This window comes from Pimephales promelas, chromosome 15, assembly GCF_988280905.1.
Source record: "Pimephales promelas chromosome 15, fPimPro1.hap1.1, whole genome shotgun sequence".
NCBI lineage: Eukaryota > Metazoa > Chordata > Actinopteri > Cypriniformes > Leuciscidae > Pimephales > Pimephales promelas.
The window spans coordinates 20497678-20605782 of record NC_142783.1 but is presented as its reverse complement, the minus strand read 5'-3'; the positions used below and the strand labels follow the sequence as shown (position 1 = coordinate 20605782).

At 39.7% G+C, this 108105-nt stretch overlaps 3 protein-coding genes and 1 long non-coding RNA gene across 14 annotated transcripts; 2 read left to right on the top strand and 2 right to left on the bottom strand.

Moving 5' to 3' along the window:
- Positions 1-702: 702 nt before the first annotated feature.
- On the bottom strand, positions 703-93292 carry birc6 (baculoviral IAP repeat containing 6). 11 transcript variants are annotated; one of them, XM_039669528.2, is made up of 74 exons: positions 92875-93292; positions 90112-90293; positions 82820-82957; positions 80398-80591; positions 79845-79956; positions 78665-78747; positions 78273-78495; positions 78018-78187; positions 77862-77920; positions 76252-77745; positions 74021-74170; positions 73502-73727; positions 73098-73258; positions 72839-72970; positions 72611-72742; positions 72178-72344; positions 71716-71849; positions 71207-71368; positions 70994-71125; positions 70746-70843; positions 70030-70177; positions 69755-69888; positions 69512-69658; positions 68765-68952; positions 68366-68668; positions 67838-67937; positions 66799-67013; positions 66469-66677; positions 65486-65832; positions 65148-65367; positions 63998-64134; positions 63779-63916; positions 63062-63192; positions 62786-62917; positions 62419-62634; positions 61917-62100; positions 61605-61805; positions 61041-61174; positions 60360-60519; positions 60162-60278; positions 59602-59759; positions 59355-59481; positions 58542-58652; positions 58184-58314; positions 57964-58115; positions 57287-57852; positions 56993-57168; positions 55913-56009; positions 55638-55832; positions 55326-55526; positions 54871-55150; positions 54502-54758; positions 54200-54308; positions 51882-52106; positions 50662-51550; positions 50130-50273; positions 48485-48614; positions 47160-47291; positions 46625-46786; positions 46008-46181; positions 42034-42230; positions 41579-41879; positions 39587-39804; positions 36764-36928; positions 36517-36682; positions 14613-14829; positions 13404-13549; positions 10213-10323; positions 7742-7959; positions 6581-6742; positions 6117-6194; positions 5339-5527; positions 1735-1869; positions 703-1651 (listed from the first exon to the last, which is right to left on the bottom strand). In XM_039669528.2, exons 1-74 carry the CDS (start codon positions 93074-93076, stop codon positions 1472-1474), a joined length of 14811 nt encoding a protein of 4936 aa, XP_039525462.2. In that variant the 5' UTR covers positions 93077-93292; the 3' UTR covers positions 703-1471. The 11 variants fall into 11 exon arrangements, with proteins under 11 accessions (XP_039525462.2, XP_039525495.2, XP_039525504.2 ...); XM_039669561.2 differs by having other exon boundaries at positions 57964-58091; XM_039669570.2 differs by having other exon boundaries at positions 61041-61084.
- On the top strand, positions 26242-28726 carry LOC120477773 (uncharacterized). The gene is made up of 3 exons (XR_005622464.2): positions 26242-26518; positions 27110-27201; positions 27804-28726. It is a non-coding gene; the product is annotated as an uncharacterized LOC120477773 (long non-coding RNA).
- Positions 93293-93752: 460 nt separating the features above from the next.
- Positions 93753-97961, bottom strand: yipf4 (Yip1 domain family, member 4). Its single transcript, XM_039669597.2, has 6 exons — positions 97700-97961; positions 97298-97451; positions 97031-97202; positions 94955-95032; positions 94756-94869; positions 93753-94660 (listed from the first exon to the last, which is right to left on the bottom strand). Exons 1-6 carry the CDS (start codon positions 97755-97757, stop codon positions 94523-94525), a joined length of 714 nt encoding a protein of 237 aa, XP_039525531.1. The 5' UTR covers positions 97758-97961; the 3' UTR covers positions 93753-94522.
- Positions 97962-98548: 587 nt separating this feature from the next.
- exo1 (exonuclease 1) lies at positions 98549-107511 on the top strand. The gene is made up of 14 exons (XM_039669614.2): positions 98549-98679; positions 99075-99299; positions 99423-99542; positions 99628-99751; positions 99949-100086; positions 100707-100919; positions 101645-101832; positions 102013-102115; positions 102626-102848; positions 102966-103197; positions 103437-103980; positions 105347-105430; positions 105582-105769; positions 107272-107511. The coding sequence occupies exons 2-14, from the start codon at positions 99139-99141 to the stop codon at positions 107348-107350; spliced, it is 2397 nt and encodes a 798-aa protein (XP_039525548.2). The 5' UTR covers positions 98549-98679; positions 99075-99138; the 3' UTR covers positions 107351-107511.
- The last annotated feature ends 594 nt before the right edge of the window (positions 107512-108105 follow it).

Here is a 108105-nt window from a genome sequence, read left to right as displayed (position 1 = left end):
AGAAGCCATGCCCGGAGATTCAAGTTGGGTGTTGAAAACAGTAAACAAGGTAAACGCTCGCAGGCTTCCCTAATTCAAGGGTGTGGTCACCATGGGACTCAGGATCAATACAGCTAAGAGCTCACTGTTTTCCAGCCAGGGAATCTCGTTTCTGGGAGCAGTTCTCGATTCAGCCCAAATGGGGCCCAACCCCTTTGGTTTGGAAATTGGTCCAATGCTGGCCCATCAGATTTAAAGCACACTCCACCAGAGGCTTGGCCTCATCCTGGGGATGGTCCAGCGGAGTGTCCATTGGTCACATTTGTGAGGCGACCGGCTGGTCCTCGACGTCCACATTCATTTATTAGGAACACCTGTTCATTTCTGATATTAAGAAGAATATCAGTAACCAGACAGTTTCTGGTCTCATTGACAAGTCAATGAGACCAGGTTACTGATATTCTTCTAAATATCAGAAAATCGGCTGAATGGACGGTAAAACGGTAAAAATCAACTGTTTAACTCTGGGGGAGTATCCCTTTAAAAAAAAGTGGAGTATCCCTTTAAAAAAAACTACTCTTGTAAGCTATAGTGATTTTAAAAGTGATCATCGCTCAGCCTCCATTATAACTAAGAGAAAGTGAGAAATAAAAGTGAATTCTGCTTACACAAGGAAAAACACTCACCACAATCTACAGAACCACATTAATTAGTATATCCAAGCAAAGTAAAACAGGTTGCATTTATTAAACTTGCACTTAAAAGCAGAGAGAGGGCAAAAATAAAACGTGCTATTGATCAGCCTGAACGAGCATCCAGGAACGTCGGATTCAGGCTTTATTATTGAAGTGTACACAAGTCTGTAGAAACCAAAAGCACTGTCAGAGGGTCACCAGAGGATTGTGGGAACTCAAGAGTGGGTATGGGAGCGTGTTACATTTTTCTTTTAAATAGTTTGCTTAAAGAATGACCAGTATATTCTCACGTACAAACTGTCCTTGCACTAACAGTCCAAAATAAAATAAAATAAAAAAAAAAATTAACAAAACATTTGGTAAACATTCTCCACTAAAGGCAGTTCCCTTATATATACTGTGATTTCATCTTTCATTTTGTTTACATAAACAAGTTTAATAACATATCAATCAGTGGTTATTTAACAATTTGGGAAAATAAAGAAAGAAAAAAAAAAGCACAAAAAAAAATGTATACTCTTTTACAAGTAAATAAAAAGATTTTTCTCATCTCTCATTTTCTCCAGGGCGCAGCATAGATTTCAGCGGTTCGTCTTGTGTCGGTGGGTTTTAGCGGATTCATTTCCTTGTATTTTCTTGGTTTTGTCTGTCCTCTCTTTTTATGCTATAACATAATTAGATTTCTTACATACAAATATTGACAAAAAGATGGCTTAAATCACCAAAGCCATCCAGTCTTTTCTCAATATCAATGGATAGTCAAAGGCGGTGGGCGGGGCTTCAGGGGGAGAGGGGGATCATAGCTGTCCGTCGCTACAGTGGGCGTCTGGGCTGTCCGTCTGCTTGTCTGCATCCTGAACGGGCAGCTCTTTCACCATGAGCGAGGCGCTTTTCTCGGAAAACTCCTCCCCATCCGGCTCCAGGCCTTCAGGACAGGGAAGTTTCAACAACTCCTCTCTGAGCTGAGCTGTGTGCCTCTGCAAAATTAAAAAAACACATTCAGTTTTCCAAAAGACAACAAATGACCCAATTTTCATTGGTATATACGACAGTGTCGTACCTTTAGCGCAGCTGCGTGATGAGACATGGTTCGGCCGACTCTCTTATCGCTGCTGTACTGCTGGATATCACAGATCCAGCCCTCGCACTGCGCCATGATCTCCGCTCGCTTCATATAGAAGTGCCGATGGATCACCTGCACGCATACACACACACGCACGGTTAGTGTTAAAAATTGTTCTTGAAGAAGGGAATTGTGCATCAGTTCCCATAGAGCCCATAAATCAAACGCAAACCTCATATTCATTTTTAGTCGCACTAGAAAACAATCTGCTGATCTTCAGATTGAGACTCCAGTGACCTATAGGATTCATAAAGACCAGATGACCGATCGCACCACACAGATATCCAGCAGTCACTGCCTTTCCGCGCATGTTAATAAAAACAAACCAAGTGACCTTTTCGGTAACAAAGATCATAGGCAGGAAAGAGAGGAACTCCGCGCTCACGCGGACACACACTTCCTCGTAGTACTCCGAATCTGTCTGAAGGCGAGAGCTGACTCACTCGCTCATTCTGCGTCTCCTAGATATTCCTCCTCCCCATCTCACTTTGTTTTCTAAACATGTCATACATAGTGAAGGTGTATTAAACTGCAGACGTGAGGACTTGTTAATATCAGTCACAACACGCTGATTTAACACAATCAGTATCGTTTCCCCAGACATCGGGAGTGGCTCTTGGGTTGATCAAACGGGATGGTTCACTTTGAAAGATGTAGATGTAGGTGTCTTTGTTTCCACAGTATTTTCAATTTTGATATTTTAAGGTCAAACCGTTCTTGTCTTTTGTATACAAAAATGTATGTTTTGCGTGATCCAAAATGTAATATACATCTTCATATTAGTAATCATTCGTTACTAACAACTATACAATAGGCAAAATAACATAAACCAGGTCTGAAAAACATAAAATTCTGTAAACCTTAGATGCCATTTGGTTTTTAACTGTAAATAACAAGAAAAAATGTTGCAAATCCACCTGTTATGTCTTTACTAACACACACAGTCTCTCCCAGGATTGAGACGTGCACTTTAACCTGCTTGTAAAAGCGACACGCTGTTCGGATCAAACTTCTTGGGGGAAAAAAGACCGAGAGCAGGCGAGAGGGATTCAGGAATGAGTGCATGTGATCGATGGTCTTGCCAGTGTTGCCATGGAAACCCCGGCTGCCACTGCACATTACTCGCTGGCTCTGAGCTCAACCTCACCGGCCTTATATCTCTCTCTTTCGCTGTCTCGCTTCATCCATCCATCCTTCATAAATCTATCTTTCTCCCAAACATGGAAAGGTCAACCACCCAGACATGTGACTGTTACAGCCTCTCCCATAATACAGCGTTTTTTTCATATTCATTCAGTTCCTAGGACATGTGTAACGATATTGGAGAGAGAGAGAGAGAGAGAGAGAGAGAGAGAGAGAGAGAGAGAGAGAGAGAGAGAGAGGGTTAGAAAAAGGGTTAGAAGCAGAAATGCCATATAAAAGAAAATGAACTTGAGCATAGTTACGGTGTAAGGTTGTTGTGCAGGAGCGAGTGTGTGTTTCCTCTCCCTCTTCTGACATCAGCAGCCCACTATTTATTACCGTGCGTGACTGGCTCTTGGTGTGTGTGTGTGTGTGTGTCGGTGTGTGTGAGAGAGATATAGCTACTGTACGTGTCCTGCTTTTTTAAAAATTGCATGTGTGTGAATGTACTACACTCCAAAACACTGCTTCATATAGTCCAATGGCAGAAGCAGCAATAGAAATGTTCATTTTAAACACTTCAAATTCATTTAACACAAGAAATTAGCATTTTAGTATAATTGGCATTAATAAACGAAAAAGAACTTCGGCATGAGTATATCGAGGCCTTAAATGTCCATGTGCTCCATGTAGATAATGTCACCGGTCTCTCTTAAAAGTGCTAAAAGCAAATGTCTGAGGGGATGAGAGAGATCCTTTCTCAACAAAATGATTGTACCATGATTACATTCAGGCCCACATGGAGTCAACAAACAGTCTATACATTTTTTATATCCTCACCTCTATGCATGTTTGTTTATTAAACATTTTGCCTAGTTTCTTTATATATTCAGTAACTAATATGAGATTTAAACCCTTTCCACATAATTATGCATATTCTGTCTGGGCCAATACATCACCAGTAAGTACGAGTGCCATACGAGCTTCTGTGTTATAGCAGTCGATGTCCAGCCTGGCTCGGTTCTGCCCAAACGACAGCCTTTATCCCTCTCAACAATGCTCTGGTTGCCATGGCAACAGCCTGTTTAGTGTCCACTGTGGGATACAGAGGTAATGTACCAGCCACATAACTGCCTGAGGTGGCGAGGCAGCCGTTAGGCATGACATCAAATATCAGCTGAAGTGCCCATACTAGACCCAAGATGACATGGACGGATAATGCCAATGTGATGTGTGATGCCACATAGTCTGATCTGGCTACTGATTTTTCAACTATATGACAGTCTGGGGGAGTAAACACTCACAAAATACACACTCATGGCCCATATTTCTAGAGTTCAATGCACGTTGCGAGTTTATGTTTGGTAAATTAGATGAGTGCACACTTTTGAGTTAGCGGATTCATGATTCATATCCCTCTTTCAAAAATTTTTATTCTGATTCAGGCAGCTCCTCCTCTCTCTCTTTTCACTGAGCATATGGATGATTGCTATCTGGTGGTGGGGTGTCCATATCAAGGACAAAAGGAAATCAAAAACAAAGAGGGGAGAAGAACATCATCTATTTAAAATGACAAAAAGATAGGACAACTCAAAATGTGCTGCTGACACCGGACAAAAATCACCTCATGCATATATATATATATGTGTGTGTGTGTGTGTGTGTGAAGTAAAATAGACATTGTAAAATATTATTACAATTTAAAAATAACAGTTTTATATTTAAATATATTTAACAATGTTATTTATTCATGTAGCAAAGAATAGCATTTATTTGAAACAGAATTACTTTTTTACTAACAGACCGTAAACTTTTTAACAGTACTGTAACGTATACATGTTAAATATACATGTAACGTATGTATGTTAGTGCGCGTGTATATATATATATATACACACACACATACACAAATTATTCATATGTACATAATAAATATTGTATGTGTATATTGAATAGGGGATTATCACGCTTCCGGGATTTGTCAACTTTGTGCATGTCCACTTCCGACGCAGTTCAACAATGGCTGAGACGAAGGCTATATATGTCACTGCTCTGTTCCAATTTGTAAATCTAACCAACAACGCCAACCCTACTTAAGTTTTCATGGAATCCTGACTGAATTGAGTATAGGAAGAACTGGATTAAAACTTTAAAATAAAACAAGGTATAGCACGTTTATTTGCAGCCGGCACTTTAGTGAATCAGACTAATTTACCAGGGATGCCGTATAAATAAACTTAGTGTAGTCTGTCATCAGTTCGCCAGTGAGATCGGTAATTCAACGGAAGTGGCAGTGCACAAAGATCACTGAATCCGGAAGTACTACGTATCAGCGTGATAATCCCCTATTATATGTGCATGCATGAACCTCGGCACCCTTTCATGAGCCGATAAGTGTTTGTGATGAATGATATCTAACCTCTTTAAAGCAGGGTGAAGGGTTGCGGATCTGTTCTAGCATGGCCCACTTGACAGTGGCCTGCCGGATGTTTCCGTCGTACTCTCTGGAGCTCTGTGTTCCACTCGGCGTGCCCCGGGAACGCTCGTAACCTGGTTCGTTGAAGTATGGCTCAGCCACCAGGATGAGAGACTGGATTGATACCAGTACCTAAAATAGACAGACACACGTGTTATAAATCCAAGGTGAAAACACACACAGATCAGGTGAAAAGGTGAAGAACACACAGATCTCTGTGTCCAAAGCACTATTGTCCCAGTGCCCGATTTCCATTTATTGATCGGCTGGACACTAACTGTAGCACTAATCAATGGAGACATTTCTATGAACTGCTGGCAGCACTACATGAGCACAAGCGGGAGAGAGAGGAGAAGAGCCTGATCAGATCAATATTACAGGGCGAAACAGCTCCCCTGCCTATTATTTTGAGAGGTATGATGAAGGGAGGGAGGAAGGGTTGAGATGAGGGCAGATAATTACTGTAGGGAACCCAGGATGGGAATGTTGTAAATGCTTAATGGTCGATGTGTATGTGATATGACTAAATGGTCTCAGAAAGTGATGAAATGAGGGGTGTTTTCTCCAACATTCCACTGCTTTAGAACCGGTAGCATCGGTTTCAGTATTGAAAGTGAAATTCTTCCATACAAATGAGCATGAACAGGAGAGAGCAGGACAGCTTAAAAAAAAACTGATTATTTAAGAAAGAAAAACTACAAACGAACGGGATTTGGCTCACCTGTAGAAAGCTAGAGGTCTGAGGGTTCCATTTCTCTTCGGGACGCCCGTGCCAAGTGTTCAGGATACTTAAACACACCTGGTGGTTACCGAAGGGATGACAGCAGGTGGAGATGAAGAGAAGAAAAAAAACATAATGGTTAAACTAAACAATGATTACAAGCTTAGAGATTGACCATTATAAAATAAACAGGCAAATAAAACGTTTTTTTGTTGTTGTTGTTTGTTGTAAAATATATATATTTTTTGTAAAAAAATATAGCAATAAAAAAGAATAAAAAAATAAAATAATATTATTTTTGTATTTCCATTCAGTCAATATTCAGACATTTTTGAGCTGTAAAACAAACACAAAAAGTGTTTACACGTAAAATAAACATTTTTATATTTACTACCTACAGTCTATTTATCGGTATCGGTAATTGGGCACTGAAAAATCGGAGAAAACAGGAAGAAAACACTAACCTTTCCATCGTTGTAGAGATTTGGATTGAAGCGGACGCTGTGGCCACCAGTGGTCTCCAGATTAACAAGAGGAGGGGAGTTTGGGTAATCTTGAGGAAAGTAGACATCAAATTCAAAACAGCCGTTGGCATATGGTGTGTCTGCGGGCCCTGTTATCAACACCTGAAAGAAAAAGCAGGAAAAAAAGCCATTAAAACAGCAAGCCTCCAATCCTTCAAAGGTGACAAACGTTAACATGAAAGGATGGTGTTGAACAGCACAGGAATGATTGTGCATGTATAAACCATGTTTATAGAGAGAGAGAGAGAGCTAGGGAGTATGAACAGATACAGGCAGACATGTGAGTGAGAGAGAGGCAGATCGGAGGACTGTAATGCCATCCAGTAAATCTCTCTCCACTGCAGGCGGTGGAGCTGCACTCAAGCGTAAAGACTGTTTTGACATGACCATTCAAACGCAACACTAAACACACACAAAGCTGTGGCTCACACAGCTCACAAAGCTCAGTTTACTATTAATGTCCATTAAGATTATATGAAGTGTGGAGGAGACCTGGCCCGCTGTTAGGGGTCAGTGTAAACAGATGGAGCAGTGAGTGACCAGTCTGACTGGGGCTCCGCTTGTGGTCTGGCCTACCCGAGCTCAAGCCAGACACATTGACATTTACACACTTAGAGAGCAGCCAGGGTCAAAAACACATCTCAAATGTCATTAGGAAGAGTATGTGCACACAGCAAGTCTGTGTGTGTTAGAGACCAGAGGACAGCGAGACAAGCAAGTGACTGCAGGGATTCATTACGGCTGTTTTGTCATGCAGGAGAGATCGAAAGGTTCATGTTGACCCACAGTAAACAGCAGTGCTCGAGTCTGTCCGGGTTTGCTCTCATAAAACGGTTATACATATATACATACACACAAATAAATATAGTGTGATCAAAAAGATATGTAAAAAAAAATATATATAAAAAAGATAAAAATAGTATTTTTTTTTTTAATTGGTGCAATAATCACTCAATCACTGATGCCATTAATCATGCTCATCCATCTGCATTTTGCACATTGAGTACAATTTGTTATAATTAGTCAGAGTTTTAGTGATCAACAAATGCTCTGTGAATCAGTTTGACCGTCGGTGGATGGGACGAGGGTGTCTATTCATACCTTCATGATGTCGAGGCGTTCTTCATCGCAGCGGACAAACACACTGGAGGAGGAGGAGAGAGGGAGGGAGGTGGAGAGCGTGACCGCCTCCTGTGCTAATCGTCGAGCACGGGCGGCACTGTTGGCATCACTGGCGTTCTTCACCTGAGACAGGTAATGGTAGTTCACCTTAAACACCAGCTTAGAGTCCTCGTCCTCACACACCATTTCAAATGTGTCTGTGGAAGAGACCACACACGGACAGTTAGTTATCAGCAGTCACAATGACAATGCAATACGCCTGAAAGATATGATCAGATTCACGTTTCATCACATTTCCTCCAGAAACAGCCGTACTGTGTGTTCTGAAGGGTCTGTTCTGTGTGAGCCAGTGCAGACCTGTTAACAGTCACATCAGTTGAGATTACCTCATTCGTCTGAGGTGGGGCTGAATCATTTTTGGCAGAACAAAACTCTTGTCATCAATCAGAGCAAAGACAGATGTGAAATGACAACAAGAAAAGCCATTCTACTAGCAAGATAGATTTCAATTCAGATGCACTGTGCCCCTTCAAATATTTGATGCACTTAAAGGCGAAAAAGCAGCTGAAGGGGAAACAGCAATTTCCATCCATCTATTAACTATTTATTTGGTACAAATGTAACTTTCAAATGTAAATTTCAAATTGTAAATTGTTTGTGCTCGGGTAAAATGTAAATAATGATGTAATACTGCCGTATCAGTTTGAGCCAGAATCAGACCCAGAAAGCAGCGATGAAGAGTCAAGCAGAACCTCCTCAAACACGGTTTCTACAAAACGTTTCTGAATGGCACACTACATTTTTTAAAATTATTATTATTCTATTCTATTCTACTATTATTATAGAAGAATTTCAATGCGCTGTTACTTGAAAATGCTAGTGCCGATTGTTAGCTTTTGAGATACGTTTTTTTTCAATGACTGAGTAATACCGTTTTTTTTAAGTAATTATTTTATCAATATAGTGAACAACCGTTTATCTACTCCCAAAACTTAGTTTACTCAGTGTATCGTTTTCTTTTGGTGTACATGTGGCAACTATGTTAAAACCATACTGAGCGCTGATAACGGCAGCAGAAATTTTTTTGAGTTTTATACACATGTCTAATAAACACAAAATGGCATCGAACTAATTGGCTACTATAAACAGCATTGGAATTGGTTAACATTCTTGATCAAATCCAAAAAGTATGTCTAAAATTACATGAAAATAGATTAAAAAAATTAGTACACAATTACAAATTCAGGTCCAAAATGTTTGTACACGTTTGTCAGACATGAAATAGCATAACTAAGTGGCTACTAAAGCAAGCACTGGTATTTGTTTACGTCCTTGATAAAACTAAAACATTACGTCTGAAAATATACCTGCAAGTACATTTAAAATGATTAAGTCTTACTTACAGGTTGTGGCCCAACAACTACTTCCTCTGGTTTTAAAGTTGGAACTGCTTCATGTTTTAGTAACAGTTTCTTGCTGAATCCGACATTTAATTTGTGGAGATTCTGGATGCTGTCTTCCGTAAAATGCGCAGCACAATTGTAATTTTAAGGAACATAATCAACCATAAATTTTAGCCATTGTTGACGAACTACAGCATCCGTGGGAAGCCCAAACACCAAAGACCTGACAGCTAGGTGAAAATAACACTTTCGACGGCATGGCTACAGCTCTCCACTATTACTCTTCTTCTTCAACAGAGCAGCAGAAATATAGCCATGTCCCCTTTTTTGCATATTCCAGAGGGAGAGTTGATGTAAATGTATGGGTTTGTTACGTATAAAACTTGGGAAGTATCTCGTTGTAGTCCCATTCGAGTCGTTTTTGTAGGCATTAAACTTCCTGATTTTTAAAAGAGGATATCTCTGCTTACGTCAAACTTTCAGCGCAGCAACTTTGCAGATACTGTTCATGCACCAACAGCAAGATTAAACACTATTTAAAATGAAAACCCCTTTAACAAATGCATCAATAGTAAAATTTTGGCTGTTAACACTAAATTGATAATTCCATTTTAATGTTATGACCAAATAACAAATAAATAGCTAATACAAAATTTCTAAATGTTACAAGTGAATTTAAGCATTAAAACATTATCACGTATAATACAGATAGTGTAATAGATTCATAAATAATGTAAAATATTCATTTTGACAATTGCTATTAACAGTGTAACTACATGATTAGTGTTTTAAAGAATAATTTAAGTAAATAATAGATGATGGCAAGTATAATCTAAATTCAAAAATAGAGGAAACTGGAAACTGTTAACCAATATGGTATCAATTTCCTTGCATCCCTAAAATATTCGAAATTATTTGAAAAATATTGTGTAAAATGTTTAATAAAATGGTTGTTCAAAGTGTCAATTCTATTATAGATGCTCTATAGCTGTCTAATCAGCCAGTAAAAACTTGTGTCAATCACTAGAAGAGTGTAGTTCAACTCACCAAATTGTAACTTCTTCATTGCTGCTGTATATTTCTCCTCCATTGAACGCAAGATGGACAGCGGTTTGGGCCTTGTTGCTGCCTTCTTAGAGCTCTCTGCCATCTTCCTCTCTGAAAAACAAAAGACAGACACATCAACAACAAAAAAAGTGTGTGCATGTGTGTGTTTCAGAGTGGCCTGAGGGAGTGTTCGAGTGGATCACATGTTCCATCCTCTCATCTCTAAACAACCAACACATCCCTACGAGAGGCAAAAGTAACCTGAATGAGTGTATGGAGCTCTGCTATCAGTAAACAAAATATACTGCCAAGAAAAAAGGCCCACTTTGATCATTTTTTTTTTACTTAATTAAAAGACTCCCAATGGGACATGACTGACTGCAAATTTATTATCTTGATAAATAGCAATAAGCACTAAATGTCATGTTGTTACACAAATGAGTCGCAGCATTTCTGTTCCCCCAATTCAGATTGTTATCGAGAGGATGCCAGACTAATGACAACACCACCAGCAGACCATCACCACTCCAGTGAGACATATAAGACCTGCGGATAGAGGCCGTTAGAGTAACAACACAATTAAACCCCATACATTTATGGGGCTTTATGGCATTTCTGCAGTGGGTGTGTCCTTCCTCACATGCACATGCACTGTGACAGCCAATCAAATTATCATAGTGTTTAACATGTGCTTTGGACACGAGCCACATACAATTCAACCAATATCGATAGCTCCACTTACATCAGTGCACAATACTGATGGCGATGTCGATACCGAACTATGAGAAACCACTCACGACCAATCAGACACCCTGACTGCGCAGTCTTTGGGCACTTTAAAAAAAAAGATGGAGCACTAATTAAACAGTAAAATGGGGTGGTAAGTAATGTCTCACTTCTATTATCATATAGATTTTCCTTATGGATGGTGACAGCAGCATTGATCCACCTCACCACGTTTAACGCCCCTTTCATTCTCTCATCACAGAGAGAATGAGAGCATGAGATACCCAAGAGAGGGTGATAGATAAATGTGGAGATTAGGGCTGGGGAAAAAATTGATTTTTCGATTAATAGTTTTTTAAAATGTGGTCGATTCAAAATCGATTCTCAACGGCCATGAACTGATTTATTCCATATTCAAGGCTCGCAGTGCTACGTCTTCTCTCAAGGCGAGCGTCAAGCACTGCAGGCGTCGATACACACGTGTTTTGGAGTCGGGACATGACGGAATAAAAAGGTTTAAATATTCATGCAATTTTAAACTATCCAAAGCTCACGCACTCTCAGAGTGCACATACTGTAAAGCCTAAATCCGTAATCACAAACAGATCGCCAGTAACAAAAGTTCTGTTTTATGGATTATATCACTTTAAAAGTTAAAAACGTGCAAAATTATGTCAAAACTCTGGTCTTGGTGAGTCACCTCATAAAGACAGTCGGTTATGTCTTAAGTAAGCATGAAACGTGTGTGACAGAGAGGAATGTTATTGGTCAATTTTGCATCTTGCATCAAAATCCTGTCTATTCATTGTATGCATTTAGTGTATAGTGTACCTAAAATAAAAATAGTTTTATATACAGGTTTGTGGCACTTGATTTCTTTGTATTAATTAACCACTTGTAAACTTATATACACTGTTCTTTTTTTTTTATTTATAAATATAGGATTTGCATTACATCCATATTCATGATAGTCGAATCGAATCGAGAGCTTGTGAATCGAAATCGAATAGATTTGAATAGATACCCAGCCCTAGTGGAGATAGTACCTGATGACAAGGGTTTCTGTCAAGGAACAAATGCTCAAAGAGGTCTAAATTTCCCTTAGCTATGACCTGGAGGACCCGAGAAAGACAGTTTGCAAATGTTAATAAACAGATGTGACTTCAAGAGCTTTAAACCCCAGGATTAGAAATTGTCATGGTCACATCCATTTTTATGAGGTCAGTGTAAAGGGACTAAACTTCATTATACAACATCTCTGTCTGAAAATGCACCCTGGCCATGACTAAGGGCTGTTGGTTCAAATCTTAAAGAATTAGCACGACATAGATTAAGTCTAGTCTGACAAACGAAACTGCCCAGTAAAGCTGACTTTCCGTTTAAAAGTCCTTCAAGAACGCAATCAGGCTTTAGAGAGCCTCTGGTGGGGCTCTGTGTTGAAGAGCCATTTCTCTTTGGCTTATTTTGTCAGAGCAAACAGTCACTCCATGTCCCCCAGGGCCCTTGGATAAGAAAGGAGTGCGTCTTCAGCCTGTGAAATACACACCATCACTCTCCGGACTGACCACTATACATCCAGCACTGTCCTTCTTTCACTTGTGCTCTGATTCAAGTGAAAACCGGGAGCTGTCTGAACCATCCACAGACTGCAAAGTAATTACCATGGTCCAGCCCCAGAAATGCAGTAACGACATCGTTAAAATAGTCCATGTGACTTTAGTGGTTCAACCTTAATGTTATGAAGCAATGGGAATACTTTTTGCAAGCAAAAACAAACAAAAATAACATTGAACAATCTATTCTCCTCCCTGCCAGTCTGCTACGCGATTCACGTAAGCACCATAACGCATGCATGTGATCGTGCTCAGCAAATAGTGAACCAGCGTTCTGCTGTAAAACACTGAAGAGCTGTACTTTGTAAATAGTCCAACAAAGTGAATGGCAGGGAAGAGAAGAGTTTGTTGAATAAAGTCGTTATTTTTGTGCACACAAAGTATTCTCATCGCTTGATAAACTTAAGGTTGAGTCACTTTGACTATTTTAACAATGTTTTACTAACATTTTTGGGCCAGCAAATGCAATTACCTAGTAGCCCATGAAGGAGTGAGACAGCTCTCAGATTTCATCAAAAATATCTTAATTTGAGCTCTGAAGATGAACAAAAGTCTTACGGGGTTGGAACAGCATTATGGTGAGTAATTATAATGTTTTGTAATTATTTTTGGATGAACTGATTAACAATTTTATGAGTCACTAAATTTCATTTAATTAATAATTTATTTTGCGTATTGATGACTTTATTGTAGTGTCTAAAATGTCGAAAATAATATAAGTGAAAAATTAGTCAATGTTTCTAATCTGGAAATTCATTAAATACCCATCTGTTAAGCATTTTAAATCCAAATTATTATTATTCAATAACAGCACTTAATGGAAGCATTTGGGAAATAGTAGATTGTTCTTACCGTGGTTGGCCTGCCGTAGGTTGGTTGTGGCAGCATAGACAATCTCTGCAGTTTTCTGGATGTCGGGAACTAGCAGCGTCAGGCCTTCTGGCTCTGGGTCAGATGTCTCAGCCTTCATTACCCCTTTACTTTTGTCTTTCTTTGACCTAAGGTGGACAACGAATCATCATGGGTCACATTTCTATTTCTGTAGATGCAATATCTTATTAATTAGGGGCCTATATTTGTGCTTGTGTGCATGTGAACATGTGAAATGTGTCATTGCACATTCAGAATTGGGTTGAGAGGACCACAAAAATGGCATAGAAAAAAAACTGCATGTCCTCGAGACAAGAGCTTCTCAACCTCTCATGTCCCCAACCCTGAAACAAACACGCACTGCTCATGAGAGGTGCTGGTAGACACTGAAATGGGCAGCAGATCGTGACTTAAGTCCCAAAGTAAACCATTAAAAACAACATCCAGCTGTCTTGCAGCTAAGCACACACCCTCACAAAATGCATCTTTCATTAAGGAGGAGGACGGAACATGAAAGAGAGAGAGAGAGAGAGAAAGGATAAAGAGGACATGAAATCATAAATGTCCTTTGCCTGTAAGTGATGCAAAGGAGAGTAATTAAGATGGCACTGTCATTCAAGGGTACACGTATTACTGTATTTTAATATACATTTAAAAAAAAACATTTAAAAACATTACAAATAAAATGCTTTTAAAAAATTGTTTTCAGCTTTAATTTAAAAACCTAAAACCTTTTTTGTAAAAAAAACAAAATGTAAATGTAAAATATAAACATTATTCCTTGAAAATACATTGCTAAAAATCAATTCATAGTGTGTATGTGTTCGGTTGAATGAAAACAGGGAAAAACTATTTTAATCTACACTATTTTGCATATACACTACATGCGTTTGTAACAGCAGAAGCTCAGGTCAGTGTGAAGGTCACTGGAAAATGGAGTCATTACAGGGGCAACCGAGGTGCACTGACTGATCTACTGTGTGTTATTACTTTGATGAAACAAAGGTTTTGACTTGTGGCGATAGCATCAGGTAACATCTAAGTCATAAGTCAGGTTTTTTCATGCAGGTCAGAGACGGTGAGTGTCAAAGGGGGAACATCCATCCATCAGCAGTCACTCAGCCCATCCTCTGTCCTTTAGTTTGACTGACCAGTGTGAGTGTGTGTGTCTAAGAGAGAGGAATAGCGCACCTTAGGCGGTTGGTGTAGGTGTCCACGCAGGTCTTCATCTTGGCCAGTAACATGCCGACGGAGGTCTGACACTCAGTGCGTTCTTCATCCTCCTCTTCTTCGGCAGCGTCTCCTGATAGCGGCAGGAGCAGTGGAACCAGGCTGGTGCAGGTGGAGATGGCTCTTAGCAGCTCCAACAGAGCACGATACAGGGGTACGTGACGCGCCATGTCCAAAACTGCAGGAGACAGAGAGAGAGAGAGACATTACGTATTAAGACAGGACACTTATAAAAGACGAAGTTGATTACATCTCTTAAAAGACAGAAGGACAGAGGGAAACAAAGGACGATCCACACACATATTCAGCCTCTCAAGGTTGAAGTTTTTAGGTGCCTCCAAATATTTAAATAACTGAAATCGTTCAGCACAAGGAAATGCCATATAAACGGAAGAGTCGTCTTGCACGCATTTTATAAATATGCAAAGAAGGACACTTATGTTGCACTTGCTTAAAAGGATAGTTTACTCAAAAGCAAAAAGATTCTGACAGTAAATATATTCACAAAAATATTTATGTTCCATTTTTACGAGCATAAAACACAAGCAAATCTTCTACTGAGCATTATTTGATGCTATGAGGACCCGTGATTTGAGGCACTAGGGCTGTTTGTGCATGTATTTCCTGTTTGAAGAAGGCACGATAATCCTTTTGTGGCACAGCGCAGCGGAGTCTTAAAGCCTGAACAAGGACAGTGAGAGAATAAAAGATGAGAGGGAACGAGACGGAGAAAGATTACTGAGGGTCTTCAAGCATAACGCTATAATCAGGCTCATATTATCAGTGTGTAGTTGAATGTAAGAAACTTGAGACCTGAGTGCATGTTTGTGAGACTTGTGTGTATGCTATTTTAAAAGGTTAATTTTGTTTTGGAGGTCTTCACAACAGGTTTTCATGCATCAAAGGGCAAAAACACTTTCATTTTCTCATAATCACCACATTTTTCAATGATTCCCAAACAAAGAGCAAGCGCTTTGCGAATCCCACTTTGAACTCCGAGAATTGCGAATCAGTCGTCAGTAAAATGACTGGTCAAGTAGCGGGCGGACATTACGCAAATGTATCTTCTAATGACGTAGTAGAACCGAAAAGTAGCAGGATTCGAATATAAAAAAAACCCGACTCGTATTGGCGGGTCAGAGTCGATTGTTTCTTTTGGGAGACAATAACTATTTATATCATGCATTGCACTGCATGAAAGGGAATGTAAAAAATAAATCATAACAGGGGCACTTTAGGAAGAAAGGAATTTTAAACACCTGAAGGGAGCTATTTCAAAGGGTTTCATTTGAGTGTGCGCTCACTGCGAGGACAACATAGATCAGAGAGCGGTTAGTGTGCGTGGTCCATCTCAATGTCAGTCTATGTTCCAGATTCTCCTCATGCTCTCCTCAGTTCAGACCGTTTCTCCTTCACTCTCATCTCATTTACAGACTAACTGATTTACTGCACACCAATCCTCCTCTCTCTACCTCATCAGACATTCAGCTCCATGCTGGATTGGGTGGATGATAAACAATGTTAGTGAGCGCGGAGAGGACACATACGTCAGCTCCCCTGCCCTCCATTGCCGTGCACAGAGAAGAGTGGAGATGATGGAGCAAGAGAGGAGGGAGGGCACACAGGACAGGACAGTAGGATGTAGAAGGGGAAGATAGCAGACATATCCGAACTTGAGAAGAGAATAGAGAACAGGCAAGGGGACCAGAAAGTAGGAGGGGCGAACAGAATGGAGGTAAAGAGAAAGCAGAAGACATGAGAAGGAAGTAATGACAAGTGGAAAGGTGACCAGAAAGGAGAAAAGGAAACAGTAAAAGATCAGAATTCTAGAGAATAGAGGAGAACAAAAACCAGAAGAGTTAAGAGGTGGCAAGAAGAAAGAAGATGAGAGAACACAAGAAAGAGAGGGAGAGAAAAAAGTAGATCAGACAAGAGGCAAAAAAGGAAAGGGGAAATCAAGAAAAAAATGAGAAAGCTGAAAAGATAAGTACAAAAAGGAGACGATGGAGCTCTGAAAGGTGGAGAGGAGATTAGAGGAAAAGAGCAAGCAGGAAAGATAAAAAGGGGAGGAGAGAAGAAAACCAATGTGTAGAGAAAAAGCAGAGAGAAGACCAGACAGAAAAAAAAAACAGAAAAAAGAAAAAGGCGGAGTAAAGAGATTATCTTATTATAGATAATACTATAGTCTCTCGTCAAACTCCTCACAGCAGCTCTAAGAACACTTCAGTATCATTCATCCCTCCATCCATTCCCTCTTCACCAGGAAGGTCACAGGTCATCGGGACTCAAACTGATCCACCGAGCTTTAAACGATTCTTCATTTTGTACCTTAAGACCTTAGTGAGTGACTGACCTCTCACCCCATCGTCTCACTGTCTACAAAAGATGTTAGCCTTAAACGGAAGCTCCATGCTCTGTGTGAGAGTGAGAGTGAGAGAGAGAGAGACTTGTACAGACAAGATACATCTTTAAAAAAATAAAATAAAAGTAGTGTCTCATACGCAGCAAGGCTGTGTTTATTTGGTCAGATATTTATTGGAATACAGTGAAAAAATTATTACGATTTAAATAATATTTTAATTAATATATTCCTGTGATGGCAAAGCTGAATTTTCAGCATCATTACACCAGTCTTCTCTTCAGTGTCACATGATCCTTCAGAAATCATTCTTATATACTGATTTTCCACACAAGAAACATTTCTTATTTTTATCAATGTTGAAAACAGTTGTGCTGCTTAATATTTTTGTGGAAACCATGCCCGCCAGGATTCTTTGATGAACAGAATGTCAAAAGAACAGCATTATTTCTTTTGTAACAAATGTCTTTTCTGTAGGGCAGTATAATACAGCCTCTTTACAAGGCCCCATACACACACACACAGGAACCATGAAGAAACATTTTATGTGTGTGTGCAGTGTGTCACAGTTCCCAGAGCATGTGGTGGAAACTCATTGTCACCATGACAACAAAGATCTCGAGGACAGGCGGGACAAGACCCACCAGCAGCAGTGCAGAAAAGCAGACTAGCTTTTTGCCTCGTGGGTTAGTTAAAATTTAATCTGGTTATTTACAACGTGCAGAAACGCATAACTGTTCATGACAAGCAGATAAAGAGAGCGAGACAAGAAATACCAGTTTATAATAGGACTCCACTATGAAATATGTATGCGTACATATAAATATATATATATATATGTGGGTGTGTACACTTTTTTTTGGTGTGTTTGAAGAAACACTAGCACACTTTTGTTGAAGTAAATCAGGCTGACAGGAGTCTGATTATAAATGCCGCTTTGCAGAGCGGAACTGGGCCTGGAGTCTAATGACTGACACAAAAATCATGCCTCCCAAATCATTCAGGGCACAAGAGTCCTCCGCCTGTCTGGAGTGTGTGTAAGTGAGTGAGCAAGCAAGAGAGAATCCTTCACATGAGGGCCGGCTGGAAAGAAAGACACATGCAGCAAGAGCTCAGAGAAGCACTCCATCAATAATGCAACAGAACGAGGAATAAAACAAGATGAGCGCTACAGCATCTCCCTTTCACACTTTTGCATCTCTGACACAGACGACACCTGAGACGCAAGACATGGACTGATGGCACAACCCGACCACTGACTCAACAGCTCCTGATCCATGTGCCAAAGACATGAGGAAAAGAAAAGACAGCAGAGACTGAAAGATGGGTTATTTATCACCACAACTTGCACAAAAATACACAAGCATCTAGAATAGAGATGCTGCAATATTAAACTTCTGCCTGAAACTGGAATAAACAGCTGACATTAAAATTCTATACTATTTGCCATCTATACTAAGCAAGTAAAAACAAAACACTACAAGTAAATGCTATAAGCGAATTTGGCGATTTTAATAACATTATATTTATTATTGTTTTAAAGATTAAATTCAATTGAGCTTTAGATGACAGCTAAGGTCATTTAAATGTAAAATAAAGGAAATAAGCACAAACAATTAAAGGACTAGATCACTTTTTTTTAAAAAAAAAACAAAACGTTTGCTGATACTTTACTCACCCCATTGTCATCCAAGATATCCATGTCATTCTTTCTTCAGTCGAAAAGAAATTAAGGTTTTTTTTTTGGTAACCAAACGGTTCAAGGTCCAAAACATAGTTTAAGTGCAAACTGCAAACTGTTCAAAGGGCTTTAAACGATTCCAGACAATGAATAAGGGTCTTATCAAGCGAAACGATCGCTCATTTAAAAAGTTTTATAAGCTCAAATGCTCGCCTTGCTCTGTTCTGTGATGCACCTTCGTGACTCTCCTGTTTGACTCGTTTATCAAAATGAACAAATCTTTTTTGGAGTCATTTGGTTCATTCAACGAACGAATTGACTCGGAAAAAGATTTGTTCATTTTGATGAACAAGTTTGAACAGGAGAGTCACACAGAACAGAGCAAGGCGAGCATTTGAGCTTATAAAACTTAAACTTTGTTATTTTTTTTTTTTAAATGACCGATCATTTCGCTTGATAATACCCTTATTCAACGTCTGGTGTCGTTTAAAGCCCTTTGAACAGTTTGCAGTGAAGAGACTTTCAAAAATGTAAAAAAACAAAGTAAAAAAAACCAAACAAACAAAAAAACCCTCTTTTTTTTACTTCTCATACTTTTAAGGTTGAGTACCACACCAAATCCAACAGCATCATCAAAATGAGTCCAGATTCTCTGGCTTTAAACCAGCTGACCCCAGAGATAACAAGTGACAGTGGCGACTCTCAGAGTTACTTTAAACACGTGGAGTCAGCCAGCAGACACTTTGGTGCCCTGACAATCTGATTGTAAGCATTAACAGCGACACCCTCATGAGAAAGTGGCACCCTTCCAAACGTTTATGTACGAGTTGATTACAGGAGGTATCTGCGCTGCACAAAAGATGTAATTTCAGGAAAACAGTCTTTTATCTGAGGAAACTCTGTGCCAGCACAGGCTGTTTATACACAAGAAATGTTTGCTGGAGCTAATGGTGACGACCACAGGGCTGTAATTTTCCTCCTCTGCAAAGCTGCTATAAAACCCTCAGCTAACGGAAGGATAACAAAGCGCATTCTCCCCTTTCTGCATCATTTAAAGCAACTAAATCATTCAGAGCATTTCTCTCATCTGAAGAGGAATAAGTTTCTGATTGTGCTCTAAAGACACCATGTCTGTCTACTCATGAGGGCATTTTGGACAGCGAACTGACCAACTGATGTAAGTGCCAAAATTGACAAAACTATTTTTTTCTTCATGGTCACATGATCCTTTAGGAATGAATAAATCTAATATGCTGATTTACTGCTCAAGAAACATTTGTTATTATCAATATTGTTCTGGAAACCATGATCCACTCTTTCAGGACTCAGTGATGAATAGAAAGAAAAAAAATAATTAGAAGCAGATTTTTTTTTTAACTGAATAAATGTCACCTTTGATCAATTAAATTCATTTTTGCTGAAAAAAAATCCTACTGAATAAAAGCTTTTGAATTGTATTGAAATGTAGAATTGATTCTACAAGGTTAGATAAACCAGTAAAAAACTGTTTGAAGACCAGCATCCTAAAGTCCACAAAGCAAAGTTGACTGAAGGCCAACAAAGCAAAAATAATCTTGAGGTCCAGTTACTTTCTGTGACCATTTCATTTTAATGACCATGCCATTTCTGTCCTCCCATCCATCCTTTCACTCCTCCACTCTTATTTCTTTATCCAATTTAGCTCCTGTGCACCCATACAGGTAAAAAGGGATATCTATCTCTCTCCACGCAGGAGGGAATAATTAATTCTGACAAGCCCTCTGACTGACATTTGCCATTTTGTGTGGGTACACACATGCTGTTAAAAAGCTTTCGAGAGAGGAGAATATGACTTTACAAAGGGCACCTGTTTAAATGAGCAGAATGAGATATATTAATTAGGGGTGTGCGATATCGGCAAAAAAAAAAAAAAAAAAAAATCTCAATATTTGTCCAACGATGATCACATTATATTTCTCTGAGTGTTACAGTGCTGGTACCTTGGACAGCTGACTCATAAAGTTTTTTTTTTATTCTTTCGTATTCTGTGTGGTGGTTAGTTTTGCAGCAATAACAGAAATTAATTGTTCAAATGTTGAAATAGATTTTTACCTTTATAAGTGTATTTTTTTCATTTAGCCTATGCTTAATTTATTATGTCAAAGTTTTACATTTAATCAATAAAGAATAAACAAATCGAATAATAAGACACTATAAGGCTGTTACCAATGAAATGAAATCAGTATCAACTAAATCCATATTTACAATGCAGAGGTATTTACACAGACTGTTTAATGCAGCTCAGAGACAAAAAAGATTTTAAAAAATATATAAAAAACATTTTTAAATTGAAAAGATACTTTAAATATGAAACTAAAACCACCAGTAGGTGGTGGCAAGACAATGTTAATGAGCAAATTTACATTGAGTCATTAATTCAACAGATTATCTCAAACAGCTGATCACTTCAGGAGCAAAGCATTTGACTTTTTGAGTGAGTCATTGAACCATTCTTCAACCGATTCGTTCAAATGGAAAAAACTAAAACAGCTGTGTTGCTCAGACGCGAAATATTTCTGCTGTGCCTTGGTTTACTAACCAACTAACTTGGTTTAACTGCAAATGTGCTATTAATTTTATAATTGAGTAAATTAAGCAGTGAGAGCGTGCTGTGTAAATGTGCACGTGCAGTCTAAGCTAAACTGAAAAGGCTAGACCAATTAGTGTATGCACTCTCTAAAAGTGTTTTTTTTTTTTTTTAAAGTGAGAGACATACTCGATAATATCAGATTGCACATTGTTAAAACAAAAACTACAATCTATTTTGCACATCCCTAATATTAATAGATCACAGCGGAGAAAACCGGCTGACTGCTATTACAACCCTTCACTACAAACATCTTAATGAGAAAAAGAAACAGTACACTGGGGGAAAAACCTCAGCTAGAGAAAAAATAATTTATCTTGCAGGTTTCGACTGTCAGATATGAATTGTGTGCATTGTTCAGAGTTTGTCCACTAATGATGATCGTGGTGGAGATTTAGAGAAGGAAAAAAAAGGTAAAGGCATGAATGTGCATTGGATGAGTGCACACACATCCATTAAAAGGTTTCCAAGCCATCACTCACTCTCTCCATTTTTGGTGTTTGATCGAGGGGAGTAGGAGTGCATCCTGCAGGATGTTGCGGCAGGTTTGAAAAGCTTGTCAGAGCTGACCCAATTCAGCACTGTCCATTTCTGTGAGTCTCTGCAGAACCTTGCTCAAGGTCTGTGTTACACCATCAACTTCTGTTTTAAAAGCTATATAAATACACTCAAGTTTCAAGACTAGGGGTGTACCCTAATGACTACCACTAAAAAATTGAGTGCCAAAACTGGTTGCAAAAGTGACTAACCTGATAATTTTACAGTTATTTTAAGATCGTTGCTAGTTTTTTTTTTTTTTTTTAACTAATGATAGTGTATAAATGTAATATATAATTTCCTGGTCACTCTTTTCCATGTAATGAAAGTAAACAGGGACTGGAGCTATAAAGTCTTTTTTTTATAATTGCAGCAAGTTTATTATTCAGAATTACTCATTTTGTGTTTCCTGGAAGTAGTTAAAACAAACAAAAACAAAAAAAAAACCTGTGTTGAACAACTGACTACAAAAATGCAAGGAATTTATAAATGATTCCAAACGATCGCAGATTCGCATTGCTTGAATTTAAAGGTGTTTTTTTTTTTATAGGTGTGTTATTATTTTATAACGTTTCCCGAGTTGCCCTTATAATGTTTGCATGTTTTTTAGATCAAAAATAGTCATAATTTTAATTTCCTAGCCTGATTTTACCCTCTGATTTGAACACTCTGTTAGAAGGGGCGTGTCTGCTGTGGGATTCAGTGTAACCAAATGCTTGCATATGAAATAGCTACGCATTACATTTGAAACTCTCTCACATACCTTTACTAAAGCTATTATACATTTTTACTACTACAACTATAGAGATTTATGAATCGTGAGAAGTTTTTAAAGTATTTAGATCTATTCTCATCACATAAAATGTTGCTGTGTTGAGCATTGAGCAAGCAGATGACAGTCTGTTGATCGAGAAAATGAAGATATCATCATTGCAATTTGCAACGCAGTTTCTGCACTCTCTCTAATGCTTTCACCAATGCAAACACGATGATGTACATACAGTAAGAGCTTCGTTGTGCAGTGTAACGTGTGTCATTGATTTCATAATGAGTTGTCCAGATAAACTCGCGCTGTGTGGAAAGATTGTTCTTTGATTGCTTTATGTATAATTTGTTCACAATTTAAATAAGATCTCATCCCACTAAAAGAAACAATGTGCAGTTGATATTTTAGTCACTGGCTTGACTTACTGATGCTTAAACAGTATTGAACGATGTTGAGAGAGAGATTAACTGAACTTGAACTATTAGGCTAAATTACACCTCAGAAATTGTTGCTTGGTAACTCGATCGATTTATTTTCAGAGTTCATCGAGGCCAGTTCTGTATTGGCCCAAGTTGAGGAAACGGTCGTTGGCAAAATGTTTGGACCAAACAAAACTTTGGGAAGTTCTGTCGGCACATTTCCAGAGAAAATAAAATTAACCCATTGTTTCTTCAGAGGCGCGGATGAAGTAAAACTTAACCATTAACTAAAAAATTGTTTTGTGGTCATTTGTACATCCAAACACTGATCAACTGGCATGCTTTGCTCTTTGCAATCTATGATATCTCTTGTGGAAATACTCAAATCACGTTCAGAATTCCCAACTCATTTTCTCATGGGCGAGCCAAATTCCCTGGCGGGCAAAGCAGAGAAAGAGAAGGTTACCTTTCCTCCGTATGACGTCATACGGGGGAGATTCAAGATCAGCCTGTCTGAGCTTTCATTTTCTCAAAGGAAGAGAAAGATCACCAAAGCTCGGTTTACACTGATTGAAATTTCTAGCCACTGGGGGACAATATAGAGGCTAGGGGAACTTCATATTAATGTTAAAAAACCTCAGAAAGTGAAAAAAAAAAAAAAAAAACATGTGAGGGGACCTTTAATGAATAAGGCCTTTTATCACAATAACCTTAATCCAAAAATTGCATAATTTTTGTGAATTTTACATTGAGTTAACCTCTATGCTACAGAAGAGCATCAGAGGTCAAAGGCGGCAGTCTGATCTTAAGTGATTAGAAGCAGATATTAATAGATCATCAATATTAGAACATGAGCAGATCTTTGAGGCAGCACAATCTGTTCAGAATATTATGGTCACACACACATACAGTAATGAGATCGCTTCATAATCGCCCACCACCGGCTGTCAGCTTGATGATTATATGATCCACAACTCCAGAGAGAGAAAATTACAAACAAATAAATGAATATAAACAATGGCTCATTGACAAGGAACTCCACTTAAAGCAGATTGAAAAAATATCCTGCCTCTTTCTGCATGGCTTCTAACCTGCCGTGTTCATTTTGATTCGTTTGAAATATCCGGGGCCGAGGGAATTCACCCACATGATAATTTCATTTAATTGGACTGTGCAATAATTTCTGCACATTATGGTGAAATGTGCCTATACTAATTATCAAAGAGAGAGCGAGAGCTACAAAGAGAGAACAAAAGAAAGAGCTAGAGAGGGGTGGGGTGTTGTCCTGGCATGAGACATGCTCTCAAACAACAATGTCGAAGATGATTAAAGCAAATGAAGTTTGCTATAAGATTTTATAACCACGAATGTGTCAACACACACAATCACTCACTCCATCTGTACCTCAGGAAGCATCAGGATGAAACACTGACATTGAACTACAGTAAAACTTTAACACTGCTGAAACAGCTAATCCACTGAGACAGAAGTAAAAAGTAAAAAATATATACAAACATTTGTTGAAGCAGTATAATGAAAACCTTATTATAAAAAAAATAGTAAATGATTAAAAAATTATCGTGTCATCATTGTTATACTGTATGTAACTCCAAAAAAGGAAAGAAACTAAACAAATACATTCAATCCCTCCCTTTCAAACCACCTGGCACCTTTTTGCTATGTAACACCTACCTAATAGCCTTTTCACTCAAAAAAAAAAAAAAAAAACATTACAGAAGTAAATTGGGTTGCAAATGCTGTTTCAAGATTCTACAGTCAACTACTTCCTCTCAGACTGGTATAGTTGTGCCTGCAGGTATTGACCTCCTGTAACAGTACGTCTGCCCAGAGGTCAGAATCATTTCAGATTGAAACAGTAAATAATTGATCTGGCTTTGCTGAGGTCTGATGGTTGCTAGAAGTAAACCAACTTATTTATGTATCACATAACACTGATGTATGATTTTATCGGACTGGATGTGGCAGGGACGGAGTGTATACAGATCTTGTACTCTCTCCCCTTCTATTAAAATGTTAATGTGGACAATAAGGTTGATGGTTTATTAACACACACCAATGGACAGGAGACTAGATAAGGGCAAAGAGCAGGATGGAGAATCGTAAAACGGATAGGGGGAAGGAATGTTCAGATGTACACAAGGAGGATGAGGGCGGTGTACTTTATTTCCACTGATGGTGAGTAAGGAAACAAGAATCATGCTCCTCAAGGGTAGGGCTGAGTCAGTGTTCGGACACGCTGTGATCACGGTAGCTTGCGTTTGAGTTTCGAGCTGGGCTGCAGTAGACGAGGATTACAAGAAAACCATTTCTTCACATTTCATCTTCAAATCGGTCAGCATTAAAGGCCACTTAAATAACATTTATTTAATGTGAGGGGCCCGCGATCTAAAGTTCAGGGATAAATTTCATTTGAAATGTCAATGTGATCATTTTCTAAACTGTTCAATGAAATATATCCATAAATCTTCCTCAGAAAAACGACTTCTTATTGAGTTTTTTTTTTATTTAGTCTTTCGACAAAGGCCAATACAGCAATATAAAATAGACAGATTAAAAATGCGTACTTTAAAACCCTTGATAAAGTATTGCTTCTCAAGTGAATTTATTTTGTTTCTGGGATATTTTGATCTTTATACTGGAAAATTACACAAAAATATTTTTTAAAGAGTGCTTAAAATCAAAAAAGTTTGAGGAAATGGCTGTACTTAAAAAAAAAAAAAAACAAAAAAAAAAAAACACCAAACAACTGTGTATTAGCCTAGAGTAAGCAGGCTAATAAGTTCTGAAACATAGTGCCTTGGTGCATGCAGCCATTGCAAGTTTAAGTCAAGCTCATTTCCAATCCTTTCATCCCTAATCTCCTCATCATTTCCTGCCTACTCGTAGCTATTTTTGCAAATAAAACAAGAAAGAAAATGTTAATGCACTCAGGCTGAGGCTCAGTTCTTTATTATGAGGACAGAATAACTAATCAAAAAAGCCAGAAAAATAGTCTGGGATTATCGATAATCAGAAGACACTTCATGTCAGTTTTATGTTCTTATGTTAGAGATCAAGTGGCTACCATTCCACACCTCCTCTCCATTAGGATGCTTCTCTTCTCCTAATCTCTCTGTAGCTTTACATTGTTCTTGGCAATAAAGACATTTGACGTGTGAGCCTTCTCGCCGCCCACCCTCTCCGATCTCCCTCGTTCGCTCTGTTTCCGCGGTTACCAGTCGCTCTGCTTGGTTATGCAATGCACGGTGCTCTCAGACTCCGAGACGGGACCTATAACCACATGACAGCCATCGGCTACGGACGGAGAAAAGCAGGGTGGGGAGCTCGCAGCTGCAGGTCACCAATCTCATGAGTGTCCGGAGGCATTTGCGCGCATCTGTAGCGCTTCTACACCCAAAGAAAAAGAGGAGCGCAAAAGAAGAAGGGAAAGAAATCGCGGAGGAGGAAAAGGAGATAAGGTGGGGGCCGGTGTTTATTATAAATGCTTAGACGCCTCACTTTCAGATGCTAAAAGGGTCAGATAGACAAGAGTGACAGCAGAGAACGGGAGCGTGTGACACTGAGTGGGAGGGGGAGAGAAAGGAGGTGAGGAAGAGAGGGATTTTTTTAAGGGATATTTTGGTAAAAGGAGAGCATGGGAGAGGGAGGGAAAAGGAGAGCAGGCAATGGATTTCTCCGAGCCTCCTATGAATGAAAGGTGTAAGGCGTTACAAAATAAACAACACTCAAGAATAAAAGAACTGAATGAATGTGGAACAAAAGAAAGGTCTGGTGATACATAATGAGGCTGGAATACTGACACAGAAAGAGCGAGAGAAAGCTAGAAGGGAGAGAGATAGGAAAAGAGAGACGGAGAGAGAGCGAAGGGGAGGGACGTTGGGGACTGAGATTGTTGTCTGCGTAACGCGCACGGCTCAAAGAGATGCTGTTGTAGACCTACTCTTTTACCCTCTCTCTCTCTCTCTCTCTCTCTCTCTCTCTCTCTCTCCACCTCTCAATTTTTCTTTTCTCCTTCTTTACTATCTCGGTGACATCGGATGTTTGGCCAGCTGGCCCTCATGTTGCCGTCAACCCAGATATGCCTCTCCTGTGATGAGCCCACAGCATGCTGGATCTTCCCCCAGATCTCCCACGCCGTAGGGTAAGACTGCCTGTTTTCTTCCTACACTTTCTATGATTATCGTCTCGCTCTCTCTTCACCGTTTGTGTCAGTCTGTCCAACTGGTTTATTGTCCACTTCGCCGAGCTGTATGTTTGGCCCCAAGCTGCTTATCGGGGTTGATGTTCTGGTACCTAGTTGTACGTATGTGTGCTCCAATGAAGGTGGCACCATGCTATACCATTAAGAAATGCCGGGATGAGAAAAGAGCTATCGTTTAGTGTGCGTGGCAGAGGCAAACAGCAAGTGAGACGCTTTAAAATGTACAGTAAATCATCTCAGCTGCTGAGAGTCGCCCTGTTGTAGCAGCTCCGCAGGGAAATATCATTTTCTGAGGGGGAAATCCATCACAGAGGTGGGGGGAGACATCCTCTTTTGTGTTCATTACGCCACACTCGCAGCTGGGCAATCAGTGGAGAGATAAAATCTCACCCTCTGTGCCGCTCCACTGGGCGTTTGGTCTGGCTTCTGGATGAGTGCTTCTGGTGGCCGTCTGAGAACGTAAGGTCCACATGGAGGAACAGAAAGAGGCTTCCACATCTTGTTGATTGTTTTTCTCACGTTGCTCTCCTGTTTCTCCACAGATAAGCACCCTGGAGACAGAGGTGGGGGGGTCAGAATGGGAACGACCACCGTCAGTATAGAGGAGGTTCGGGCGCTAGAGGGAAAAGAGGAGCGAGAGGAGTCTATCTTGGCCCTGCTGGGGATCATTGGCACCTTCTTGAACCTCTTTGTCATAGTGTTTGTTTACATTTACACCACTCTGTGAGAAGGATCCAAGCAGGTGGAGGTAAGAGGTGGGGGTCCAACAGAGATATGACAGCAGGGTTGACATCTCAAAGAGAAGAAAGTGGAAGATGACACTGGCCTGCTCGGGACGGGGAGAATGACGCTTATTCTTCACCTCTGACGGATCTATATCAATGCGATGGACATCGGCTTAACACATGGCTCTGGACACACAGAGAACAATTCTTGGATACACCAGATTCGTACCCTTCCGAGACCTTTCGTTTACTTGGCTATGGGAATTACATTGAGCACTGCCAAGTTCCGATCACGAGGACACAGGTATGCCGAAAGACCCTATTGGTCAAACACACGAATGTAATAGGGCAACAGAACAACTCCCTCCGAACTTAGACCAATAGGAAGAATTCTGCAATAAAATGGAAACATTGGAATTATAAAATATTTTTCTATTAAGAGCAAAAGAAAGAATGAGACCCATCTGCAGGTTCAAAATGCAGGACCTTTTGAGGACACGCTGTTTGGTGACATTTGGAAACTTTTTCACTACAGATCCTCTGACTGGTTGAGGGAAGATAAAGAGACAAATATGAGTGTGTTTTCTCTCTGATTCGAGTGCAGTGTCAGACACGTTGTTTCAGTGCAAACTAAGAAAAACACTTTTGTATCAATACATGATTGCATACTAGATGTACTGTGCCATAGGGAATCTGATCAATAAACTACCATTCTATGAATCGGGATGTTGTCAATAACATACATGTGTGGGAAATAATGCTTTATGTTTTAGCTATAGGTCATGTTTCAAGAAGACCAGAGTTGACCAATCATGTGTGTGCTGCCATTGCACGTCTGAGTGTGAGTCATCCATTTGGATTTTTGAGTGTTAGTAGAGCTAAGTGCACCATACGGAGAGGCAGGTGAAACAGTTGCAAAAAGCTACAGAGAGAAAAACAGAGAAAATAGGAGGTTGAGGCAGAGATGGTTACTTGGTATTAATCCTCTATCTATCTCTTTCAACTGTTTGTCACAGTGGTGATGGAGGTGTTATTAAGCTTTGAGATCACAGAGGTCAATTTTCATGTCACATGTGATAGAGAGAGGTAGAAATGGGCTGATGGGAGCTTCATGCATGAGAATGAGGCTTCAGAATGCGCTCTAAACAGCCTCCGACTTACACTCCCCAACCAATTCAAATATGGCTGAAAATGTGAGCACGTGATTTTTTTTCTTTTTTGCGAGAAAATGATTAAGCTGCTCTGTGTGTGTGTGTGTGCGTGTGTGTTTGCCCTCTATCTCAGTGTTACAATGTGTCACACAGAAATGTGCTCAGAAAAATCTGCCTGTGGAAATGTTAGCAGGGCTTTACGCATAGTCTCAGGTCCCTCAATAAATTCCAAAGCCACAGGGTACTGCTGTAGTAAAGGCATGTGCTGTTAATCAGCATGTACCTGCAGGGCTTATCATCAAATACAAATCCCCATTACAACGGCTTTGTGTAAACCAGCTCTCAGACCAGTGTAAAACCTCTAAACTAGTTCTTATGTCAGTATGTCCGTTTACATGAACTTTAAAGGTTAAATTTCAATCAGAACTAAAACAATTGGTCTTTTCAAAATCTGACTGATACTGATCTATTGAGTAGTTTTATTGTGCCAGACTAGTAAGAATATCAGACTTCCTCCAGCATTCACACAATCGAACTACAATTTCACCAAAAGACACAGGTGACGTGTATTTAATCCTTCAAACATTCAAGTGTTCATTATGTCACGTAAACTTGGACAGAGCGATACTCAATTTTAACTGTGCATATATACACGTTAAGAGTAAACCCTCTACATCAGCTTTAAAATCAGTGTAAATCCTCTCAGATCAAATTAAACACTATACACCTGCAAAAGGCACCTAGTACAGCTACCTTTGTTAATCTTAAGAGCCTAATCAAACCATAAATAAAGCACTTCCAGCATTTTGATGGACATGGCCTCTTGACACACACGAATGAATATAAGGAACTTATGATTCAGTTTAGATTCAGCTTGCAGGCGTAATGCAGAGGGGGATGTGTGTGTCCAGGGGTCAGCATCATCCTGTGCAAGCCGCCAACGTGAGGTTACACGCGACACATTAGCTTTTCACAGGCCATCACACATCAACACAGAGACACACACAGAATTCTTTTACAATATATTTCAAAAGCCTTAACTTTGAAAGCACACCAATGATGCCTTAAAAAGGTCTCCATAGTCAGATCGCTAGATTTTTGAAACAAAGCGTGGGTGAGGAGATAAAAATATAAATAACGTGTTGAAATAAAGTGGAGGCGGTGGGAGAAGAGGGGAATGAGAAAACACTATGATAATTTATGTTTACACGCAGGGAAAATCCTCTGGCACCTCAAAAACCCACCCTGGTTAATGAGTGCACCACGTCAGCGGTTTCACGCTAACAAAAGCCTTAGCACATGTTAGGGATGCTGTGTGTAGGTGAGCGCGATATCCCTGTAATGAAAATAGCTTTCAGGGGACTATAGTAAATGGAAATAAACAACGTTGAAGAGGAAATGCATGTCATACAGACCCGCATTAACACAAAAGCTTGAACTTTTGTACACAAAATGATAATACCAATAAGACTGGTATTATTTTCTTGTTTTTGTTTTTTCATCAGCTAGCTAGCATTCTAAATGAATAGATACATACTAGGAATACACCAAGATATTGGGTGATATTTTCATATAGCCAATACTCAATATTTTTCTAATATTAAAATTCTATACTAGTTTGTCGAATTAAATAATTATAAACAAAAATCCCTTTTATACTTTACTAAACGCCCGGATCTATTTTGACATATCAGATTTTTTTGTTGAGTCTGTTGCCAAACATTACAGTTTCAGTTATCACTCGTTTTAATTTGGATGTTAAACTTTTTTTTTAATTATGAGCATGTTATATCAGAAAGAGGGTTATATTGCTTCCTTTATAATCAAAGCTGATATTATTTCAGTTCAGCTGCAGTGCAAGCTCACTAAAAGAGTGAAATCTCCTGTTATGATCAAAAATCTGTCTAAACTGCACAATGAATCAATGTTGAAAACGGTTATGCTGCTTAATATTTTTGAGGAAATTTTTTCAGGATTCTTTGGAGAATAGAGAGTTCAGAAGAACTGCATTTATTTAAAATAGAAACCTTTTGTAATATTTTAAATGTCTTAACTGTCACTTTTGATCAATTTAATGCAACCTTGCTGAATAAAAGTATTAATTTCTTTAAAAATGTATCTTAATGACGCCAACCTTCTGAACAGTAGTGTGCATTCAATATATACCAATGAAAATTAATTAAAAACAAACCTAATATAAGGTCACGACTGATATGATAACAGCATATCGTGCATCCCTAAGATACCCTTCAATCACCTCCACATAGTTGAGACAGAGCAACGTATCCAGCACCTTTTCTTCTGGTTGATAAAAAAAAAGTTTTTTTTTTTTTTTTTAAATGGTTAACGCTGTTATTCTACTTTGAAGTTCCAAACCCAAGTGAAAAGGGTCCATTTTCACAAAACTGCACCTCTGAACACACCAACCCAATTTTAATAGTGTACCAATTGCCCTCTCAAAATCGTAAAGTAATAATATTTGAATTTTTCAACAGTATGACCATAAGATTAGCAGAAGGTTATGTAAAAATATGCAGGAGAAGTGATGGGAGTCGTGAAAAGACGCGGAAAGAAAGCTTAATAATGTTTGAGAGAAGATATTAAATGAACATGCCGGATGGGGAGCAAGAGAAAAGGAGTTTGGACAGACTGCAAGAACCTGTGTGTATCAGACCAAACCTTACATCCTCAATGAAAATTCAAATGAAAGAATCAATGAAAGTGCTTGTGGGCGTCCACATACAGAAAGAGCTCTATACGGTAATCTTGTACTCTTAGTTATTTGCCCCATGGCTGCTTCTTAAAGCTTTTCGGAACCAGCAGGTCATCTCTTCTCTCTCCCGTTCATCAGGTGGATGGGATGTTATTACAGCCGGGGTGATCTGAGACACTCATTTCCTGTTTCACTGGCACAGAGACGGCTAAAGATCTCAGGGCACAAAACACACACTCTTTCTGTGCGTGTTTTTCTCTCGCAATCTTTTATTGGGTCAGTTGTTCGTGAGAACAGCCAACTGCTGCTCCCCCTGCTGGTTGTGCGTGTTTAGAGAGCAATGTTTCTGTGTGTGTGTTGTTCTTGTTGATTTGAGTCACACACACCATGCCAATGTAGGGTTGAAACCTCCAGCTGATATCTGGAGCTAATTACTACACTCATCGTTTTATCGGCGCTTATTTAATTAAGCCGGAAAGAAATAAACACTTGCAGTGCACGCTCACACACACACACACACACACACACACACACCGCTGTCTGGTTCTATAAAGCAACAAAGTAATGTTTGTTCATGACTCTTAATACAAAGGAATTTACAAGGTTTTACAAGTTCATATTAATTGAGAAACTAACGGTAAAATTTTGCCTAGATTTGAAAATTATAAATACAATACAAAGGAAATACTCAGTTTTACAAGTTCACATTAATTGAGAAACTAAGGGCAAAATTTTGCCTAGATTTGAAAATTCTTAAACCACAGGTCTACAAGCGAACTGCAAAAATACCTTAAACATCTTGAAAAAATAAATAATGTTTTATGTGCCCAAACAAATACTGTAGTCACACAATGACTAATTCTGTAGAGCTTCAGTCAAATTTAATTTAGTCCTTCCAAACCTATATGACTTTCTTTACTCTGTGGAATATAAACCTTTTTAAAATATTGTACTTCCCATAATTGTACTCCCCCCAAATCCCATACTGAATGCTGCTCAAAATAGATCAGATACATGCGCCGTGCTTGCCTTTCATTATGGTCGTTGTATATTAAACTTAAGCGTTCACCGAAACATTAGTATAGACATATTTATCAACTCAACTGAATCACTACACAGCGCAGGACCAAAAAGTATAAACCTAATAGCCATAAATTCTCTCAAATATAAGTTGGTCCACACAAGTCAGCATGTTAAAGGGTTAGTTCACCCAAAAATGAAAATTAAGTCATTAATTACTCACCCCCATGTTGTACCAACCCCGTAAGACCTTCGTTCATCTTCGGAACACAAATAAAGATATTTTTGATTGAATCTGAGGGCTGGATCACTTTTCCATAGACAGCCTGAGGACTGCCTCTTGACGGCCCAGAAAGTCATTAAAAGAAAAGGTTTAAATATTCCATGTGCCTACAGTGGCTCAACTATAACTTTATCAAGCGACGAGACTACTTTTTGTGCGAAAAAAAAAACGTAAATAACGACTTTATTCGACTTTCCATTACTTCCTTATGGGCGCATGCGCGAGAACTGAGACGAGACCGTTCTTCTTCGACTACTTTTTGTTACCGGCTGCTCACCGCTTAGGAGTTTTACCGCCCCCTACCGTATAAGATGACGTACTGCTTGTAAACAGAACGTTTTGCGCCTCCGGCTATATCAGTACGTCATCTTATACGGTAGGGGGCGGTAAAACTCCTAAGCGGTGAGCAGCCGGTAACAAAAAGTAGTCGAAGAAGAACGGTCTCGTCTCAGTTCTCGCGCATGCGCCCATAAGGAAGTAATGGAAAGTCGAATAAAGTCGTTATTTACGTTTTTTTTTTCGCACAAAAAGTAGTCTCGTCGCTTGATAAAGTTATAGTTGAGCCACTGTAGGCACATGGAATATTTAAACCTTTTCTTTTAATGACTTTCTGGGCCGTCAAGAGGCAGTCCCTCAGGCTGTCTATGGAAAAGTGATCCAGCCCTCAGATTCAATCAAAAATATCTTTATTTGTGTTCCGAAGATGAACGAAGGTCTTACGGGGTTGGTACAGCATGGGGGTGAGTAATTAATGACTTAATTTTCATTTTTGGGTGAACTAACCCTTTAAGGTAATGTTGTTCAGTACAGGACTCAAGGCTGCCATCAAATAGTTGCATTTTTCAGCCCCTTTTCCTGCTGGTGTGATTGTCCCCCACCAAGTTATCCAACTGAAAAGAGTTGCCATATCAGTTACATTTGAGAAAACTGAAATGGCAAATGAAACAAAAGCATTCAACAGCTCGAACCAATAATAGACGATGCAGCACAAGCTCAGAACAGGTTTACTCACGGGCCGATTACGAAACACCGTTACTTCACATCCCGTGAGAAAGCATTTGAATTAGCCGAAAACGTAATAATGCAGACAGAGAGATCTAGTTGGAAGCATTCAAATTCAGCACATAATTCTGTTATAAACCACACATATCAGACCATGAATGACATTATAGAAGGCCTTTCAGTCCCATGATGAATGAATTTATATAAGGCTTTTCGGTCCACAACATTCAGAATGGATTTAATTTAACTGTAACCATGGTATTGTGGCAGAAATAATGGCAGAATTTTTTTTTATACATTATTCATCTCAGGGTATCATGTAATCGATTAGTCTCACACATCAATACACCTGTGTTCTGTATTCCAGGTCTTAATTACCGAGTACACTACACATTTTTGAAAACCTGAACCGATTTTAACACCAGGCATCATACACTTGCTGACACTACACATCATACACTACAAAACTGATAAACTCACATAGAAACATGCGCCTTAGAGATGCATGACAAGTGAAAACAATTCCAAATACATTCTAAAATCAGCTTTGAATATAAAACAGTCTGTGTCCATCACACACACCAAGCAATTTTCTATGAAATCTGTCCACTCCAACTACTTAAAATCTGAAGACCAGCTCTGACTTCTGACAACTAGCGTTGACTGGCCAGATTTTTGCCTTGATTTGTAGTTCTGAGTAATGTAGTGTATTCCAGCATTTAATGTGATAAACACATACCATTAAATGTGATGCACTGACATTCTCACGCCTCCATTCGGCAGTTAAACTGTTGCAACAAAATCATTGAGTCAGTGAGTTGAAATCCAGAACCTAATCAGTTTGATTTATGAAAGAATCATTCACAGTTGATCCAGTTCACAAAGCGGATTCATTGAAAAGATTTAGATTTAAATGAATGATTGAGTCATGAATAGGATATCACTACTTGTCTTGCTACTTCTCTCATGAGTGAATACAGTTAAATTTTGGTCTGTTTCTCAGGGCATTTTCACACTTGTAGACGTGTGTTTTGTTCCAAAATTTGGGATTTAATTTGTTGCATTTTCTTAGTTCCGTTCACTTTCACAAGGCAACCTTTCAAAGTTGACCAAAATGTGTTTATGCAAGACATTCGAGTACAACTGTCCTTTTATTGGTCAGTTTCCTCAGCATCATCCATCAAGACGATTGACAAGTTCGCTCAATGAGCTTATTGTGGCTTTATCTGTAAAAGTCGAGGTAACACGCAAACACTATATACGAATGTAGCCATCATGCTCACTGTTAAATGATATACTACATTCCTGTTAATATTACAGCAAATTCAAACACTCTCTCTGGATCTCCCAGCACTGTCTAGAGGCCAACAGCGACAAGACACAAGCATACACTATACAAACATTATAATGCAGCTAGAGCACAAATCAAGGCTTCATCAGGACAGCATTCTCTTACGGAAAGGTGCAATTACACAACATTTTATGATGAAGAGGTGCTCTCACTCACAGAATCAAACACTACTGCTATTTATATGGCACACTTCCTGTTATGAATTATAATACCATTTGGATCATTGGTCTGTTGAGTTGGCTTGCCTTCACACCTCAAGAGACTGTTCATTTGCAACAACTGGGGCAATTGTGCAATTGAGAAATGAAGCAATTGCTTTGGTGCGGATCCGAGCAGGATTACCGTGTTCAATCGAACCGAACCAAGGACGAAAACTCACCAGTTTCCCAAACAAATCCTGAGGTGTGAAAGCCCCTTAAGATAAAGCAATCATATGGCTTTAAAATTATTAGAATAGAAAAACTATGTGAACTCCTTAAATTATACTTTGGTGCTTTTTTTATCAGCCCCAGTATGAAAGAATGAATACAGTTTGTTTGGAATTCAATGGGGAGTAAAATGTTAGACTATCCCTTTAACTTTTGATAAAAAGGCAGGGAGAGAGATCGTTCAGCAGAGACAGGAGCTCCACCTGCTGTCTCCATACATAACAAGGCATAAGGAGGAGCGTATAACACGTCTTTCTCAGGGGTGGTGATGGCGCAGTGGATAAGACACATGCCTTTGGTGTGAGAAACCCGGGTTTGAATCCACTGTGAGACACCAATGTGTCCCTGAGCAAGACACTTAACCCGTAGTTGTTCCAGAGGCGTGCGTCCTCTGACATGTATAGCAAATGTAAGTCGCTTTGGATAAAAGCGTCAGCTAAATGAATAAATGTAAATGTTCTCTCAGGCACACACACACACAAATGTAACTCAATGTGCAAAATATTCTTCAACCACCTTAAAAGCTGTGTTCAGTTACACTTTGCAACAAGTAAAGCACAGAGCACATGCCAAATGTCCTACCTGAGTCATTGCGCAAGTATGAAGACATGGCGGGAATGAGACAGGACTGGCTGAGCAGTTCCTGCAGGACAGATGGCAGCAGTGAGCTGCTGTGACCTCTGACTTCTCCTGAGAGGGTCTCACCAGATCCCATGCAGCCAGATGGGTTAATATAGCTTGCCAAAACCTAAAAGAGACACAGAATGTACTGTCACACATCCAAACAGGCGTAAAATCTAAATCTCACTTGTATTATTTCCACACACACCTGTAAGAGGCAGGTGACATGCTCCTCCTCTAGACGTTGTTTGGTAAGAGCCTGCTCAACATCCCAGCCAGACGCAGTAGAGCCTGTCCCAAAGCCTGTTCCTTTGGCCCAGTACAACTGCTGTTCCTCTGTGGTACCACCAACATGCCCGCTGGAGACCTGTGGCTGCAGAACAAACACAAACTGCATGTATCACACACAAGCCAATCACTCAAACACTCTGATCCTCTTAGTGTCATTCACCAAAAAAGCCACAATTGAATTTTACATTAAAACTAATAGTAACTGACAGTGCAAATTTATGCTACTGCATATTTGAGACTTTTAAACATAAAACCTAACCTCTTTTCCAATCATTCATGGGGGCAGGCTAAATAATGAATTGGCATATCAATGTAAGCATGGGTGGTCACACAATTTAGTTAAAACCTTTAAGGTTTAAAGTTTTCATATTTTGAACGTAGTCTCTTATGTTCACCAAGAATTTAAAATAACTTACTAAAAAAACAACAACAGTTTATTAATTTTATACATTTTAAAATATAATTTATTTCATTTATTCTAATTTTCAACAGCCACTAACTCCAGTTTTCAGTGTCGCGTGATCCTTCAGAAATCATTCTAATATGTTGATTTGATGTTCAAGAAACATTTCTTAAAATTATCAGTGGCTGCGTTTACATGATCCCCAATAATCCGGTCATAATTGGACAAGTAGCATAGTCGGAATAAAAAAAATGTAACATGTAACCATGTCAATCGGAACGAATTGGCCAAATCCCGATTAAAGTTTAATTCGGATTGTAAACCTTTTCTAATCAGATCGAGCAAATGGTTGCGCAGCTTAATATTTTGGTGGAAACCTTGATGTATATATATTTTTTAGGATTATTGAATAGAAAGTTCAAAAGAACAGATTTTTTTTATAGATAGAAATCTTTTGTAATATTCCAGTCTCATTCCAGTCACTTTTGATCAATTTAACGCCTTCTTGCTGAATAACAGTAGTAATTTCCTCCAAATGAGAGAGACCGGGAGAAAGGAAAGAAGGATGTATATCCTAGTCTTTCTCTTCCACACACACCTTTCTCACTCTGGCGTTTGATGTTGATCGTTCCAGATGTGACGTCCTGCTGATATGTACTACTTGCTCTAAAAACTGACAGCATGTCAAAATATTATGAGGGGAAACAATGAGATCAGAAGCTGTGCATCTGAATAATAGGCTAGTAGCGTGATAAAAAAAAGAAAAACTGAATTTCTCACAATGAAACACTTCCCTACGCAGCTATCATTACGTAGTTTGTACTTTATTTTGGATCACAGGAACAGAGGAAAATAGGAAAGGGGTTGCAGGCCGGACTTGAACCTGGATGAGCATTTCATAGATTGTTCAAAGATCTTTAGTGATAGCAGGAGGGACGTGTAGGAAAGTGAAAGAGAGAGCAGAATAAATGCATGTTGACTGCAGCGCTCTTCTTCGTCTGAGAGCGCCGGTTTAATATTTGCTCTGCCAATACTTCTGCTGCCCCAAGGACACCCATTATGATTCTGACAGGCCACTGGCCACCATTCAAATCCACAACCCTGAACCCACCCCTCACTAAACTATAAATCCACACAAACACACCGCCCTGCATCATTTATGCACTTTTTTTCTTTAAACATTGGCATTTGTGAAATTGATTTTAATAAAACCTGTCTGTAAGGGCAGAATATTGATTTTTATGAAAATCAATTGCTTTGGTATTGGGGGTCTGATGATGATGGTCGTTTTTTTCATTATTTTCTCATTATGATTGTGCTGCAGTTGTCCTTTGTGAAGACACTTTCCTTTCAGTGAAACTCCACATAATCATGTAATGAGTAAAAGAGCAGTCCGAATCCTCTCTATACCTTCTCTTTTTATGAGACTACACTACACCTGAACAAGTGGATGTTCCCTCTCTCTCACACACACACACCCTCATTAAGGCAAGGGCTCTGAATAAAGATCCCTTCAGCAGTCTGTAAAGAAAGAGTGGCTCCCAGAGTCATTAATAAAATGACATATTTCAGTCTGAGAGACAAAAACATCTCCATTAAGGTCTTTCCTGGAGAGTCTTTTCCTTCCACTGCACACACACACACACACACACACACAAATTACCTGAATAAAGTTAAAAAGGTGCTACATCATTTTTTAAATATCTTATTTTTCTCTGAAGTCCACTTAACTTTAGTCTATTTTAACAGATCAGTCAGACTGTGAATGAATTATTCAGTTCTGTTCTGTGAACTGATTCAATGAAATGATTCAACTCAAAATAATGATTAATTCACAAATCAGATATTGCTATTTCTCTAATAAAGTTTAAGAAGAGTTTAAAGCTGCTGTTACCAATCTTTGTAAACGTATGGAAAAGATCACATTCTTTACTACCTTTTAGAAGTTTGGGGTCAGCGCGATTTTGTTGTTGTTAAAACAAATCAATATTTTATTCAGAAAGGAGATTATAATCAGAAGGAACAGTTAAGTTCAGACTAGAAAGACAAAAGATTTCAAATTCAAATAAATGCAGTTCTTTTGAAATTTCTATTCATTAAAAAATCCTAAAACAAATCTGCAGAAATATTAAGCAGCACAACAGTTTTCAACATTGATAATAATAAGAATTAAGAAAAAAAATAACTTTTAAATGGTAGTGACTGTTTTCATTTCGGGTGAACAACCTCCTAACCCCTGAATTTTTATTTTGGGTGAACTACCCCTTTAAATAAACTCAACCATGAACATTTTTGTGAATTGAATGACACATAAACGATGTGTGGGTAAACACTGACCTCACTGGAGTTGGCACTGCCACTGGGCACTCTCGGAGCATGATGGCTGAGGGCAGAAAGGCAGGCCAAGATGAGGTGGATGGCACCAATCTCCAAAGCCATGCGTCTCAACAGCAGCCCATCATCCGTGGTGAGGGGAGTCGAGCTAAACAAGGACCGGAGCACGTGAAAGGGCAACGTGGGTAGAACGTTAGCAGAGGGAGACTGCAGAATGTGACCTTGAGGAAGAAAGATGAATGGAGAGAATGAGAAAAGATGTCTTTTAAACTACAGCACTCAATAACACACCTAAGCAGTCTACCAATACATCAAGCAATCAGCTAACCAATCAACAGTCCAGACTGACACAAATACACAGTGGGCAGCCAATCCAGCCTCAATTAATGAGCCTGGATCATTCAATCAATGAAGCAGCCACGCAGAAACCCAATCAATGCTTGCCGTAGGGGAGAAGCAGAGTAACGCGTGTATCTGCCTGTAGGGTATGAATGCATAACGGCCATTAGAGAAGTTTGATTATAAGATGAGGGTTTATGTGAACATGAGAGACCGCCTCTATAAAGGCATTTTTAATAAAGCCCTGAGATGGTTGTATTAGGATTTAAAGGCTTAATTACCCAAAAATTTAAAATTCGATAATTGTTTAAATCACCCTCACGTTGTTCCAAATCCAAATGCGTAAGAATTGTGTTTATCTTCGGAAAACAAATGAAGATCTTTTTAATGAAATTGAGAGATTTCTGTGCCTCCATAGATAGCAACACTTCTAAAAGTTCATAAAGAAGAGATCGTAAAACTAATCCATATGAATTGAGCGATTTAGTCTAAATTTTCTGATGAGACACGATCGTTTTATATGCTAAACAGATTTTAGGATTTTATTGTATATGTCTTACTGGTTTGAAAAAACATGAGGGTGAGTAATTGATGACAGAATTTAATTTTTTTTGTGAATTTTCCCATTATGATGGATCACAATGTATCATTCTCTACATGAAGTAGTTTAATTCTAAACCCTAGTAAGTTGCTGCACTTTTCCAATTAAAGCAACATGTGAAATGGACACTAATAAGTGATACTGACATGCTCTTCATTGTTAGCCACTTAGTTAACTGTCACTCACAAGCACCAGACCAAAAAGCATTTCTCATTTGAGGTGCTCTATAAGAAAATATCAATACACGTCAATATGGCGATATTATGTTTGGTCATACTGTTTAGATTCTCAAAAATACTATATTGATATTTATTTGTTTGTTTACATCCGAGATTCGAGTTAGTGGCTTTGTGTTCGGTTTAAACCCGACCCCTAGATTGCAGTGTTGCATAAACTGTGACGTGCAGAAGCACAAGGGTGCATCACTAGCGTTAGCATTAGCAAACTCAGCTCACAAGACACATTTTGGCTAACACTATAACAGGCAGTTGACGGTAGCCATTAACTTCCATAGTAAATTAGTAGTTCTTAGTATTTATTTTCCTACCATGGAAGTCAAGTGACAGTCTGTTGACCAACATTCTTCAAAATATCTTCTTTTGAAACAACACGAGGGTGAGTAAATTATGACCATTTTCATTTTTTGAGTGAACTATCCCTTTAAGAATCTTCTATCAAAAACATTCCAAAATCTTGCCAACCCCAAACTTCTGAATGGAAGTCTAAGTAATAGCCTGTTTAATATGAGGGCTGAGTCTGACAGGTCTCTGAGACAGCGACTTAAAAGGTTGATGGCGGACATAGATAAGCAGGGGTTTCTGATGAGAGAATCAAAAACAGTGTTCCATACAGTATCAGTCTGCTCAGTTTCAATCAATAATCTCTCTCTCAAACACACACATACATACAGGGCTAATGGATATGTGAACACAGACTGAATATGAAACAGGCATCTATTCGCAAAAAACTTGGATTCACTTTATATTAACAAAATTGATTGCTAAACTGTAAACACATTTCAGAAGTTGTGCTTCCTGTACTTGAGCGGTACTTACTTCCTTCTCCATCGTCCGTGACACCCAGCACCAATCTGAGCAGACACTGAGCGTGCTTCCTCTCCTTCAACAGAACCTCAGCATATCCTGGCAGCCGCAGAAACAGGCCGAACGCCGCCAGCGAATGGGCTGGGATGGGCGACATGGTCTGAACGGAGGATTTGATGGGCGGCGGTTCGGCAGCAATGGTCTCGGGTGCCTCATAAACGAGCTCCCCGGATTGCTCTATGGTGACCCACTCGAACTGATCGCTGTCCTTGGGTTTCTCCTGCGTGGTGGACGGCACCACTGGGGCGCTGACCTGCACAGAACGATCCGGACGAAAAGGCTCAGAGGACATGCAAATGAACAGAAATGCTGACTAACCTGAGTGTACGGTCATCGGACAAGCTTATGAAGCAGAAATGGAGTGAAACTACAAAAAAATGACCAACGTGGTAGAATATGATACTGACCTGCTGGATGACGTCAGGGTACAACATGGGAAGTCTCTCTGCTATGAGGGCCAGGCCGCCCATACCCGCGAACACCTGCAAGGGGGACTGGATAGGGCTGGTCTCCAGGAGTGTGTCATCTACCACAGCATCCAAACCCTCATCACCTGGGGTCATCGGTTCATCGTCCGGACAGCCACTTAGCATCTCACAGTGATCTACAGGAACAGAGTAGAAAGGAAACGCATCATTCAATCTGCCGTCAATAAACTCTAAAAACGTCTAGCTGTAAATAAAGTGGCCTCAATTGTTCACATCATAAACCATGATGTCCAACCGGGCATTACTGCACTGGAGCTCATATCTGTTCTCATAAATCAGATTATTCCTGTAAATCAGGGTTTTCTTACTGAGATTGAGGATCAAGACAAGAGAGATGAGGAGAAAGTTGCAGGAAATGTTGGCTATTAAACGTTTGGGAATGTACAGTCAGAATAGTAATGAAACAGCATCTACTTAAGACATTTTAAAAACAAACAAGTGACAAAAAGAGAGGTCATATATTGATACTTTGTAATCTTTCTCTTACAATATTGCATCATTACTTTAGGTCATTGTATCAATATATTTTGCGCAAAGTAGTATGGTATTTTCTGTGAATGTGCAAGACTTCAGATTCATAAACAGCTATAGGTAAATAACTAAAAAAAAAAATAACAAAATGCAGTAAACGGTAAAACTATTTGAGCAACAAATCATTGTGTTTATGATTATGATAAATAAATGTAAGTAATACGATAAATACCTACATTAAAGGTGCAACATTTCATGTTAAAAATACCTGTTTTTCTCATCCATACATGCTTAAACAATTGCCTGATGGGCTGAATAAGCCCTTCTCTGATAACTGCGATTGCCTCTATAATCCTGTATAGTAAAATAAATAAGAGGGATTCAGGACGCAATTTGAGACAGGGCGTGACGTCATGCGCATTCACGCTCACCTGACTATGTCTGGCAGGTTTGTGTATTCGCCGCCATTCTCCGTATCTGCGAAGTCAACTCGAGCGACAAAAGTAGAAGATGGATTCAAAGAGACCAGCTTGTAGTCCATTCCAAACCCCAACGCAAACTCCACGCAAGACAACTTTGGTCTAGTGCCACCAAAAGGGCCAAATTGGAGTCGGAATAAGACGAGAGTCAACATCGGGAAGGCTTTCAACAAATGGAGACATCTCCGGTCTGCTCTAGGGCTCAAACGGCATCCTCAGTTGGATTTTTCTGAATAAAACGGTAAGATATAGCCTAGTCTCTAATGTCTGATACGGCCAATCTATGACAATGCTTTAGCGCAAGCTAGATAAGATTGCAGTTTCGCTTGTCGCCAGAGGGGGCATGGTTCTGCAAAAACTCTGAGACAAGCACTATGCACCTTTAAAGAGCATAACTGACTGTTTTTGTAAAGAATTCTGAACTGGTTCAAGTGATTGACTGAAAAGAATAATTCACTCACAAACCAGTCACCGGACCAAAAGCTTTACAATTCCCAAGATCAACTTCTGGCCTATGAAACTAGAAATATGTGGATTCACTAGACTAAAATGTATTGCTTTCAATTTCAAATTCACATTTTTTGTTTGAGCTGTATTTGTATTTGTAAAGGTGCTGTTTTCCAGGGGATTTTTTTAGGGATGCAACTTCCCAGAGAGGATATAAGCCTGCTCAGTCCTGTCTTTGAGAAGGCCAGCAACAGAAAAAGAGACTGAGAAAGAAGAAGTATTTACTTATTCATTGATTTAAGCTCTAGGGGAAAGTGGAAGTTATATATATTTTTTAACTGTTGACAATTCAGTTAGTTGGTTTTTCATCAGAGATTTTCGTGTCTTTGATGTTGAGATCAGTGCAAGTAAAAAGAGGAGGAATGTAAAACACAAAGCCAAAAAACTCTTGCTGGAGAAACAAACAAACAAAGAAGCTGCACTTTAGAGAAGAATGTGAAATAAGCTTTCTCCACAATTGCTGTAGGGAAGTCAATGGGGCATATTTGATCTTAGTTTCGTACCACATCTGAAAGTCAAAGAAGTCTGGAGTCTGTGTCCAGGAGCAAACTCATTGCCAACAGGGTGATGGTAACAACACAGTAACAAGCAGCAAGGGTTCAGAACACCGCCTGTGGTTGGAGTGTCTTCCACACACTTCCTCCACTGAGAGATGGACAGACTCCAGATAGAGAGCAGAGAAAATCCCTGGGCTGATGAAAGAGTGCATGAAAAGAAGCAGGGTTGGGTATGCCAACAGTGATTCGACTCGACCAAGATGGCCAATTAGCCGGAGGGTGAGGTGAATCCCCCAGGCACCATCACTAAACCGCAAACATCTGATGCCAAACTCAACGGGTGCCATCAAACGCGGGCTGCTTCAAGACTTCTTAGAGAGCCAAACAAATAAACAAACGAACACAGTGTGCTCAGAAAAGCCAGCGAAGCAAAGTAAACAAATAGTGCCAGATTTCCACCTCCAGAGCTTATGTTCAGTCCCATATAACACCTTGACACAGTGTCCTAACAAAGCGCAACATGGCAACTTTCCAATGTCAAACTGCTTTTTTTGTACTCTCTGAAAGTAAAATACTGCTGCACTGTCTCTACTTCGGATTTGCATGTTGCAACTAGATCCTAGCAGGATACAGACTTTCAACTAGATTTAGAATTTACAAGGTGTGTATCCTTGTAAGCACAATCTTTAATGAGTTAAAAAGACTTAAATGAGTAAGAGTATTGGATGCGGGTCATATGACGTGTTCAGTCTATAGGCGCGTAGTGTTTCTTTACAAAGTTACCTCACCAACTATTGACCTGGCATTCACAACACAACGTTTGTCGTCTGCAAAGGAAAAACTTCTGTTTATAGTACACTGTTGCCGTGTAAATGTGCCCTTAGATTACACAGAAGAAGAGATTCATTGCTTGACATTTTGTCGTGCCCGATTAGGATGCTGGCGTGACACTTTCTTGTCACAGCTGACATCCAGCACTCTGCCTGTGTTAGCAGATTCACCTGAGCTGACATCATCAGCTTGAGGAGGAACTCTGTGCATGTGTGTGTGTGTATGAGTATTTGCTTTTTCCAACAGGGCAGAACCAATCAAGAGTATTGGCTAGCCGGTAGGGAGTCAGCTGTCATTTTTATGTATCCCTCAGAGAGCACGAACACATCATTGACAGAGCAAAGAAAAATCATTTGACATCTGACGATGCAGGACACTAAGGGGGAAATGTGTGGGCACATGCAAGCACAGACACATGTGGACAATCAGGCAATTTTTCTTTGGGCTGGCAGAAAATGGGATATGTGGGAGAGGGAAGCTAAAAACTTGGGTAGGAACACAGACTATAATGGAATAATGGCAAGAAATTACTTTCTATTGAGTTTCAAATGAATACCTCGTATGAGCCCGTACTTTTTAGTGCATTAAAAACATACAGTGTGACCAGGGTAGTCTGATTCCCAAACATCCGATTCCTATGAGCAGGTTCATCTGATCATTATAGCATTAGTAGAGAGTGAATTTCTTCCATGGGGAAGAAAAATGGACATTGTAACTAAAACATATCCAAATAATTCTGAGTTTGTGAATCAGAATCTTATTGAAAATATCAATTTAGTTAATAATTTTGTCATTTTAGTATTGTTTATATACAATTGTATTTTTTTATATTTTGAATTAGCTTTTATTTTTATGTTTTCAGTTTATATTTGAATTAATTTTAAGTTTTTTTGTTAGTTTTTTTTCTATTTAGCTTTAATTTATGTTTAGTTTTACTAATTGTATTAGTTTAATATACATTCATTTCAAATATATTCCATTTAAGTTTTAATATTTAGAAATTTTCAGCTTTATTCAAATGATGTACTATATATAGTTACAATAACAACACTGTCCATGACAAACTCTGTCTTATACTTTTGTCTTTGCATGAGGGATTTCTGTATACCTTTCTCAGTACGGAGCCTTTTGAAGGAATCGGTCTTGGAGAGGCCAGGGTCTGAGATGACCTTTGACCCCAGTTTAACTGTCAGGTCAATGGAGCGGTATCCCTGAGGAAGTTTACGCTCATACAGCAGTGTCAGCAGCTGGGCCAAGGTCATCTCTGGAGGCAATGGTTGACCTGAAGAGAAAAGGTTTAAGCCAGAGTTTATTAAAAAGTTTTTTCAACCATTTTTTCAACCAAACGGCAGGCGAGGGAGTGGAGTACATCATTTTTTTTCTATTCTGTTTGATGATGTTAGTGGATCAGAAATTAAACACCATCCTCAACACTTTTAACAGAGGATAAGATGAGACATCGAGAGATGAGAGGGATAGAATGAAACATTCAACATTGTGTTGAAGTGAAAATTGACATTCATCAAACTCTCTGCATGTCTGAATAAATGCAGTGAGGTGAAGTGGCAGACAGACTGGGACAGGCACTGAGGTGACCTCTACTCTCATTCTAATCAGTATGGAGGAGCGAAAGGTGAGAGATGAGGAGGAAAGCAAAAGAGTACAGAGTGGGTGAGAGGAATGGACAGAATGTGAACGCTTGATAGAACTAGTGTGTGTTTGTACCCGGCAGTAGTTTGTGACAGAGGTGGAAGACAGGCACACTGATGGTTTTGGCAGACGGATCGACTCCTGAGGAAGCTGCCAGCTTGTCACTGAGGACACGCCCTCGTCGAGACGGGGGACGGGGAGGAGTGGACAAGGCCCTCTTTGACTGAGACTTCAGACCTGAAAAATAAAAAGAATGAATGAAGATGAAATACAACATGGGTAAACTATAGATCAAAGATCTCAGTAACTACAATGCTAGTTTGAGTAAACCGCATTTATTGTTAACCTTTAGGGAACAACCATAATAGCAAAATGTTTTGTTCTTTTTGTTCTGCACAAAAATCCAAGCAACAATGTATGTGTGGTAGCCAAGGTGTTAAAGAGTTTTGTGTGATTTCTTTAGCACGTCCTAATGCAGTCTCTAGGGTGTTCCAGTTGTTAGCTGGTTTCTAAGATGTTTTAGGTTGTGGATAGGGTGTTCTGGGTGATTTCTAGGATATTTCAGGTGGTTGTTAGCTGGATGCTAGGATGCTACATCAGTGAGAAGTACCTGAGGCAACAACGACACTGTAGTTGTCTTGGAATCCATTATCAGCCTTCATCTTTTCTTTTTCCTCATGGTTTTTCTTCTCTTTATCCTCCTTCTGTTCATTGATCAGTTTGGCTGTGATGCTGGGCGTGTCTGAAGGGTAAAAATGCAAGATCTTTAAAAGCTATTTCATAGTGTGTGTGTGTGCGCAATGCATGTTCTTCAACTGGCCTGCAGTACATTTCCCTTGAGATACATACACATCAATGTACATGACATGTCAGCTTAACTGATAAAATGAATTATTGATGGTAAAGATGTAATATGACAGAAGATACACCAATCTATAACGATAACAACATGCTGCGTTTCCTGAGAGGGTCTTCCATCAGTGGAAGTGACGTGAGCATGAGAACAGCTCCAAGACTGGACACCTTACATACTATGTGTCTCAAAAGAACCTGAGACTATATCTGCCACGCTCAAGGTCTCAGGAGACAAGCCATTCATCTCACACACACACACACATGCTGATGACCATGCCACGTGGCAGTTCCAGCCCTACATGCTTTGTGCATCAGACCTTGAAAGTCTGAAGATGTGGCAAAAGCTGGATCTAACAGATCTGATAGACTACTGCATAGTGCATATATAAAAAGAGAGAGCTGGAAATGCAATTTCTAGTATTTCGGCTTAACTGAAGTATAGAGTGTGAAGATTTATTAATGTAACTGTACACAGTGCAAGAGTTTTTGTAGAGTGGCATAAATACAACATTCTGAAACTGATACCAGTGAAATTTTACAATTATTAGAACATATAGTCGGGCTCAGAATTAATGGCACCCCTGGTAAATAAGAAGGGGTGGGGGGGTTCACATTATGAAATAAATGTTTTTCTCCAGATTTTTGGCAATTTGTTGAATGAAAGATCAAAAGTATAAACGATGCATATTTATTTTTTACAGCCAGTTTTGATCTTATTTACCAGTGGTGCCATTACTTCTGAGCACGACTATATTTTCAAAAACGAATATGCTTCTGAACACTGAATGTCTTTAAATATTCAGTAGTAAAGAATAAATAAACAAATTAAGAGCAATGAATGTTCCATTTTGTTTTATCAAAAGTCTCTTATGCTCACCAAGCCTGCATTTATTTTATCAAAGATACAGGTTAGACTATATTTGGTGCTCAAGAAACATTTTTCATTATCAATGTTAAAAACAGTTGTTATTTTTTAAAAACCTTTATTCATCCTTGCTGAATAAAAAGTAGGTAAAAATAAACGAATAATCTTACTGACAATAAACTTTTGAACGTTATTGTATTACAATGTCTTCATACCTGAGACACGGTCCAATACTTCAGACAGTGTGGTTGAGATGGGCAGATGCAGTTTGCGGAACTTGTGCCCCGCTCCGTACATGGGGTGCTGGATCACATGACTAGTGGCATTAATGCGTCCTTTATACAGCTGAAGCAGAAAAAAAGAAATACAGAATGAAACAGGTCAAGTTAATAGTGTGTGACTATATTACTCAGTCATATATGAGTGCATGGACAAACATATTTGTTGAAATTTGCATAAAGACGATTGGGTGTTATAGGTATTATATTCCTATAGGTGTTATATTTTAGGTGAGATATACAATTTCTCATTAAAATGGACCAATAGAATAATTTTGAATGGTTAATTTCATCTCCAGTTCAAGCTTCTATGGAGCCATACAAGGGACATGGTGACTCATCTTATCACTAAAAAATGATTACATTTCTGTCAAATCTGCATGCTGTTCTTAATTGAGTGATCTTTATTTCTCTTCATTGTGAACACAGAATCCATCTTTTCTTTTGTCTTACAGCTCTGTATCTTTCAGGAATGTAAATGGCATTAAATTTAATTTGAGAGTTTAAATGTATTGATTATGAAGTTGTTTTTATAACACTACAGCTATGGAGAAGAACAAACTCAAGGAATTTGAAAGCAATGGCATTTGGAGGTCCTGCAGATGTCAAATAAAAATCAATATATGACACAACATTAAAACAAAGAACCACAAAAGCATCTCTGAAGATTTCCCCTTTCCACGTGGGCGATCCAGACTCCAGACGTCTTCATTCCACGCGGAGATGGAGTTGGTGAGTCTGACAGGGTGAAAAGGGTCTGAAAAATGACGTCCCTGCCTTTGAGAGGACGCCCCAGATCGTCAGTACTCTGGCCTGATCTAATGTGTAAACATTAACTTTTAAGAGCCCCTCTGTCGGGACTGTCTGTGAAAGCCTGATGATTAATCTGATCTGAAACGCACATGATCCCACAGTAATTTAGCGGATTGAATGACTCGCCAGCTAAAAAAAGACATCTTGGGTCTTTACGATTTGGCTTCGTTCCGGTTTGGCAGCTGCAAGAGAGGCATAACTCTACGAGTCATTAAAGGGGTGAGCTGGCTATGTCCTCCAAAATTTTGATTATGTTAAAGGTGAAGTGTATAATTGCTTCACAACAGCACCAAACAAAATTGCAAAAAGGATTTTCCCAAACACTCTGTTTGCCCATTCCACTACTGTTCGGACAAACTACTACTATTTTCCACTAAACTAGCCATTTTCTCCAGCTAAACAACTTAGTACAAGTACTCCTAACATCCAGCAATGTGTGTGGAGTGTGGACAAGTTGAGGATAAATCTGCCCCCTAGTTGTCACCTACAGCAACAGCACAATATGCCTTGAAAAGAATGGCAGCGTAGAAGCAGTTGAGGTTTAAATCCCTCTGAGATGATGTAAAGGTCAGGGTAATTTCCCTCAAAAGTGAAGAGGCTTTTCTGAGCTTTACAGCAACAGTAATAAATCATTTAAAAGACTAACCAAGCAAAACAACTTCTATATAAAATAAAACAACGGCTCAAAAGAGCAACGTTTCAGCTTAGATGGATTTTCAAAACGCATGTCAGGGCATTTTGCGTGTGTGCATGTGTGTGTTGTACCTACCGGGCAGGGGGACTGAAGGAAGACAGTAACTTTCTCGTCTTCGAGCATGAGTTGTAGGAAAAGCCGACGTATAAATCCAGATATGTTCCCTGAGACCGGAACGTTCCCTCGCTGAGGAGCTGACTGGAACAGCTCACACAGAACCTTTACAAACAAAGAAAACTCCAGTTCAGTGTAATGTGAACTAAACTCTTTCTAAAAGTATTCAGTTGATTGTATATAGATGCAAAAATATCTAGTAGCCAAGAATAACAGCTTTGGGTATATTTTGTACAAACAGGGCTCAAATATAAGGATGTAGACCGCAAGTGTGAACTGTATTATTATTTAATACATATTATATAAGTAAATATTGCTGATGCTAATATTGGAGGCATTAGTTCTGGATTGAAAATTAATTAAACAAATTATTTTGGGCAAGAAAATATTTTTATAATTAACGTGTATAGTAGTAGATCTAATTTATAGTGTGTAGATATTTATTTAATTTTATTCATTATTTATAAAAAATGTAAAAGAATCCTAAACACACCTGTGCCATGAGCCTTTGGTTGTTTGGATGGCAGGAGATGCATTGCAGGAAGAAAGCCACTGTGGCGTTCTCAATGGCTGTCCTCTGCTGGGTGGTGAGTCCACTGCTTCGGCTCGTCGACGCCAGTGAGTACGACGCCCCGGAGATGTGAGGTGCGGTGCTGGCGTGTGAGGTGCTGGCCGATGCACCGTGCCCAGAAATACTGCTACTGCTGGTGTTTGCATTGGCATTAGCAACCCCACTGGCACTAGAGTGGCAGAGGAGAAACAACAGTGCTGTCCAAAGCGGGTTCACTTCTGGCCCACCCAGCCAGTCCTTCATGGTGTGACTGTTTCCTACTTCTGTTAGAAACCGCAATACGGGGGCTGCCAGCTCAGGAGACAATGGTGGCCTGTTTGCTGAGGATGAAGAAGGTTGGTTGTGTGCGTATAGGCGTCTTTCAGCCTGCGTGGAGAATCCTGCAGGCAAGGGAAGGTCCGCGCTGACCAACAGGTTGCAACAAAGATCGGCTAAGCTGCGAACCAGCAAGGAAGGCAGACCGGAATCCAATAGCTGCTGGATGGCACCAGGAGACTGGGACGCAGCAGCCAGGGTCACAAGCTGGCACTCCGAGAGGGAGACGGGCACGATTACCGGTGTACGAGCATGTTTGGAGTCATCTGTGAGGGAGGCGGCACTGTTTAAGTCATGTTGCTTCTTGCCATCGTCCGTCATAGCCATACGGCACTGTGCATTTGTCTGGGCAGCAGGGGGCGCCACAATACCCATCCAGGACATGAGCAGAGAGAAGTAACTAGGGTGGATGTGGCACATGGAACAAAGCAAGCTATCCACAGCCTTCTTTAAAACCAAGTTAGAGGGCAAAGACATGGACCAGTTGTACAACAACCTGCGAGAGATGGAGAAAAAGAAGCAGCTCTTGAATTAATAGTTCAAAAACAACCTCATGATTTACTAATGCACAACTGTTTGCGTTAAAGGCTGTCAGAGTTGTATTTGCTCCACGTTCACTTTGCTCTACTTTGTACGCATAAAGTATTCATACCTGAAGTGGATGAAATATAGAAGAGTGCAGGAAAGTAAGAGAGGAATATCTACACTCAGCCTCTCCTAATGCAGAGTGCCAAAACACACCTTCGGCATGATAACACATTCATCCAAAACTTTTACTTGGAACAATTTGTACCGCGAGACCACGAAAAGGAAGTATGTGGACTCACTCGAAAAGCTCTCTGTTGAGCAGTCTGGGCAAGTCGTAGTCCACTGGCAGCTCATAACTGTGCCATAAGACAGACGCCACACAGTGCAGGTGTGACGGGGACGGCATGAGCAACCCGTATTCCCGTGAGGGCGGAGCATTCGGACCCACGTAGCCTGACGGTGAACTCTGTTTCAGGGCTGCAACCCGGGAGGAGTCATACACCCACTGTAACAGAGCCTGGATCCTACAACACATTTACAACATAGCCAAACATCAGAAACCACAAAAAAGTGTGTATGTACTCATCCAGTACAAGTGTAAAACACAGAGTGGCTTATAGAAGACCTCAAAAACTTTAAGCACAACTATTGCTCTAATTAAGGATTATCTAGAGTAAAATTAATTAAATAAAGATAATGGGTCAATACATCATAAATCGTTTTGTCTTAATCTGATTCACTATGGTAAGCCTATTATAAGTGTTTTAACCAGGCAGGTTTCCTGCTACTTTGTATGGTGTGGGAGTGGCATAGGTTAGTTTTCACAATGAGTGAGGTTGATATGAACCACCGGGAATCACCCGTTAGAATAAAAACGCTTATAGCAGAGTCTGCTGTCAAAAAGAGAACATGACAGAGCTCATAAAATGAGAATCAACATTGGCTTTCAGAGATAACGAAAACTGTAGGATTTAAATTGTTTTAAAGGTAACGTGGAGATGGCCCTTTTATTACTCAAAAGGTAAGGTATTTTAGGAACAGATAAATTGCCATATGTAGCTCTCTAACAGAGTTCATTGTTCATGTCTTTGCGTCGTTACGTCACATCTGTACACACAAAAGAGGAGTCTCGGCCAGTAGGCTATATTGCGAGTGAGGATGTTGGAGGTGTAGAGAGATTTATAGCCTTTTCTCACAGCACTTGGTATTATTAAACTTATCAATTTGATGGCAGATCCAGAAAGGTTCAAACGACAATCACACGAGATTCACCCGCTGTAAAATGCAAAAGACTTTGTTCGGACTTCGAAGTGGCAACAGAAAAAATGAGACTGCAACCGGACCCATGCGAACACAAGGATACATATCGGAAGGACATTACATGTAGTCACGCAATGCTTACGCTGTTAACATTAACAATTTGAGAACAAAGTATAATTTGCACGGTTTCGCGTGATATGATTAGCCTGGTAATAACAAACGCTGCAACTTCGCTTTGCTTCGTAGACAGAGTCTGGAATGGCATAATTGAAAATTGTTTTTTTTTTCCTCGCAGGGGGCGTTTGTCTGAAGAATAAAATCTTTGGATCCCCGTAAGCCAATCACATAACATTTGGTTATGACACGTTATTTGCCAGCTCAGCCTCATCGAACTTCCACTGTAAAAAAAAAAAAAAAAAAAAAAAGAACTTCCACTGTAAACAATGTAAACATCGGCGCAGTGACTGACAGCCTCACACTCTCCACAAACATTGTGTTCATCCACACTGTGCCGTGTAAAGGCACAACTCACATAAAAATGATAATTCCGCGAATGACTGCAATGGGCTATATGCACGCATAAGTTCCGCATTTGACGCAAGGATGCTCGTCTATTTCCGGTTGTGTAGATTAAAGCGGAGGAAAACCGGAGAAAACGGGATTATGGCAGAGTCTTCAATATTTACTGTCCTCCCGTCTTTGAAACGAAACGTACATACGTTTAGATGTAATTTTATATACAGTTATGTTTAGTTGATATAATTTTAAAAAGAAGCATAAACACAACGAGGGGTGTCTGTTTTATCTGTTTTTGTGACTAACGTTTCATTAGTATAACCATGGAGTATAAAATTCAATATAAATTCTTGCTATTGCATTGGACTCTATGATCGGCGGAAGTTATCGAGCATCCCTAATGCTTCACCGGAAATACAGCCGTGCATAGAGCCCATTGCAGATTTCCAAAGGAGATGGCAACAAAGAGGAAAAACGCCGGATTGCAGCTTTAAATAGACAGTTATGTTACAGTTGTTACAGTTTATGGTTAATAAAAATTAAGATGCTTATTGAGCAACGGACAAAATCAGTATATTTTCAACAATTCAGTATTTTTAAAAATTTGGAATATGCATGGATGCCCATTGCCACCACTAAAAATTGACATTTTTAATATATTTTAAAAAGATATACATTAAACAAAAATCTTATATTTCCATTTTAACATCTCATGACTGCTAAAATGGCACTCTTTAAGACTAAAAAAATTAAATATAACAATTGAATATATATACCAGGCTTTTCAAACACCCTGATACAGAGAATGACTCTGAACTCTGTAATGAAATCCATTACAGACCTGTCTTTGGTACCGGGGTCCTGAGTAGTGCCAAGCTGGTAGAGGATGTCTATGGTTGAGTCTGACGACAGGCCATTTAATCTCCCGAAGAGCAGCGGGCTGTTCAGATCTACAATAAAAACAAAAAACACCAATCAGATAAAAAGGAAAGCCTGACTAAATCATAATGTCAAATCATATAAAAGACATATATGATGTCTGTTCTCAAAACAAAATCAGCATGATAGTGTTTACAATTGGGATAAAGCAGTCAAGCATAGAGGAGAAACAATCTTAAATGGAAATGAGTGGTCGGGTCTTACTGGCCAAATCAGTGCCAGAAGCGGCACAGTTACGCAGCAAGATGTCAATGAGTTTGAGGCCTATGCGTGTGGACTGGAGGCCGATCTTCACCAGCACCGCCTCAATGTTGGGCGAGTGCATGCCACAGTACGGGGACATGAGGAGAGCGGCACAGGTCTGCAGGAGGTTTGCCGTAGGAGCAGCAGCACTGGCCATCATGGCCTCCAAATCAGAAACGTGAGTCAAACAATGATGCAGCAACCGTAACCAGCCAATACTGAGAAAGAGAGAGAGAGAAAATGGGATATTAAAATAGATGGAGACTCAAAACAGGATATTCAACAAATTTAGTTTATTTTAGATGTTATTTTGTGGATGATTTCCAATACCTGGTTTTGGAGACCTGGTCCTCAGAGGGAAGAAAAGGATTGTTTACAGTGGCAGAGGAAGTGTTTCCAAAAGCAGTCAGGCCCAGTAGCTTAATCTGCGAGAGGCCCAGAGTGCTGGCGTCCCGGGGCCGGTGCAACCTCAGACACACAGCCGAAGCCACCTCTGCCTTTACCAGCTGGAACTTAATGTAGGTGAGACCGCTAGTGATGACTGGGGTCGACAAGGGAAGCATGTTCACACCGTCTGCGCTGATCTCCACAGACACTGAGGATGGGCATGCTGGGAAGGACAGAGAGAGAGAAAGAGAAGCATTTAGCATCCTATAAAGCATTTAAAAACGTCCACTGTGGAAAGCTTCATATATGGGCCATATATAATATTCAGCTGTGTCAAGTGGGGTTGGTTTTGGACCAATGATATTGCATCATAAGCAGGGCTACACGGCTACACTCACTGGCAAGGGATGCCAGGTGCGGCTGTATGTGAATCTCCTTCAGTAAAACGGCAGCGGGCAGGTGGATGGTGAGGTCGCACCAGGCCTCTTCAGGAAGGAAGATGTAGGACCAAGCAGCAGAACGGGCTCGTCGATGTGGGGGCGTGGCCTGCAGAAGCACTTCCGCTGGCTGTGCCGTGGGACTGCTGGAGTTGATGGTGCCTGCAAGGGTACAGCAGAAACTATGAACTGACATCTTTTTAATGCTTAAGAAACTGATGTTTATATGAAAAGGTGGAGTTTATGCCTTAAAATAAAGAGTGCTTTCTGTACCAAGAGGGGCAAAGTTGTGCAGTCCTTCTGCGTTGTCTGGTTCTGAGGTGAGCACTCGTGCTTTCAGGCTGCCATCTGCTGCTTTTCCAGGTCCGGAGTCCAAGAACTTCATGATAGTTGACACCATACTGCGTGCAGTGTTCACGATGGCTCGTGTGCTGGTGACCATGTTGTTACAGATGAGTTGAACACCACCTAAATGTGCGCACAACAGAGTCAGAACATACAGACCAGTTCAAAAATGATCTCTTCTGAACGTGTTAGTGCTGACATACCCATGTCATGGAAGGCTTTCAAAGCCTCGCTGGTATCAAGCACTCTCAAAATAAACCACAGTAAAGGCTCAGAGAGCTGACATGTTGATAGAGATCCCTGGAAAAAATAATGAAAGCACTCAGCATTCACAAAATGCAATGGAAGTATACTGAGGGCTTTTTATTTCACCTTTTTAAAACTGAAATCCAAAATTTGAAAAGTTGTTTGAATATTAGGGGTGTGAAGGTACAACGGTACCACAACGTTCTGTAACATCAAATGGCAAACGTAATGAAAGCAGAACGAAACTCACTATTTTGTGCTTCACAGACCGTTTATGAGTTTGACCATCAACAAAAGTGCAGCGCGCGCCGATCTCGAGCATGCGACACGGTTACTGCAGTCAGTGCTGAGAGAGATCCAGTAAACAAAGCATTTGAATTCACCACTGAAGTAAAAACATTGGTGCGAGATCTAGTGAGAAGCACTGACATTTCTCCGTTATTAACCGATCAAACAGCGCTGACGTGGTGTGAATGAATTAACTAGTTATAGGTTTTAAGTCATCAGATCAGCAATATTCACCATGAATTTAATGTAGTAACACTAACTTGTAACCATGGTAGTTTGGCAGAAAAAGTAGCCTACGTCACACATCTTTTTTTCCAGCACTTCAAAACTCAAATATTATTATATTTAAAAGTTATTTTTAATGTGATGAACAAACCATTGTTTGTTCATCCTTCAAAGATTACCCCAATTTCTAAAACTAAAAGTTAAAAATATTTTTTTCTTTTAATAAATAGGAAATTTCTCTGGCATTTCTTTCTTTTTGCTGTATCGAAAACGTGACACCACTTTATCGTATCAAACCGAACCGTGAATTTTGTGAACGGTTACACCCCTATTGAATATGTGTTCATGTTATTTAGGCCACAAAAATACAAGCATAGATCATGTTTTGTGTTTTTTAGCTAATTTTGCATAATTCATTATGCAAAATTCCATTCATTAAATGTGTGAAAAAGTCCTGGCTCGTAAGATCATCACAGAGTAAACTCTCTCTTGTGGTCTCTCACTTCCTCTGTGCACACTCGTACCTGTCGGCCCATATAACCACAGGCCATGTAGGTGAGAATGGGCTGCAGCATGACCTGGACGGATGTGGCTCTTTTACTTAGAGTAGTTAGGATGGTAAAGAGGCCATCACCCACTGAGATGGCATCCAACCCACCATGAAAGTTCTCATGTTTAGTTAGGTGAAGTCCACTAGCACCTAGATAGAGAGAGAAAACACATTAGCAAAACAATGAATGCATTATATTCAATATAAACTATCAATATCCTTATTTATAACATCCCTAAAATTGTTCATTTTAAATAAACTTCTGTACCAATTATCATGGCCATGGCACTGCTGTTGCACTGTCCCAGAGCCGACAAGATCTGACTCATGATCTGCTGATTGGCCAAAACCAGGTCTGCCACACCCGCTGCTGGTCCCTGGTTCTGAGCTGTGCCTGCCGCCCCACACTCTTTGCTTCCACACACTTTTTCTTCATCTGATACGCTGTCAGTGGCTCCGCCCGCTGGGGGCAGCCTCCCACTGAACTCCCGATCACCCGATAGCGGCAGCATCACCAAAGCATTGACCAGCTTCAAGAGATCAAACATCAGCTGGTCTCGTGTGGTCTCACCACACACAGCCTTAGCATCACCGGGGCGGATGATATTTGCAAACAGGCCCCCGAAACAAGCACGGGCGCCCACAGAGCTGTCTGAACCGCTGCGCGAGACCACCTTTTCTGAACAAGTTATGTAGTGATGAACCAGGAAGGTGACTGATTCAATGACGGCCAAGATGGTGGTCACAGAAACGACCTCAAAGTTTTGTTCCAGAGTGAACTCTAAAAGCTTAACCTGTGCATCTAATGGACCCTGCCCAGACTGGAATGGACCCCTATAAAAAAAAAAAATATATATATTATTATTATTATTTTTTTTTTTTACATAATCCAGAATTTTTAACAAGCACCAGTTCAATTAGATAAATGTTAGATCAATCATGTACCTCTCTGTAGAAAGTATGTGCAACAATTTAAGCAGAAATTCACTGAACATCTGTGGACATGTGGAGGACAGATGCACCTGCAACCTGGTTAAAAACTCCTGCAAGGCTTGTGTTGCAGTGGGGCCGACCTGAGAAGAGAGAGGAAGAGGAGTCTGAAAGGCACTTGCCAAATATACTTCTATGAAATCAGTCAAGTGTGCATGTTCATTAAGCTCAATACCTGTGAGCTGTGCTGGCTAGTGCCGTGAGGGTTTCCCCCAGACAGGAAGCGCACAAGCACGTGCACAAGCGTGGGGTCAGACACCATCTGCTGGGCTGTGCTCTCCTGCACACCCATCCCACTGCTGGAGGCTGCAGATGTTACACACAAGTTATAGGCGCAGTTAATCTGAAAGTGGGTTACCAGACTGTTTGCTTTTATAATCAGGCAAGACACAGATCTGCTGAGCTGGCAGGATTCCCCCAGAGAAAACCTACGTATAGAATCGCAGGTTTCCCCTGGGAACACCCACACATTTGAGCGTGTCCAGAAACACATCAGGAGGTACAAAGACAGGCTCAGCCAATCAGATACTCACTACTAGCAGGCATATTGGTCATGAGGGTGAGACTGTGCAGGACAAGACACCATGTTCTCAGAGAAGTGTTGGGGTACCAGGCCAGCACTGACAGGAAACTGCTGATGGAGGCTGAGAGAGATAAGGGTTACAGTCAATTATAGTCATTACAAAATCTACTTATTAAACTAAATAAGGAAGAGTGATCTAACTCACTTCTTTAGCTCATTAGCAATGCTCTCCATTATTTTCTTTCTCTTTCTTGTGCATAATTTCTAAACATTTTTAGTCACTATTTTTAGTTCAGAACTGGACAAAGCCACAATGATACGCCACCTGACCAACGCGAGTTTAATTGTTGTTTTTTTCCCATTGTTGACATATAAAAGAAAGATAACATATGTTTTACAGCTATTTTTGCAAATATTCAGTCGCCTTTTTGTAAAAATTGTAAGGTTCAGGGCAGGCATTTCCATGAATTTTTTTTTACCTATGAATCGAGTTTTTTCAGGTCTCCACAACCTCCTTCAATCCAATCAATTTCATTCAGATTGAGCTCAATCCAAACAATTGAGGAGTTTACATGTTTATAAATGGATTATTTGGGGGTACGAAAATGTAGCTAGTGAGATTGAAGCTTTTTAAAGTTTGAGATCTTACAACAACAGATAGGGTTATAAGTTGTATCCTTAGTAGTAATTCCCCATAAAACCAAACGTTTATTTCAATCAACAGTTATCCAAGCTGCTCAAAAAACAAAAAAAACAAAAACAAAAAAACAAATCAGAATATATTCATATCAAAGCGTTCAATCAGTCCAAGTGAATATCACACCTTGGTTAAGAGGGATTGTGGGCACTCTGCTGGAATTGAATAGGAAGATGTCTGAGCTGCTCTCCTCCGATCCTCCGGAGCAGGAACTCAAACTCAAAGTCAACCACAGCTGCAGTAAAGACTCCAACTAGAGAAAGAGAGAGAGAGAGAAATATGGTCTTTGAGTAAGATGGTGTGATTCTGTAAGTTAGATTTTAGGGAAAGAGCAGTGGTAAGTTTAAGCAACGAAATCAGACTGTGCCCATACCTGAACATGATGCATTTGGAGTAAAGAGAAGAGCTTGTTGAAGCAGGTGCTCAACATGGGGATGGAAGAAGGTTGTGCCATCAGACTGCTGGCAGGGGGAGAGCTGTGGAACCCCGCACGCAGAAGAGAGTCATCTGTCCCGTTTGCAGACTGGGCCACTGAAACAAGAGAAGAAAAAAAGATTATGAAGAGAGGGGGTGATGCTAGTTAAAACGAGGTCAAATCATTTTATATATATATAAAAAGAGGGTTCCACACACTTTTGGAAATGTACTTTAAAACTGATTTGGAATTATCAGAAATCATTATGTAAAGGTTAAAATTATCAATTTCTACCTGAAGAAATGTATTAGAACTGAGTTTGAATTTTAAATAATTACACTCAATATAGACTATTGTATTAATGTAATAAATTGACAACTTTTCCAGTACTGGACCTAACTACAAAAAAAAAATGAAAAAAAAAAATGTTCCATGATATTGCCGGATTTTCCATGACTGTAGGAGCCCTGTACACAATAGACACAAATGTCTGTTGGTGTTCCCTTTTGTGTTTGTACCAGAAGGAGACGTGGATGTCAGCGCCTGCAATATTGCATCTGCCTCTAATGTAGACATCATTTTCAGCATAAGTTCTGCCTGCTGTTCTAATCCCACCTCCAATCGAGCATCCAGTGCTGGAACAAAAAATAAAGGGGTTATAACACTCACATTTATTATATGTTTTATGTCATTAATGTATTTTTGACACCTCTCACCTTGAGACACAGAGACTGAGAGGTTCTGAGATCCAGGCTTCTCTGCCGTGGCGGCCACAGGAGGTTTGGACACGGGAATGCCCACACCCCCCGTGTAGGGGTTATAACTGTACGAGCCGTAGTCAGCGCCCCAGTAATCGTACCAGGTACTGCTGATCGGCTGCAAGAGAAAACATGAAAGAAAAAAACAAACAAACAGACACACACAAAAGATACTTTACTGGAAAGGGGTTAATAACATTGAGTTTATGCAAATCAGCTCTAAATATTACAACCAAACTTCAACTACTGATCTCCAATTACATAATGCATGCAGTATAGGGGTGAAACGTACAGTCACTTTCCATGGTTCATTTATAGCATCTAATGATGAGAATAAGTGTGTGAATTGTAATGTGGCTATTTTAGTAATTATAGAAATTTGACTGAATCGCTCTACTTTCAGACATTTCACAATATAAAAGTCTGTAATTTTACAGTGCACTGTATTTTACAGAAATGTTGGTAATAAGGGCAACTCTGAAAATAAAATATTAGCAATCGGATGGACATCAGACATATATGGGTATTTGGCTTTGCAATTACTTTGTACATGGCCAGCCCAACTAAAACAGAACCGTGAGAAATTTGAACAATTACACCCCTAATGTCTAAAGAACAGAGAGAGAAAGAGGTCCATACCTTAAAAACCTTGGCGGCGAGTGGATCTTTTTCCAAATCAATATCTAAAGGATCAATATCAACATCCATCAAGTCTTGTAGCAAGTCAAAGTCAATGTCTTTATCTTTTTCCAAAGATGATAGTGGAGGAGCACCTTTGGGCAACGAAAAGACGTTTAATATTGCAAGAGCAGCGTACCAAGAGAAGCAACTACACAGACAGCCTACTAGAGGACGTCAGGTTGTCACACTCCTCTTAGACCAACAAGGGGTCCGAACAGTGGATCGTTGACCCATTTTAAATGAATGTTGACGTAGACATAAAATCTTACCTATAATAAATAATAAAATGACTAACAACTGTTTTTTTCAAATGATTATAGACCAAGTCAAAATCATCTACACTGTTCCAACCCCCTGTCCACTGCATTGTACCACTATTACATATTACATACAAAAGCAAACACAAAAAACAAACATGCAGCTTATTCAAGAGAGGAAAAAGAACAAATAAACATCAGAAATAAAAGAAAGGTGAGGGTCCATGTGAGGTGAAGTGCTGTTCGGGCGGGGTTACCAACGCACTTTGGAACACAGAGGATGTCCCGGGTGTACCTGCGATGATATCTGGTCCCAGAGGCTCATCGATGGTCTCCACGAGTGGGATGGGGGTAGGCTGGGGGAGAGAGTCATCGGAATCCACCACCACAGAGGAAGAGGCAGCCCCGGCCTCATCAGCCCCCGCCCCCTCCATCCCATCCCCACACACCGGAGACAACAGCTCTCCTGAAAACATATGACAACATCTAAATATAAAACGGTGACATGTAAAACGTGTACGACTGTCCGTGGGTCACTTTCTAGCTGAGACCATCTTTTAAAACCTAAAACACAGACCTGCAAGGATGTCCTGCAGCATGCAGGTGAGGGAGTACTGGGCCCAGGCTCCGCCCCATGAGATGTCCCCACGATTGAAGTCCGTCCCCACCAGTAACAGCAGTAACCTCTCCAGCTGCTGCTCTGTAACCACCTCACACAGGTGGATTGTGGGTCGTGTTGCATTTGCTATTCTGGCCAATACCTAAGCAGTGGATGAGATTTAGAACATAGGCATGGTTTACAACATATTCACTACCGTTCAAAAGTTTAATTCAACAAGGACATGTCTAAAAAAAGTATTAATGTTTCACAATTATTGTTTTTTTTTTAAATCAAATACAGCATTGGTGAGCATTAGAGACTTCATTCAAAATACACTACCAATCAAAAGTTTGAGGTCTGTATCTAAACTCAACAGCACAAACAAAACTTACATTTAGCAAGTTATGAAACCCCATGCTTTTAGTTAAATGAGAACTGAATTAAGAAAGGTAAGAAAGGATTAAAAAAAAAGTTGCACCTTGCAGACAAACAGGAGCAGGTCTGCGTGACAGGTGAAGTCCATGGAGAGGAGGAAAAGAGCGAGCTTCTGGACGACGCAGATGCAGCGCTCATGAGATAATGTAAAGGGCAGGAGCTCCACCTCAGGCGTCTCTTTTGCCACTGACGCCTCCGAGTCCAAGGTGGAGCGCGGCCATTCAGCTGTCCGCCTCAAACGGATCAGGTCTTTAAAGTGCTGCCAAAGAAACAGAACCACATGGTTCACTTCAAAATCTGTTTATCACTGCTAATGTGTACTTTGATTTCTGTTGCTACTCCTAATTTGTCCAACAACCACCCCTTAGAGACATTTGGCAAAATTAGTTTTCAAAAGTATCTATTCTCACCTTGGACGTGGCTTGTTTGAGTTTGGCCTGTTCCACCAGCAGCTTGTAGGAGGAGCCTTTGTTGCTCTGAATTTTCTCTTTCTCGATTTGCTCCACTAAAGCTTTCTGTTTGGCTTTCAATAAATTCAACTGCTGCAATAAAAGGAGAATTGATTAACACCCTCACTACACATATAATAGAAAAGACTTAGAGTGCAGAATTTATAATCATCTGCTTTGTTATGGTATAAAAGCAGCCTATAAATGGCACAGGAAGTTTGTGCAAGACACATGTACCTGTTTGTGGTGGACAAGCTGTTTGCGGATCTTTCGTGAATATAGACGATCTAAACTGCTGTTGCTGCCTTTGGCGGATCTGCTTGGATTCTGAGACTGCAGACTGTTATTTATGAAACTCCACTGGTTCCCTGATGAGATTGGAAATAGGAGAACAAACACATGATAAATGAAGAAACATCTCTATGCAGTACTCTACCTTTCAAAAGTTTGGGATCAGTAAAATGTTCATTTTATTGTCAAGAAATCAACTTATTTCCAGCAATGATGTCTTAATTTGATCAAAAGTGAAAGCAGAGACATAATGAAATATTCCTATTTAAAATGTTTTCTATAAATCAAAAACCAACCAATGTTTTTAACATTGATAAGAATTGTTTCTTGATCAACAAATTAGATTATTATATGATTTCTTAATGATGCATAAAATTCAGCTTTATAACATTTTAAAATGTTTGGGTCATTCTCAATGTTTGTCTAATTTACAGAAAGTCTCTATCTTTTATTACTTTTAAGATACAGCCTTTTGAAATTAAGATGTCAAAATCGAACGTTTTAGGACAAAAAAGGCTAAAGGGTTAAAAGCTTTAAGTAAATATTTTTGAATGGAAATTTTCTGATTTCTGAAACTTCTTTAAAAATCATCTGGCTGACCTCAAACTGGTGAACAGTAGTGTTTACAAAAACACACTGAACTTTCATTTCTTAGAGTCTCACCTGAAAAGGATCTTTCTCTGTCTTTTGCCCCAAGAGGTTTCTTAGCTGCACTGGCTTCATCTTCCACACTGGCCACATAGTCAAGCAGTCGAGAGACCAGCATGACCACCCAGCTGATCATGGGGATATCCAACACACCTATAAACACACACAAAACTGTAACATTACCATAAAAACACAGATGAGTATTACATAAAAATCTCACTCTCAAAAACACACCTTCTGTCCTGCGGGGCTGTGCTGCAGTAGTCTGCTGCAGAGGAGATAGCAGTGTGTCCAGAAGGTTCAACAAACCCTCCAAAACCCCACTGTTACTCAAAGATCTTTGGCCAATACAGGACAGCAGCATGAATACCCTGAGGGAAGGAAAAAATGGATTAACATAAGAGGTCTGAGCATATTTAGAAATAGTTCCGATTATGTTATCTTATCTAAAATAAAGAAAAAAGTAGCAATCCTCTACGGACATCGAAGATTGAGTAGCCACTTGCCTAGTACATTTTTTATTTTAATTGCCAGACTTTTTACATGGAAAGCAAGAACAATGCAATGTTTTTTGGTTTTTTTTACATAAATAACTAAATATACATTTAAAACACCATTAAAGTCAAATAAACCGTCTGTAATAAAATAAGAACAAAGCAATAGCACAAATAATAAAAAATAGAACAAAGATGCTAATTAAATAAACAGTGCTTTTCAGGTTTTACTGGTAGATCTAACAGTAGTTAGATACCAAATATGTAGATTAGGTGCAGAAATTGAATAAATTAATCTAATGTAAAATAACTGCAGTCTTCACTGTATAATTTAAATATAGACTAATTCCTATTATTAGTTACAAAAGTTATTCATTCAAGAGCACTGAGTGACTTTTTTCCCCAGACTGTCTGTTGTTTGATTAACATTAAAAACAGACAGCAGCAGGAATCTTAGGCTGTTGTCACTTTAAGACAATGCACAGATCCAATAAACTGATAATCTACACATGCGTTTTTTTCTCTCAACTGTTTACATTCACTTAAGACATAACCGATTGTTTACTAGAATGTTCGCCAAGATGGACATTGACACATTTTTTTGTGAAATTATATCTGCGCTTAACTTTTTGCCTGTAACTCAATTACAGGTGACTGTAATTGTACAATATACAAGCAACTGGCTAATTAAAGACATTTTTTAGTCACCTCACGTAAAATGTATTTGCATATGCGAGTTATTTACTCACATTGTAGAGAGTTGAACACGCCAAAAGAAAACTAAGCCCACCTACACTCAAAACTGGCCCGACATTGCCTGACAGCCGACCATCTGCTTGGTGTGTCCCAGTCTTTATACAACATCGGAAAGAGTGTGTTTTTTGTGTTACCTGTCCTGGGGGAAGATGAGCAGCTGTTCTGAGTTGTAAAGCTCCTGCAGTACATTGGACAGGAACTGGCCCCACCACCTCTCACCTCCACACAGCTGCACCAGCAGCAGACCTGCGTGCAGACGGATCTTAGGAGTCCCACTGATACACAGCTGCTTAAAGAGTTCCTCACATGCCTGGGCGTGAAACGTGTTCTGCAACACTGTGGGCACAGAGTGACCTGAGCAAGAAAGAGGGAAAACCCTTCAATTTGAATAACTACAACAAAGTAAGGTCAATTCAGATTTCATGTCATCTTAAAACAGTGAGGTGGTATTGGAAAGGGCTGCCTTCCTCACCATTACAGCAGTGCAGGAGACTGAGCAGTGTGTCCAGTAGGTATCTGATGATGGTTCGGAGCTGCTCGGTAGAAGAGTTCTGGACCAGCTCTCTGGGGTCATAGTTCTCAGGTAGATGTTTCCTGGTGGCTCCCAGAGATACACGCAACCTCTGGACAGCATGGTGGGCCAGATTGAGCTGTAGCTGGAGCTGAATGCAGTCTTGGTAGGCGGAGAAAACACGGGAATCCTCCTCAACTGCTTTATCAGGTTTGCGCAAGAAGTACTGTGCGTTATTAGCGCTGTTAAGAGGCGGCAGGTCGATGTTCTGAAGAAGCGTCTCAAGTCGATGACAGGCCAGATTATACCTACATGAGAGATTAGCATATTTAACACATCATAACTCCAACTATAACATTTGTGAAATATAAAGTTCAGACCCGTAAAACTGAAAATGTCCACTATTTGACCAAAGCTTTTAATTATTAGCACTTAAGTGTAATTATAAATACACTACCGTTCAAAAGATTGGGGCTGAAAAAGCTTGATCAATGCAGTAAAAACTGTAATATTGTGAAATATTATTACAAATTAAAATAATTAATTTCTATACTAAAATATTTTTTTAAAAATGTACTTCTTCCTGTCTTGGCAGAGCTGATTTTTCAGTCTTCAGAGTCACATGATCCTTTTGAAACAATTCTAATATGCGGATATGGCGCTCAAGAAACATTTCAGTGTTAAAACTGAATTTGGTGAAACGTGATATATTTAATGAATAGAAAGTAGAAAAGAACAGGACTTATTTGAAATAAAAATCTTTTGTAAGATAAAAAAAAAGGTATTTTGGTCAATTTAATGTCAATCCATTCTGAATAAAAGTATCATTTCTTTCAAAACAAAACAAAACCTGAGCCCTTACCGAGCCCAAACTTTTAAATGATAGCATACTTCAGTCAATGCCAATGGCAGCTTAGTTAATTGTGCTTTACAGCCTCACCAACCTGCACTGAATGTCTTCCTGTAGGGCCACCATCATTGACAAATGTTGATCCAGATCTGGCTGACAGGCAGCTTCACTCTCCCCTCTCAGAGGATCATGCATCAGCTTAAGTTCACTTTCCCATGGCAGGATGTAGGTGTGTCCATAATAGAAGCCCAGTGGGATTTTAGCCCGGGCATTAGTGCTGCCGTATCGACCAATCACAGTGATCTGGGGGAGAGTGAATATCAGTGATTTGTTTTTTAAAAATAATTCTCTCGGTTGTAAAGCTTATACAAATCAGACTTCTATTTGACCTGTACACATTTGATTATCATAAACTTGTATAAACCTTCATAAATCTGCAGACGGGAGGGGGCAACAAGTCATGTAGAATTAGAGAGTGTGTGCTGATATCAGTGGCGACCACGAGTCGCCTCCCATCCACTTCCTCCCCAAGAGTCCAAATATCGATGGAAAGGGAGGCCAAGTCAGCGCATGTGGGGATCAGCGCATCCGTCAGCAACACAGGCCGCCCAAAATCTAGAGTCACAAATCGTCTTGCACCTACAGAGAAGGGACATTCTTTAACTCAGATCACATGATCAAAAGATGTTAAAGCATATAGAAAAAGAAAAAGATAAAGAATGATGACTAAAGAGTGTTCTAGAACGTGATTATCAACCAGAAGGCTGAGGCTTACTAGTAGGCCTCAACAAAATTCTAAAGGGGGGCCTCAGTACGACTTGAAAAGTTCAGAGAAGACAACTTGCATTAAAACAATAAGCAGTTATGCTAGGTTCTAAAATATTTTATGGGGAAGAAATTATGAGTAAAAGTGTTCTGATTTTGAACAAAAATCTAAATCGATTTGATAATTTACTATCCCTGTCTTAGTACATTACGACACTTTAAGTGTTTTTCGTATTAATCATTTAAGAATGTCCTGCTATTTTCAGAGATTGAAATACTGCAGCAGGTGCTGTACAGTATATGGGTCACAAGTACCCAAAACTTGCATTTTCGTTCACATATTTTGTTTTTTCTTGTTTTGATATGGAACATTGACAGGTCTGTGCTGCAGTTTGAATTGTTGCAGACATTTTGGGGCCTTGGATGTCTCAACTTTTTTGCCTCCCACTGTCCAACACATTTTCTATTCCTCCCATACTGGCTAAGATATTTCCTCTGGTATTTCTGCTGTAACAACTTTTTTGTTAAAAGAAACAGAGTGTTGGAATGTTCAAAGCTTCTGGTGTTCTTCAATAAAACCAATTGTTAATGAATGATCTCAGTGTACATTTAGATTTTCTGTGTTTATAGCATTTTAATTAACCACATTTTTTTTATTTAATTAAATCATTTTAAGTCTTCCTCAGGGACTGAAGTACCTGAATGCATTCGCTCGATAATTATGGACTGGTGTGGTGGAGGCTGTAGAAAGTGAGAGGCCTGTGAGATTGCCAGTGCCAGGCCACTTCCTATGTGGTTCTGCAATGACAACACACACACATATACATTAGCTGTATGTTCAACTACAGACGTTCAAGTTAACAAACATCCCCAATACTCCCCGTTGCTCATCTCTGTAGCTATAGTTCTCCAAAACTGGAAATCAAAGAAATCTTGCCACATCAATGACTGGACAAATTTAATCTCAGAACACATTTCAATGGAGAAACACAACGCATACAGAAGACACCTGGACCCCATTTTTGACATTTCTTAATATCACACACACATAACTATAAGACGTGTACATTACCAGACACATACCTCCCTGATCCCATTACAGGAAAATAGCACATGCATAATTAACACTATTGATATCTGCTAATACGCACAAGTTGAACAGAACATTACTAAATAATAACATTTAAACAATACGAATATATAAGGAGGTGTTTTTCAGAACTTACTGCTTTGGCTTTCTGTGCGTTTTTATTCTGTGCTGAAAGGTTCACAGGTGGAGGATCAATGACAGATCCTGGGAAGAGTTGAGCCAGTTCCACGCTAATGGCTGCAGACACTGCCTCGTTCGGTGGGGTGAGAGGAGGCGTCATGAACAGCGGGGTCGTTTTAGGGGTGGGTGGGATGACGTCAGAAGGGTGGATGAAGAAGCCTGGGGCGGACGGGTTGGATGGCACTGAGTTGACAACGCCTGATGCTGCGGTGGCTGCCGCTGAGGTGGTCTGGTGAAGTTTGGCCTCCAGCTTAGCCTTCTATTTCATAAGATAATCAATTACATAAAGTCCCAAAGTACTGAATCAATCAAGACATCAAAATTGAAATGAATGAAGAGTGTCTCCATATATGACCTGCTGCTGGAGTTTTAGAAGCTGTTGCTGCTTCTCCTGAAGAACTTGGAGCTGCTGTTCGGCAGACACCATGGCATGAGACAGTGACTGCAGAGCCACCTGTGCAGCTGAGCTCAGGGCGGTGGACGCCTCGCCAACGGTCCCAGCAGACAGCCCTGTCACCGTGGGCGTCACACCAAAGGTGCTCACTACAAGAGAACGTATACGGAAACAGATTTCGCAACATGTTGAAGTTGGTTATGCAAATGTGTTCAACTTCAAATGTTATGCAAGTAACATTTGTCTGTGCGGTGCTTCATGCTGGAATATTGACAATGGACCTTTGTTGCCAGCTAATGTGACCGCACCTTAAAGGGTTAGTTCATCCAAAAATGAAAATTCTTTCAGTATTTACTCACCCTCATGTTGTTCCAAACCTCTATGTGTTTATTTGTTCTGCTGAACACAAAGGAAGATATTTGAAAGAATGTTTTAATCAAACAGATCTCATTCCCCATTGACTACCATAGTATGTATTTTTTCCTACTATGGTAGTCAATGGGGAATGAGATCTGTTTGATTAAAACATTCTTCCAAATATCTTCCCCTGTGTTCATAGAGGTTCGGAACAACATGAGGGTAAGTAAATACTGACAGAATTTTCATTTTTGGGTGAACTAACCCTTTAAAGATGAGGTCCACGATGACGGGGTTGGTTGTAAAAGAATCAAGGTGTGATAGAGAGGAAAAGAAAAGTGGGATATGTACCAGTGAACATACTTGCATCATCCCTCTCCACCCTGGTGCCGTCACTGGTGGAGACGCAAGTAAAGTGCAGGGGTTCGACCTCCAGCAGGCCGGTCAGAGCAGTGAAACTACCCTCTGCCACCCCGCTGCTGTTTACCTTTCCATTACCTGACATTGGATGAGAGAAAAAAAAACTTGTATTTTTTGTTTAAATATTTATTGATGAATGCAAGTGTGTCAAAGGAGAAGAATGCATTGCCACACCTGAGAGAATATCGGACAGATCGATCTCATCCGACTGGACCCCGATGCTGCTACTGAAGGCATTCTTACAAGAAGACCCGCTCACCTCCAGGTCAAACAGTACTGGGTCAAATGGAGAACCGTAAAGACCATATCTGAAAAGAGAAAACCATGACAACACCATTTAATTTCTTTAAAATTATCACATCTACATGCTCATAAAAAAGCTTTTTTGTTCAAGTACATTAAACAAAAGTCTGTTTGTGTATGCTTCTAAATGCAGCAGATCAGCTGACCTGGTCTGCAACAACGCCTCAAGTGGAGTTAAGCGATCCTGCAGCTGCCGAGAGACAGCAGTGAGCAGCGAGGCGCAAGCGGTACTGCAGCCGGCCAGGTCCTCATCTTTCACATAATTTAGCAGGACAAAGTACCAGAAGACAGATCCTGAGAGACAAAGGCAGACAGGAATATAAGCGTTTTGTCAAGAGAAATTACTTTAGTATACTGTTTAAGGTCAGTCTTTTTTTTCTTTTTAAAGAAATGAATACTTTTATTCAGCAATGATGCATTAAACGGATGAAATAAACTTTCCATTCATCAAACAACATTGGGGAATAAAATGTGACCGTTTACACCAAAATTGTAAGCAGGACAACTGTTTTTTACAATGATAATAATAGGAAATGTTACTAATCCCAATCTTTTAAACAGTACTGTAGACCAGTGTTTCCCAACCCTGCTCCTGGAAGCACACCAACAGGGCACATTTTGGATGTCTCTCTTATCCAACCCATATATTTCTGGTCTTGGAATCTCTACTAATGAGCTGATGAGTTGATTCTGTTGTGATGCATTAGGAACAGTTGGAAAATGTGTGGTATCGATGTGTTTCCAGGAACAGGGTTGGGAAACACTGCTGTAAGACTAATAAATTAAAGTGACAAAGTGTGACTTTTTTTTAACAAAATGGTCTTATCACTACAAAAGACATTCACTACAATCAAAAAATTACCTCCTGTGGCAGCAGCAGGCAGATAAGGCATATTATCCAGAAGAGCTTTAAATAAAGCCTGGCCAAAACCCTGCTGACCGGGGTCTCCTTTACCGGTACTGAAACATCAGAAACACTCAACCATTAAGTTTACCGAACAAAAAATATTTATATGTATATTGGACCGTAGATCATTAGTCCTGCAACAAGACTAAATGATAAGACTGAAGATCAGAAAAAAAAAAATACAGAAACGGTTGCAAACTTACCTAATACAAAGTGCAAGAAAGCGAGAGCATTTGTGAGCTATACTGCGGCCGGCCTCGAAGAAGCACGCCCTGATTATATCTGTCAGACGTCTCCTGGTTTTGGTCAGAAGCCCCTCTTTCCCCTCTCTCAAACTAAAGAAATATTAGAAAATGTATTAAAAAGACACGAGATAAAACAGAGTTTAAAAATACAAGCTCACGATGGCATCTCACCTGCAGGGTCCGTTGGAGTAGACCCCTGCCAGCCAGCAGAGGATGTCCAAGATGAGACTCTGACAGTGTTCTGAGCTCTGACTGTCTTCTGCATGCTTACACAAACCTCTTAGCAGCTTTTCATGGAGCTCAGGAAACTGAAGCATTGCACAGCGTTGCACTCTAGGAAATATAAGCAGACACGGACAACAAAGTTATACTATGGCCTGTTTTCAACATTGATAATAATAAGAAATGTTTATTGAGCACCAAATCAGCATATTAGGATAATGTTACACTGAAGACTGGATTAATTAGCTTTGCACCAGGAATAAATTACATTTTATAATATATTCAAATAAAAATGTTTTACATTTTTAAAATATTTCACAACATTACTGTTTTTGCTGTAGTTTGATCAAATAAATGCAATATAAAAGGCTGATTTCCAAAAAAAAAAAAAAAATCATACCAACCCCAAACTTTTGAACGGTGGCATTTTTAATGTACACTTGTACAGTATCTCTTACCGTTCTTTGGGTACAGACGTCTTCTTAAATCTCCTGATTGTGACAGACACTTCCTGGAGCAAGTCACAACCACGCAGATTATCAGGCTTTTTAGGGGCAGACTGAGGATCTGCTTTGGACGTAGAGGCTTTTTCCTGAAAAGGAGAGGGATTTTAATTAAATTAAAATTTAAATTAGATTAAAATTAGTATTGTAGTGGTGGTCACCATATGGCTTTTAACTCTTACTCCATTACAGAGAGCAGATCAAGTAAAGTGCTCTTTCTTTCATGAAGTAATGTAGCTACACAGCCACTAGGGGTCTATAAAGCAGTCAGACAACGTATCAACCAGCACACATCTATATGACGTCAGTGTTTTCAGGAAATAGTGTTTTGAAACAGCATGAATGATTAAAGGCTTACATAATTCAGCTTAAGATTAAGCAAAAGTCAATTACAATTCAAGTGTATTTCTGCTGTACCTTGGTGGCTTGAGCCCTCTGTAGCAGCGACGAGAGTGAGTGAGCTTTACTACTTTGGGGTTTGGCAGAGGGCATCCGCACAACAGGCCTCAAACTATCATCCATACCCTTATCACTCACTGCCTTAATGTGCACTAGGAATGAACGATATTTTCCCCCTGCCATGCCTAGAAAGTGGAATGACACATTTACAGGAAGATTTCATTATTTTGAAGTACAAGAGCTATTTACATGACCAAGACTGTGCCATCTTTTAATGTGTATATAAACATGTGATAATATGATTTTGGTTAGTTATATCCCATTTATTAACACCCAAATGACTTTCATTTAATAGTACACAGTATTTTTTTCTCTGCACTTTTGTTTTGCTGGCACACGGCTGGATGGATGACAGTGGTTGCTATAAATGGCTTGTGATGCTCAAGCGAACCTTTGAGGAGTTTGGGACTTGTAAGGCTTAGCATCCCTGCATGTCCAGACAGATCCAGTCCACTGGACAGCCATACCGGCCCACACAAGATATCATCTTTGTGTTCCTGCAGGAATGGACACAGCCTGGAGCCTGATAAAGAGAGAGATGTATTTCTTAAAGAATGCGGACAGAGATTAACATAACATTTTCAGGTGGTCAAGATGGCTTTTTTCTCTGCACATTTACCTGGTGACTCCTCGATGTCCATGAACTGGATGTCCTCTGAGAAGTCGTGCAGGAGTGGCTGTCCATTCTTCTCTCCATTTGAATGCAGGACATGAGACAAGGGGAAGACAATCTGCCTGTCCACTGCCGTCTCTGCAGTAAAAAGGTTTAACACAAATGGTGATTCAATTGGGGAGTAAAAACAAATCAAACTAATTTATGGTAAACATCCTCACTTTCTTTTTCTGCTGAAAGAGTTATATTTTGTTCCGGGACTCACCGTTAACTTTGCCCAGGCCTGGTGCTTTGTTCTTTAGCAGTGTGACCTGGAGTTGTGGGATGTTAGTAATACTGCTGTTTAGCAAAAACTTGAAGTCCACATGTCCCACCATGCAGGCTTTGGGCAGGACCAGCTCAAACACATGCTCATCCCAGCTGGAGCTGTGAGAGATATTACACATTACATGTGAAAAGGGGGAAAAACAATATGGAAATATTACTGATGATGAGTAACTATTTTGCAATTTGTATAAATATTTATCAACATTAACATAGATATCTGATATTACGATTCTTAAAAAATATTATATGTAACTTTAATTGTTTTCACTGATTCAAATGTTGATTTTAAATGATGCGTTTTACTAGAACTCTTCTTTTGTGGGGGGAGGGGTGAATGTATACCTGTCGCTCTGTAGTTTCCAGGTGCGTGTGTGTTGTGCTGCGTCGCCGTGGTGCTGCTGGTGAAGGTGTTGCGGATGCCGCCTTTGCTGCTGTTCCTGCTGCACCTCCACCCAGCAAGGGGGCACTGTTGCGGAGAAGCGCGGCGTCAGCGTTTCAAAACGTGTTAGTTCCACCAGAGAAGAAAGTGTCTCTGCGGTCAATGGCTGGTCCACCAGGAGGTCTACTCCTGCAAACAGACACATGGCTTACTGTACTGTACATTTCCATGGGTATCAACCACCATTTTACTGCTGTTATGATTTACACAGAAAGAGATGCTCTACATTAGATAACAAAATGAACAATCAAATTCCCAGAAAGCGCACAGTGCATCATCAGTTTTAAATAGACAAAATTCAATTATGCAGGACCAATGGATTTCTCAAGGATTTGATGCGAGGTAGCTGAAGGGGCAAATTAAACCATCTGTTTGATCCAAACAAAAACACTTAAGTTCAATGCCTTCCATTTGTCTCTCACCTGTGATACCTGGACTCGAAGGATTTGATGTGGGTTTTGCTCCGTCCAGTAATTGCTCCGCCCTATTAGACAGGGGGCCGTCGACAAAAATGTCGGCGTCATCAATATCATCACACACACCTCCAATTTGAAGGAAATGAAGCTCTCCACCTTCAGAAAGGGAAAAAAACTTATTGTGGTGACACTTGAAAATATCCCTCTGAACTACAAAAACAAGATTTTTACATTTTCTGGAGCAAATGGTGCTTGCCATGACAAAGCTAGGATGTTTTGGTCACTTAGAAGCCAAGTCAAGAGTTTCTATGATATTCTGGATAATTTGACTTTGTTCCATACATCCTTCAATGTGGGTTTGACATTTTTTCAAGTTTTATTGGCCATTAGGTGAACACTGAAAAGTCAGATACCTTCAAAAAGAACAGCCACCTCTTCAACAAACCATACAATTTGATCCTTCATATGCGTAGCACAATTTGTACACAGTTCATACTAAGGGTTAAGGGCTTGTACACATTTCTAACAGCAAGTATGTTGAATAGAAATGCTTGTCTTCAAACTAATGATTAATAAATACAGTGACTTACAGTAGAAAAAGAAAGTAAAAAAGGCAGAGGTGGAATTCCCCTGTTCTCCCACGAACTCATTCACAGATGTAATTTACACAGACACACTTAACCACTTTTTCTTTCATTAGCTACATGTTTTTATTAATAGACCAAAGCAACAAGTACAGACTCAGTACTATTCTGCTTATTGTTGTCCCGTTGTCAATTTTTTCCTGTGTAAATAATTTCTTCATGCCTTAAAAATATTGAATGTAATTCTACTACACCCTTGCTTCATTTAGGATACATGAATATGCAAATCAGTCCCCACCTCCACTCACTCACAACAAGCTCAGACCACCTGATCCACTCAGTAAACTTTATTGTAGTAAACACTACACCTGGCTTCTCCTGAGACTCCACTGCTTCACAGCAGTTAATGATATGCTAAAGCGCGCCCATGTTGACATTCTTTTGACTTAGAAAATGGGTGTTTTCAAAATGCATTTTTGAGACTGCCTTTAGTATACAGCAGATTTTAAGACAAAATACTCAGTTTTCCAATACAATTGCCGTTGAGTGATGAATTTGAACATGGTCTTAAAAAAAAAGAATATATATATATATATATATATATATATATATATATATATATATATATACACACACACACACATACACACACACATATTAAAAACTTGATTTTAACCACAGGAGTCTTTAATCCACAGGTCTTAAAGTCTTTTAACCACAGGCTTTTAATTCAGCCAATTAAAAAACAAGATATAACCAGTACACTGAAAAAAAACTGACTTCCCAAGGTCATATCTCAGGGATGCCAGTGACTCAGTGGCCATATTTTAGAGCAAGTCTGACCACTATGGTTAATAAACACTTATTGGTAACTATAGTGATGAGGTATGTGTGGGCATCAAGCTAAACTGAAACAAACAGTGAATCTCCACACCTCACGTTCCCTTGTTGGTGAACAACACATTAAGTACCCTGTTGTAACAGTGGTAAACAAAACAGTCTGGGTTGAATCACAAATGAATAGGTCAATTAGGGATGCACCGATACCAGTACCCTGATACTTTTCTCATGTACCCATCTTCGTAAAACTACCCAGATACAACACACCAGATACCATTAAGGGGCCGCAGCCGCCGCACCGCTTTTTCCTTTCCACAAACACCATGAACATAGGTGCACCGCATATGTCGTGTTGCTTCTATTATGAGCGCGCTTACCGCGCAGCTACATTTGAAATAACGAATTAGCACATGATATGTAAACGGCCCCTTATGGCAATGTGGTATTAGCCTAACCTCTCGTCAGTTGAGCAGGTAGTCGGAGGAGTAACGTCCGCCGTTTGGAGATATTTAATGATAAGCGATGATGATAAAAGTAGAGCAGACTGCAAACTATGATCTGCTAAACTGTCAAGAGGAGAGTTGAGAAATAGCCCCTTTAACACAAGCAATTTGACTATACAAGTTGTGTATTTACTTTGTTACAGTCAGAAAATGAAAGACATCTGATGAAAAGAAGAACTGTAATGGTTTTATTACGTACTCATATCGGTACTTGGTTATCGGCAAGTACCGAAATGTAAGTGCTTGTCCCTGGTCTGAAACAAAGAGGTATCGGTGCCTCCCTAAGGTCACTAACTGCGCACTTGCTTACCTTTTGTGCAGGCACATAGCCGGTCGGTGCCAGAGCAGTAGGTAACAGAGACGAAGGGATCCACCTCCTCTGTCCCCTCTTTCTTGGGTGGCTCCACTTTTGCTAATACCTCTAGGTTGGACAAGTCCAGAATCATGATGTAACCCGCCTGTGTAGTCACCACCAGGTGTCCAAGTCCGGGCACCTCTCCTCTCTTCTCCTTCCCAGCAGCTGCTCCCGCACTTGGGCCAGCCGTCACTGTGGACGCCACTGACCCCGTGCCATTTTTGAGCCCAGAGGGTGTCGACTCCTCGGACGTTTCCTCCCCATCGTCCTCTCTGCCATCTAGAACATCTGGTGGCAAGAGGAGGAGAGACGTGACGGCATCCCGTGGGTCACGAATCTGCTGCACCTTCACTGGTTCCTCCTCCAGGGTTACGATGCGGGTGGAGTAATTCAACTTGTAGAGTGCCAAGTATCCGCCGCCACCACTGCTCCCCAGAGGCCTGGAAGTATGGGCCTGCTGCTGGTCGAGAGGGGGCAGGATGAGAGGGGTCTGTGGAGGAGAGATGCCCGAGTGGGGGTCATGCCCATTGGCCAATGTCTGTCCTTTGCGATGGGCACAGAGGGCCGAGTGCAAACGGTTTAGGGTGTTTAACACCTCCACCTGATTGATAGCACTAAGGGACTCTACGGAGCATGGTTGAAGACCGACTAACAAGTGTAAACCATCGCTGCAGGGCGTTATGGAGTCCACATACAGGTTCTCTTCTTCTAATGCTTTTGGCAACCGTAAGCACTGCACCAGAGAGCCCGGCCGTGGAGCCAGTGAGCTCCACTTTTCCCCATCCAGAGGTCCGAGCCCAGCCGCCGCATCCGCAAACTGCTGGATGTATGTGATGGGAGGGTCCTGCAGCAGCAGCTGCTCATGTGAGTCAAACTCCATCTCGATAATCTGCGGGACGGTGAAGCCCTCCTCATGAAGTCCTTTACTCATAAGGTTGTTCATTTGGGTGAACACCTTCCCTGAAGACTTCTCGTCTGCTTCCTTGATGCTGTACAGGAGAAGTACGGGCATAGTCCTATGCACAGGGGCGGCTGGTGGAAGCTTCGGAGAGCCCAGGTCTGTGGGGGGATTACAGGACTCGATTTCCATGGGACCCTGGTCTGTTGCAAGCCCCTCAGGGGCAGCAGTCCTTACTGGGCTGTCCATGGAGCGACGAGACAGAGGGGGACCTAGTGGAGAACTAGCCGCTGACCGGTAGCTTAGCAGTCCGCCGGCCAGCAGGCAGGGGAAGGGAATGTTGTGGTGCTCAGCCAGCCTATCCTTTGTCTTATCAGGTTTAGGAGGGCCCAATGAGTGCTGCGGGTTGGCCCCCAACTCCTCCAGATCTTTAACGGTGTCCTCCAGCACACTGGCCACCACCTCCCACTGCAACTTCTCAGGCTGCTGTAGGACACTGAGAGCTGTGACTCCCAAACTCACCTCCATCGTCTCCTTCTGACCCAGTGGGCCTACAAAAACGTAAGGAGGAAGAACAATAAGTAGAATGCCTATTGACAAAACTTGGTGTAGATATAAAAACAAGTAATGAATAAATGTTGTTGATTCAAGAGAATCAATGTTTTACCTGTGACTGACTCTGATCTGGAATGCTCTTCGCTGTCCGAGTCCTCTATCTGGTCATCGCTAGAAACAAAAACACAGGAAACGTTCAATAAATACAATAATAGGGTATAATGATTTAAAATTATTTGCAAAAAGTGAGTAAATGTAGGTTTAGAACCTGTCCCCCTCTAGTTTGGGTAAGTCAGAGCAGCAAGTGGCCTCCTCTAGCCAGGAGAGCGTGGGTCTGCGTGATTCTGTGCCCATGAGAGACTGCTGCTCGCTGCCAGACAGGATCAGCTGCCTCAGGATGGCTGGGTCATAAGGGTTCACCTCGAACTTTAAATGCACCTGCACAGGAGAGAAAAACATTGCAATACAGTGAGATACAGGCGCATTGCATCTTTCAAACACACTTTAGAGATGATCAACAAACCTTCATAAGCTTTGAAACATCCCAGATGCAAATCTTTCCCCTTTTGGTTGCCGTAGCAAGGAAATGAGGGCAGCTACCGAACCCATAACACACGATTTTATCCGAACCATCTGCACTGGGACACTGAGCAGGGCTGGTGGCCAAGGTGACGGATAGTGGAACGTTTTGGGTGTGCTCTCCTTTCACAAACGGACAATTCGGAGAATGGCGCTCGTGCTCAGACCTAAAGAAACATTAAACGTAGTAATGGAATTGTTCATAGCAATTGGAGTGATTGCAGCACTTGGCCTTCGTTAAGGTACATTTATCTAAAGCTTTTCATAGCAGTGCAATTTCTACTGTGTGAGTGAGTGTGAGGCACTGAGGGCTGATTTTAGTGGGATGCTTCTCACCAGGGTTCATCTGTAGGTTCCCAGCACACCAAACACACACTGCAGGTGAAGCACATGGCCCGGTCATCACCTGTAGATGCAGGCTAGTAGGAAAAAGAGTGAGCTGTTAGCGCCATCTACAGTGCAAAGAGACATTCAGGGACCTCACTAAACAGATAAAAATAGACCAGTCAAAAGACAACAGGTAAACAAACCGATGTTGTGCAGTGAATAAAGACGATAAATCATTGCACTATATGTCCCAAATAAGGGCTTTGATGAGCACTTTCCATTTTTTATTTTTTGTCCAACTTCTTTATTTTCAGTACAGTCCTTTAATGTAACTTCAGTTTATAATTCATCACATTTTCCAGTTTCATTCTTTATTTCTTGAACTAACAGAATGTCCCTTTGCTGTGGCATCACCCTTTCATCCACAACACAGAGCCTCTGTTCTCCCCTCGCTCTGTTCAGTTGGCATGACAACAGGGAACATGGGTGAGAGGAGTAGTGTGGTCTCCTTGGTTACAGCGCAGCTCAAACCTTCTTGGCATGCATGGTGACACGAGTAGAGACAATACATCAGGTACCATCATCGGGAATTCCCAGATATCAAAATAAAACTGAAATCAAAACATTCCTGAAATGATCTTTGATCTCATAATAGCCATTTCAAACATTATTGATAGTTAATGTTTAAACAATCCTGGATTTATTTCTCCTTTTATTTTTTTACTGTCAGAATAATTCAAATTGGTTTCATTTCATTCTTGTTGACCTAGTCTGTATCACTATTTGGAAGTGAAATAATTTTGAGCTCAATCCAGCTTTCAAAATCAGTCATTGGCCGGGATCAGACTGCAGGAGATTTTAAATCTAACCGATAGTGAAATCTGGTAGCATCACACACATGAGATGAATCTTCACAGATTTTCTTCTTTCAAATCTCAAACCTGCACACATTACAAAATCCGAAAAAGCGGATGTACTGTGTTCAGGTGTAAATACCTAAAGTTTCCACCAGAAACTCCTGTAGTCTTATGAGCCCGGCTTATGAGAAAACATTCAAACAGTGAAAAGAGAAACCAAACATAAAACATACCACGCAAAAAGCAAAGCGGACCTGAGAAGAGAAACTTAGGGCAAAATTTAAAGGGGAGTCAATTTTTAAAAAAATCATTGCCATGGTGATGACACAAACCTGATGATAAAAGCCCGCCTGGGCCATTGGATCAGGCTGAGCCCATCTGTAGCCAGAATGAGGCCAGGATGTGAACGTCTCTCTCCTGTTAGCTTCACTGTACATCAGAGACCTATACACAACACACAATATTAAGTGAAACGAGATCTTCGGTGAAGAGCACACAAACAGACCTACAAATAAGTCTATTAAAACTAGCTTTTTACACTTTATTTAGAAAACATGAAATGTCCTTGCAACCACTGTTGTACCACAGTGTGGTTACTTAAGGTGTTCTGGGTGTTTTTAGAGGTTTTTCCTTATTGCAACCAGCTGAAAGAAACCAAATCTCAACGGTTTACAGGTTTATAGATGTGGCTTTGGTCCATTCATCAACACAAGTCCCATAGCTCGTCAGGTGATAATAAAAGTCTGATTGTTTATAAAAGTAATAGCACACCTCTCACGCACTATTTAAGGCAACCTTTACAATTCAGAATGCTGTAATGCAATCACAAATAATCTCACACACATAAAAAAATAAAATGTAAGTGGGCCCGTTTCATGCAGTTACCTGTCTACTGAGCGTCCGGGTCCTACACCTAGCTCTGGCCTCCCACTCGGTAAGAGGTATGAGAGTCTGTCCATGACCGAAGAGGCGACCGATAGGGCCGCCACATTCTGATTCAGCTTTTTGAGCTCATTCACGATGGCACTTGTTACCACTCTCAGCACGTGATGAGGAAGATGGAAGGTCACGGTCGCCCACTGGAGAGAGAGACATTCATTTTCAACAGCATTCACAGCAGAATAGGCACTAAAGATTGATAATGTACGTATTTTTTAAGAGTCTGTAGCATCTGCAAAGATTTTTCAAGCCAAAGCATCTAAACATTTCTAATCTGAAAAGTCTGAACAAGTCTAAACAAGCTTGTTCATAGAAATCCTGGCTTATTTGAACCTCACACTTATTTAAGCCGCCAATGTTCAAACAAAATGTGAAATAACTTTCCAAGAGCCGGGAAAGTTCCAGAACCCAGTGCATTTGACAGCGAGTGAGAAATCCATCATCGTAGCTGATGCTCATTGTTACAGCAGTGCGATCTGGATGTCAGCCAAATTACAGGGGAAAAAAGGAAGCTTGGATGACTACACGAGGGGAGGGAATGCTGCACTTACTTTCATTTTAGCACATGAGGCTTATGCCATGGTCCACTGCAAAACTGACACGACTGCAGTAATATACTGAAGGTTTGGAGGACGCAGGGGAGAAACATGCCGCCATTATTAACTTCACTGGTCAATTTATTTTAAGAGTGCTGATCTAGGATCAGATTCATGCCTCTTAGATAAATAGAACTTATGTAAAAATACCTAGATCAGCATTTATAAAGAGGTTCTAATAAACACAGATTGTAAATAAAAGTGCAGAATGCAGATAACCGATTATCTTGTTTTCTCATTACACAGATGTGATCTGTAGACACTAACCACAAAAGAAAAGAAATCACTGATCTCTGTACATATTTTGCATCCGATACAGAGACTTCAGTAATGAGAGCTCAAGATCAGCCCAAGAGCCCAAGAAAGAAAGAAAGAAATGTTACAAAGTATATATTTATTTTATTTAATGTTAATTTATTATTATATTTTAATCATGTATTGTTACTGTTATTTTATTATTATTGGCAATTTTTAAAATATATTTTACTTTATTTTTAGAAACAATTTCAGTCTATTTATGTTATTTTAGAGGTGTAACGATACACGTCATTATTCGAAACAAATCGCGATCCTGAAATCATGATGCTGAAATCGCGATACTATACTATCGATTTATTTAAAGCCAAAATATGTCCCGCCTCTCCCACTATTAATACACTATACATATATCTAAAATGCTTATTTTAGTCAAATTACAAAATAATTATTGTATTATTGTTGCCTGCAGTGGTAATTATTGTTATTACTGCAAACTGCAGGCACATTATTATTTTTTATTTTTTTGTTTAATTTGTTTATTTGTTTTATTGTATGTAAAGAGTACATTAAAACTGAAAATTAAGACAAAAAAGGAAGAAAGCTGCAATTAGTAAAGTTTTGCTCCAGAGAGTCTGGACACAAACTAAAGTCACACCCAGTCATGCGTTACTCTGTGAACTGAGTGTTCCTTTGTGCTCTTCTCTTTGCATTCTAACAGCAGCACATGGGACAGTATGCACTTAACACAGAGAGAGTCTTAGATGAACCTCAGCTCCGTTGAACTTCAGGTGTATCAATGGGAGCCTTTGATCATCCTCCTGATACTGCAGGGCTACTGATACACCACCAAGCTCTGCAGCACCGCTGTTCAATACAGTGTGTGTGTGTGTCTCTCCACAGATCACTGTGAGGATGCATCTCATGAATAATCCATACGCTGTAATGCTTCATGACTCAACTATTCTTGCTTATTAAAAAACACACACAACACAGTCAGATTGCATTACATCAGCAAACATGTCGCAACACAGACTGTCAGGAGATTTTAATCCAACTTCATAGGGTGCACAAATTTAAGAAAAAGTAGCTTGCGAGAAGCTCTGCAGTCCTGAAACATGAAGCCAAATCCCAGCACTGCACAATAATGAATAGATGAGCAATACTACAACGTGTCTGAGGGAGAGAAGGAGAGAGAGCACCAGCACTGTGATTGAAGAACACTTTAAGAGTGTATCCTACAATCCTTTCACTGACAAATCAGATATGGCTATGAATTAAATAAAAACAATTCTTGATGGGAAACATGTTCTCTGCTTTAGAAAAATTATAAAGTGTGCAATGAAGTTGCAATTGCGAGAACTTGGACTTGACTGATACTCAAAGAAAGATCAAAATAGTGACTATTCAACCTATAGTAGGCTAGGCTGATAATTAATTAGGCTAAATATATTTCTCCACACTTAGAACAGTCAGATATCTTATGAATGATGCATCCTCCTTCCTGTTGGACTCACCTTTGCCACTTTGTGATTGGCCGCCGTCTCATGTGAGGTATTCTCCAGGCCTTCTTTAAGCTGAGTGAGAAAGAGATCATAGCCCTCTGTGTTGGAAACATCCACCTTCTCCATACAAGCATACAACATCTGCTGGGCCTGCAGGGGAACAAGATGAACATTTCATGCTTGCGACCTATTCAAACCTCAGAGGCACAGAATATTCATCTAAATACAGAGCAGAGAACTTGCAGGAAAGGAGTTGAACATGACAATCCATCACACACAACGTAACTGCACAATGAATGGCCTCCTCATGTCTGTATTTCCTCATGATGATACCATTAGACTCCTTCAGATTATTAAGGGATATTGATCTAAATGGACAGATAGCACAGGAATGACGCTGCTTTTTTGCTGCAGAAAACATTAGATGTTACAGAAGTAAAAAAAAATTACCAACCACAAGCTTTTGAATGGCAGTGTATTTTTTAAGAGTCTAGGCTAAGTCTAAATGGGTAACTCTTGATTAATCTATTCTAGATACAGACAAAATCAGACTCTTTCTTTTCATACTGAAGCACTGACATGTGTAAAAGTTCATATGGTCAACATTGATAATTATGAACCTGAGCACATCATGACACCATGGGTATTGCTGTTGCTGCATCCTTCACTCCATTGAGTTCAAAGCACTGGGGAACGTTGTCACAAATCGCCTCAACACACGGTGTATCTTTTACTGAGATCTCAGATGGAAGATCACAGCTTACATTACTCAAAACAATAAAGCACGTCACAGATGTATGGTATTTCAAACAATACTGTACCTGTTGGTTCCACTTTCCAACAACTGGTAAAAATGACAATGTAATTTTAGACAACTGCAGAAGTAAAACACAGCCCCAGACCTTAGAAAGACTAAGTCTCGTATGATAAGATGTTCTGTCTTATCCATTTTACCGTGTCAATACCAACCAAAACCATAATGGTACAATAATCAACATTATGGTATTTATAAAAAATAAAAAAAAACTATACAAACAGATTTGATTTCAGTGCTTTGATGATGACTCATGTTTACACTTCAGTTCTCACATTTCACTGTACACGTTTATGAATGGCCTTTCTGAACAGCAATAAGTTGAGTCACATGACAGACTAGGCAACTCCTAAGTTAACTCGTGACCTAGCAGAACAGATCTGCCTCCTTTGAGGAACAGCTCGAGCCCTGCAGAAGTCTGTTTTGACATCAATAGCCTCTATTGTGTATGCAAAAATATCATCAGACAAATGCACACGTACACAAAAACTGGATTTCAAGGATTAGAAGAATGATACATATGTCACTGCCACATGTTTATTTCTAGTCTCTTTAAAAAGCAGTCACTTAAAGAAACAGGCAATGGACTTCAGAAATCATTCTAATATGTTGATAAGGTACTTAAATGTTGAAAAGGATTCAAAGTTCAAAAGAACATTTATTTGAAATAGAAATATTTTATAATATAACTGTCTTTAAATGTCACTGATCACAAGAGAAGCATTGATCAATTTGGATTCTTAGTATATATATATATATATATATATATATATATATATATATATATATATTTAAAACAACTAACCTTTTGGACAGTGTTGCATATTTAATTAAAAATGTAATATTTTATCTTTATTTATTTTGCACTATATTCAATAAAATGCTTGTTCTATAATTGTATCGATTGTTCAGGCAGGTAATCTCAACAAACATTGCTGATGTGGTCTATTACAGAACTAATGTGTGGACATGTGATATCTAGTAAAAGGCTAAACAAATACGTTGGACAGAAGTGGTAAACAAACATTAATGATGATTCAATTTGTAGGGAAGAACATTTCAGCATATCGCAAGTATAGAGGTTTGTAAATGTATTTTTTTCAAATATGTATTTTGGATAATTTTGAACCCAAAAAAAGCTACAGACTGCAGCTTTAACAGTAAAAACAACATTATATTTGAGTCTCAGACCATCTAAGGTAAGTGTACCCATTAGTGTACATGATGAGTGGTGAAAAAGGAGTGGTGAGAGCAGGGAGTTTTGTTTTTAAAGTGTCCTAGGACAAAACAGACCAGTCTGTCTGCATAGCACTCTTTGTCAGACTGGTTATGCGATCGCTACATCAACCAGTGCACTCAAACAATTTCAATTTTGCCAAGTTGTAACACCGCATACTAAGGAAGTTCATGGTCATTTATGTCGTGCAGTGATGGATGAGACAAAAATTTCACTTATACGCTATACGACACTGACCTTAGCACAAGATTGAGGGATGACCTGTACTTATCGGCTCTTCAAAGACAGTCAAGAAAAGTAATAAGATTTTATGACTTTAACATTGTGTGCCATCAAGCAGTGATGTGTCAGTCAAAAGTGTTTATCAGCTGTAAGTAGGGCTGCGCGATATATCATATTAGCATAGATAACACAATAGCTGTGTCCCAATGTGAAGGCTGCGCACTTCGAAGGCTGTAGACTTCGAAGGATGCAGCCTATTTGGCCTTCGAAGGACGCTTCATGTAGCCTTCGTGGGATTTCCTAATTGCGCAACCAGGTGTTCTCTATTACTGCTCCTGGCGCCAAGCAACGGAGCGAGAGTACAGCTGCCACCCTGATCATTCATTTAATGAAACTGAGTAAACAGCTATGGAGAAAGGCTATTGTCATTTTGTTGTTTTATTTTACTGGAAATTTTATGTTTTATATTTTCCTGTCTTTAAATGAGGGGCAATATATAAAATCACATAATTTCAATTCACATAACCACTAAGAAAATATTTCGAGTCATGTATTTTCGGCTCAAGAGTTGGCCAGAGCTGGTTTAATGCTAGAGGCTGCGTCCTGAATAGCCAGATTACACTGTAAACTGTTCAAATATTGGGTGTTAACCTACGTAAATATTGTAATGAAATAAAAAATAATAATGATAAAACATAGGCACATATATAGCCTATATTCAAATGTACCTCATCGTACCTTGATGCGATTTTGTATGGTTTTCTTTTATATATATATATATATATATATATATATATTTATACAGGCTGTCAATCCTATTTGAATATTTTAAACCAGTTGGATATAAAAAGTCCAGTGCAAACGTCGTTACTCCCGCTCGTCGTCGTCAGCTGTCAGTCACAGTTGCTGGGCGACAAGAACAATCCTCCGCAGGCTAGACCGGTCCGAGCGCTTCAGGTGCGCACTTTGATATGGGACGAAGTTGAAGTTAGCAACAATTTGTTAATATTGTGACGGACCAACAATTTGTTACTTTAATTTTTAAAATAACCAGTGGGAGTCTGGGAAAACACTACACATTTTACATTAAACGACACAAAACAAAAGTATATTATAGTTTGTATCAACCTTGCAAACACTCAGAGACCCTTACAAAAATAAACAAATATCCAGAGCGATCTTTTGTGTACACATTTAAAGTTGCATAAAATAATGAAATAATGAATAATAAAGAAATACAATGTACAAGAAATACAATACAAGGCTATAAAAGCCGTTTTCGCATTTCCACTTGACAAAACCATGCAATGCTGACGAATAAGGTAAGATAAATAAGAAAGAAAAAAAAACGAAAAAAACAACAACTTTTGGCTGTTAACACTGGTTTCTCTGGCTATTTGAGTAAATAAACACATAATACTTTTACATTTAAATGTGAATTTGCCGTCCACCACTGAACTCTTGGCCACCCTTTTTTTTAAATAAAAATGCTGTCGTCACCCGCGCAATGATTTATGGGGTAGGATCGGGTAGGATAGTCCGCGAAGTGTCCATTTATGTATCGTTGCTTTCACAGGGAAACGAAGGGTGCATTTGGCGTCGCTTTTAAAACAGGTAAGCCTTCGTCGCACTGCAATGACGCAACCGGCCTTCGAATACGGCCTTCGGAGGATGCATAACTGAATTGGGACAGCCTTCATCCCACCGCGATGACGCAATCGGCCTTTAAATGCGGCCTTCGCGGATGCAGCCTTTGAATTGGGACGTACTTCGTCGCGCGGCTGTGACGCAATCGGCCTTCAAATACGGCCAAGCGTCCTTCAAATACGGACTTCGGAGGATGCAGCCTTCACATTGGGACACAGCTAATGTGTGCACATGGCATGATGTGCAATGTCAAGTATAGGGATCATAGTTGATCTGAATGGAACAGGCCCAACGGTTCAAACCGCACGTGATTCATGGATTAATTTGCAAAGGTTAACCACCATTGAGTGACAGTTAATTTGAACTGAATTTGGACTTTGCACGCTGTTTTCCGTGACCGGGTTCACACGCAAAGCCGCACACGAATAACGAATTCCGTTCTTTTTCATCTCTATTTGAATGGACAGATCAGATACACACAAAATTATGTCAAAATGGCAGTCTCGGCGAGTATCCTTGTAAACACAGTCGATTATGTCTTAAGTGAACAGGCCAAAGGGGACCTTTTTTTCAATTTTTATTTGGAAACACAGTTACAAATTATTTTTTATAGCTTGCCAAATTTGCCACTATTTGGGTGTGAGAAAAAAAACACCATTTTTGTGTGTCTCTTTAAATGCAAATGAGCTGCTGCTCCCATAGGCCTATTTCAAAAAATGCCGACCGAGACCGGAGGTAGTACAGCAATACTTCCGGTCGCACCACCGCCCTCTGCCAAAACCATTCATTCTCAAAATGGACTGTGAACTGCTTGTTTTCTTTTACTGTCTATGGTTTTCTCTCTGTGTCATTCATATATCTGACAAAAGTAAGAATAGCAAATGTTGTCCGTTTTGTTGATAGTTTTCAGGGAGCTGTGAAAACGTCGAAATTGGACAAAGGTAACGATTCATTTAAATGGCATGACACTTGATGACTAAGCTCACACTTACTATATCTAAACAAAATAAATAAATTGAGATGCCTGATTGAGTGGAATGTTAAGTCTTGGTAAGTCCATGAGATTGCAGCAATAGCCGCTTTCCGACCAAGTAGTTAGAGGAACATAGTTATAGGAACTGTCCACTTCTAAACAGTTCTAAGAACTACTTTCCCCCAAACTCGGTTTTGCTGCTTGCGTTCGCACTGGCCAAGTGGCTATAGGAACTGGTAGGAGCCTACCCTACTAGGAGGGGTAACGCAAGCACGGTGACGGGCTTTATAGCGTCATCACTAGACATAGCGCATAGTGCGGCTATTGCAATGTTCCTGTTCTGCCTTGCCGGGACCAACGGAGAACGAACAGCAGCGTTTAAAGATTATGCTTGAGTTCTGTACTGAGAAACACAGAAGACGAAGGCTCCAGCGTAATATGATATTAAGTAATATGATGGAAGAATATAAAAGAGCAGAGCGCAGGAGGCAAACAAAACGACGGGTAAGTTTAGCTATTATTATCAATCAGCTGGTTGAATGCGTTATGTTTTTCTTAATCCTCGTAATGTTTTGCAAAAACACACCGCGTATGGCAGACAGCGTGCTACAAGTTCCGTGTTGACAGTGGGCATGACTTATAAGTTTAACCAATCAACGTAGACCTCGGGAAAGGGAACTAAAAAAGTCCTTGCTCTAGACTAGGTACTGAAAGAGTTATAGGAACTATGGTCTGAGGAACTAAAAAATCCCCAATTTAGTCCGGTCGGAACACGAGAAAAAAAGGGTTATAGGAACGTTAGGTTCTAGGATCTGTAAAAGTCCCTCCGGTCTGAAAAGCGGCTAATCTTACTCTAGATTATGGCTCATTTTTCATGTTAAAAAATGCAAAACTGGTGTGCACATCCAAAACACCCAAACTGGGCTCAGGTGCAGGACAACTGAATGAAGTAACCAAAAAGAAGTGTGAAGTCCGCACACCGAAAGGTACTGCTCCAAAAATGTATTAAAAAAGCAACGTTTCAACCCTCAGGTCTTCATCAGGCACTTTTTCATGTGTCATGTTAACACCACGAATGAAACTATGAATTGTACATCTTTACAGTGAATTCGAACTAACTTTGCTAGTAGGTCTAATAATGAAATTAAGACAAATAATTGTAAAAAAAAAAAATATTTAGACTAAAAACATGAACGGAGTGATATTACATGTTTTAAAAAAATCGTGATGTTACAAAATCCCATTTTACTGTCTGGGGTCTTCTTATGAAAAGAAAATGTATTTCCATATATATATATATATATATATATATATATATATATTTGAAAATATACAGAATAATATGTGTTGTTACAATAGATTATGCAATATATTGAATAATACATAAGGAATCTTCATATATTTAATAATGTGAGACAATATGTACAATATACTTAATTTTACCTTCAGTAACACACTTCATAATATATATATATGGTTAAAGTTCTCCGTCGCTACGTACGAGAGTCTACGACGGATTTCCGTCAATATCAGGGTTCCCCACTGTCCTAATGTCTTAAATTCACTTTTCATAATTTTAAGGCCATAAATATGCTCACATTTCTCAAATAGTGTAAAAAATGTCTTAATTTTAGTTTGAATAGGTCTTAAATTAAAGACGAGGTGTTCACCCTGCCTAGGGGGATGTGATCAAAGCCTGGAGTGGGGCAAAAGTAAAATGGAGTGATGTGCAAATCGGATAACAATCAAGTGCAATATAAACACGTTTTGTGTCAGGGCATCACTCCATTACAACATCTGCTTTCTCCATACACGTCTTTTTGCGAACTGTGTCTGGTGTGATTTAACTTCTCCCCAGTTGACCACGGAACCCCGCAAAACACGGAAAGCCATGAAGTGATAAATAGGGTTGTTTCTTCTTTGGGTTGAAAAGGTATGCAATAGCCTCTGCATTATTTTGTCCTCCAACTGCAACTCTTAGCGCTTTCACCGGAAAAGAGTTTACCCTACTTTCGGTCTTGGCGGCAATTTTGTGAAATACGCCTATTCTCCTTTCCAGAAGAGGGTGATGTCTTTACAGATTGTGCTTTGGATGCTCTGTTCGGATACTTTTACTAACACATGGAGATCACCAACGTGTTTCACTAATGCCAGTGCCAGCAGCAGGGCTGTTCAGGTCCCATGACGGCACCACTGATTTTGTATCAAACACAATTGGGACCCTGAATAAGCTGATTCCATGCAGTTAAAAACACAGATTGCCTCATTGTTTAGGCTTGAATTGAGATGGTCACTATTTCCTGATAGGGGTCAGGCAATGCATAGCAGCTCACTCATTTATCAAGACAAATCTCATTATTTAAGGTAAAGAATAGGTTATACACAATCAATCAATTTGCTGGGTTTCTTACCTCAGTAACGGGCAGCTCCAGCTGCACCAGATCTTCTGGCTTAGACACAGGGGCCTGGAGAGCCGTGTCCAAAAGAAGAATCCCATTCAAGTCTTTCCTGCAGCCGACAGCGCAATCATCCACAAACAGCACCTTATCCACAGCTGGGAAGTACTGACACCTCACTCGGCCCCCAGGTTTTGCTGTCAAAAAACAGACAGAGAGGGAGAGAGGATGATCATTAGCGCTCAGTGTCAATCTTTAGATCATGACGCTTTGCTACATTATAGGCTACCTATTATTATATGCATATCAAATAATTAATCAAGTAACACAATAGCTGATTTTACATGATGGACCCAAATAATCCATGTGTAATCGTAATAGTAGTACAGTCGGGCAAAAAAGTCACATGTTAAGCACATAAAAGGAATAAGACACTAAAGGCAGTGACTAAAGTAGTTGCAGAGCCAATGACAATCTAAATATTCACAATATAGCACAATGTTCCTTTGCTTATTTTTAAAAGGCAACCACATTTACAATGTACACTACATGCAAAAGTTTGGGGTTGGAAAGATTTTTCTTGTTTCAATGTTTTTGAAAGTAGTAGTAACCAGAAAAAGTGAGAAATGTCATTCTGGAATCACATTCAAAATGTTTTCCAGCATCCGTTACCATGCATGAATGACAGGACGGCGAAACCGTATGCAAAATATGACTGAATTCTGATGAGTAGAAAAGTTGATAGTTGCTCTATTCACAAGCAATCTCTACAAACATTTAGTCTACTTTAATGCATTTTGAATCACTTAACAAGAGGAGAGAGGAAACAAGAGCAACAGCCATCCCCTAAATCTACTCCCAAGTGCCTGTTAGTGTTCTCAGAGGGGAAAAAAGGGAAAACCTCTAGTGATGTGCCCCTACTTTCTGCCTAAAGATATAGCCTTGTTCTTGCACACGGGATTTACAGCAAAGAATCATAATGTCCTATGCTGTTACCGATCATTCTTTGCATTTCATAAACATCCATGAATAAATTGGTGTTTTTAACTCAAGAAAGATGAGTACACAACAAAAAGATGAGTCACAAATCCACTTCTTTCACTCCTAACACCACTTTCTGGGAACATACCGGTACATAAAATTAAACTCCGATGGCAAGTTGTCTCTTTCAGATTAGTCCTACACTAGCTAAATGACAAGTCACATTCATAATTTCTATTTTAAAACTTAACTTAAATATGGCCCTAAAGTTATCTGAAAAGTGCCTTAAAGGCACATTCACAAATGTTTACACATGAATGAAGGTTTGACAGAAGACCTTCAAAGACGAGTCACTGCAAAGACACGGTTTACAATCATTTAGTTTCGTGTTGTCCTTTCTTTAAAATATTTCACCTTGCTATCTTATACATTTAATGAGCCGGATATTTCATAAGAGTAATGAAACAAACAAAATTATACTGATTAAATAAACATCAGGGAGACTAAATTTGTCTGAAAGAGGGACTGTTTAACCCATTTGAATAACAATGCTTCGGGCAACAATACATAACTCCAGTGTAATTATGTATGCATATTATTACGCAATTTTAGCATTATCACACACTATACTAGTATATATGTATAAAACCACTTAGTCTGACCAGTGTGTATTAAACGAACAACAACTATACAAGCACTCACTCACATTAAAAACGATGTTTAACTACAAATCGGCACAGAAAGCACTCGAACCTTCTCAAACCACACATACGATTATAAAACTAATCAATAAGTCTAAATATATTTGTAGAAACCAATTTTACAGTCAGCTGTCACCTGTCAGGATTGACAAACATGAGCAGTGTCACTGATCCGTAGCAAGCTAGGCTACCGCTAGGCTAACGTTAGCATTTTAGCTAAACCTCTGTCAGCTAATTTAGAACCAAAATCAATACATTGTTTTCTTTAACAGTCGAAACCTATGATAACATGCACAATAAACCACTGACATGTATTAAAACATTGGTTGGATTACACGAACACAAAGTTCGACAAAGACACACACACACACACACATCTACGAGCTGATATTTGCTACTGTTTAGATTAGCTTTAGTAACGTTGCCGCTTTACACCCAACATCATATCAGCTTTTAGATCGTGTCTTGATTTAGTTTTATTCGACTATTAAATACAAGAAGTGTAATGTAAATAAACACTACTGATATTTACATAAACTGTGAGTTTGATAGCGTGGCAATGTTTACACTGATCCGCCAGCATAACAGATCCAGGAGGCCCAAACAGCAGGAGGCCCAAAGACTGGGGTATCACTGACAGAACAACAACTGCACGAGAGCGAGCGATTATTCTCACAAAAGCCTTTAGCTTATCACATAACTTTAGACCCATCAAGAGTGAGGGACCATCCATTATGGGTCTGAATAGTAAAGAGTTGATTTTAAAACACTGCTCCATCAGGAGGCCCTGGAGTGTAGGATCATTATCAAACAGTCCTTCGTCGCACAAGCCTTTCCCATCAAAAAGCCCCAAAAGGTCCAGAACGTTTGGACACAGCCCTCCTACGAGAATCCAAACACACGAGTCATCCCCGCAACACAGCACCACCAAATATCAAACACACATTTTGACACTCTCCACCTCCACCGCGAGTTATGAGAGGAAAGTATCTCCCATAAGCCTCATCTATGAGGAGATCCAGCCCAGGATTCAGTTGTGATAAGATCCAGGTCGGCCGGGATAAATCTCTCAGAACCCGTCCGAACCAAAACTCACCGTGCAGTGCGGAGGCCTGTAAAATAGCCCCGGAGGTGCCGTCGATGACTTTGATGCTTCCCCGGCTGGTGACGGCCAGAATGGCGTTAAGGGCCGGGTGGTAGGACAGACTCCGCAGGCCCTCCTCATCGCAGCGCAGGCAGCCGTCCCTCAGCACGACCCAGTCCGGCGAGCCTGGCGAGGCCGCCGCCGCCGCCGCCATCTTCCTACTATCTTCCCTTCCTGCCTTCCCTCCTCTTTCAGTAGCACCTCCGTGGACACGACTCGACGAGAAAACGTTAAAGCAGAATCCCGAAGTACCGCTGCGCTTCCACTGCGGGCTGTAAACCTCCTCCCGATACCGCAGGAGCAGCGATTCACCATCAGCGGAGCGAAAACCAGCGGCAGCTTCTGCTCACACTCTCAGCAGGGAAACGGAACTGGCGTAGTCACTGTATGATCGCCCTCCGAACCTCAAGGGGCGCTGTGACTAACTAACTAACTAACTAACTAACTAACTAACTAACTAGATAGATAGATAGATAGATAGATAGATAGATAGATAGATAGATAGATAGATAGATAGATAGATAGATAGATAGATAGATAGATAGATAGATAGATAGATAGATAGATAGATAGATAGATAGATAAATAGATAGATAGATAGATAGATAGATAGATAGATAGATAGATAGATAGATATATGCTGTTAAATAATTGATTAGAAAAACAACACTCCTGTGTCCCTGAAACAATCACTATACATAATCACTTTTGGTTAAAGTGCTCACTGTTAAATCTAATAACCAAGCATTTTAATGAATATTAAATTAACCAATAAATCATGTGATTAAGTAATATTATTCCCAGACATTAAGGAGATTCATGACAAAGAGTGTAATTACAGTGTCAATAATTTTTAATTTGATTCATGGTGTATGAATATTATAACAATTTCCAGACTCAATTATTTCAGCTAAACTAATATGGTAACATATGTCTGCAGTGTACACATTACCAGGTAGAAAGTTGTTTTTTAATTGAGTGTTCTACAAGTCTTTCCTTTTTGGCTACATTTCCATAAATAATATACACCACAGCCATATAAAACAACCAATTCAAGGCACCCATAATTAGCAGACATATTTAATCCAAGCTATATTGCCTGCATACTCTCTTTTCCCATGTGGAGTTCATAAATTAAAACTAAAAACTGATAAGATGGACGTGATTGTACTGGGACAACCTACAACAACAACAAAATCCAAGTTATCACCATTACGTGTGGTGACGTAACTTCTGTTAGCCTATGTGACCATCATGCTTAACATAATCTTTTACAATATAAAGTTCTCAATTTTATTTTCATTTTAAGGTAAAACCAGGGCTCCAGATTTCAGTAGCAGAGGGATCTCTGCAAACAGGTCTTCCACAGTAAAATATGCAGATTTTTATTGTGTACAAAATTAATGGAAGCAGTTAAATACACTAATGTCTGTACACGTCAATCCCCCAAAGCATATAGGATTATAAACAGAGTAAAAGAAAATGAAAAAAGAAACAGCCAACTCCTTCTCAGTCTTCATGGAATATTTCTGCTGTGTACCTCTCCATAGAGCTCTTTGTAAATGTCCAAGCAACGAGCCAAACAAATCCTGTGGTCAATTCAGACTCCAGTATACAGAGACAAAAAGTAAATGTACAAAAGAAAGATGGGATATATGAGAAGGGGTTTCTTTGTTTTGAATTCATCACCGACGAGTAAAGAAGCAGCACTGTATGCAGCCCAGAATACTCCAAAAAGCTAGAAAACAAAATGAAGAGAAAAAAAAAATCATCCATCCACATTTTTACATTTAAGAGAACCTTTATTTATACAGTTATACATTTAATTCTCACCTTTATAAGTGTAGAGACGACTTCAAAGCCCCCAATGACCAAAAGAAGTGGAGCTATTACAATGAGTGGGAGCAAAGAATAGCCAATAACTCCAAGAACTTGCCCATAAGACACCTATTAAAAAACGTTTACAACCATGAGTGGGCATCCCTTTACATTCATAAAAATCATATAAAATCACTAAACAAGATATAAATACCTCTCCACCCAGCACTCTTGCAAGAAGGAAAATCGTCAGTGATCCAAATATCCAGATCGTAATAATCCAGGAAACAACCTGTTTGGTCAAAACAGGGTATAATTACATAAAATAATAATCCAAATTTGGGGCATTTCTGCTTCTGTTTTGACTAATTAAATCATGCAAGTGACAAAGTAATACTGAAGTGAAAATTACACTCTGATCTTCATGCCTTCTTTAAAACTACTTTAGTACAAAGTTATTTGCACAGTAAACTATTATATTTATTTTCTTAAAATTGTAATACTTAATTATGTAATTAGTAATATGGAAATCATTAAAAAAAAATACTGATTTATGATGAAAGAATGGTCATAAGCATCTTGACTATATATACATACATATCACACCTATGGTCAAGATACAAAGACTGGACACATGTCCCAGGGTTAACCTCCCTATATATATATATATTAGTACAAAAACAAATAGAAAGAGTACAAAAGAAGACACAAAAACTATGGTACATTTTATAAGGGAAAGAACAAACAGTATCAAAAACAGTATCAAGAGCTTAAAGGGTAACTAAACACCAAAACAACTTTTTTTAGTTAATGATCTGTAAGAATGGAGCTTCATAAATGCTGTTCATTGATTCGAGTACATTTTTTGACAATTGAGTATAAAGTGTTTTGATTTTCAAATATATGGTGTAAAAACGTCTGAGTGCTGCCCTCTTCAGGTTAAACGGAAAGCTCCTGCAGTAGGGGTACTTTCTGACGTAGCGAACTCTCAGACGCCACTCTGTCACACCCTTGGTGCGAGCTCACCACGCCCTTGGCAGCCCCTGGTATAAAAGCATCTGGTTCCGTCAAAACTACTGTAGCGAGTCAGGAGTTGGATTTATGAGTATTGAAAACGATCAGGATAGCATATATTAGCATCTAGTTAGCATAGCATTTATATAGTTATTTATGAAAACAATCAGGATAGAGTATTGTTGCATCTATTTAGCATAGCATTATATAGATCATTTAGATTATTTTGTGTAGCTAGTAGCATAGTACGGTTAGGATAGCTTCAAGTTAGCATAGACTTATCAGTGTTTAGTACAGTGATCAGGATAGTAACGGAATAGAGGTGGACATGGGCTTCTCCACACAGCTCCACACGCAGTGCCAAACACTGCTCGTCCTGCATGGACTTCTCCACGGCAACGGCGTCTTGATGTGAGTGATCATGGATATTTTAATCACAATTTATGGTTAGGATAAAGTTAATCCTCTGGGGTCGACAAACGAGCCGGTGTATTTTGCTGGATTTTTTCACATAGCGGCAGAATATAAATATGAATACATGCCCACAGAGCGTGCGCTATTGAGGTCAACTCGACGACAAAACTCATCAGATGCCGGTCGCGATGCGGGAGTTAAGACCGCAGTTTGAGCCAGCGGCTCGAATGGATTTGGCCCTGTGTCTACATACAATTCACCCTGATCCACTTCAGGTGAGTGAAGGTGAGGGAGAAAAGTCCTCGACTTCAAATGTCCGCTCTGTTGCAAAGGCAGCTACTTGCGTCACTCCAGTCTCGCTCTATTTTAGAGTCTGACAGCAGCTGTCACTCACGGCGGGTCTCAGGTGCACGCCCCCTGGCCCCGCTGGGGTCTGCCCATTTTTTCAGCATTTTTCAAATATTGCTAGTGGGTGGAGTCAGGCTCTGACCAGGGGTTCAGTTACTCTTTAAAGGCAAGACCTTCATGAATTATAGACCATGATACTTTGTGTAAAGTTCTGTTCTAATGATGATTGATATTTGGGAACACCTGGCTTTCTGATTTCCACAAAGACTGCATATTTCATTAAAAGCCTGATGAGATGAAAACAATGTATGTTAAGAGTATAGGACATAAACACTTTCAATGGTACAAAATGTTAAGTGAAGTTAGACATCCCATGGCACTTTAAAGTAGAAAATTCTGTTAGAAACAGTTAAAGATGCTTAAATATTCCTACGCAAAAAAAAAGGAATTATGTTAATTGATTGCAGTAATAATCATAAAATAATTTTTCAAACTAAATCTACCCTTGACTCACCCTGAACTGTCCGTAGATGGAGATCATGGAGAACAGCAGGACGACAGCAAGCGGGCCCCAAAAGTCAGGATTGTCCCTCACCACCTGTCTGTTAAAACCCAGTGATGGCATGGGCATCAACACACACCTGATCTTATAGTAGATGTCCTTCAAGTCAATGTCCAACTCTTCCCTGCACAAACAGAGAAAATCAACAAATTCAACCAGAAACTCTAAAAGCAATTGTGAGATCAAGCAAACATCAGAAATCGAGTCCTAAAAACTCACAGGAGCGGTTTAGTGTCCTCTGAATCTTCTTCCTCCACTTCCAGCAACCATCCATAACCCCTCTGCCTCAGGAAAGTGGTGGCGTATGTGTCCCTGCTGGCCTCAGGACCCATATTTAGTGTGATATCTGGTGCATCGATGGTGCCACTGAGCTCTGGGGGATAAGAGTTTGTTTTAGGTTCAAAAAGCTAACTATTGCATTCACATTGGGAACAACAAAACAACACCCTTGTCATGTTGCATTAAGAAGCTTAATCATACACAATATACTAGGGGATATTTGCATTAATGTATGTGTAAATCATAAACACAACACACAAATACAATATAATTTCACCATGAATCCGATTTACATATCAGATCAGAGGTGTATGGATGATTTGGGGCCTTTATCTACTGTACCTTCAGCATCCGTCGAGGAGACGAAGGTAAAATCTCCGTTGGTGGGAGAGAACTGCATGGCTGACAGTGATTACAGCACGAGCTTTACTCACAAATCACACACCGCCGCCGATCGCGCACCTTCACACCATTGCCACGTTTAACGATTCCTACCGATCAGCTTTCGGACTACTGCTGGCTCAAAACAGTCATGGAGGAAGCAGGAAGTTCTGAAAAAAACACAAGCGACACGTCAAATCCTGGAGCAGAGCGGAACGGGTAGTCACGCGCTCCGCCCAGCGCCAGAAATGAGCACCGACACCAACAACAAACATAAAGCACAGAGACGGACGGACAGCAGCACCACGTGACCCTTTTGCAAAATTAGAATTACATGACACACAGTTCACCTTGAGACATATGCCTGTCTGACCGTGTCACATCTTTCTGTATTATTTAAATGGAATTAACTTATACAGTTGAGATTGTAATGGCAAATTGGCGATGCAAAAATATAAAACATATAGTTCCTAGGTCACGTTTTGCCGCTAAAGTCAAAGCCTTGCAACGTCGAACGGATACTTTAATAATAATATGTACACATAAGTTAATGTGTAAGTATATTATAAAATATAGTATAAAGGAAACATTAAAATATCGAATGGCTTCCCTTTTTTCCATCAAATTTCAAGCTGACTTATTTTGCAATCATTTTAATGGAATATTATTTTAATGACCTATTCATTGGCAATATGATGAATAGGTCGTTAAAATAATATTCCATTAATGCCAAATAATATATAGCTAAATGCAGAACCTAAATGCATTTAGAGAGTTCCGCTTTTCTGAAATTCCTTGTCCCGCCTCTTCCACATTTCTGGTCTGTGATTGGCTGTCTGTGCCAGGCTGGCCAATAGGGCTGTGATGTCACGTTTTGCCGCTAAAGTCGAAGCTCTGGCTGAAAAGGTAGTCAGTCACTACAGCGCGAGTAAAAGCTCTTGGTAAGTGTTTATTATACTTGAAATACTAAGTTTTCCAATGGTTTAATTTATAAATGACTAAGGTGTTAGCTAATTAGCCTTTTCCTCGAGGAGTTTAATCGGTTTAGTTTCACGAGAATTTTTAGTGTGTTTTGTTTTGGAGGGATTTGGCGGTTACAGTTTCTTCCGGACAGATGCATTATTAACATTATTAACATATTAAAAGTTTTTGTATGTAAATAAATGGTTATCGTTTTTCAATCTTCGTCGAAGTTGGACGGTTAGGGAATGTTTTCTGTTGCCTTTTAGAGATTTATGTTCTACAGTGGATCATGTAACGTTATTTCAGACCACCATATCTTTATAACGTTACATCAGTGATCAGGGACTTTTTATTTTTTGTCTTCATCTGATAGAGTGGTTCAGACTGGACTCTGATAAACCAACATCGTCAGGCACCTGTCCTTCCAGACAGACAACATGGGAATTCAAGGCCTGTTGCAGTTCATCAAAGACGCCTCGGAGCCTATAAATGTGAAGAAGTATAGGGGACAGACAGTGGCGGTAGACACGTACTGCTGGCTGCATAAAGGAGCTTTTTCATGTGCAGAGAAACTTGCTAAAGGGGAACCTACAGATCAGTGCGTTGTTTCAATTATTTGCATGCAATATAACTAATTAAGTTGTTGTTCGCAAACACCTAACATAATTTTGCAGGTTAAAATGTGAATTTTTCATTCTAACTTTCTTTGTGTGTCCATCAGGTATGTATCCTACTGTATGAAGTTTGTGGACATGCTGCTTTCTTTTGGTGTTAAGCCCATCTTGGTGTTTGACGGACGCAACTTGCCCTCCAAACAGGATGTGGAGAAGTCCCGGCGCGAGTAAGAACTCAGCAAAATACAGGGGGAAAAGTTCATTAAGTTAGTTGACAATTAAGATTTCTTTATATATATATTTTACTAACAGGCGTCGACAGGCAAATCTGCAGAAAGGCAAACAGCTTCTGCGGGAGGGTAAGCTATCGGAAGCCAGAGAATGTTTTACCCGCAGTGTTAACATCACCCCGTCAATGGCACATGATGTCATTAAGGTGAGACCATTGCACCATATATTTTTTTTAACAATATTTCTTTTGGAATCAGTCAAATAACATTTATTGAAGTAGTTTTACTAGTCTTTGTTTAGTTCACAGTGAAATTTACACAATATTAGAAACTGAACAATGAAGATTTCCTCTTGTTATGATTGTTGGCATCTTTTCATTTGCATCTTTTTGCTGTTTTTCAGGCCGCCAGGATACGTGGAGTGGACTGTGTTGTTGCTCCATATGAAGCAGATGCCCAGTTAGCTTTCCTGAACAAATCTGATATCGCTCAGGCAGTGATCACAGAGGACTCAGATCTGCTGGCCTTTGGCTGCAAAAAGGTATCAGTGCAGAGGTTCTTTATTGAGGAAATACACGGTAACACTTTACAATAAGGTTCATTAGTTAACATTAGTAAATGCATTAACTAACATGAACTAACGATGAGCAATGCATTAGTTACAGTGTTTATTACTCTTTGTTAATGTTAGTTAAAACAAATACAGCTGTTCATTGTGCGTTCATGTTAGTTCACGATGCATTAACTAATACAAACTTTGATTTTAATAACGTTTTAGTAAAGGTTGGAATTAATTTTAACTAAGATTAATAAATGCTGAGGAAGTATTGTTCATTCTTAGTACATGTTAACTAATGTAGTTAACAAATGAACCTTATTGTAAAGTGTTACCGAATACACTTGCAATGACTAGTGACCACCCACTGGAGTCATGCAAGTCTGCATGTGACACTTGTTGTGTCATATTTGCTGTCTGAACAAGGCAAGTTTTTTTTTTTTTTATTATTAACTTGAATTATAAATCTTTGTATCACTGGAGGATGCTGACTGTCATGCTGGAAAAAAATTGAGACAGTGACTTAATTTATTTTTCAGTGTTTTATTTGTTGGGACAGTGACTTAATTTATTTTTCAGTGTTTTATTTGTTATGCTGTTTGCAGGTGATTTTAAAGATGGATAAACAGGGTAATGGATTGGAGATTGAACAATGTCACCTGGGCCGTTGCAAGTCGCTAGGCAACATCTTCACTGAGGAGAAGTTCCGTTACATGTGCATCCTCTCTGGCTGCGACTATCTGCCATCTTTGTACGGCATCGGTCTCGGAAAGGCATGCAAGCTTCTCAGGATGGCAAATAACCCAGATATTCTGAAGGTGAGAGAAAAAAAATAGGTTAGAAACATGTAGTATATGCTGCCACAACAAATCGTTACATTTGTGCTTTGGCTGGAACGATACACCAAACCCACGTTCGCATCATGATTCTGTTCGTATCACAATTTTTGACCCAGGAGGGGGAGGAGGGGGGAGTTTAAAAAACCAGTGTGTCACATTGTGGCAACAGTGTGTCAGTCAAAAAAAAAGTAAATAAATGACTTTCGAGTGAATTCTTACAAAAGCGTGCATCGAGTATGGTAAACACGGAAGCTTGAATGTTTGTGTGACATGCTAGGACAGACCTCATTGGTTCTTGTGCATCACAGGCACATTTGAGCTTCTTTTTTCCTTTTCCTTTAATGGCGGTTGCTGATTGGCAAGCCCACTTGAAAGTGCATACCGCCACCTATTGCATTACCCCGGCATGACAGCTGATGTGAAATAAAGGATCAGGCTGAGGATAGCTGATTCAGTTAAAAAAAATACTTAATCAGCCCCAATGCTATGATATCCTTAGTTTATGCTCAGTTAACCACCTTGTAATTTGAAGCTTATTTCATATTCAGACTATGACTGGTCAGGCATAATAAATCAGAACTGGGCGTTGTTTCATTTATTTATTTATTTTTTGGCCGATCTCTATTCCTTTTAATTATTGAAATAAATGAAAGAAAAGAATTGTGAATAAATAAATTTCAATTGTATTGAAATCTGTCATGCAGGTGATAAAAAAAATGGGTCAGTACCTGAAGATGGACATCTCTGTGCCAAATGAGTACATTGAGGGTTTCACAAAAGCCAACAACACATTTCTGTATCAATTGGTCTTTGACCCCTTGAAGAGGAAGGTGGTTCCTTTGAACCCTTACCCGGATCACATTGACCCTGCTTCTCTCAACTATGCAGGAACGTATCTTTTATGGCGTCATATATTGAAAAAACACAAACTCCTCATCTTACATTTTCACTTAATTAAAAAGAATCACTAAATTGCTTTTGCATTATAGATGATGGAGCTGTTTCTAAACTTTTGTAAATATTTTTGTTTGTGTTACAAAGCTCTGTTTCTAACTTAATCAAATAAATACAGTAATGTAGGAGATGAGAGTGGGCTGGAAATGGCTCTTGGGAATCTAGACATTAACACAATGCAAAGGATAGATGACTTCAACCCTGATGCACCTCACACTCAGGTAATGTGGTCATCTTAAATGTATTTTTGATTTTTTTTTTTTTTTTTTACTTTTGGTTAATTTCATAGTGAAACAGTGTTATATATATATATATATATATATATATATATATATATATATGTATATAGGACTTATTATTAATATTTTTAATTAGCTTTTGGTTACACTTTAATTTGTGTCTGTTACAGTGTAATCATGCATGTAAGTATTGAGTAATTAACAAGTAATTAATATATACTATTAGGATTAAAGTTAGGCTTTTTTGTAATTATGCATGTTTTCCTGTTTTTTTCTTGTACAGTTATTACATACAACAAAGACACCGTAAAATAAAGTGTTACCTAGTTTTTTTTTTTTGTAGTTTTAGCAGTTTAAGTACTTTAACTTATTTCAGTTATGTAACATTTCTAATTTTAGTAGTTTTTCACACTTATTTTATTTCTGATTTCACTTTTCAAATAATTTGTAATAGTTTTTGTATACCTGAGGTTTACCTCTCCTCCTTTCCAGCCCTCTAAAGCTGCTCGCAGTAATACTTGGGATGAAAGATGTGACAGAAGTGGCTCATTACAGATGAGTATTTGGAGCAAAAACTATGAACCAGGTGTCACCCAGCCACAGAGTCCTTCCTCCCCCAAAAGACCCCCTCCCACCAGAGGCAAAGAGAGGATCATCAGCGTGCAGAGTTTAAAATTGCCCCAGAGACCATCACAGGTGAAAAGACCCCATGAAGGTAAGCAGACCTCAGTGCCATGAATATGAGTCATAAGGATGGGACTGATTCATTTAATAAGACACCAGACGGGGCATGTTTATATGTAAAATTGTCCTTTTTTTTTTCTCCGGAAAGACACAAGCCTATCTGTGGACGACCTGTTAGGGCAGTACTCAGCAGGTGTAAAGAGACGTTGTCCTGAAATTCTGCCCACTGCTGGGCCTCTGACCACACACACAAGTGTCTCTAAGGAGAAGGGGTGTGACAGCACAGCTGGAGAGTCTTGCCGTCGAAATCGATTTGCAACATTGTTGCAGTGGAGGAACCGATCAGAAGAGGGCACTGGAGAGCAGGGCACACGCAGCAGGTACAAGAGCATGATGGGAAACTTACCAAGGGAATGTATACTGTTGTTATCGCAAATAACTCCTGCTAGACCTTAATTTTCTCATTACATACACAATCAAGGGTTAAATTCGGCCTAACACAATGGCATAAAATATGTAGTACCACATGTATTGGGAGGCCTGTTGGTTGTTCCTTCAACTCCAAAATCCCAGCTTAACCTCTGCTGACAATAATGATATGATATGACATCTCCATCAGGTTCTTCTGTCATGGTGAATCCAATAATACAGAGGCACAGAAAGACTCGCCAAAACAAGATTCACCTCAACCTGTGGAGTCTCTAGAGATATGTGCCTCGCAATCTGAAGATGACACTCCAGAATTGTGTCAGGACCCTGAATCAGAGAGAGATCAGGCCAAAGATGAGTTGTCCAGCCCACCTGCATCTCCGTTTCACTCTGCCAGGCCTGCTAGTTTGGGTCTTGGAGCCTTTAGTTGGTCAGGAAGCACCAGAGAACTCAGTAAATCTGCTTCACATCCACCCACTGTCACCACAGACAGACACCGGTCATCCTCCACACCTTCAGGGTTGTCCATCCTGCAGCAGTTCCACAGAAAGAAGGGCAGCTTTTCCTGTGCAGGATCTGGGCTTTCTCTCTCATCCTCTCCTGTAGAAGGCACAGAGGATGCAGAGAATTCTCCTGGGTCTCCTCCGTCTCAGGACAGTGCATATTTCTCTCAGTCCAGCAACATCTCAGCTGGTGTGGAGAACTCCCTAGTCACAGAGGACAAGTCTGATAAGGTGAATAAATCTCCTTTGCTGTGTCCGAAATCTCCACTCAAACCACTACTCACTACCCCTATGTTGAGGGTAGGGAGTAGAGCACTATATAGTGAGCTCACCAGCATAATAGGAACACCACTTTCGGACACTACTCGATCGTCTCTCGGCGCTGTTGATTACATCATCTGTCAGCTGGTGCCGAGCCGGCTCTGGGCTAAATAGATTTTTTAAAATAAATACATTACATTATATTGAGCTTATTTCTCCAAAATCTAAAAACAAAGTCATTTCTGTTATAATGCGCTTCTCCACACATGATTATAACTTATTTTTAGGAGATGTAGGGCTTGGGTTAGTGACCATCGGTTGTACACTACTTGTCAAAATGCATTCTGGGATACATTGAGTGGACTATATAGGGTATAATCATAACTATACATTCGGACAGCACTACAAAATGGCGAGCACACTATAAAGTCCACTACATAGTGAGTAGTAGTGGGTGATTTCGGAAACAGCACTTGTTTTTTTTTTACTTTGAAAGATATGTTTGACCCACAAATGTAAATTCTGTTATCATTAATTATCCTTATGTCATTTTAAACCTGCATGACTGTCTTCTGTGGCATGTGAAGGATATTTTGAGATGTCTCTTTCTTTCTTTTTTTCATACAATGGAAGTCAACAGTAACTAAAGCTGTTTGGTTTGCAGCATTATTTGATGTCTTTTATATTCCACATAAGTAATATAGCAAATGATTGCAGATTTTTTTTTAATTTTAGGTGAACTATCCCATTAATGTGCTTGCTAAAATGTGTATTAATTAGTATTTTGCTGATCTGGAAACTTCATAGAAATTAGTGAAATCATTAACAGGTCATGGGCAATTCTATAGTGAATAATCTTCAAAAACGAATTTAATAACATTGTTAAATGTGTCTATAGCACTTTAACTCACAATGAATAATCATTTTCATTCTGTACTTTATAATGTTGAGATGCCTAAATCCGCTTAGAATTCAATTCACATATCATTAAAATAACTGACTTTAGTTCGTGTATTATTTGTAGTATATGAATTGTATTATCTGCCATTTATCAATTATCAGCCATAGCATCTAAATAATATAGTTTAAATAGCGTGATTTAATAAAATAGATCAGAAATTCCTAATATTAGGCATTTCAGTAATAAGCCAGTAAGTGACACATTTGCAACCACCCCAACACCCCCCATCATCATTGAGGTCAGTAATATGCCAGTAAGTGACACCTCTGCAAACACCCCCAGCATCATAAAGGTTTTCCACGGGCAAACCACTCACATTTTTAGAAAATATGTACAAATCTGATTATCTCTTTTCTTTTTTTATTCTCTTTGAAGGAAAAGGAGAGCGATTCAGATGTCTCCAACAGCACTAGCAGTTCTCCCACAGACAAGCTGAAGCCTGCTCTGAACAGAACAAAGGCACGTCCGTCTAATCATGACCCAAAACCACAGTCTGCATTTCCATTTCCTGACACCTTCCATATAGTATTGGGGAGGGGAAAAAATTAAACATTGATGTAATTTTCCCCCACCTCCACCCTCAGTCTGACTTCCTACACCTTTGTTTTAGGTTTCAGGGTTGTCCCGGAAACGTCCTAGTGGGCCGGTTAAAAGTGGTAAAATTGAGACCTCCGCTCCCGCCAGGCCTAGCGGTCTGAGGAAGAAACCAAGTGGTAAAAAAAATACTGTCAACAATGAGAACAGTCCAGGCCTGCAGGCCACCATCAGCAGCCTCTGGGGGGCCTTCAGCTTCAAGAAGTAAGTTAGCCTGTTTGTAAGTATGTTTATGTAACTAAATGATTCAATATGGCTGAAGACAATCCCTCACACTTTCCAATTTCATATTTTAATGTTTATTCATGGCTGAGGCAGCAGGATAAACATGTTAACACTAAAAGACTGAACTAATGGGAGTGGTGCAGTAACCCATTTGAGATGTGAACAACAGAGGTGTAACTGATTGCTTGGGTACAGTGAGAGTTGTTGTAGTAGTTTAGGGAAGGGTGGTGTTATTTCATTATGCAATGTTGCATAATGAATGTTAAGGGTTAGAGGTAGGCTTGAGGGGGAAGGGCTCATCAACATATGAATACACATTGTCAATTTAAAGCAACACTAAGTAAGATTTTCTTACCTTAAAATAATTTTTCAGAAAAAGTGAAAAGTAAAACTTCCGAAATCTCTGTGTAAACAATGAGTGATGTATACGCGCGAGAGATCACTTCCGCGGCTTTCCGGTGCATGCGCAGACAGAAGCGCCCACTCCCATAGAGTAGAATAGACGTGACTGTGATTACAAGAGGTAAAAACGATATAAATACTGTTCTTTTTCTCACACAAACTGCTCGTTTTGTGTCTTGGGCCATCAATCTATACTTACATTTACGAGTCATTAAATCATGTTTAATTTGGACTTCTCTGCGCATGCTCTTTGAGGAAGACCCCATAGACCACCATTATATGACTGACAGACAAGAACGGTTTGAAATAAAAATTGAAAATACTGTGGAAACACAGACACTTACACTTTGGATGCCCTTGAGGTAAGCTAAAACATTTTCCCTTTAATGTAGCAACAGATGCCTAAAGCTCAGACGGTTTCTACTTTAACTTACAGAAAATGAGCGCGTTCCACGTTCTTAACCCGATTATGCTGAATAAACTGACAATGCATGTTGCCATGTAAACGCATTAATCCGTTTTCCTTTATCAGAGTCAAGTCATAAGTTTAAGTATAAACCGAGCGACTTACTCTGATTTCTCCCGGCATTTAAAACACAATAACCTGCTTTCTTTGGGCTTATTGAAGTGCACATGAAGTGTGAAGTGCAGGAGGACAGAGAGCACTGGTTGGAGGACCTATATCGCAAACTCTCTTTCTTGACCCAAGAAATTATTAAAACGTGTTCTCATCTAGTGCAGAAGAAGACCTTTTTTTACCCCACTATACCGGTAAATAACCTGATTTAGCCTATTAATAAAATCTCCACCTTTGCTAGCAAAATAGAAAAAGAATAGGCCTATAATAATATATAAAACGAAGTAATAATTAGACAAGTTAGCCCCACCCCCTCTCACAATAATATCGTGTATTGCCAATCTCACAGGCTGACGTTAGGATGACATGAGGAGCATATCGCCCAACACTACTACACTGTTTACCTCAGCAGCTGACGGCCGGAAGTAGTTCTACCTGTTTTGTAGAACCCGGAATTAAATGTAAAACCCTTATTAAATGTCTGTGCATGTGTTTATTTAAGGGATAATCCAAAGTTAAGCGCATCCAAGAAAGGAGAGCCGATGTCACCAGCCAGGGAGAATGTGATGGAAACGACTTAAAGAAATACGACTGAAGCGGATAAAGAGATTCTCATCATCGCAGAATGATGTCATCTTATCAATCAAATAATTGTTTCTCTTAAGAGTAACAGCCAGTCTTTAAAAACATACTGTGTATGTTCATGCTTTTTATCATAAATAAAATAAAAATTGTATTATAATTATGAATTTTGTTTTATTTCATGTAATTAAAAAAACATGATTCTCTAACCATGTTCATGTTTGTGACCCTGGATCACAAAACCATTCACAAAATTATCGATTTTTCTTTTATGCCAAAAATTATTAGGCTATTAAAGGGGAACTTGGTAACTCTAGCCATTCCTTTGCTGATGCTCTCTTTTGTTGTCGCATGTTTTCTCATCGAGCTCCCCCTACAGCTGTGGAGCATATATTTCACAACACTGTTATTAAAAACCTCTCTTGCGGCACCCTCCTCCGACTTTCTACCGCTGCTCATGTGCATTTTGTTATTATCGGAGCCGGCCAACTTTATCCTGTGGAGTGGAGCTATGTCTACTGAGTGGGTACGTCATACACGGTATCATAGAATTATGTTGAATTGGCATAAAGCAGTTTGTGTTTCTCGCTCGTTCTCACTTCTCACATGACTTCAGATTTCCAACTTACCGGGATGTTAGTCCCCCATGTTGCTAGGTTGGTTGTCTACCTGGGAGCGGTGGGGGGAGGGGGGAAAGTCACTATTTTCACCAGAACAGGTTATTAAACCATTCAAATGATTTCTAAATGGTTTT

Coding starts and splice junctions, on each gene's coding strand:
- exo1 (XM_039669614.2), top strand. CDS start 99,139: ATGGGAATTCAAGGCCTGTTGCAGTTCATCAAAGACGCCTCGGAGCCT. Junction 99,543..99,627: donor GTGGAGAAGTCCCGGCGCGA/GTAAGAACTCAG, acceptor TTTTACTAACAG/GCGTCGACAGGCAAATCTGC. Junction 103,198..103,436: donor GAGCAGGGCACACGCAGCAG/GTACAAGAGCAT, acceptor CATCTCCATCAG/GTTCTTCTGTCATGGTGAAT.
- birc6 (XM_039669528.2), bottom strand. CDS start 93,076: ATGGCGGCGGCGGCGGCGGCCTCGCCAGGCTCGCCGGACTGGGTCGTG. Junction 60,520..61,040: donor TCGCCGCCAAGGTTTTTAAG/GTATGGACCTCT, acceptor TTTCTCTTGCAG/CCGATCAGCAGTACCTGGTA. Junction 59,482..59,601: donor TCCAAATGCATCATGTTCAG/GTATGGGCACAG, acceptor CTCTTTCTCTAG/TTGGAGTCTTTACTGCAGCT.
- yipf4 (XM_039669597.2), bottom strand. CDS start 97,757: ATGCAGTTCTCTCCCACCAACGGAGATTTTACCTTCGTCTCCTCGACG. Junction 97,203..97,297: donor GAGGACACTAAACCGCTCCT/GTGAGTTTTTAG, acceptor CTGTTTGTGCAG/GGAAGAGTTGGACATTGACT. Junction 95,033..97,030: donor CCATCTACGGACAGTTCAGG/GTGAGTCAAGGG, acceptor TTGACCAAACAG/GTTGTTTCCTGGATTATTAC.